Source organism: Hypomesus nipponensis, chromosome 17 (assembly GCF_054491055.1).
Source record: "Hypomesus nipponensis isolate SF chromosome 17, ASM5449105v1, whole genome shotgun sequence".
Lineage (NCBI taxonomy): Eukaryota > Metazoa > Chordata > Actinopteri > Osmeriformes > Osmeridae > Hypomesus > Hypomesus nipponensis.
The window spans coordinates 5,203,035-5,340,084 of NC_140377.1; the positions used below are offsets into that span (position 1 = coordinate 5,203,035).

Here is a 137,050-nt window from a genome sequence, read left to right on the forward strand (position 1 = left end):
GCATATGTTTTACTGTACATATGAGTACATTTAACTTTAGTGGTTAACTATCGAAAGTTAGTTTGAATAATCTGAACAGTTTGCTTTGCCATTTGTAGCACATAATCAATTAGGGCTGCACCAGGCAACAAATGAAAGCAAGTGCATCCCAATAAAATGGGAGCACATACAGTAGAGTAAAGCAAATAAAAAATCTAATAAAAATTGCAACGTCACTCCAACAGAAGCATAAATCAAGTTCTGGAGAAAGGAAGTCCTTTGGCACCTTTGGTACGAGTTGGCTTGTGGACGTGAAGAAAGCATTGACATGCCACAGGAGTTCTGTAAACCCTCCTTTTAAGAACAGCTTCAGCCTGATTAGTGTGGTGAGATTAGACAGTGAGGGTTAAACACTAAACCGGCAGCGTGTTGATGTAAGACCTCTTCAAATGCTTTATCACTGTATGTTATCTCACCTTACACCTTGACCCAAGTAGCAGGAAATGAAGGTAAAATGTAAAGCAGTTTTTTTTGTGACAGAGGGTGGCAGAAGTGTGATGCATCATTAGGACTGTGTTCAACAGGTCAATGGACTGCTGCAGTCTGAGACGTTGGCAGGCAAATGTTCTCATGCTCGGAGTTTGTTTAACAAGCTTACCAGAGAAAAGCCATCCGCTCGACAGAACATGCGAAGGAGTGCCCTGTCCTTTTCACACACCCCGGTTTATTTAAATTCGTAAAAGCAGAGAGTGAAATTGAACAGCCACGCAGCCTCCTCACAGCGGTTTAATTTCTGTCCATTCAAATATTCGACGTTGATAAACGTGGAGAATCAATTTGCCCGCTGCTGATTCTGTCTGACCGGCTGTTCATTAAGCCCCTTATGAGCACGGTATCATTCTCAGCACAGTGGCTCTGGAGAAATGTGGCTGACTGAAGCTTTGGAAAATCACTCCCGACCCCTGGAATCTCCCTTTCCAGGTGAGGGCACTTTGTTCTCCCCGCCTCCGCCGGCAGCAGGCCCACTCAATAAATCAGAACCCAACACTCTGGTTCTTTCATTTGATCTGGTGAGCCCTTATGAATATAGACATGGCTGACGATATTCACACGTGAAAATTGCTGGACAAGTTTCCGAGTCCCAGCAAACTTCGGGCTGGAAGGGAGATTTTGCTATTCAAAAATGGTGAGTTACCTATAGGTAACTGCTATTTAAAACCTGTCAGGCCAGGTTGAGGAGCACAATTCATTGCTATCAGTGAAGAACCAGAATTTTCTTTTCCACTTTAACAGGTAGGTTAAATTGTGTGCTACCGGACACATTATTTGAAATGTTTGAAATCGACTATATTTATGTTCGTTTTCATGGACCATTTACTTTTTAAATAGGCAAAATAACATAACATCTATTAGATACAAACAAGGCATCAAAGACAAATGGGATTCCATCAAATAAATAGAAAGCTAAATCAGAAAATCCCCTATATAGCGTAGCATTTGTTTTGTTTGTTTACTCTATCAGCACTCTGTGGAAGAGTCCCTAGCTGAGGGTTTGCACTCTGGGCATTACTCAATGTCTTCATATTGATGGGCCTTGCCACAGTTGATTCATTAAAGACTTGGAGTGGAGATTGTAATGCACTTGTGGGTCTGATAAAGCTATGGTGTGGACACAGCCAAAGTGAACAGGCCACACAGTACAATGCAACCTTCCTCTAACCCACTACTGTGATCTAACAGCAAATGCTAAACCTTTGCACCATACATTTTTATTTTGTGTGTATAGACAACTGTAGATTTATAAATGGTAGATGACACATTTTGTAAACAGACTTTTTGCTAAATCACAAATAAGATTAATCAGAACACAGTAGAGTAATTTGACCATAAAAAATTGCACCCATTTTAATCAGTTAAAATAAATGAGATAATTATACAAGCACGCATCGGAATGTTTCAGCAATTTGAGAGGGAAGAAAAAAACTATCAGTATACATGGTGTGGGTCAGTACTGTTAAGGATTAAGTACTGAAGTGCTCAAAAGGGAAAACAGTAATGAAGGTATGTTATTTGATAATGATTTAATAGGGTATTTTATGAATAATCTCCAATGGTCTGAGAGGTGTAATCTATAGGTTCTGATGGAGATTATTAACTCAAACAACAACCTCCTCACAAGGACAATAAATAAGACACACAACCTGGTATATACTGAAATACAGTGCTGCCGGCGCTCCACAAAGCACTAGAGGACATGTTATTCCAGCAATGCCACAAATGTTGACAACACAACTTAGCAACCCCCTGCCTGGCTGAGAGTTGAGTGTGTAGATTGTGTCCGTGAGCCAGAAGCGTAGGGGCTTCATTAGAGGGATACTCAAGTGTTGGGTAAGGCATTGCCTGGGCTAGGACTCCTGCCATGTCAATCAGCGGAACAGCACAAAGGGACAGAACCCTTAACAATCTCAACGCAAAGACATGCCAATCAATGGCTAGCAAAGAGAAGAAAAAAAAAAAAAGCTAAACACTTATGAGTTGTCTTTTTAAAGTGCATCATGTACTGTTGTTGCACCTGGGGCTTATACAAGGTAGAAATTACTTTCTACAAAAAGCTTGCAGAAATTGCTCGAAGAAAAGATGGTCACAAATTGTCCTCAGTTAGGAATCCTTTATTCTGAGAGGTCTCGTGTTAGCCAACAGTTTGCCTGACTTTGATAGTGATAATAACCACAATTCTGAAATAATAGTTGATAATATAATTATAGTACAGGTATCTACCCAAGATTGGGGTCTGCCCCTCAAAATTACTGTAGATACCAAGAAAGCAGACCCTCAGACCCTTCTGTGGATGTAAACTTGCTTTTGGCATGACTGTTTCAAAACACTCCCGGTTCTACTATTGCTAATGGGTTCAAAAACTGCTAATAGTCCGTACAACATAAACCTCGCAAAGCTGGTCTGAGTGACAAGAAGCTCAATTGTTCCATGTTCGCATTAGTAAAATATGAATGCTGATAAAAAGAGTCCTTCCATTAACAACCCATTAGCAAATTAGCTTATCTCTTTACAGCCATTTAAAGCCAGCAGCTATCACACTAGACCCAACGTGTTACCTACAGCAGACCAACATGTATGCTCTCTCACTCTCTTCTTTATCCTCTCGCTCGCTCTCTTTCTCACTCTTGCTCCCTGAATTTTGCACTTGCTTTATAAATTCAGCATAGTGTCAGACAGATGGAGTTGCGTAAGTTTGTTTTAATTATCATGCAAACTTTTGACTGAAAGATGAATAATTTACCATAGAGTGTAATATAAAATAGAACTTAAAAGGCATTTGTCTTTGTTTTCAAGCAATTCAAACATTTTCTTCGAAGCCACTGCAATATTCATGAAAGCTCTGTAAGTCACCGAAGAGATTGTGTATACCTAAGAGTGCGAATTGAAGCGTATGTCTCACACTTTTCCTTGTACTGCGTTGTACCTGGCTGTGACCAGACACACTGCTTTGCTTACATCACACCTCTAGTGAAGAAAGGAAGTGAGAGATTTGCTCAAATGTATGCTTTAAACACTCCACTTGGAAACCATCAGGGGATGGGATCAAACAGGATGAGCAATGTTGCTAGTTACCCAGCCACAAGGATTACTCTTCTGTCTGCAAGTGTGTGTGGCATGTACAGCAGCTTCTTGGTGTCTGCAAGTGCAGCACCATGTTCACAAAGCTTCATGAGCCAGAGGAGATGCTAGACTGCCTGTGTGGACTAAGGCTAAGCTTACAGTCTCAACGAGTTGCTGCCTAACAGCAACGTTACAAAGATAGCTGTTTTCCTCGCCTGTGCTGTTCGGAAGTCTTACAACCCAATGGGACATGACTTACAGACTGATGTGGAGGGTATTTTAGTGTTAGTCTTTAAAATGCCTTACTTAGTGGAAGCTTGACAGTGATTTGTCACTGGGCTGGCACTTGGAAGCTGAAGCCAACCTCATTAGAACAATGAATCCATGAGCATGCGAGTCCTGTCCAAGCCAGCAGGATCCACAAGCCCACAAATGGCTTGCTTCCCTAATGACTGCCTATTACGTATGTTTCATTTCATTATTTTCTCATGCCTGCAATCAGTAAATAAGCCTGAAATTAACCAAACTGCTAATGTTCTGGGATAAATATCCCTCTGAAAAGAAAACGTTATTGATGTTTTCTTTTGTTTGCAATTCCAAAGAGTATAAATCTAAGAGAATAAAACACTGTGTTACCTTTTCCATATTGGAACAATAAAGGTTGATGATTTCATTCTGATGTTTATTGTATAATATTACTTCAAATTAAACTAATGTTTTTTGAGTTTCTCCAATGTCTACATAATTAATCAAAGTACTTTGACCACTGTCTTTGTCTTATAATTTAATGGGAGAAAATAAAACCAGTCTATATTCTATGTACACTGTGGTTTTATTGTGGCAAATCCAGTCCCAAGTTATGCTTCACAGATGGTGAGTTGAACAACATCTTGTATTGATGTAGGATGTGCCGCATGTACAAATCATTTTCATCAATAGGCAGCATATCATTATTACCAAGATTGAAGGAGAAGCAGAGACGAAAATGTACAATGTGTCAATGTGTGAATTTAGAAAAGCATGCCTAAACCAAGTGCCAGGAGATGCTCTTCTGCTCACAAGAAACAAACTGGATTGTTTCTGTTGAAAGCTACAGTATCAATGGATTTAGACTCTCCTGTCTCTATTTGACATTGCATTGTGATGTTCAATGGTGCAGCAGAGTGGCAGTGGAAACAGGAATTCAAACGTGATGGGGGAATGCTTTTATTATTGGAAGAATTCACATTCTCCAGTGAACAGAGGACTGTATCGTGGCTGAAGGAGAACTTGACAGGTAAACTGCAGAAAGAGATGCGGCAAAGCTTTCCCATAGAAGTGGGCTACACCCTTTCCATTCCTCTCCTCGGATCTCCTGGCATTAGGGTCCATTAAGCGGTAGATATGGAAGACAGTAAATGATGGTTGCACGTCACCAGACTGATCCGAGCTTCTCGACACACGTCCATCACTCTAATGTGTTAAAGGAACTCTGGAGACAGAGTGCGCCCAGAGACATCCTCCGAGACATCCTCCCCAGTTATGATTGACTGAGGCCTCAGTGTTTAGAAAGGTACTGTACTGTCTGTCAGGAGGGAGGGAGAAGTCTACTAACTGCAGCAGCAGAGGCTGTCTCAATCTCCGTCTTTCAGTTCTGCCTCCATGCGGGTGAGAGCTTGGATCAGAGGTGAACCAAAACCAGAACCAGAATTGAAGTATTTTGTTATCTCAGCATACAGGTCACAATTTCACGGCCAGAGCTTACAAATCATATCAATTCTGCTGTGAGAAATGCACCTTAACGCTAGAGGATACATTTTCTCGGCCCCTCTGGGGGCAGTAGTTGCTTAACACAATATCACCACTTGACATGTCATATTGTTTGATTGATAACCATGAGAGAATCACACAAAATGTATCAGGCTTTTGGCCGTTGTAATTTAGCCATATTGTCATACAGACACAGTCCACAGATGGACAAAAAAACACAGCTCCAAGAAAATCAAAGAACCGATAGGTGTGTTTATCAATCTAGGGTCGATATAGATAGCAATAAGAAAATTATGAAAGCAAGCAATGAATTAAGAATGAATATTCTGCTGAATGTTGAATATTAGTTAAGAATATAAGTGAATATGTGACGTTTTAGCGATTGGAGAAGACGAACAAAGACTTGCCCGCTGAGGTGGGGCTGAAGTAGAAAGGTTTAACACGGCACTGTTTGAGGTAGAAGGGTACTGTGCTCCCTGCCACAGTGGACTCCACAGTCTCTGGACAGCTGCCTGACGCACTGGGCTCAGAGAGCTGAGATCAATGGCAGCACTGGAGGAAATAGTGTCAACCTCAGGGAGGGATCTGCTAAAGGTGCTGTTGCCTCTGATCTGATAGTGTCAGCTGTGGAGGCCCCAAGTCCTGTTCTTCAGTCCCACATGATCCTCTTTTCCTCCCTAAACTTCAAATACTTACAGCGCAACTCTAAGCATGACAAATAATGGATTAGGAGGATTAGAGGCAGGCAAACATGAAAAGAGCCGTATGTTTTGAACCTCCCCCTGACCTAGATGTATGTGCATGCTAAGGGGAGATAAAGCAGCGTCTGTATCAGACCACAGTGAGACTGGTGCTGGCCAGGAAGGTTTACGTGGGCATGTGTGAGTAGTACAACTCAGTGTGTGGCAGAAATCAATTTACAAAAGATAATTGTACATTTCCAGAGGGAGGAGATGAGGCTATGAAAGGCAATAAAAGAATGAGTCTACATCATTGTGTGCAAATGGCACTAATGAGGACGGTGATCGTCTCCAAATGAATCCAATTAAGCATCTTTTATTCTCAGACCTCGTGAATCTTATGTATTCATTTGGGGACAGTTTATCACCCAGGGAGACAATACAAAATTGTTGACCACTTCCCATCAAGCTGATGGACACATACCGTATCTGTCATACATTCTGTCTGTCCGTTACGTAAATAGAGGTGAACTGTCGAGGAACAGCCAACCTGGTTTGTCTGTGAGGCCACAGTGAAGTTAGTGGACTTACCTGGGGGGAATTAGGAATGATAAGCGCAATAGTAAAATAGTTTGACAAGACACTTAAATTTTTCTTAGCTGTGTTAGAGATAGGCTGATAAAGGCTGTAAGTGCAAATACAGACCTCTGCAATCTGCTGAGTAAAGAGCCGAAAACAAATAAATAGGCACCATTTTTCAATTCAACTGAAATGAATGCCCGCTATTTCTATGTGACCCTAATCAACTTTCTAATACCACACTTGAACAGTAGACAGTAGGCCTACTCTGGCTGGTAGATATATAATGACGACAAGACAGGATAAAGAGCTGAGTAATAAGATTACCTTTTCAAAGAAGGAGTCAATTGGGTTGGGCAATTTAATGCCGAACAACAATTTTCAACTGAGGTGTTTGACCATTTTCTAACCCTATTTCATGTTCCAAATTATCAGGTATTCTTGTACTGCAAGGTGTGCTAGGAATTCCCTGTCAACAATTCTGTCTTTCTAGACTCAACAAAATGAGAGGTGTGAGGAGGAGAAAGGTGAAGACAAATAAAAATGGAAAGGCCGCATGAAAGGGGAGGGGAGAAAGGAATAACTCAGAACTCGAACTGAAAGCAAAGGTGAGAGGAGCAAAGGACAGGGAGCGAAGGGTAGAAATAAACAGATGAGTGCAGACTGTGGAGCCACTGTGTGGATGTGTCTTCAGGATAGCAGTGCCGAGGGACCCGCAGCGAAGCCACCCAATCTCACATCACATTTACCGGGAGGGTCAACAAAGAGCATCACAAACAGCGAGGCAGAAGCTTATCTTAATTCCAAAGGAAAGAAAATCCAAGATCCCGTCCGCACTGACTCCCCTTAATCGATAGTGACAGATAATTCAGACAAGTGCATGGGAAAGCTTGCAGCCTGCAGCCACACCGGAGCATTTATAGGGCCTGCGACACTCCATCAGCTCTATCTGGCTCAATTCAATCAAAAGCACTTGGTGCGTGGAATACCAGGACTGGTGTTATGTAAGAAATAATGATGACCACATGAGCAGGCTTTGAGAGTACTAACAGCAAGAGGAAGCAGTGAAATCTAAACTTTAAAATATACAGCGAGTTATTGGTCGACCAATCCACTTTGCAAATGCTTTCAGCCACCCCGCAGGAGTCAACACCCCCTGCAAGCCTATCAAAAGTTTGAATATATTTATCGCAGCTTTTACTGTGCAGAATTACTTGAAATGTTCCATGTAATAATGTGCAGTCCATGATGATATCATCAATATTCTTTTCAATGTATAATTAACGTATTTGTCAGTGCATATAAGCTTTGTTGCTGCTCAGAGCAAGTCCCTAAATTAATGGATGAAAATGAAGACCAGGCCACAGGGATAGAATGCTGCCTGTCTGTACATCCCCAGCACATTAGATAGAGAATCTGCCAAGCGTGTCTCATGGTTGCCGTTAGCACCTCGACAGCTCTGAGAGGTAGGGACTGTTATGTAATTTCACAAGAGCCTCCATTTCTTACACTGGGCTATTGCTTTCCAGGTCGTATACAGTAAATCTGCTGCCAATTCACACTATTATCTCTTTATAAAAAATAAAAAAAACATCAAACCTGAGACTATAGTTTTGTTTATGTGGGATTTTTTTGACATGCTTGATAACAGTACTACCATATTAGACATATTAGATATTAGAATAATTAGTTATTTAGATATTAGTTTGAGATTAACAGATGCGAGATGTGACACAATGAAAACAAAAGAATATAACCCCAAATTACCCCCAAAAAGCCAAAAGATGTCCCCAAACTAAACTGTTTTACTGACTAAAACAGTACAACAGTAAAACACTTAGAGGTGTTTATACTTCAAATAAACTAGCCGCATCAAAAGACAAGCCCATGCATCCATGTTTTATGAGCATGAATATCTTGCTGTGCCAAGAAGATGACACATTTCATGTTTATTGAAACCTGTATCAAGACATCAGTCATGTTGGCTGTCTTTCGAAAAACACTTCAAAAGGTTTCATTCATATCTTACAAAGGTGTTTTTGAAACTCCAACTTGGCAAAACATGATGAAATAAACACAGGTGGACATGAAATAACCCAAAAGCATTTTAAAGTGGAAAAAAACAAACAAAACAAATCTAGGACTATGCCACCTGCATCCAACCGAACAAACAACAACAAGGATAACAGCACACCGTCATCACAGGGCAAAGACCTGTGGGGCAGAGCTGTAACAAAGATCCAGACAGCAGCACGCAACTCTCCAGTCACAGCCAGAGGGGTTCCTGCCAGTGCTGCCTGAACCAATGCTGTTGCCTAAATCCATGGAGCTTACGGCTTTAACTCTCAGACATTGTGACACAATGAAAGACAAGACCAAGCTTTCCCCCCTGGTCTTCTGGTAAAATGAAATGACGGACACACTTGGCATACACTGTCTTTCACTTCGAATAAAAGCAGTACATCCTGTTTTGCTCTTCATGTGTGAGCGAACATACTGTGCCATTCCTGTTTAACAGAGATCAAATAAAATATGAATGTATGGCATGACACATGGCTAATTTATGTCCAACTGAGTTTCATAAACAGGACTGACATAACCTGTGATGAAAGTGGAAAAGCCTGGTATGCTCGGAGCGCTGTGAGTCTACACTGAGTCTCCTCCCAGTAAAAAGACTGAAGGTGAAGGCTCATGGATTTTGACTCCTAAGGGGTTGAATGCGGGGGGCCTGTTGCATATTTAACCACTTGCATGCTCCTGTGATGGAATGGTGCATGCAGTTTCTTGATATGGCCTTTCCAAACAGGCATTATGCTATGTCCTTAAACTGACTAGCAGCTTAGAGGCGCAGGTATCTCTCTGTTAGACCTGGGACTGCCTGAGCACAGCTGGCTATGCTGGAGGTCCTTAAACAGCCAGAATAATGAGAGGGGAAAGGCCAAACAGCTCTAATTAAAAGTACACAGGCAGAAGCACACAGCACCCAGGATCAGCATTTATCTGTGAAAATCAGATTAGACAGTAAAGGATACAGTTGTGGAGCTTCTAGTGCTTGATGTGAAATATCAGGATGTAAACCCTGTAGGGGGGCTTTTTCCTCCCCTCGTGGTTGTGGGTTCCTCTGTTTGGGTTCTGGGTAATGTGGAATTATACGGTGGTCAGAAGGGATTATATATTTTTACTATCAGTCACAAATCTTCTAGAAGTATCAAAGAGAAATAATTTGATTTTCAGCCTTTTTTTCTGCAGTGATTAATGTGCCAACCAAAGCAGGTGTCTGATCCCTATCGCTGCTTTCCCAGGGATGTGTTTGCCTTCATTATTGGAATGATGTCATAATGTAAACACCTCACACATAATTGATTTTGGTGGATAAAAAAATATTATTAGTCAGGGATACAATTTAATTCAGAGATCATCCCTTTCCTAATCTGGTTGTACTTCAGTGAGTCAAATGAGCAAATCAAATAATACATGGTTAATTATGTAAAATAATTGTGTGAACCTACAACATGACTATGGGCAACTCCAAAAACAAACAGTGAGATTAAGTGTTATTGACAGTACTAAGAAGCAGGAGAATCGTATGGCGGAAATTATTCACAAACACCTTTGGAACAAGATTAAGAAGACCTATAGTACTTTCCAGAATATGAGTACCAAGAAAGCCCTGGACAGATCAGTTTACTGTTTGTCCATATAGGCCAGGTTTGCCCTAGTTCTACAGGATAACCCAGGTGGTCTTGCTAAAAAGTGAGACGACTTAATTGACATGCAGGATTTACACAGGATCTCCATATTTATTTCAGGGATAACACCTCACAGGCATGGCAATCTGGCACCTAGATTTCTCTCTCTCTCTCTCTCTCTCTCTCTCTCTCTCTCTCTCTCTCTCTCTCTCTCTCTCTCTCTCTCTCTCTCTCTCTCTCTCTCTCTCTCTCAAGATCTGCTCCGGTCTCACAGTGGGTGATCACCAGGCTGAGCTGATTCGCCCTGAAAGGCAGCACTGTTTAATGAGCAGCGGAGGGTGTGTGAGTGAGAAGACAACAGGTGGACCGTCAGATTGATGCGCTGCAGCTGTGGAAGCGGCACTATTCTTGCCAGCTGTCTGCCCAGATAATAATCATTAAAAGGGTCTTGGCAAAAAAAACCTGCATGCTGCCCAAGATGTTTGTCTGCTCTTACATTACAGGGGGAATAAGTAATATACACAAGATGCTTTGCCCTCGTGTGAAGGGGGACACTGCCTCTCCAATGGCAGTCGCCCGCATAAATATTGAAATGTGCTTGCAGTTCACGGCTGTAGATACAAGTAAGCGGCTGAGGGAGGACTGGAATCTAACGGGAATCATGATTGTATGGTATTGCTCAACAGCACTCTCCAAACTTGGCACAGCGAACAAGTGACTCCGTTGCTCAGGGCACACAAAATATAGTGTGCTAAATTGATTTAATTCACCTGGTGTTCTTCCATGAAGTTGTTGCCCCGAAAGCTTGATGCTGCGTCCGCCTTCATTACTCTGCAATCGATCATTATCCAGGAGGCCACCTCTCTGGGACAAACCAGGCCCGTGTTCAACACGCTTGTCAAGATCCAAGTCAAAACACAAGTGACACACAGAAGCCACTTATAATGGGGCAACAAAATGTTTTTTGTTACTCTGAAGACAACTTCACTTTTTCCCCAAGACCTAATGTATGCATAGTACAACCCAATTGCCTTTATATTTTAGCTTAGTAGATTGTGTTAGTGCCAAGGCAGACCCACAAGCCTCTCCCTCATGCATTAGCAAATGACAGAATACAATGGGTAATTGACATTTATTTTTTTGTTATTGAGATGTATTAAAAAATGTTTCCTTCTACAATCCTCTGGGTAAATGTTCAAAGAACACATAAGAGTACAGATACTGCAGGTTCATCTCTCACAGAAACAGTACATCAAGATATCAGAATACAAGATCAAGCTAAAAATATTAATTGTTCAATCTATTACTGTAACTGTTGAAGGATCATCATACAGTCAAAGATTCTATTGCAGCATACAAAATAAGTGTACACTGTGGCCAGTAAACAGTGTGAATACTGGCACATTTTTATAAGTGGATGCTTGTATGTTTGCTCCAAGTTTGGATGTAGTTGCTATGGCAACAATTTCCTTTTGGCTCACTCTGACAATCAGTAGATTCTCCCAGGATTACTGATGAAAAATCGAAAAAATGTATTTGGACTCGTATGGATATTGCATGAATGATTAAAAACAATCTCCGCTCTTTAATAATCAGTGGACACATGTGCTTAGGTAAGTACAAAGCCTTTGCCAGCCAAAACTCCAGATTTATGGCCCATCTTGACAGAAATGCTTAGAGGCCTTTAAAATGTAGAGATGCATTAAAGCTATCTGGGCAGCTTGTACACTCTGCAGTCAATAAAATGTAAAATACATTTTACTTAATTATCTCCTTGATTTGAATAAACGTTATATTCTCAACAGTTGCCTATGAGAGCTGTATACCCTGGTATAAAGAACATGCCGTAGGCATGTAACTAACGTACTTCATGCCTGACAGACATTGACGGCTCCTTGAGTGTATCAACCCATCCATCTAGTATGGTGAGACTTTGTGGTTTCTGATGTTGTTATAGACCAGAGGTCCCTGACAGGAGCTCAGCATAGATACCGTGCTTCCATAACCCTGTTCCCCATTCCTCCTGACTGATGATGCCATAGAACAGGAAGAGCTGTCACCTCTGCTTACTGCCATGCTTCCTCTCTAACCTCATCCATCAAGGGACCATGTGGTCATCCAAGCACCTCATCGACCAAGAGGACACTCTGGATTTGGCTCAGAAAAGACAGCATATTCATGATTCATAGTTGTCCTTTGTGCAAATCCATCTTTGGAGAAGGGGAAGCCACTTGCGTAGAGAGCCCCTGGAGTTAACCAGATGTTGGGCTTCACCCTTTATGAGAAGGTTGGATTGGTCAACAGGAACAATAGGCCTACTTGCCATATCAAAGCTGTTCATTACAACAGCCGCACTATGGTTTTTAGAAACAACTGATTTGGAGGATTTTAAAGAATAGTCATTTACTAGCAGCCAGCTGAGTATGGCCGCGTACACACTTGACTTCTTTTTTTAGAAAAAAGCACTGCCTTCAGCGCCTTTTGAGCGCCTTTTGAGAAAAGCGCTGGGTGATGTCAAGCGCCTTTCTGACGAGAATTCTGTAACCTGAACGGGAATCATATAGTCTAGCGATACATTATTATCCGTTATTTTCCGTTGGTTACTTATCGACAGCTAGCTACTATGACCAATAAAATGCAATTACTTGCTTTAACTTTGGCGTTTGAGGAGCCATAGCCATAGCCATAGCCTGGTAACTAAGGTAGGTTACTAGGGAAGGTACACTCGTACCTACTCTCCTCGTCCTGATTGGTCAGCTGTCAAAAAGGCGCTTGACGTCACCCAGCGCTTTTCTGAAAAGTTGAGAAAATTGAACTTAAAAAGGCGTCGGGCTCAGCGCTTTTTTAGAAGTTTTTAAAAGGCGGCCGTTTTTTAAAAAGGCGTCTGCCTTTTTCCTTTTCCCATAGGGTTGCATGTAAAAAGGTGCTAAAGGCAGCGCTTAAAAATATAAATAAAAAAGTCAAGTGTTTATATCGATGTGTAACTTTCCATGTTTATATCGAAATGTGACTTTATGACGAGGCTTATTGAGATGCCTTCATGTCAGCACCTCTTGAATTAGCAATCAGTAATGTTTAGACTTCTATCTGCCTCATAATATTGTATGGAAAGGATTTTAATACCACTGCCCCCAAAGGAATGGAAGTCTTTGATTTCTAGCAACTTTGTAAATTCATCTTTCCTTGAGTCATCTTTGACTGGTACATGGTACTTGAATGTGGGGGCCAATAAAGTCAATCTTCTGTTTGTGGTCCCTTGTGGGTAAAACGTAGCCTTTCATTCCCAGACAGCAAGAAAGATAAGACTGTCACATATCAAAGAGGCTGGATTTTTCTTAGAGCTAGAGGCCTTAGATATCCCATCAGTAATGGCCACGGATGCAGGGATGGGACAAGGGAAGTTGAAAGACCAATCGTTGAGATTTTGTTGAGGTATTGTGTACAGGGTTAGACAGGCTTCACAGTGCAGGGGTAAATAAGAGTGAACACAGCTTGTTGCATAACGCTTTTATGGCAAACAGATTGGTGTGCAGCTACACTTTGACAAAATTCAATTCAAGTTTATTGTCATATGTACAGGATACACAAGTATACAAGTACAATGAAAAGCTTTGTGCCGCTGAGCTACCTACAAAAGTGCAGTTTTTAATAAACTGCACTGTTGTGCAGTTTAATAACTGCACTGCAAAACACAATCAAGGTTATTTTTTCTAATTTCAAGTGATGAATTCACAAAAAGTCTATCCAGACATAGAAATGTGTGAAATCCACATTTGTAAAACTGCTTTTGTTTCACAGACACAGACATTAATCTGATCTGTGGTTATTAGACAGTTCTTTCCACGGGGCAAGAAGCATTTCAGAACAGATGGCACAATGGCTGTCTCCATCAAACCACACCTGTTCCACTGACTTCAGTTCCTCACTTTTTTATACTTGCCGCTTGTCCCAGATGTTGGATTGCTAATACCGAAGGGAGCAAGGCTTTAGAGAGAGTGCATCACAAAAACACATGCTGAGGTTCACATTAGCAACAAATGGCCACATACTGTGAAAGATACACACACGCAATATTACACTGTAGTCTCCACAGTATTACACACTTGAAATAGCCAACTATAGGATCAGAACCATGAGATGTCTCTGTAACAGACAAACTATTAGCATTCACAGGCGCAGATCTGAGCAAGTGTGGTCACTTGACATTCAAGGAGAGCAAGATAAAGTATTGATCATGGTGATGAGGGTTTCAAACCCTGGGTGGACTTCATATACCTGGAGCACCGGCCTGGACAATCTCACCTTCCACACCAGTCTGACATCATTACTAAAACCTGATTCAAACACAACTGTGATGCAATCCATATAGGGTCCAAAAAGTACTAATTTAATGTACCCACGTAAGGCAGTTGGAAACAAGCCTACAAAGGGCAAAAGGAGGTGATGTTCCAGTCTCCAATGAGGAGATCAGCAGTTCCACTGCTGATCATGTCATTTCCACTGAGGAAAACTGTTCCTCAGTGGAACCTTGAGCAAATGGCTGTACATGTAAAACGTGGCTTCTTTATAGACGGACAATTCCGCTTCCAACATGAATGTATTCATGCAATTTATTTTTCTTTTACAGATTTCAAATATATTTGGACTCTGCAGTCTTATTACTAAAGTTTGGAATTCCCCCAAGGAACTCATTAAAATTATTGGTATCAAGTATTTTCATTGAACAGAAATGCTCTTTATGCATGTGTGCATGTGTGTGTGCGTTTTGTGCATGTGTGTGTGCATTTTGTGCATGTGTGTGTGTGTGTTTTGTGCATGTATGTTTTCTATATCAGCAACATCTAACTCATTTTGATATCTGCACCTCTATAACATGAGTAGAATGAAATACCACAATACCAAATATTGAATATTTGATACGTTAGCAGACAACCTAGTTGCGGGATTCCATAGAGAAAAACACAACCACCACCATAGACAAATAATTAAAAGCAGAATAACATAAAATATCGGAAAAGAACAAATGTTCTTTGAATGGCTTGAGGCTTGAGTTTCAGATGCTTACATAAAGATACTCAGGTGGTCTTTACTGTATTAAAACAATAGTGGTTTTGGCTGGTATTTGAAAAGTACTGCATTTGTGGTTGACATGTATGATGAATTTAATATTACAATTAACATACATGACAGTTTCTTGGCAAGAACATACATCACAGGTCTTAGTATGTATGATACCACTGACCTTCTCACCCTGAAAGCATTGCCTTTTCTGGTATGTGCATCGTGTGCATATTCTTGTATAAGCGCATGTCATTCTGCTGGTGACAAACCAAGCACTTTTTCTCATGCACGCAAAAAAAAAATCAATAAAAGAGCCTCTGAAGCGAGCATTGACAAACCTGTTATGTATCACCATCTTTAATGGGTTCTTATGCACAGGATATTCATCAAGCCACGCTGAAGCCTGCAGGTATGCAGCCACGGTGTTCTGTTTCCATGGCTCTAATTACTTTGCGGATGACAATGGCAAAGGGAAGGAGAGTAGTGTTCAATATGTCTGTCTGTGCTGCTTGTGTGATGCTTGTTTACGAAAAGGTTTTTGTCCATCATAACGCATTCAGTGGGAACATGGAAAACCACAGAGAATCATTTCTTGCTAAAGTGGAGTGATATATTCTGTTGCACCTTTCAGAGTCTTACATGAGTTATGACATTTCCAATGTCCTTCTGAGAAACTCACGGCAAATAAAATTTCTTAGCAATTCATGCTTCTTCTAAACTAACTGTGTTGATGGAAAAACTGTCGGCTTTAATATTTAGGTTCTTTACCATCACTTAAGGGCTTGAGGAAATGACCAATTAACTTACAACATAGGAGACAGGAGACATTGGATTAACATTCTGGGACAAAGCAACGCCAAGATTGGCACACCGCATAAAACTGTTATGACACCTGCCCCTAGTTGTCTTTCAATGCATCAGGCAATTAAATGCCCATCTTTGCCCATTTCAATTAAATCTCGTAAGTAAACTGAACCACATACCTTCCTCAAATGAGACCAGGCCATGGCTCAGTAACCACAGTTAATGAGTCATACAAGCTGCTGATTCAAGGTAAAGTACACTAATGCCATTTTGTATGCTTTCTAAGAGATACTATCTCAGCAATAGTGACATCTTTGCTTATGCAGTGCTAAAATAAAACAGCACCCAAGGGCAACTGGGGCCAGCAACTCTGTATTTGCAGTCTTATCTGCAAGTTACAGCTTGTTCAAATAGTCTTCAACCTACACTCTTAGTGCCATCTTGAATGCAAATGGACTGTCAATTCAGCTCCTGCCCTTCAACTGGAGTTCTGACAATGTCAATTACAATTAGTTATTGCAAACTAATAACAAATCACATCACATTGTTAAATATTAAGTAGAAATAATGTTATATACATTTAGAATATTACGACTTTAGTTAGATTTTGTTTTGCTTTATGACCAAGGAATGTGTATGCCTCAAATGTCACTGTCTCTGTAGAGTATGGTGAAGTTCAGAGATTTATTCAATTAAGAAAAATGACAACTTGACTTTCAATAGCACACAGTCTATTTATTCTACTTAAATATGAAACAATATTCAATAGCATGTTTGTCTGGGAAAAAAAAACCATGGACAGCTCCCTACAACATTGAATGTGTGCGGCCACAGTCTTTTCCTAACACCAATTACAATCTACAACCACATATTCCACGTGTATGAAAATCCACATAGAATTAAATGTTTCAGTTTGCCGGGTACCTAGGGAAGCAGCCTATCTAACATCTAGTAAGTATAAGAACGTTGGTGAAGAGATGTAATAAAGTAACATTATAGGCTGAAACTTCACATCTGTAAAGACATGGTGAACGTGGCACAATATTCTCGAATAGTTAGGGGGATGGTGATTTGTTTTTTTTAATCATGGCTATAAGAGTTGCTATACTCATATTTATGTTGGTTTGCACTTCCAGTTGGGTGTGCAACTGTACCATATGCGGCTCAGCTCTGTCTGTAACCATGATTGGTCTCTTTGATTACGCGTTACTTCCGTACCAACCACAGCATCTGTTTTTGAGCAGGCACTAGTATCAAGCACATGAGTTAAGCTACGGTTTGAAATAACGAGCGCATCTCTAGCATACAGAATTAAATATGATGCAGCCTTCATGCCTGTCGAAAAGAAATGACGAAGCATGTTACGAGTAATTTGAAAGACGAAGGAATCTCTACCTTTCAGCATACCCACAAGATGTGTCGTGTTCTGATTCTGTTGTCTACAGTACCCAATTTACAATTGCCTACCTATCAAATTAAAAAATATTCTACACCACATAGGCTACTCAACACGTCCACACTGCGTTTGCTTTCATTCTACTTACTGCAAAAATAAAGAATTTCGACCGTCATTCCAATTATTGTCAAACGTCGTCTTCGATTCGCCTTACAACTACTAAACACCCTGAACTGCGTTTGATAAGCGTGTACGTGCTTCAAGTCCCTGATTTGAGTTACAAAATAACCACATTTCACTCCAACATGGTCAAAAAGTTCGTAAATTGTTGCACTTTCACCAAACCAGTCATCTCTACGTGGTTACAGTCTGTGAATTCGAAACACATGGAAAGTGTTGAAGAAGCTAGAAAGGGTTGGAACGTGCGTGAAGTGGGTGCAACTAATATGTTCTTCATGTGTGCATGTTATCTCACAGCCAGTTTGATATCAGTCTCTAACCTACAAGAATGCATGGAACCGGACAGATCACCTCGCTATTGCTTGCCGTCGTGAGAAGCTGTAGGCTAATTCTCTTTCAGTATCCGCTGCACGATCTCCCTCTCCTCCACAAAGAACCAAGCTAAGGCAACTTGCATACAAAATAGCTGACTCAATCTCCAAGCTGAATAATCAAGATAAGGGAGATGGGAAAGGAAGGAGAGATCTGGATGGTAAACGGAAAGATTCCGTGACAACGATGAAATTATATTAGGATGTTGTTTAAAAACATAAGCCTACATTTAATCATTTAAAATCATCCATATTTTGCCCCGTGTATTGACCCTGAGGTGAGGGCCAATACTAGTTAAACGGTCCCGCCGAGAGTGGACTTGTAACCCGGTACCACCCTATTTTAAACAGGCTTTAGGCATTTACGAAAATAAAATACAGTATTTTGTCTAGACTGGTTAACGACTACTGTTTATGGTAATAACCAGTTCCAAGTATGGACCTATATGGTATAGCATAGCCTTTGTCGTGCTATCTTTTATTTAAAATGTGACTTCAGTCGTTTTCTGGTTCCCAAATAGGATGCTCATAACCTAACATCACATGAATAGCTTTTTTTTCAAGGTCCACGAGAGTTGCAATTGAACCAGTGCAATTTAGAACCTTGGTGGAGGCCACCTACTGGACGGTAACAATACAGAAAAGTTGTGCGATTAAGCACAGGTAACACTACATCAACGCTCTAGTATCCTATCCCAGACAGCTTTTTAGGTCATGTCTCCATTGAAAGATTTCAAATCGGTCATAGAACAATTTGGTTTTCCTTTTTTGGTTGGTTGCCTAATGATGTAATTGTGATATGAATATGTGCTGGGTTAGTGGTCAACTTTTAATTGATAGTTAAGCATACTAACAGAACATTTTTCTCTTCGGGCATTAGAACGTGCCCATGGGCTAGACAGTGCTTGAAACACCTATTCGTCGCTCCCATCCCATTTCAAGCCACGGTGGAGCTATGAAAACATGTCCGATTCAGCAGCGAAAAACCGAGTTCACAATTCAGTTTTGGTACTTGTTATAGCCACGATGGTAATAGGGTTGTGAGTTTGTAGCATTTGATATCGATATAGCTACTCTAGAATAAGATATCGTACACAAAGCCCAAGATAGCCTAATATTGATAGGCTACAGTCATGGCTCAAACGTGACAATCAGATTGACAACATTATCGTAGCAATTTTATGATAATTTTCGCATTTATTTCTATTTTTTGTTTTTTTCGTTTATCTCTAGACATGTCTAAAAGTGTAGGAATATTGTTCAAGACACGTTGGGGCATGTAATGATTGCACATGTTGTCGACTTGAGTTTCACCACTACATTTGTATAGTCAAGGAAGTGTCATCACAGTCATGCAGAAGACTATATGATTATTTTCAAATATCCAGATCTTCTCCTGTCTTGTATCGTTTTTTTCTCCCTCATAATGGTTGAAGGCGATCTCTAGCGGCAACGCGGTCGAGCGCTGTCCGTGGTGCTGAAACAGTGTTTAAGCCTATATAGAGACTAGAAAATACTGTTCGTAGCCTACGTTTTTAATTCTGACACCTTTGCATCTTAATCACATATGACACACTTGGGATTAACGGGTAACTAAGATTAGGACGTCTGGGACAAACCGAAAGCTTCATTGCAGTTTTCTTTTTTTCCCTAAGTACCGTAACACAATTGCATGCAAAGGAGAAACGCTTACAAAACTACATAAAATAACTTCATAGGAATTTGGTATTTTGGTGAATTTGGACTGTTCCGTACAACACTATCTGTAGACTGCTAAAGTCTTTTTGTAACCTACTGTGAAAACATTTAACACACCAAATAAAACCATCCGTGTCACTGAAATGTCTAATAAAGACATGGATTTTAGTGTCATGCAAATAGAACTTAAAACAAGTTGATATTCATACGGTAAAGCAGTCTTAATGAGAAGTGCTTCCGCTGCTACAATGTGTTGCAAACAACGGTGCCTTGAACATGGTTTAACCTATTTATGAAAACGAGCTACTGTACATGCCAATATATCGTAATTTCCTCGTTTCGCTTCTAACTCGGTTTATCATTTAGACAAAATACGACACAGTAGTTGAAATTCCTATAGAAACAACAGTCGGTGTATTAAATAATTGAAGTGCATTTGCGGGCAGAATTCCTCCGCTATCCAGAAAAGATTTAAACGCTTACCTGCTTAACAGCGGCGCAGAAGCCCTTTAGCCTTTCCAAAACTGGTACCCTATGTCACCATGGACCCCAAGACAATTTCAAAAAGGTAGCAGATTTCAGATGAAAAATCCAGGGATTCTTTTGGTCTCAAAATACAGGGGCTGCAGCTCCTCACTGCGACAAGCACGAGCCTCCAAGATCCATTAAACAGTGAGTGATTAATTCAAGGCTGAGCCCTGATTGAAAGCTCTTTCGCCGCTTGCCTTTATGTATTCCGAACAGACCCGAAGTCAGGAGTTTCCATTCCACTGCAACAGGGCCTTTTTTTCACATCATAGCGAGCACGACACCTTGGTTTAATCATAATCGAGGGTTTATTATTTCAGTTAGAAAACGGGGCGGAGAAGTACGCGACAGAAGCATGTTGATCCTGTGGTCCAGCTGGTGCAAAGTTTAAATCTGCTAATGAGATTGTTGGTCACCGCAGTGCTATATATGGTGTGAGTTCAACAAAGATGTCTGGAGGGTAATTGCAAATGCTTCTGTTCAAATGTGCCACGTGAAATCGTGTTAGTTGTAAAGCTAAATAAACCATGAAACAGATTAACCAACCACTATACGTCTACGAGGAGTGAAGGTCAGAAACCTTGTATCACTGTATTTTTTAAGGAGAAAAAAAGTTCAAATATTTTCTGAAGGTATTGAACCAGTTGCTGAGGTCCCCTTAGCAACAGGACGGATTTCATATTTGATATGACATGGTTAAGCTACGTTTTACAGTAGTTTTACAGTAATGCGAAAGAAAAAAACATACAATTCTCGCAATGTAGGAGGATAGTTCTGCTGTTATTCCAAACCTGATCATGAAATAATATACCTAAGCCTTACTTGGGCAACACGTTTTCAATTTCAGGTCATAAAACCATTTATATATGTCTTATTCACACTGTAAAGAGTGCAGCTAGATGTCCACTGTAGTGACGTAGGGCCGGGGGATGACCGGTGCGGGCGGCAGCCTGGCTGCAGATGCTTGTCTGTCAAAGTGAAGGAGCTGTTGTGTGAGGGGTTGGCGCAGAGGCTGCAATGCCCTGTCTTATTGCAGCACTCACTCTGAAGCAGTGCTGGACAGAGGCGGGCCGGCCGGTTGGCCACAATGGAGCTGCTGCACCACAGGGTCTGGCAGGGATGCTATGTCACTCTCACTAATATCTTTATCGTCCTGAGGGAAGCCTGCCGCGTTGAGTCTCTATGGGTCACACTGTTGCAGGGGTTGCTTCAGCCCCTTGTGGTACAGCTCCACATGTCTCAGACATGACATAAACAGCCCATTAACACTCAAGGGTTACAGTCCCTGTTACAGTTACCTCATAGTCTCCAGTCAACCACTCATTCTGCTTCTCTGGGACGGTTTAACTGACTCGTCTAAAACTGGGAGTCAGATGGCTGAGCGGTTAGGGAATCGGGCTGTTAATCAGAAGGTTGCCGGTTTGATTCCTGGCGTGCAAAATGACATTGTGTCCTTGGGCAAGGCACTTCACCCTACTTGCCTCGGGGAATGTCCCTGTACTTACTGTAAGTTGCTCTGGATAAGAGGTCTGCTACATGACTAAATGCAAGTGTAAATGTAACTGAACTATATTGAAACTGGAAGTTGATACATTAGCTAGCCACTGTTGTTACAACATAAAGTAGAATAGAATCCCAGCCAAAGATGTATACCCATAGAATGGTACTAAAGATCCAAACATACAACAAGAAACACATACAACATGGATAGTGACAAGGCAAATGTGTGATTGAATTTTGAAATACTGGTGCAGTAAGCTGGAGTAAGACAATAATGTCACTGCCACATCATGCAATTTGGAAATGTTAGTCTGTTCATACATGACCCCTTCAACACCCCGTCAACATGCAAGGGTTACAGGCACATAGATCAAGATGCTGAAGCATGTAAAGTCAGAGTTAAATACTTCTAAACAGCTTTCAACATGGAAGAGAGAGTATTTTAACGTCAGTAAAATGTGTTTTTGAAGAGGTGAGAACACAGACCAATAAGCGGTTTGTCTGGTGTTATTTATTCAAATCCTCCATTTACTGGCTAAGCCTGTTTGGTGTTGAGGAGAGCAACAGGGCTAGTTATAATTCAGGGGAGGACATGGTGACTGGCAGTTGGTATAATGGAGCATCTGCTGACACTGAATGCTCCAGATCCATCTTAACATCTGGGCTGTGGGACAATTGCCCAAAGAAGCTCTTCCATTGATGGTGCTATGTCAAGGAAATGAGATTCCATCAAGTCAGGGTTGCTTGAAATGTTCAGATAAACAACTTCAATGACATGGGTTGTCATTGTCTAAGCATTAAAGCATTAATCCCATGTAAGAAATGAGGTACATCACCTTAATACTTTCTGGTAGAGTGTTTATGATTTACGAGTTTGACATTGTTGGGATTGTATGTGACACAGTCTTGTTGAAAGTGTGCATCCATAGTGCTGAGTAACAGACAATTGCATTTGCCTCTACCGAAGCATGAATAAAATGTGACTGTACGTTTTTTTTTAAGTCTCAAGAGCATTGTGGTTTACAAGGATTACAATACCCCACGTTTCAAGTCTGATGGTTTTTGAGTCAAACATCAACATCCTTCTAAATTTTCAAAAGGTTTCAATCTTTAGTGTCTTTAATACCCTAATAATAATGACTAGTAAAGATAAGAAAGTGTCACAGTTCATAGACAAAGGTGTGTGAAATCACATAAAGCCTATACTGATCCAGGAACCTGGTCAAACATGGTGAAACATTTTTCAATTTGAAATCCCAGCAATTAAATGCTAAATAGTTTTATGGACTGTAACAAAGAAAGACAGATGGGTAGATATATGAGTAAAATATGCATGCAACCATCAGGTAAGCCTTTGAGGTACCAATAACCAAAGAAATGAGTGGACTAACTCAGAGGTAATCATGGATCAGGCGGAAGGAACCATTTACATGAATACTCTGAGTGGGACTAGGTTCAGACACACAGATCCAAAGCCGTTTATTTCGTGGGAGTACCATTTGCATTAATTCAAATGTTTTTTTTTTTTTTCGAGTGATACTGTAGACTGTTTGAAAAATGTTCAGACTGATTCATCCCAGTCCGTAACTTCATAATTGCTCTCATTGTAACTTTATGAATCCTATGAAAGTCAATTGGCAAAACTAAAACGGTGTAAAATGTCTTATACTCATCTTATTATCACTTCTTAAATTAAAACAGTTTTAATGCAGCCCTGCTAGGACCAAATGGAGCATACAGTTTAATGTACAGTTGGTTAATGGATGTCAATTAAGTAATGCCATGGATCTTTGGTGTTCATTTAACACAGAAAGCCTAAATAGTTACTGTATCTCAGTTAAAGAAAAGAGGAGTCAACATTAATAAAACACATAGAGGAGAAGTTATGTCACACTTTGCTTGGATTCCCCTTAGAGCGATTCAATGCTTGTTTCACTTCCTAGCATCAATCAGCAAGAGTGTTTTTACCCTTCTTTACCTATTTCAAACCCGAAGACAATCAGCAGCGGTTTATTCTCACTCTATTATATAGTGTACATTCTTCTTTTCTTTTCGATGTACCCATGAAGGCATTTGACTTCCCCAACGTGAAAAGCAGCTCACGGCTGGGAAGAGCTGAGCGTGGGTTAACTCAGCCTGCTCTCAGCCAGCCAGTCAGGCACACGAAGGCCCAGCAGTGGCTCCCTCAGCCTGGCCAGTGGGACAAACACACCACCTACACTAAAAGCCTTACAAAAGAAATGCTGCTTTTCCAACAGCTGTGACATGCAGCCTCTAACCCCACGACTCAAAAATGAACAAGGTTTATTTGTGGCTTAGATGGTAAAAAAGACTGAAACGGCCTGACGTCTGTACTTTCAGGTTCCCTGGTCTGGCTCTGCTGGGCTGCATTGGGGCCAGGGTGGGCTCACGCTGGGGGGCAGTGCTCCGTGTCTGTAAATAGTGCCTGCCTCAGATTGATACACTTACAAGGAACAAGCATTGGGGTTATTTTGACAGCGATGCAGAGCATACATAATTAAAATCTGCTAAGTGACTGTGCGCTTGCCTTAGTCATTTTTACCTTCCACTTGTTCCCTCTCCATTAGCTAGAAGGCAAGGGTAGAAAATGGGGTCACGGCTAACTTTCACGCATCCTCTGATAGCTCGGAGGACAATTACACTTTGTGCTGGCTTCAGAGATTTGTAGGGTTTCCATTGGTTCATGCTTGATACACATGACAGAGATGTATGGCATGAGACCGGGAGGGATGAGGTTAAACAGAAAAAAAATGTGTTTGGCATTCGAGGGAAAAGTGCTGGCTTTGCACGTTACTGTAGTTGAACAGACAACCTCCCATAGGTTATAAAGACAAGTGAGCAAGTATACAAAATAGTTGAGGTTTGATTGAAAAACTAATGTATGAGAAAATTTTCCGATCATTCATCTGTGCAGGGAATGATGTTTCAGTATAAACACCAATCAACACGGTGGAAAATGATGGATTTTTAGATTTAGATTATCTAAATTTGAGAGCAGGCTGCATTTAAATGCAGTATGTGCTGGAAAAAATACATTACTTTGCAAACTTGGCTGCTTGCCTATGAAACCATGGGATATTCTGACTTCCTGCCAGAGAATTGTCGTTTATGCAGTCAACAATCCTCTCACCTGTCTACTCACACACTGGAACCCTGTTCATGCCCGAAAGGGGTGAAGAAACTGGATTAATTATTTAGACTTTAGAAACAAAACGGTCTCTTATCATGTCTTGAGAAGTGGGATATCATAAATTCCCAGTTATACAAGGAATAATAGCAAAACTTGACGCTGTTATACATATACATCAATTTAAAGCAATTTAGAGTGATCACATGGTTGTGGTATGCAATAAATTTGTGTCTGACTGGTAACCACTGTAGTTGTCATGAGTGTTGGGATAACAGTGAATTCATACTCATTCACATTTGGTTTTACTGTGTCATAAAACATTAATGTGCACTCTCTTTTTTCATGTAATTATTTTATCCCCACGGGGATGTAGAGAAATATACAAGACATGAAGTAGAACTACTAGGGGTCAGAAGCCAGCAAAGTTGAAGTTAGAATGATTGTCATGCATATTCATACCATTTTGGCTACATCACTGCAGCCTTCTCTCATCCCTGCGTTGGCATGAGCTCTGGTGGTGTCTCTGACTGCAGGCGCTTTCCGTGAGAGCGCCCACCAGTCTGCATCTGTCTCAGCTCAGCCTGGGAGCCTGTGCCTCCCCACGGCCCATCCAGGAGAGAGCCCAGCCCAGCGGGCTGCCCACGTAGACGCCGTGCACACAAACAAAGGGACGTTCGCCCACACTGTGTTGTCCAAGTGATTCCCTAGCTCAGAAAAGCTGTGGAGAAATAAGCAAGCAGATTGAGAGGTGTATAATGGTGTGGGGGTGGTTAGAAAAGCTTGACTCATTTTCCTTACTACTTCTTAAAGTTGTTAGGTTACAGAACGATGTCTCATGTCTTGTGAAGTAGATGGGAGAAATCTGATGCATTCTGTCAGACAAGGATTAAGATATTTTATTTAGATGTTTTATTACATGTATTTAGATTTACCCAGAACTCTAATCTGTCACAGCTTAGTTTGAAAGATTACTCTGGCTCTGTCTATTTCTCTCTCTCTCTTTCTTTCTGACACACACACACACACACACACACAGAAAGAGACATCAGACAGTTGTTTTGATAATTATCTTAAGGTACAGCCTCCAACAGAGCTGAAAGTTTAATCAAGACGTGATGCGTCCATTAGCCATAATCTCTAAATTCCTCATGAGCATATTAGCTTGACGTGATAATCACTGTTCATTAAGACATGAATTCATTCATGACGTCCTGTAGGGTTGTACATTTTTCTAATATAATTACTTGCACCCCTTGTTTTAGGATTGCAGTTTGAAATGGTAATATAGGAACCTGTTAAGTGTAAACGGAAAATTCAACTTTCTTACAAGTTGTTGAGAACAACATAATAAGTGTATTGAAATGAATGGCTTATGCATAATGATACATAATGACCCAATACTGTTGGTTCTTTCTGAACACATTTATGAACTGTTGGTACAATGCTTTATTCCATGTCCCTAAAAGGTCCTACTTATTACAGATGAAGAGTGTTCTCAGTCAACACATACTGTGATATATAGGGAGTCAGGTGGCTGAGCAGTTAGGGAATCTGGCTAGTAATCAGAATGTTGCCGGTTTGATTCCTGGCCGAGCGGAATGACGTGACCTTGGGCAAGGCACTTCACCCTACTTGCCTCGGGGGGAATGTCCCTGTACTTACTATAAGTCGTTCTGGTTAAGAGAGTCTGCTAAATGACTAAATGTAAATATCCAGCGGATGTGTGACAACATGCAGTTGAGCATACTACAGAACATGATACCTAAACATATAGGGTTTTGTGTTCTGAAACAAACATGCGATGCAAGGTGTTGGACTCATGCAATGCAACCTTGTCATGCAATGCCATAGAAGGTCTCTCATCTGGACGTCCTGTCGCCAAAATAACATATATTTGCATTTCATTCAGAGCCACACAGGCAGTCAACACCAAACTCTTCCTGTTTGAAATTGAAATTCCCAAGTTGTACCTGTGAGATACTGTCTGGGTTTGATGTTTAAGAGAGATGTGAGGTGACACAAATGCTCCCATACTCACATCAGAGGCTTCTCAAGGATGCATGAACTTTTCCAAACTGATACTTCACATTTCTTGACTTTTCCTTTAGCAGATTGAATAGGTAATGGTTTGAGTGAGACACAAATTATTCTGCTACTCTTGTGGTTTTGTAAATCATGTGCCCCGTGCCCTGCCTTAAAGTATGATATTAGACTTTCAAATTGCAATGACATGAGGAAGCAATTTGCCATGAAAAGGTATTGATAATGTAAAAACGTAGTTCAGGAGTTTCCTGGTGATATTAAAAGCATATTTGTGTTAAGCCAAAGTGTCATTAGAGAATGTATTACAACATTATCGTTTTCTGTTCTCACACTTAAGTGAGCATATCTTGACCTACTGTTTCCTTTTCTATGACATTACAAAAACAAGTCTTCATTGTTCCTATATGGTATACTTGACAGACAGCTATACAATGCAGGGAATATAAATAATATCGTGAGTCAAGATGTGTATACTGTAAATATATGACACAAACACAAACTTAAACACTAGTATTACGTTATGACTAAACTAAGGATTTCACATGTAATACAATGAAAAAATGCAGCAGCTTTTCAAATTCAGAGCTTTTTAGTAAAGCAAACTGTTTTTGTAAGGCATGACCCAGAAATTGATTTTAGTCTGCTCAACCGTTCTTAAAATATTACCCATATAAATGCAATATTTACAACATGGCTTTCAAAGGGCAGAGTGAATTGGCTGCACTGAACTGGTTATGGCAGTATACTCATACCATATTAGACTAAAGGTAGTCAAGGTATTTGGTTCCATAAATTAAAAATACAATTGTGCAAAAAGGGCATAGGATAAGGCTGGTTAGAGAGTTCCAAACATTCAGCTGAGATTTGAAGGTTTCTGTTGGAACATTTACCCATTTCAATGTAGGATGGAAAAAAGTGCTTCCAAAAGTTGTGCTGACAGAACATTTCTGTTGAGGCTGGGTCCATTGTTTTCCTTACAAAAGCCAGGAAGTGGCAGTTACCATAATGCAACACCATCTTTTTACGGAGTTAGTGCTTTTTATGTTTTATGACGCACACTGCCTCATCCCTGGTTTATGATGATTCAATCACCTTCTATGTCTCCTAATAGTTAGATAGAGGGAATTGTTTCAAGGTTGAGGAAGGTTTGTACCACTGGATATGAATCTTTTGTACTTTTTAAGATTAGCTTGAATAACAGGGGTCTGAAATCTCAAGGCTGTATGATGAAATGTATTCAAATAACTCAAACAATTAGATTATCATTACTTCAAACACGTCATGATCAAAATCAAGATCATGATCAAGATCAAAATGTCCCCGCACAATGGAGACTTAAGGCACGACCATGACCTGCCATTCTTTGGTCATGCAGCTGTCTATAGGCTAAAGCTACAGGCAATTAATGTTGTTCATGTCACCTCCAGTGTGGTTTGAGGATATTTTTCAAAGTTTGCAATGGAGTAGGCAGCACAAATAATGGCTGAACTTGAAAACCTATGTTCAGGTTATTTGAGACACTGGAATTCTCATTGGTTGCTTACTTATGTATGCAATTTCCCTGGCTCAGCATATCATTCTTTTAAATGACAGAATATTTGACACCTTATATTCTAGAGCAATAGGAGACAGTGATTATCCACGAATTACCTGGCTCATCACGCCATACTGTAGAACAGAGCCCTCACCTCTCCGAGACAATGCGCATTCAGTAAGTGCGGTCAACGTCCCGAGTTGTGATAGAAATAAGATCTGGGTGTGTGTAAATGCGTTTTCTAATGTTTGGATGGATCGGGGAGGGGAGGGCATTACAGTCCTCAAACAAACCCAATGCTTCCTTTCAGGAAATGTTGTGTTCTGCACAATAATGCCACGTGTCATGAATGCCACTTAACTCCTGCAAATTAGACTTACATTTAGTCATTTCGCAGACGCTCTTATCCAGAGTGACTTACAGTAAGTAGAGGGACATTCCCCCCGAGGCAAGTAGGGTGAAGTGCCTTGCCCAACGACACAACATCATTTGACACGGCCGGGATTCGAAATGGTACCGTTCTGATTACTAGCCCGATTCCCTAACCACTCAGCCATCTGACTCCCTACATAGAGATATTGCAGGCCTTTAGTGTACGTGATGGAGAGCTAGATGAGCCGGTGGCAAACAACCGTGGGCATACAGGGACCTGTTTCCTTTTGGTAAGTGATAGTCCATAGAAGTCACAACCAGAAAAGCACGTTGGCAAGGTATGTCGAAACATTTATTAACATAAAAATATTTTAATTAACTTCTTGTCTTCTTCCCTATGGATACAGCTCCATTCGTGTTGAACCCAGCAGGCTGGACTCGAGGAAGGCCGGGTTCTCCTCCTCCTCCCACTGGGTGTGCCCCTGACCTCATTGCATTCTTACTGCCTCACAGTAAGAATGTCCTGGGTACGATTCCTGCTTGGCAAGTGGCTATCTCCTGGTCCTTTCTGAGTTTGCAAGTTCTCCCTATCGCTCTCCTCACCCTGGCCAGGACATGGGGTGAGCACTTGGACCTCAATTGCGTTGATGTGGATGGTTACTGCTCCTTGTTGACCTTGGAGGAAGGACAACGATATAGTTGAGTTGACGGTCCCTGTTTGGAACTTTGGGCACCATATTCATTATAGGAACCAGCCACATTACTAAATTCTTCAGTTGGTTTCATCGACTTCTCGATAAAGTGCATGAGCAAGGTACAAGATTATTTCAATGTTCCCAGAGCATTAGACGGTACCCCAGAGCATTAGACAAACAGGTGGAAATACCTGGACAAGTGGACAAGTATTAGTTAAATGGCACTGCAGTAATGCTCTTTTGGCATGGTTATCTTATCATGATCAACTTAAATTGTCCAGTGCCCTTTAGAACGCACAATGCTCTACTCTTATCGGTAGATGTATTCATATCAAATGCCAGACACAAAGATGTCAGTTGTACATTTGTGGTTAATGTCATGCTGTGTTACAATGTAGTCTCTCCTGGAAGCATGATTAAATCGAAACCTCTTCTGCATTTCATTTGCACAGTAATGTGCAACCCCTGTGCTTTGACACACAAGCTGTGCGTGATATCTAAGGGATTTATCTGCACTTTAGCCTCTGACAAACATTTGCATTGTGAACAATGGCACTGATTAGCATTAGCAACTAAGTGAAGGCCAAAAGAGCATAATATTATATCATCCCCAAATGTAATGGCAATGCAGATTATTGAGGCAACATCTTTGTCCCTGCAATTTGCATCTCATGGTGCCCTTGTGGAATTCATGCAAGTTTTTAAATCTGGAACGCATCTTCCGTTTTCGACGAGAACTGGAGGTTGATTCAAGGACGTGATCAAGACCATGAATGGTTATTATTCTATATTGTACATATAATTGTAAAAACATGACAGTTATATTGTTTGATTTAGACAGCAGCTCAAACTACTGACATACTGAGTATCTGACTCTGATGATTCTGCTTATCTGTAACATACAGTAGAGTACAATATGAGAGATTAATTACTTAAAGTATTGTACATTTTGTCTGTGACTACTTTAATGTTTCTTTCAAATACCATCAATCAAATACTATCTCTTTACATCTGGCTTTGTGCATTTTGTAGCCTGTGGTAATGGAGAGACGAAATATGCCATTCTGAAAGCTGATACTATAAGGCTGAAGTCATTCAGCAAAGCTGCTTTCGAGGAATATTGGATCTGTCCCTTTAAAAGTGTGCATTCCTGATTGCTCCAAACATTTGGAATGCCACGTTCCAACATAGAGTGCTGGATGTGCGCCGAATCTCTTTGTCTCTTCTTCCCTTTGTCTTGCACACACACACACACACACACACACTCAAAAACACACAACATAACCATCACTTGAACCTTGTAGAGTCAGGTGTATGCTGTTTAGTAAAGAAACGCTTCTTAGCTATTTGGAAGAAGAAATGCAGTGCGCTGAATGGATTAGCTAGGCCTCCCATATGTGCACACAGAGCCCCAGAGATAGAGGTAATGTGGAGCGGATCCCTCTGAGAGAAGCTCATGTCCTGTCTCAGGCCTGCGGCTCTCATGTGTGAAGAATGCAGCGTATGGAGGCAGTCGACTGGAAAGCCTACGGGGGACTTGAGCAAAGATGACACAAAACGTTTGGTTTCACCCCAGACATATGGAGCTGAGTTTTTTTACTTCATTTTTTGACATCGTCGTCTGAGCGGATAATTTCAGTGTTAAAGCATTTGCCGAGCGTAAGCCATTGTTAATCGTTCACATCTCCATGAATTGTCTTCTGGTGGTCGTTGCCCTGGAAAACCAAGCTGTTTTTAGTTTATTTTCTATTTTTACATGCATCTGGTTGAAGTGTGATAGTAAGGTGTGATGTGGTGAGACACATTCAGCAGTCAGTACTTTCTGTTATTTACGTACATATACAGTAAACTGTACCTGTGATGCCTTTACTAAAAGAAGTTAATGGGCACTGTATACTTGTTGTATTTTTCCCTGAATGCTGTTCTACAGAAATTCTACAGAGCTATAGCTAATGTATGCACATCTTAAAAAGCCGATTAGAATAAGCTTTCAAATGGAGCTTAGGCCCCTATATTAGCTGTTAGAGCAGATATAGTTTGCCATATTCTCGATGCTTTTTCAAAGTGTGAAATGTGTTAGTTCCAGTTTGTTACAGAAAAGGTGCCTCAAAACCAGACTTGTGATGCTTGTGAAGATCTATATGATACCATAGGATGTGACTATTAATATGATTCAGATGTGTCTGGAGCCTGGAGCAGACCAATGGTGACCTCTGTGACTTCAGGACTGGCGGTTGGAGATGAATGTGTCCAATTGTTCACCACCCAAAGGCAGAGCAGACCTCCTCGTACTCCTCAATAAAGGGGGTTATATGTGTGTGACTTTTCATTGAATATTTAATCGAGGTCAAGGGCAAACCGCAGTCATTCTGGAACGCAGAGAGAATGACAACAGCTGCTGTTGCCCTGATCGAGATTGTGCCATGATTACAGAGTAAATGAGTTATCAGACATCCACTAAGACAGTTATTTTTTCATCAGAGTGATGAACCAGTTTTTAGACGTTTGATAGTTTCAATTGTTCCAACAATTGGAGCAGTAAGTGCGAGAAAATGGATATTGCAGAATTATTTTTGTGCAGATGCTATCTGACTGTTCTCCATGTGTGAATCTATTTTATTTCTCTCCATTAGAGAGTTTCTCACAGGTATTGTGTTTCCTGGCTTGAATCAGTGGTGGAACAGTGTGGAGCAGAGAGGGTGATATGTTTAAATGAGTTAACGGTGAGTTCAATATTCAAAAGAGAGTGTTTTTCATTATTTTTCTGTCACTCTGGTCACTGCAAAGTCATTCTCCATGATGAACAGCCATATGGCAAAGGTTCAAAGTACAATGACTATCCATTTCAAAGACTTATGACAGTTAAAACAGTGCCTATAACACTATAAAACATAATTTATTAATATGCAAATTCCTGAATTGCATTGTTTGTTCCCTGTGGAATGCCCCAGTAGTTTTTTCTAACAGCCTATGGGTGTTTACCTCCGTTATTATTGTTGATGGCTTGACACGTTCACATAGATAACAGCCTTGATAAAAGTGTAAAAGTGGGCCAGATGGATGTGACAGTTTCAAAATGACATTCTAGAATTTTGATTTGATGGCCAGTGCAATAGGAAAATCTATTCAACCCACAAAGGGAATGTTCAATCATGCAATGAAAAGATCAGACCTTATTTGCCATTTTGCATGAAAAGGTAGGGTATAATCTTCATTTAAAGAAGGAAAATAACTCATATGAAGGCAATCCAAATGCTGTAATCCAATGTGCAAGCTGAACCACTGACACATATTGTTGGCTAAGAGCGTTTCTCACTATGTCATACTTGCTAAGATGGTGAGAAAAAAAAATATAATGGGAAAGAGTATTTCTGGACATTGTACGATGTATGCTAAGTGGGTAAAAATAAGGACTCAATTAAAGATTAGATATCTACATTTTAAGTTATGTCATTAAGTCAATCACATTCATTGTGAATTGCATTCCAAAAACCCAGTACAATTAGTAGACTGTTATAATTAGAATGTATTTCTAACAGCCTCATGTGTTAGAAATACAAATTTGATGTCACTGGCAGTCACATCAAATGTGTCTACCTGTGACTATTTTCTATACTACATAGAGTACATCGCATCAGGTAAAAGACAGTCTATGTAGCTCAATATTGCTCAGTGCATAGGTAGCTACTCATCTCCCAGAGATCATTAATAAGTAGGACTCAAGTGGCAGAGCTGAAACCCTGCAGTTATGCATGTGCACACGTAATGGCTTCATCAGAGTCCCTCATCTGCATACAATCAAACTGTGCAGTGAGCCATTAAGAGGCAGAGGATGAGGACAAGGAGGAACACTGATGAAGACTGTACCATCTGAACAACCAGGCGGGAAATTAATCACTCAGTCAACCACTTGAAGCGGCTCCCTGTCCGGCCAAAAAACTTTCCCTTTTTTTCTTTTTTTTCCACAAAAAACCTTGAGTAGATTGTATCCATATACATCAGATAACATTAACAAATTCAGCAGTAACGTTTTTTCTGTCACAACTGAAGACATAACATTTCTCTTTACGGTATATAGCAAAACATTTGTACTCATTATTTTATGTCTGAAACAGATGGTGTGCTGCCAATTTGGGTGTGAATTTACATTATTAAAAATTGAAATTTTCTGCTGGCTTCTGCACAGAGAACTCTGAAACAGCATAGTTCTTTCCACATCCCTTTATCCCTCCATCTTTTATATACAAGTGGATGTTGTAGGGTGGAGATAAAAGCAGTCTTTTTCAAAAAAGACTTAAAGTTGGTTAGGTGACCACAAAATGTATTTACAATACAGGTGGTGGATAAATGCAGTCTCTACTCCAAATGAAAAGCATCCAAGGAATTTGAGATTTGATTGTGTTTGTTCTTCACATGTTGGTTTCACATTGACTCCCAGCTGTTTCAGTCAATCAACAAACTATGCACGTTCTATTCTACAGATGAGGTTTTCAGTGTCAATCAAAATAAATATTAAAGCTTGATGAATAGTTAATCGACCAGATTTGGTATACCACCTAAATGAGAACCAAATGTGGGTTGCTTATTGTGTTAAATATTAAGTTCAGTAGAATCAACATAATGCAACTTAATCCAAAAAACTGAATGTAAAAGTTTGACCAATTATTACAATGCATGGCATAATTAGTGACATCCTCAATGGCTAAAATAAAATAATTACTCCCCTGACCTTTAACAACCATGATCTTATTATTTGAGCTTTGAAATTCAGAGAACATACTCACTCTTTAGTGGGGGTCAGGAAGGTGAGTGTGCCTATGAATAGGAAGGTATTTAAAATGATAAAGTTCTGAGGAAAAAACATTTATTTTCCATAAAAATGTATTACCATAATTAGCTTTGTCTGATTAGCACTTACCTTCAGGAGCATAGTATTAAGCATATATTTAAGATACCATTTCAACATTTATACAGAATGAAAAAAGTGGATTTTAAATACTAAATGGCTAACTTAGTGAATTAGCATAGCCTTTTATAATACTTCCCTGTGAGCTTTTTGGTGTTTTATTTTGAGAGCCTTGGACTCCATGTAACCCTTCTGGATGAAAAACGATGTAAGTAAACACGTTCTATTCTTGTGTACATCACATACTCATGGAAGTAGACCTTAATTCTGCTTCATACTGTTTGTGCCTCGAGACACAACAGTGGATCACTTGCTCCTGCACTTACTATCAAAATCTGATGACACAGAATAGCACAGCAAACACAACAACAGTTAATGACCTTGCGATGCTCCTCGTCTCCGACCACTCCATGGTGAACCCCAACTAACCGGGCTACAAAGATGAACTTGCATGTGTCTGGTTAAACACCAGGTTTCTCTATACTGAAGACGGAAGGCTTTGGCCTTCTTCAGTCATGAACTTTCTGACTTGCTACCTCTGCTCTGTTCTGATTAACCACCAATTGATGGATATTTTGGCCACAGTGGTCCCTGCTCTTCTAAACTGAAAGTTGAAATAGTTGATGATTGGTTCCTCTTGAGATTCTCCTTCAATCATTTTTAGGGTGTATAAAAGGGCACTCATGAGCTGCCTGGAGATGAGGAATTTAGCTGTAGAAGCATTTTTGTATCATTAATCACAGAAGTTCTTGGTTATATAGAGTGTTGTGATGTCATAAAAGCATTTTAATACTACTTGATCAAACATTTTACTATAATGTAATGATTTATTCAAAATAATAAATGTATATTATTAATTCACTTTTGCCCTTATGGTAAGGTATGGATTCTGGGGCTTTGGTTTTCAACTGGTTTCCAGAGACTGGGAAGAGAGCTTCTACTGTATGAAAATGTAGAGTCTAAAACAGACGTCTCAATGCCTAACACAGGCACAAGAAAAGAAAACATTAAAATGACAAACATTCAATCCACTAATTGTTGAGAAGGACATAGACATTAGACAGCTGAATATGGAAGAACATAATTGAAACAGTACATATCATGAAAAGGAAAACATACAAAAATACATTTTGCAGGCCTTTGATTCTACTTGGAACTCTTGGCAGAGTTAATTTAATTTCAACCTGTAAGCATTAAATCCCTACTTTGAACCGCATGCTGCTTAGAGATTAGAGGGTGCCTTGGGTATTCCTCAAGTAAGAGAATATTATGAAAAATATTATGTAGTTTTGCCACTGATGATTATGTTCAATGGCAGACAAGAGAGGAGCTAAGCTGGCTTACTGGCCACAGTGATGGACCTTCAAATTCTATTTGGGTAGTAATGTTGGGATTTCCTGCTACTCAAAAATATAAAGTTGAGGCATCCTTATGATTCACTTGAATTTCAAATCCAGGGAAATGCACTAGGTTGGTTTAAGTACAACATTGGCAAGCAAAATCAACATTTAGATCAAGTAAATTAATAAATATTTGTGGATTTAGAAACTGTGACCATTCCTAAACATCGCAATAGTGTTGTGTTAGTAATACTAAGAAGGTGCTGTCAATATAGCTAAGAACAAAAATATTGACTATTGGGTGTAAATGTATTTTACCGACTGTAGGTATCAATGATAACATGTTCACTTTTAACAGTTTATCACATTTTTGAGGAACATGACCGGGGCAGTTTTTGTAGCATTTTATGCATTATTTATTTTGACAGTAACAGCTATAGAGAGAGTCTGACATGCAGGAAATGGCCATGTCTGGAATGGAACCCAAATCCCTGTGGCAAGACCTTAGCACTGAGGGACACGCTGTACCCTGTGAGACACTGGGGTGCTGATCCTTGAGAGGTCTGAATCCTAGGTAACCCACTCAGTGGTGAGTGCATGTTTTTAGAAGAACGCTAGACCAACTACCTCCAGTGTAAAAGTGTACTAGAAAAATAATTTTACAGCATTTGAAGAGTTCGGGTTGAGGTGGTCATATTGAGACATTTCAATTGTAACTCATCCCTTAAGGCATTTGGTTTTGTCTTGTTTTTAATAAGCAAATGCCTCCCTCTGAGTTTGTACTTCAGTTTGGATGAAGAGCACCTTTACTGATGATTTAATTTGGAAAGACATTTTGTCATAGACTCTTACAGGCCAATCAGGGAAAAGTGAATTTGAGCATTGTCTGCCACAGCCAACCATATCAACAAAAGTATTTCATACAGTAGCAGCATTGTGGTGGAAATGATCACCTGAAAACGTTTTTCCATGTGGCTGACATTCACCTCTGTCATCCTCCCTGGTAACAATACTGTATAGTTTAAATGCTATCTCGGTCTTATTTGTAGAGTTGAGACTAGAGTCATTGGGCATTTTATGCATGCTTAGGCATTTAGACATCAGTCATCAGGACATTTCATAGTTATATAGGTATAGCTATGTCAAAGAAGGTTACTACAGGGCTCATCACCTTCCTAAACCTCTCACATAAGGTCACACACATGAACACACAAACACATGTTTGTTTGATCATTGGCTGTGAAAACCCCAGACAGATGTGTCCAAATGTCATGGCCAATATCATAACCCGAAACACCTGTGACCATTAATCAACTATCAAGAATTTGAACAGAGTCTGGGTCAATAAAGCATTGAACTGTAGCAACAGTGAAGAGAGTTGAAGATGATCATCCTAGGTAGAGCATGAGACTAAATCATTGATTAACCTGGGGGACTCATTGTTTCATTAGCAGAAACTGACAGCTTATGGAAACCTTCACAGTGTTAATGAAAGCTTGACCAAAGATCAGTGTTGGGGTAGAATAAGAAACGTGTGGAGAAAATAAATCATTTTTAAAACACAGCATTAAAGAGAGATAGCCAGCTTGTCAGCTAAAGCATAATCCACATTTTATCCTGTTTATCCAAGCCATTCAAATATCTCCACTGGCTGTAGAAACTGCTACACCCCTCCTTCTAATAACATGTTACTTCGGGCTTTCAGTGAAGGAATGGTTATGTTGACAACTTAATGTGCCTCCAATAATTCCACTAAATTGTCCTCTTGGATTGCAGCCCAAGACTGAAACCCATTAATGCATGAACTAGATTAAAAATGGGTTTTAACCCTTTGGCATTGCTTCAGGTTATGTAATGGCTAATCATTGTGAGTGCTCCAGAGTCAATATGGGATGCCTTCATTCTTAAAATAACACAAGGGTTCCTGTTCATGGGCCAAAATACAGCAAACAATCTAATATAATGCCTCTATTTTGTTGATTAGCTAGAACATCTAAACCAACAGGACACACTTGAATTGTCAATTATAATCCTTCAGTTTCCACAATTTCCTCATCTGTTTTGATTGAGTTTGACAAAAACTCATCTGCATACCTTTTCAAGTGCCTGTGTTCTACAAACATGAATATTTCAGCTGTTTCCATATGATTTCATAACTGAATAAGTATGCAATATTTATTGGTAAAGTACATTTCACAATTTGCTATTACTGTCAGTGCAAGAAAGGCATTTAGTCATCCAGTAGTTGGACACAGCCATGCAATAAATTATGAGAAAGATATCTGAACATCAAAAGCCTGCCATTCCTGTTTCTGCATATCTCATTGCCCTGCCATGACTCAGACTCTGAAAATACATTTTGCTTGTACAATATGTATGCCTATTCACTTTAATAAGTATACTTTCCTCAAAGCCGTATAAGTGTATTTTTTTTCCATTAAGTTGATAGACAAAAATCATTTTTTCATGAAGCTGATGTTTAGTAACGCTGCAGCTGTTAATTTCTCATAGGGGCTAAATTACAGACAAACATGACTCAACTGGAGGAGGAGGAAAACATAAGGTACCAATCCACCTACGTTGGTTTTGCTGATAATTTCTGTCTGTGTGATATTTTAAAATGTTTACGACATGTTCTAGCACGCATCCACTACCATAGCAACACCAATCTGCACATCCATTTTAACCACATGGGATTTGTTACCTTCTAACCTGTTGTATCATCAATAGAAGCGAGTTTGGAACACTGTGGAACACCTGACTCAAACGTCTTTTTATATGCCATAATGACAATAAACTCTAATGGAAAAGGAACTTTAGAACAAAGTACACCATAAGCATCAAAACATATTATCTTTATTGTTCATCTGGCAAAAGCTGACAAGAGGCTGCACATGTATTGCACTTGTTACCTTGGAAATGTTTTATTGATATTTCATATAAAAGCTGATACTTGTCCAATACATTTCTGTCTTAAAGCTATTACATCATTAGACGTTGTGTCTGAAGCGGCACTAGACAACACCAGTAATTATGTGAGTCTTAGCTCTAAGTATTAGAGCACATCTGTGAGGGATCTGAAAGGGACGATAATAGTCATCCCTTCAATAATAGCAGAGGAAGTTCAGCATTCCTTCAAAGTTATATCAAATAGCGGAGGGTTGTAAATGGCTCACTTAGACATGCCAGCACTGAACCCATGCATTGATTAGGGTACAAGAACTGGAAGGATCTGCTTGATTCTTCTGATTTGTAGTGAAACTGTATGCTGTATTATAGGTCTCTTGGGACATTGGTGGGAAAAAGAATCCATTCCAAACAGACTGATTTTATTGGGTGAATGGTAGATGTGATGGTAGAAGTGTGTATTCCCTAGAAAATATAACTCGTTTTTTTGATGGCCTCCCCCATTGCTGTGCAATCCATAGTAGTTCTAGAGCAGATGAGATGGTTGGTGCTCTATATTATTAATCACAGGCTTCTGCATCAGGTGTTTCTAATGAAATGTTAAGAGCTGTAGGGCCTTATTTTGTACATTGAGCTGGGACAAAATTTTGACTTTTTATATTTCCTAGAGGTGAGCTGTAGAGTAAAAAAACATTATACCATCTATACTGTTCAGAGAATACAGGAACAAGAGTTGCAGTCGCTAGTAAAACATACAGGAGAAGAGGAGAACCACTCACATACAGGATACTGGATTCGAAACAGTGTCAGATTCCTTTTGGTCATCGTTTGGGGACCAGCAAGGTATTTGGCATGTATAAAATACTAGAACACATATTGCAATGTAAATGTAAGTTCTACCGAGTACCGGGAGTTTGATTGCTATCATAAAAGCCAAACTATTGAAAAAAGAGTGTAAAATGAGGAAACCTTGATTCAAATGACATTATGCAAAGTTTGTAAGAGGATAAAAGACAACACAAATGGCAATGATCAGTTCAACCTAAAGGCACTTCAAAATAGATAGATGATATGAAATTGAGGTGAACCTTTTAACAATAAACTAATGCCAGTATGTTTTTACAGTGATTGAGATTTATATGAACCAAATCAAATATTGCTTCAAATGGTCTTATATGTCTCTTGTGGGTCATTGTATTGTCTCATTACATTTCAGGTGTGAGGATTTATTTGAAATGTTATAGTCTTACAGTAACTTATCTATACCCTTCAATGGAAAACCATTTCATATTCTGTGGTAGGCTTTATAAGAATAATTGAATCACACAGTTGCTGTTAAAAATAAAGAGCGAGAAGGATACTACCAAGGGGTAGATAAGAACAGGTGAAGTCAAACATAATGTTCCTGTTCACTGAGCACATTAAACAGACACATTTATGTTTCCTCTGCCAGGGAAGCTCTAGACCACAAGTACACTTGAAAAAACATGGCCTTGAATCTTTCTGGCTTAGGTGGGAATCTTTTCAAAACAGGCTCCAACCAAAGCAAACACTACAGAGGGGTAATGTGGTAGCAAACCCCCCCCCCCCCCCCCCAACTCCATCAGCCCTCAGCCCCCCTCCTCCTATTCAGGACATACACTGATGTCCCGATGCCTTTGTGACCGATGACAAGCTCTGCACTCCCCTTCCAAATTGCTGCCTCCACCATAGTTAATTTAGTGGAGCGCTGCAGGAAGATTTAAAATCAGGCTTGCAGGAAGCTTGCCTTGCTGAGTAACACCAATTCAGACAATCCCAATTTAACAGATTGTGCTTTTCGAAGCAGTTCAGGTATGCAAATAATACATTGGTATCAAGTGTATCAAATTATTATACAATCATTTTTTTGTTTTGTGTGTCTATTAAACTATTGCTTGCTGCTCAATAAACATTAAGTCATTTTTTGGGTGCATGGTCAAGATGAAATACTTATTCATACTGATACTTTCTGAATTACAATGTAATCTGGAAGACTGGTTTGTGCCATTTCCAATAGCTTTTCCTATAAATGTTTTACAGTAATGTTGTCATACTACGGCAATCAACATTTTGGGTGCCTTGAAGGACAAACATCTATAGTCACCATAGCTCTCAGCCTTAAATTGTGTATACTGTAGATAGAGATGTCCGTGATCTTTAATTACCCTCTGGTATCAAGCAAGGTCACCGTGTGTCTTGTTGAAACATGCAGCCCTGTGTTTAGGCCATGACTCTCCAGTGGCACTGCATATCCCATGGGAGTGGACCACCAACCTTGAGAGGAAATGAGGAAAAAGTAATTCATCTCATGTCCAGGTAAAACATACACAACCCTTGATTTCAATCAAGTCCAAACCATTGTAAACCTCAGACAAGAAAAACTAGAGCATTAATCATATCATGTCATTTACAGTATAGGGCAGATTCCTTCTTCCTTGTAATACCTCTGGTCACCTAATTTCATTATTGTCAAGAACTCAGGATATTTTCTATTGTTTTAAGCAATACAAGCATACTGTGAAACCTTCCAATAATGATTCATCTTGAATGAGCATCTTGAAACTCATCATCATAGTCTTGTAGACAAGATGTTATTGATTAATGAAGAAAAGTACCATCACATTGAGATGAGTATACAATGAATTCAGCTAACGGTGTAAATGAAGCAGGCAGATTAATGTAAAACCAGTCAAAGTGCTCATACTCAGTCAGAGCCATTGCCTCACAATGGCAAAATATGACTGACTTGGCAACATAAAAGACGAAGATGTGATGGAGAGGCAATTTAGCACTGCTCTCCATCTTTCTCCATGACCTTTTCCCAGATGTGTGTAATGTATTTGGAAGCCAGACTCTGCTGTAAATAATGCGGAGGCAGAATTACAGACTTGTCACCACACCTGGACTCTGCACAAAATGCCGCCCAATCATCAATGAGAGAGGGTCAGATTGATGTATGAATTTAAGATGGCCTGCCTTCAAAGATGGTGCAGTGTCACTGTAAAATATTGGGCCTATTATGTCCGCAGACAAACAATGGTGATATGGTCCCAATGCATTCATCAAGTCATGATGATTGTCAAGATACTGATTATCTGGAATGGCATCCTAATGAGCAATGGTGTTTGGTGTCGAAGTTAATGGGGTTGGGGCAGAAGTACAAATCCTTGATAAATGTGGAGACATATATGATATATATGTCAAGAGTGAGGATTTTGTGTTCCTTTTGTGATAACAGATATTTGTATAAAACAAGAGTAGTGTCAGAATTCAATCGCGTATTCAATCTTTATGAGGCATCATAAGAATCTCCAAGTAGTGCAAATACATATTATGGGAATGTCTTAGTAAATTTATGAAATATTTTTCTGAAGCCATACCAATAACAAGCAGTATTGATCATGTATATCAACAAAACAGCCACTTTCCAAAAGGCATTCATTTCTCTGGTCCAGTCCCAAAGCTGTCCCCCTGTTTTTCCTCCTCTAAGAATGGAGGGCACAGGAGATGAGAAGCTGCAGCTGTTCCTTCTGAATCTCATTTACCTGGCGCTGTGGCCCTGCTTTGAGACCATATCGGTAATTAATAGCTTTTTCGGTGTTCTGAAGAAACCCCCTCAACCACTCTCCTACCAGGCGGAGGAAGGGGTGGGACAGACAACAGATTTTTTTTCTGAGGAAACAACCTGGCTAAGTAGCAACTTTGAGAGACTACTGAAAGATTTAGGGAGTAGGGTCTGATCTGGGCAGAAAATGAAAAGCAGGCATTCTCACAGAAGCTACCCGTTTTGTTTTATTCATTGATTGATTCGAGGTTCCACTCATTTTGGCTAAGCCCCTGAGTCACAGGCTGACATCAAACTCTGAAGAGCACAGCCGCCTCACTAATGATATCTTGATAAATCACATTCATCACAGTGTGTAATCAGATGCACCAACTCACCAATACACAAGGATGAAACTCAACTCAAACTTGAGCTTGCAATACTATAGTATACATTTTTATTTCATTTACTGTATACAATACCCCACCTCAGATTGTTTTATTTACCCCCTTCGTTTACCTCCCTATGCACTCTTCATTTGTGTTTGCAAATCTTATCTTAATCAGAGATAGTGAATCTCTGGAAATTAAGTAATCTATTATACGTTGAGAGAATAGAGAGAATAAAACAGGCGATACCATGCTCCACATTCAAAATCTCCTCATTCTCAGCCTCTCCAGGGCTTTCAGAATGTCTCAGCATGTTCAATTAAAAACCAAAAGTCATTAAAAATGTAGCCACCTTGAGACTTCTTAGTAGTGAGCTGCTTTTGGATTCGGCTGGTGTTTCAGAGAATACCTAGGGACACAGATATAGTGCTTTAATTGTCTTCATTTGAAATTAACATTTAGAGGTGCAATAAAGCTAAACAAGCCTGTGAATACTGAGCTTGGGAAAACGGGGCAGGAGATCATAAATTAACAACAATCACCAAAGAGCCACAACAACCAAATTGACTTCAAACAGTGCCATATGGGTCAGTGTTGACAACTGTCAGGACTGGAGGGGCAACATGAATCTAGTGAAAATATTATTACCATACAGCTGTAGAGGGCGGACAAAGAGCTATGATTTGAAAGGCATAGCTTGAAGTTGTGTGGTGGTGAGAACGAGGCTAGACTGTGATCATAATATACCAACACAACTCCAGGCATTTAATAATAAATGAGCATGCAGAAACATCTTACCTTTCTCAACTGCTTTACATTCAAACCAATGACAAAGCTGTCCATGTACAGTATCATGTAATCATTCACAGGTTAGTAATGAATCAATATTTAATTATATGAAAGCACTTCAGATAGGCTAACTGAAGGTTTATATTAATTGCTCTGAATATTTCAAAGCACACACATCAATGTAATTGTTAATAATGCCATGGAGCAATTTTAATTTTAATGAGGTGCTGCATCATAATTCAGCAAGACACTCAGTGGCACAAACTAACAAAGTTCTTTAAATTAATCAGGTATTACAGATACCTCGAAGATTTTAAACAATACCAAAAGGCTTACTGCTTTAGTTGAATTTACATACACATGTCAAGAGGCATTTGAAATAGATTACGGTTAATGAACTCATCAACCAAACTATTTGGAAGGTGTCATGGAAACTCATTAATTTCTTCTTACTCTAAGGGGACTGACACTGATGCCATCTCACAGTAACCATGTTTTCGTAATTGCCAGAGCTCTCACCCTGTAAAATAAACAGAGGCAGCCGTAAACTAAGATAAGAGGTAATAGTGGCCTGTAACAATGATTAACTGCCACACACAAGGCAAAGACTGCGCTCTATTTTGAATAGGAGCAGTAATTTGCATGCAACATGAATATTTGCTAGCAAATTATCATTTGAGCACTGTAACTAACTGTTGGCCCGGTCCTTTGAGGTCAAGATTTGGTGCTTAGAGTGGCTTATTGTTCTGACCTGAGCACAAGAAGCAGAGCAGCATTAGTCAAGATAATGAGGGGAATCATTACCCTGGTAACAGCAAAGTGAAGTGCAAACTCTGATAACTAGTGACCGGTAAGCAGTCACTAATAATAAGCCAAAACATACAGTACCTGCATTGGAATACTGTGAATACTGCAACATATCAAACAATTAACATAACTTTAGGATAACATAATATGGGGTTTAAGCACTGAACTACAACTTAAAGCATAGCTATTACCATTATGAAAATGTCACTTTCCAACTATATTCCGTTTCTGTGTGGTCCTATTTCTCTGTTGAGTTTATAAACAGTACAACAGCAACTCTCGAAACACATATGCCTATGCATATGGTGGGTATACTCATCTTTGGAAGTTGGAGACTGGCAATATACAATAACGTCATGCATATAAGACAATCCTAAAATGGAATTCATCATCCCTCCTTAACAAAGGCCTTCTGCTGCTTTTGTTTGGGATATCAATGATCCCATAGTACCAGGGATGAAAGTTACAGAGCCATAGTTGTTCGTAGCACAAGTTTTTTTCTGAAACTGATGTTCAGAGTTCTATGTGCAATACAGCACAGCACTCTAGTGGCCACAAGGGGAATGTGTGTGTGTGTGTGTGTGTTTCTTTCTATTGCTGTACAAAACTATGAAGAGAAGCCACACCATTCTTCCCAATATACTTCAGTAAATGACTCCCTGAAGTTATATTCCAGATGCAAGGAAAGCAATTTCAATTAAACACATTGTTCAGTGCTCATGAAGCATTTTTAATCCTCTTTCACAGATAAAGATAATTAAATCGCACAATTTTCATGCAGGTTGTCATTCAAAGAAGGAAAGAGCACATAATATCCATTCATACCCTATCTAAGAGACTTGATGAGCTATATACACAAAGAGAACAATTTTAAATGTAAATTTCAAATGCTGTGTGGTGATGGGAAGGAAGTGAAGTCCTACAATTAAGAGATAATTACTCACATTTAGGATGACATTTTGACATGTCAAACCGTCATGTTTATGTATGTGTCTGTTTACCAGAGTGGGAAAGAGAGCGTAAAGCAGGGCAGTCAGGGAGAGAGAGAGAAAAAGAGAAAGGAGGGAGAGAGAGAGAAAAAAGAGAGAGGAGAGAGAGAGAGAGAGAGAGAGAGAGAGAGAGAGAGAGAGAGATGTTTGGACTGCGTATGACATGCCATTAGTCCAACATAGTTGTAAAGTTATTGAATTAGTGAGTTCACTATTGTGTGGCACACTTTTACACTTACTAGACATGCTAAGGATTAACTGCACTTCCACTACTGCATATTGTAGATCTATATTGTATTTTATGGTATTTTATTTCCATATCCTACAAACACCCCCTTCACGCCAGGGATCAATAAAGTACTATAGTTCATTGCATGTGGAGTAAAAGGAATAGACTGGGTCACTTTTCTTACCAGTGATCAACAACTTGCACGACATCTAGTAAACGCAATGCATAAACAATGCATCCCTGGAAAATAAAGGAGACAATTAAGCCAACCATAATGCTGTAAGTATTCTCACTCATTAATGGAGTAATTCAGTGGATTCCGAACCTCAATCATGCCAATAATTCCTGTATTATTAGAAAACAACTTTACAACTGCTAAATATTAGAATGTACAGCTATGAACTGAGACCAGTCACAGTAGGTAGACCCATGCTGTAATCTCCAAGTTACAATAGAATGAGATGTACTTTTAATTAAATTCTGCCAAATAATCACGCTTATCTTCCCTATCAAATAAATGGTTGAGAACCATTCAAATGTCTACAGAACATAAAACAGATATTAAAGAGATAGGGCTTACCACAGCAGGTATTCATGAACAATGAATCTTTTTGATATGAATGATCGGGGGCTTCTAAGATATTACTTCTCTGCCTTCCTGGAGCAAGTAAAATCCATAATGTCATAAATGGTTTTGCTATGTAACAGGGTAAAGATGGGTTTAAGAGATACAAGCTCATTTGAAAATAGCTTAATTTTCACTTTATAAAAGGGAAGATAGATATGTGTTATATGGGCTCTATTATAGCCTATATTGCTAAATGAAATAGCCTTTCTTAAAATAACTGTCATACAGGTACTGTAATGGGGATAGAAAAAAAGGGATGCTGACTGGAAGGCCTGGTACACATCATTAGTCAAATGAAAGGAACCAGCCTGTCCTGGTCACTGCTAGCTTTGTAATTGTTTCCACGTGTCTCCCCTATACGCCAGTGCAGCATCAGGCAGATTTGATCTATTTCAGTGAACATGACACACAATGTAAAATGTATAAACCAAGTGATGAACATGTGAAAGCCCCCCCCCCCCCCCCCTCTCTCCAGTTGACTACTGTAGCTTAAACAAAAACACAAAGATGCAAATTCATTGCGAAATATTATTGTCTGTCTGACGATTTTTAAAGCTCATTCTGCGCAACTGCTGAAGTGTGTGCGGAAGTTGTATGCGGAAGTGGCATGTCTTGACTCCAACCGAGGAATTTCTGAAGCAACTGTTGGAGATTATTTCATGTCTGATGGTTAGTGTATCTTAGTTTTTACCAGTTACCAATTAATGACACAATATCACCGAGGGAGTGTATTACGGACTAAGTCACAGGAAACAAAATGCTACCGCTAGCTAGCTAACAAGATGCATTGAGAATGAGCATGCTAGTCTAGCTAGCTATACTGTACCAAAATAGTCATTTGTGCATGTGCGCCTTGTGATATTTTTCTAAACAAAGAAAGGCGTTGGTTTTGGAGTTCAAATAAGTAACGATTATCAGCAGACTGTAGTTGCTTATCTTGCGCTTATCTTGAGCGTGTGTTAAACGTAAATGTAAGTATACAGTACAACATGTATGCCAAGGTAATAAAGTGCACGCTTTGTTTTTTTCAGAGTGAAAAGTGACAAGAAAAATGACAAGCCAACCTTTCATCAAATCAAAGCAGACAGAAAAAACGATTAATGGGATTTCCACCCAGGTTGTTTGCACCGAATTCAGCAACTACATATTTGTAGTTCTCACACAGTACGGAAAGATTGGAACGTTAGTATCAGTCACACCTGATTCAAAGTCGAATGACTTGAGCAATTCAATGTTCACCACTAAAGTCCTGCTTGGAAAAGATGACGTAAGAATTTCTTAGATGGTTGATAACTGTTTTTTCAGAATTCTCAGTTGGATTTTTAATACAGCAGTGTGGTTTCCTGGTTTGTTTTTGTAATTGTGCAGGCTTTGACACATGTTTGTGCTAAAAACCTGGCAACCTTTGTGGCTCAAGAGGCTGGCAGCAGACCTGTTCTATTGGGATTGGCACTCAAGGACTGCTCGATTGACTCCATAAAGGACATGAAGGATGTTATTAAATGTTGTAAAGTCTGGTGACATAGGGAAAATAACGTTTTCACTTAAAACCGAAAGGTTATTTTGTATTTAGTTGTATAATGCAGATGGTATGGTTAGTAAACTATGGGAATACTTCTAGGAATGGGGAAGCACATGCCGGCTGAAGAGCATCATGGAACTGTCTTTGTTTTAGAGGAATAAAAATGTATTTAATTTGTATTTGACTCTCCACATTATGATTCAGCATTTATTTGAATGTATGGGATATGCTCCAGCACACACACAGACTAATAATAATAAAAATCAAATACATCAATATAATTACATGATCATTATTTTGTATAGCGTGCTGTTCTAAAGTATCATTACATTCTGTAGAATGTAAGATTCAGCCTCCACCGCTCCTGGTGATCACACAATCAAGTTTCATAGGATTACAGTCAAGCAGAAATCTCATTGACCTCTTAATTCAGTGTCACGCGAGGAGAATCTGGTGCACATACACCTACAAGCAAGGAGGCGGTTACATTGCAGCCTACTTATGTCGCTTACGTCCAGTGTCACATGACGTGACATACATCCATCTACCTCAATGTGTTTACTTGAAATTGATAATGCAGTCTGGGTATACGAGTTAACACATTAAGGACAATGTATCCCTTTTTCTGATATTAGTCTGAACATTACTTTCATCGTGTGTGACTATCCAATCGGTAGTGGACTTCGACCTCAAAACAGCGGTGTCTACCTGTGCACTCAACAAGGAAGGAAGTGTTGCATTCTCTCTGGTTCCATCGACCCGTGGCCATTGCCTAATGACAACGCCGACTTTTCACACTGTCAGTCGAATTGAGTTTTAGTTTGAAAAACAAATAATAGTTTATTTGATGGTGGCAAATTGTCAACAGTCACTTTGTCGTGCCATTAAATTGTATTCTTCAAAGTTGAACTTACTCAAAGGACACAATCTGTTAAAGAAGCCAATCTGAGCAAGGTAAGCTGTATATGCTTGTGAAAAAGAAAATGTATAAACTATTTTACGAAAACTCGTAATATGTTGCCAATATAGAACACAAACGTTCAACAGGTGTGGTGCGCGGAGTGAAGGCTACGTTTATAAGCCGTGCGCAGCCTCATTCGTATAGCCTTCTGAAACATTGGTTGTTAAGAGCTATTGTTTATCCTAACAGGAGTTTATCCTAACAGATTAATTTATGTGAGTGTTGACTTGGTGTCCCTTAAGGCAAAGTATCTGCCATTAACAGTAATTGTAAAATATTATTACTCAAATGCAATTATGACATTCTTACTTCACCAAAACAATGTTATCGTTTCAGATGAACAGCTCTATGAAGTACATGGCTCCAAATTCCTCAGAAAATGATACAATTGTACATCTAGCAGCACCTATCCTGCCAGACAAGTCAGACATTTCCAACATGACTATTATCCGGACAGGGAATGGATCAATAATAGAGGATCAAATGTTTCTCAACACTACAGCCGCTCAAGTGTTGTCAGGGATATTTGTGTGGTCCGCACTTATGATCACTTGCCATCAGGTAGGCCTCATTCATCTTCAACTTTTAATGTTCTGAATTTCGTTGTCTGCTTGCAATCAGAAATCACAGCACACCCATGTGGCAAATGGGTTGGGAAGGAGCAGCCTTTAAGAAAACTTTACTGTAGTTAAATAAATGCAAATGAGTAATAGGAGCTAGGAGGGAACCTCTGGTTCTCTCCACCCTTGCCGGAGGACAAGTCAAACAATATCATGATTTTCACTTTAATGCAGTATTGCATATCAGTGTCAGATAATGACCAGACATAAATATTTTATCCTCACTGTTACCTCAATTTAGTGCTACAACTTTGTAGACCAACGGTTACAATAGGGAGTTAAAATATGTCCTTTGTTTTAAAATGTTTTTTTTTTTTTACAGGATGTTGTCTGTTTCTTGTCACTACTAGAGCCATTAGTCTGTGGTTTAATACAAGCTCCTCCTTTTAACTATGACTGTAACACAGGGCGTCTCATACCATTTTAACTGATAAGAGCACAATACAAACAGAGCAGTAAACGATTAGCAGCTAGCCCGAACATAGGTCCAACCAAGCACTATGATTCCGAGTATATGTTCAAGGTTGTTTTTCCATTACTGCTGTAAGAGAGTCCTTTTTGTTTGAGAGACAATGTCGATAGCTTATCATCAGCACTGTTGAATGGCGTGTGATCTTTTATCAACAAGGAAGTTCATGCGATAGGGAGTTCACATTTACAGCATCGCCAGAAATGATAGTCCTACTAAAACATGATCCTATCAGCAGAAGATGAATGTGTTGTGTTTTGATGCCATGCAGCAGTGGGGAAGGCTCTCACATCGTGCTGATGAACCGATAAACCTGCCTGTTAAATATGCTTGCCTTCAACCTTCCAAGCCGGATAGACAGAAGGGCTCCAGGGAATCCTTTTGTGTTGGCTTGAGATCAATATGGTTGCATTCAAAAGGTCACATCCCTATACAAGGATGTCCTCTGTATTGTTCATCGTTGTTTTCTTGAGTACTTCATTAGGGAATTCAAGCCTAAATTTGGCCACTATATTAATTGTGGAGTGGGTAATGTTTGGATGCTTACAACAACTAACTATCTTGAATAGTCTTGAATTGATGTCACTCAAACCTTTTGGGGACAGCTATCATCTACCTGGCAGGGATACTGAAATCCATGGTAGTACAGTGTTGTAGCTGAACAGAAACAACACTTTAATTCTCTGCAAAACGCAAAACATTTCCATGCATTTCCTGAACTGTTTTACATGTTATGAGTCCCAGCAAGCGTTGGCAGATTTACATAAGACGTGCATATGCATATAGGGAGAGTAAAATACCCTTCAGAAGAAGGTTGAGTGTGCCGCCACTTCCTTTGATTTCCTCCTCAAGTTGTTCTCTGGAGTGGTATTTTTCGGTTTCAGTATGTGAACTCTGATATACCTTGACCTTAAATGTTCCTTTGCTTCAAGTACTGCAAGAAAAGTAGAACTAAAGGGTGAGGGAAGACACTGATTGTATAAAAAGGTTACATAGATCATCAGACCTCGTGTGATTAGTCAATTAATCACTCAAATCATCATTATAACCTATAACCCCTACGTCTCCTCTATGTTGTCTGTGGCACAGTCATCATAAACAGTGACACCACAAAATCCTCACAGGCTTGGACACAGATTAGTTTTTGGTCGAACATGGACGCGTACAGGCTCAGAGCTGTCAGAATGAAGGGGTAACAGAGTTATAACCTAGCACAGCCTGACTTGAGTCAGCTAGGCCCCAACTGGGCCAATGGCTCTGCTGCAGTCTGACTCAAGCCATTACACATGCCACAGCTCTGTCTTACTGTCAAGTCAGCATTATGGAGCCTGGAGGATCACAGCTCTTTCTCAGCCATGCAGATGAAATATAGAACATCAGTCTGCAGCCTGCCACTCTTCAATTCTGAAGAGGACCAAATGCATCATGACCCTGCCCCTCAGTGATTCAGCCCTAGAGGGTAGCCTCTAATGGGCTTGTAATCATGGTGCAGGCATCTGTTCGAGTGGGCCAGAACTCCAGCAAACACCAAGATGCTGCTCAAAATTGCTACATTTAATTGGTTTTAGTATGGATGGTGCTAGTGTTTTATAGATGGTTGGACGATGAGATTTTACATTCAGTTAGCATTACCTGTCAAACTAGTTAGCGCCCAATGGAAAGCATGAGACCAAAAGCACATTGACAGAAAAGTGTTAGTGCAGAGTTGATTGTTACACTCTTTGATCAGGAATAACTTTTTTTTTGTTGCCACCAACTGTGTTTTTACCTTATATATCCGGCTACAGACAGGTGCTGTGTTCAAACAAAACTATGAATAATATATTATGTCCCTCTGTTTTAGCCAGCCTAAGAATGAGCTTTATTACTAATCTCTAACTCTGGAGAATGGGTTTGTACATGTTTACCTGTCTTATTCATGGGTATTATATTTCATTTTTTTGTGATGCCATGCTAGATTTACACACACCTGAGGTCATATACCGTTCCCAACGAGCAGCGCTACATCATTCGTATTCTCTTCATCGTGCCAGTCTACGCCTTCGACTCCTGGCTCAGCCTGCTCTTCATCAGCAACGACCAGTACTATGTCTACTTTGACTCCGTTCGAGATTGCTATGAAGGTATGGTAAACATGCACCATCACCCTGACCTCAACCTTCCAGCCTCCCCTCCCCTCAAACCTCTCCCACTCCGGATAGGTCGTCTCAGCCGGCCTCAGGCATGCAATATGCAATGGGAGGGGTCTGGCTGGTTCTGTAATGGTGGTCAGTCTGTGAGGGTTTTTTCTGTGAGTTTAGGAAACAAAGCAAAGCTGATATCTAGCCCGCACACTCTGATGCCAAAAACGGGGAAAAAACTCAACAGTAAAAGTAACTCGTCAAACTTGTTTTTCTCACCTCTCTGTGGTTCTCCATTAGGTGAGAGGACCTATTGTTCAGGGTGTGTTTTTTCCCAGCAGCTGTTATTTTCAGACCTTCTACTTTTCTTTTACAAGGAAGGGGTTTTAATTGTGTGTCCTTTTTAGATGGCAGGAAGAATACATTTAAGTGGAGATTGCTGGAATCTTCTATGCTGGAGCAATATAAAAGAATTGTGTCTTTTAATTCAAACTTAATGGAAATGTTCGTCTTTCTAGCATCAAGTAGTCCCCCATTTAATAATTAATGTACCGTCAGATGCTCTTAGAATTTCCTTCTTTTTAATAGTCATTATGTACTGAGGGAATAAGAAAATGCCACAAAACTTTCACAGATGCAGAGGTGAATGCAATTTAAGATGGTGAACTTTAAATCAAGTACATTATTTAAGGAATCCGTTTCATGTTTAGAAAGATTTTATTGGTTGATGACAATTGCTTGCAGCCTCAGACAGTAGGATAACTCTTAAAGTGACTTTCAGTGCCTAGAGCAAGACATTGATGTGAATCTTGAGTGGACACCACCTGCATTAGCTTTGTCTAAGCCCTCCTGAAATAGCAACAAAAGATTAGATGGGATATCGAGGACAGAAGCTTTAAGCCTATTAGCATTGGGGAGGGAACACAGAATTAATAAAAAATATTTCTGTTCGGCAGTTTATGCAAAAAGTTTAAACAATAAGCCTATTGAAATATGTGCACATACTTCTGAAGTGTATGTCCAAGGAATCACATACTAAACAAAATGTTTGAAAGTAATCCTCCCTCTCCATTGCAGCATTTGTCATTTACAATTTCCTGAGCCTGTCCTTTGAGTATCTCGGGGGAGAGAGTGCAATCATGTCAGAGATCCGAGGGAAGCCCATTCAGTGAGTTCACTCATTCCCATCCTCCTGAAAAAATCATGTATTAGTCTCTACCATGGCTTGATACCTTTGGCATCAAACTAGTTATGTAAGTTCCACTAAAAAGTCCCATTCAGACATTTGGAACTTTTCTATTTGCGCTACAGTTAGTGTAGAAAAGCCCTCAGTCAGGCTTTTAAACTGTTTTGAAAGAAACTGTATTTCTAGCATGAATGTACACCACCTGAAACATATGTTAAGCTTCCACCTTGTAAAGGGCTGTAGTGAAACAAATGAAACCACTAGAAGTAGTGCTTCTCTACAGCTGAAGATTTTGTTCAAGCTCCCTCTACCCTTTCCCCTCTCCCAGGTCAAGCTGTCTGTACGGTACCTGCTGCTTGGTTGGAATGAGCTACTCTATTGGCTTTTTAAGATTCTGTAAACAGGTGAGTTTACGTTTCCCTCTCCTCAACATGCTAGACACTTCCCAGTTTGGATGCAAATGCATTCATGTACGTTGAAAATGAGGATTTTAAATTGGAATTGTAAGGAATATCCTGTATAGCCTCTTATCTAGGTCTACCCCCTGTGACAAAATGACAACCGTTGTAATTGGCTGTCCGCTTTTCTACAGATCACATTCTGTGGTTAGAAAATAAAATAAAAACAAAAACAATCTGAGCCAGGTAAAATCAGCTCTGTAATGAACATGGAGAAATAATAGGAGCTGTCAGTTCCGAACTGCCTGTATAGCGTCTTGGGATGCTGCAGGGACTCTGAGTCTAACAGTGATGGAAATTGAATCAGAACTGTATGTCTTCAAAACAGTGACTAGACGACAAAAATATATTTTCCCCAAAAATGGAAAGTGATAAACACTTGGTGTGCTTTGACAGACCTACGTGGAGTGTTTTTAAAGCACAACTTTGCTGTTCCTTTGGAGGCACAGTTCCAAAGTTACAGGAAATATTTTCTGTCTCTGTGGGAATAGATGTCAAGGCAGATCAATACTTGAATTTACCCAGAGGAGGATAAATGATTCAATTTTAAAGCACAATTACAAGTTAGAAACGTTATCAGTTCTGTCTAAAGACCTATTGGTTTCAGAATTCCGTTAATGGCTGCTCTGCTTCAAGAATAGTCTTGTTTATTTTTATCCTGGAGACAAATCTATCCGAATAACAGCAAACTATTTTTTTATGTATTGTGTCTGTGTTCATTTTGCATTTCATCCTGTATTGTTACCCAGGCAACTCTGCAGTTCTGTGTTGTCAAACCCATCATGGCTGTCATCACCATCCTCCTGCAGGCCTTTGGCAAATACCATGACGGAGACTTTAAGTGAGCAGCATTTTTCATTTCATATCATTTCACTTCATATGACTTGTTCACATTTGACCTGTCACCAGGCAGGAAGCCACACTGGTTCTACTGTAGATGAAAGGCAGACTATGAAACAAAGCAGGTCGAGTCAAAATGTCTGCTAACCATCATACCTGATTCTGTTCTTCTCTGCAGTGTGACTGGAGGCTACCTTTACATAACCATTATCTATAACTTCTCTGTCAGCCTGTCGCTCTACGCTCTCTTCCTCTTCTTCTTTGCTACGAGTGACCTGCTGAGGCCTTACGAACCCGTCCTCAAGTTCCTCACTATCAAATCTGTCATCTTTCTGTCCTTCTGGCAAGGTAAGCTTGTACATCAATGCTTTAATTGAATATAATAATGGCATGGACGTATAACATTTAATATCCAGATGACGGACTGCAACATTCCTGCACTGTACTTTGTGTATGTAAAGATGCAAATCCATGTACGGAGTTAGCTTCCGGGCTAAGTTAACTAGCATAATACTTGTAGCATGATGTAAACATTGGAATGTCGTGTAGGTATGGTGCTGGCCATCCTGGAGCGCTGTGGGGTCATCCCCAACGCCCTGTTCATCGACGGACAGGAAGTGGGCGCTGGTACGGTGGCAGCAGGCTGGCAGAACTTCACCATCTGTATCGAGATGTTCTTCGCCGCTATTGCCCTGCGGTACGCCTTCACCTGTACGGTGTATCAGGAGAAGAAGAACGAAGTGCCAGGTAACTTGCGGTTCTCCTTCACATCTGCTGGGTAGATAACATGCAACATGAGCCGCTTAAATAAACCTTACCCTTTAGGATTAGGTTGACATGTTCCACAGCAAGCAATGGTCCCTCAGCCACAGGACAGATAACAGTTGATACACCTGCTGCATTCACAAATACTCTCTGCTACAGTGCAGGACAATGGGCCATGCATACATTACTAGAGACCATATAATGACACGTATAGTATACCGTCACACGCCAAATTAGGATGATGTTTCTCTGTATAGGAGGTGGAAGTGAAAGTACATGCTTTTAAATTCCACATCCTACATTTCCAGCCTGTCAGGGGGGAATGGCAGGAGAAGAATGGCCAGGGTGAACAGTGTTTTGAACAGTGCATTGAGCCGGTCCTGAGGTCAGCAAAGGGTGCCGCAATCCCCCGGGGATACATCATTACTCATGGCTCATAGGACAGCTGCTAGCACAGCACAGGATTGGAAGATGAAGCCTACAGTGTAGTGTGAATAGCAAAGAGCCAGAGGTAGCCCTCTGACGTCAATACCGTTCACATGAGCCGAAGACAAATGGAGACCAAGAAAGAGCCTTATGCAGAGATATCAATCATTGGTGCTCGCTTTTCCCTTCAATAGCAATCCCGCTGTGGCCTGCAGCTAAAGGACGTGTGGAGAGAAAGGGAATGTGTAAGTGCTGATAAAGTGTGGAATGTGTCCGTTCTCCATTTCATTTGAGCGGTAAAAGTATTGCTTTCATCTAGCTTCAAGATAAAAAATAAAAAAAATAACAGAACGAATACGTGATTTATCATGTTCTGAGTTTTTCCCTCTGTAAGCCCCGAAACATTTATAATTTGGGTGTTCAGTTAGGGTTAGGTTAATGATCATTTTAATGCGGCTGCTGAAAAGTAATAAAGCAATTTTGATTGTGTTTTACAGAAAGGATTTAGACAAATTGTCATATCAAAAGCAACGGTCAAAATGTGATGATCCGTAATTATATTGGATGATATTTTCTGAACCTGAATGCCCGTCATTAAAGTCTTTTGCCTTCCCATATAGCTACTGACACTGAGGTCAGGGTTGTTGTATCACTGCTCCCACCCCCGCATCCGTCTAGAAATATCAGCCTTGTGCGAAGGTGTCTTGTGACTGTAGAAGTCCAAGAGGCTGACATCCCTCCAGGCTGTCCTTTCTCAGACGCCTGCCAGAGTCCGGCCCCTGCAGAAGAGGCCAGCTATGAAGAGAAGCTCAGAGGAGCATGCCTAACCGCATCTCTGACCCAGAAGAACACGTTACCCTCTCTGCTGCCTCCCCAGGGGATCTGTGCATCTGCACGCTACGCACTGCATGCTGACCCTAAAACCTTTGAATTGTATCTGTTTGCGCTGGCCTGCTTGCACCAGGGCACTCTTTGGGATTGGGTGTAGGCACCCTGGAAGTGTAGGGCTAAATGAAGCCTGTCTTATAGTCATGGCCTCTGTGCACTGAGATCATGAAGACGGTTTCCTTGACAACACAGTAAGGAGGAGAGAACGCATATTCTTCTCCACTTATGCCGTTCCCCTGTCACCTCTGTGTATACACTCATTCATCACCTTCCAGAAGGGGGCTTCCTTCACTAGAAGTTTGTATGGCAAGCATTTGCAGCAACAACAACAACAAAAAATCTCTACAAAGCTGCATGTCATCACAATATCGTGTTGGATTTTTCTTCTAAATGCACTGAGAATAATGGTCTCGCCGTGTATAAATGTAATCTGTTGCCAACACAGTACATGTATCTGCGTGACGTTCGATGTGCTGTTCATGTTTTGTTTCGTAGACAACAACGCCCCCATGCAGAGCATCTCTAGCGGCCTCAAGGAGACGATGAACCCTGGAGATATGGTACAGGATGCCATCCACAACTTCTCCCCAGCCTACCAGCAGTATACCCAGCAATCCACACAAGAGGTGGTGCAGCCCAGCCAGAATGGCAAGGCAGGCAACAGCAAGGGCTCCAGAAAGTCGGACAAAGTCATGCTGATCACCTCCGACGACGAGTTCTAGGGAGCCGTCTGCCTGCCCAGTGGTATCCTTGTTTGTTTGTTTGCTTTTCTTTGCCCCCCCCCCGGTAAACACCTGTGCAGCACGTGACTCGAAGTCGAAACTGAGTGCTCGATTTCCATCTTGTTTCATCTGAGTTAGGAAAATGAACTCTTTACTTTTGTCCTGTTTTTATGAATAATACCCAAAGATAGGATCAAGAGGTGGATGAAATGAAGATTTTTAATTGGCTCCTATGATGAGGTGGGTTTTGTCTCTTGTCTGCTAGTTATTCCACAGGAGGGCAGCCTGTCTGTTGAACCATATCAGGTAGAGCTGTAACTATGCAATTGTTTCCATAAGTTTATTCAAGGGTGTCGTGATCCTGATTCTGCATCACAGTAGCTGTGAATGAGCTCTCTGGCCACTGAAGTATGTAGTCCTCTCTGATTCATGTCGGTTTCAAAGAAAGGCTGATTAATGTGAGACTTCAGGAGGGAGCCTAGCAAGCAGGCGATGGCTGGGACTGACACTTTGGGGACTGTCTCTTGCATTTGCTTGTTTGAAGTATTTGCTCAGCAGTTCTCTGTTGGATTCCCCAACGAACGGAAGAATTCTTTCAAAGACATGCTGGCTTTGGAGCGAGCACTTCAAACTGTAGACTTTGACGCTTTGAAATCCTTTGTATCTAACATGCAATGGACAAATTGGGGGATAAGCCAAGCTCCCACCAACTGGAAGGTTATGGTATTCTCATTAATTTTCTCAGCGTGCAATAGAGTGTATAATTAAGCTGACTCACACAATGGTTCAACAGCCTTTAAAAAAATCCTACATGTATGCAACATCTGCATTATTGTAAATACTTTCGGTAATAACTTTTTGTCTGATATTTCCGTTTATTGAGGTGGAAAGTTGAACAGAAATTACTTGCATGAGTCGTTATATTATTAGCAGCTGTTTAAGTTAAAACTTTTGATATTTGTGTAAATGCATGGTATTCCAGTAGTATTGTTTGTGTCATTTCCACAAGCCAGATTTATATAGAGCACTGTTGGTTTATGATTTTTTAATTCTATTTTTGTTTCAAGGCAAATAGCAGTATAGTATATACTGTACCAGATATGGTGCATAGAGGAACATAACCTACTAGATGTGGGCTCAGATAATAAATGTACTTTTTTATTAGCTGTTTGGAGACATGGGATCATTTTCTCACTGATGCCCTCATGTGCCAATGATTGCTGCCTTACAGGGAACCGTAACCGAACAGACCGAGGTGGGTACCAAGTTACCCGTCCGTTGTAGGGTTATTATGAAACTATGTTGACTGCTAGATTTGTATTTGTTTGCAGATTACATTTTAATGTGTCCTTTTTCATTGTGACATTTTGCACTCATGTCAAAATAAACAATGTGATTTATAGCTTTATGATCAAAGAAGCACCTGTATAAACTGGAGGGTTATAGGATTTGTGTGTGAGTCCTATTAGTAGCATTCAGTTTAACAGTATAAGGATTAATGAGAAATATTATTCTTAACTTAATTTTTTTTAATGAGAAAGACTTTTATTTAAAAGTACAAAAAAAGACACAGCAGACCTATTTACAGGAATAATTTACCTCCTTATTGTCAATGAGAACTGAAATAACATTGTATTTATACATAAGGGTAGTTCATTGAGAAAATATGTAAATATATGAATGTAAATAAAATAATTTAGATGTTGAAAATAAAACACAGAAAATCAAATAAATACTGAAGTTAAAACAACATACATTTGAGCAAATTAACGAGCAGAGTAAAGACGTGAGGAAGGGCAGCGGCTTCAGAGTTTTGGCCTATAGATTGTGTTTTGCTAGTCTACAAAACTGAAAATCCCATTCATATTTACAGTCAACAATATAACTTATTCCTTAGATAACTAACCAGAACATGGCAGAAGATACAAGACAGCGGCTGGTAGTTTAATAACTAACGTAGAATGCTGGATCAGTTTCACCAACCACTTTACGGGTTCACTCTTAACATGACACGTACAAAGTAACAATTTGGAGCAGCATACTTCATATGTCTTAGAGCTTTAAATATGTTGTTTTAACAGTAAGGGTGAAAAATGTCTTATGTGCGTAAAACTTTAGCGTTTTAGAAGTTAAAGTATGTAAGGTTAGCTTAAAACAGATACACTAAGGGTGGGATATTTGTATAATAATCCTAACTTATTTGTCTATAAGGCCTCCTACAGGGGGAAAAAACACCTAAAGTAATAAAGTAGTACCCACGTAGTAATTAAAACATCCACCAATTTCTTTATCATTGCATTGTAATTGGCATAAGAAAATTGGCAACAGCCCATGTTAGAAATGTACTGCTGTCGGAGTGCCTTGTCCCTATAAATAGACATGATTGTAAATGTATAGTCCCAACAAGTAAAATAATGTTTGCCATCACTTACTGTAAATAAAGTTACAGTATGATACATTGATGAATTAGCCACTATTGAATTCTCAATTTTCTTTATATGGAATGGGAGGCGTTTAAAATGAAAAAATACAAATCAAAATGTAATATCCAATTGATTTGAAACCTGTCACCAAGAATTGATTATGTCCCTCCTTTTCACAACACACAAACTACCACCAGAGGTCACTAAACAGCTAGTAAAGGGGCTAATCGTTGTCTAATTCAAGTGTTTTTGTCACCCATTACTGATAAATTACTGACTAACCCGATACTCACGGAAAACAATAATCTGGTCCCAAATTATAAAATTATGATTATATAGTGACCAGAACTGATTCATGATATGTAGGTGAAACATTACCATCCCACTGCAGTATCTACCTTTAAAGTTATACGGGATCACACCACTCCCAGGTATTGAATGTCCCAATAATAAAGACACACATATAGAAATGACACACGGGCTATATATCTATATACACACACTAACATATATACATACAGTAGAACTAAATATGAGGAAATAACAGGTGAATCAACATACATTATAAATGGGCTGAAAATACAAAATGAGAATGATAAGAGCACAGCAATGGCCCTGCTTGAAAACTCTGAGGGCCGTACAGCAGCAAAGTCACCTCTTAGTGCTCTTTGCAGCTAAGAAACAGGGTAAGAACAGTCATATTCTCTTAAATAAGACAAAATCCTGACATCCAGAAGCATTCATCCCAAATAAAACTGAAACTGACTCAATTAAAAACGGCAGTTAAAATTTTAAAACTGCCAGTTCAACTGAACAAACATTACATTTGGAGAAAGGAGAGTCACTGAATTTGGTCATGACCGCTCCTTGTGTCTAGACTTTGAGGACAGGATTTTTCTTTTCTAAGAGTCTGTGTCAAAGGTTATGTTCAAGGTATACTGTTTCAGAGTTACCAACACCGGCAGCAACACTTTCTATTAACCTAATAGAAGGAATGATTTCTAAGGACGGATTCTCTTGTAAAGTTACAAAGTAGGCAGTTGACCGGTTCAGTTTTCCTTCTGTTACACTGAAATTAATATAGAGATTTAAGTCTTACTCTGTAATATACAGGAAATAAGTGAATTGCATTTCATTTGTCAGGACAGCTCACATTATCACTTGATCCAATATGGATTACCCAACATGAAATGACATGTAGAAGGTGGCTTAGAGGCAAAAGATCATAGGTAAGTGCTTGACATCGCAATAGAACATCATAAATGTGCCTTTGTTGGCGAAAGTAATAAACTAGTCACACCTTAAGCAATGAAAGGTTTGACCACTAAATATGATCCACACACCATATTATAAAACCATCCCCCATTCCTACTGTAACACTATAATGGGTGGTATCCCCCTATCAAAAGCTTGAGGTGTCCTTTTTTTTCGAAGTTGCATGGGTCCAGCAGCACTGAAAGTGCTTTCTATTACTTTTATACTGTGTCTTGACAGTTTCACAATAAGTGCTATTTATTAAACAGCAATGTTTGTCAAGTTTTCAAAAATGTAATGGACTGACTTCCCCCGTATGGTAGCTTTACTTTCTCATAACTTTGAGAAGGAAGTTTATGTACTGTATTCAAGACATGCATTCTGAATCTTAATAAACAAACCAAAACAAAAAGGTTATTCTGGCCCTGGACATGGGCCATCCAACCTGCCTTGGTCAAAAATTTAATATGAACTAGCTTTATATAAAATCGCAACTGAAAAAGGAAATATCAAAGAGTGTGACAAACGAAAATAAAATATTACAGAGATCACTTATAGATCACTTTAAGGCAAATGCTTCAATGGCTCAATTTACACTGAGACATGGTAAATATTGTGCTTTTACATATAGAAAAAGTATTGTCAGGCTTAGATTGGCATTTGTTTGCATAAATAGCTCTATTTTACTGTTTTACAATGATTATATATTACTTTAATTTCTGATGCAAATCCTAGATACCACAGGCATCAGTTGTCTCAGACCAGTGCTGCCATGACTGGATTTATCAAGTACTCAATCTCACTGCCGTAAGAGCTCATCTCTGCTGTCGTTCAGTCATGGAGGGAGGGATCAGCTCTGCCGGTGCTGGGGGGGGGGGGTTGTAGCACAGTGCAACAGACAATGTTGATTATGTGATAGAAAGAAAGTAATGAATGCAGCATAATGTTATCACACATAGCAAGCCACCCCACCTCCTTTCCCCGTCCTTGAGCTTCCTCTCAGCATGGGGGCGGGGCGGGGATGGGTCAGAACCTGCCAGAACCAGTAGGAGCCCAGTCCTATCGGCACTAGGAGGGAGTTGAGAAGGGGGCTGGGTTGGAGCCGTGCTTTGTAGACTTGACAATGGTGATGACGCTGGTGGTGGCCACCTTGCCGGGGGAGAGGGGTCCTCGGGTGACAGTCCGGGCGAAACACTGCAGGGCCTCGTACTTGGAGCGCAAGGCGTCTAGCTCCATCCGCATGCTGGCGTTTTCGCGGGCCAGCTTGTCCACTTCCTGCTGCAGCTCTGTCTTTTGTCTCTCCAGCTCCTCCTTCTGGGTGACGCGTTTAATGCGACAGCTGGCGGCGTAGCCCCGGTTTTTGAGGGTCCGTCGCCGTTGCTTTAGCCTCACCACATCCTCCTTGGTCAGCCCCCGCAGGTGCTGGTTGAGCTCACGCACGGACATGGCCACCAGTTCGTCGTCGCTGAGCACCGTGGCATTCTCGCCTGCCTCCTTCTTAACCTGCAGCACAGGCACAAGGAATAAGACACTGACACTGCTGTACAACACACAATACTCTTGATAGACCGTTTACATTAAAGGCTAATTCTTCTTTGGTTACACCTTACCTTTAGTGCTTTGCTTGTTTTAAAATGAGTCGTCATACCCTGCGTGCATACAAATGACCAGACTCCCACAAAAGTTACACTATAAAAAAAAGAGAAAAACAAATTAAATATTTTACAATTGAATCAACATATTTACTTCAAATAGAAATCCTAAATGGTGTAGAATTGACATTGGTGACATTAGAGAAGCAAAGAGTCACTTTCCTTCTCCAAAAAACCTACGGAATAAATACCAAAACAACATTCCAGAGTTACGTCACTGTACCATGCTCTGGAAATATTAAAAACAGTCACCACCAGCAGAGGTCAGTATATTGTGGGGAGATGCTTGGTTGAACTCTTGGGCAACCCTGTTTACGTACTGAGTGAGGAAAGCCGTAACAATGTAGTTCACTAGACCGTAGCAAGACGGCAAAAATAGAAACAGGTCAACTCTCCCCACACAGCTTTAGATCTCTCTGCTTAGACACTCTGCTGGGGCTATTTTTATGAAAGCCATATCTGTTCACTACAGTGAAATGCATGCCTTTTGAGACTGCCATATGGTCCAAAAAAAATAGACACTGCTGTGATCTGGTGAAAAGACAAACAGTCCCCAAGGCTCCATTTCAGGCCCCATCCACCAGCCTGATTGTGAGTGCACTGCTCTGTACTCGCCTGCTGCCATGGAAACGCCCTGCAACTGGGCGTGGGAGTGCAAGTCACATGGTCTGCCAAAGGGTAAACAAGCCTCATTCATAAGCCCGCCATCACCTACACATGGTAGAAATTACAAGAGCCAATCCAGTCTGAACCACTTGGTGAACATAATGAACAAACTGTGTAGTCAGTGTATTACAGGTGCAAACCCAACATGTTTTCACTATGACAATTATTTGCCTCTTACTTCTAAGCACACAAACTATATTTGTTTCTGATATACAATAGTAGCCCAGTTCTTAGAAACGACCCATCAGCAGTAAAACGTGCTCTACTCACAAGCATTAGCTTGCATTTAAGGTTATGCTGAACTTTACAGTCTAGCAGATACGCATGTGGAAAATTCCTGTAGATAGGATGTCACAGAGGCATAGTTTCCCTTACAGTCACAAGTGTATTTTTGCTTAGAGACAATGTACTCTATCAGGTTTAGGCCTGTGTCTGGTTGGTTGGATCTTATTACACTGGGCTTTCCTAAGCTGCTCCATGCCCTTATTTAACTCTGCTGGTTATATTTAGCCCAATGTGCTGACACAAAATTCTGCCAACTAAACAATTTAAGTGAACTGGTGATAAGTGATACCCCATTAAGGGGCAACATATTCTCCAAAGTCCATTGGGCTGCACTATCTTCAGCAAGAAACCAGTGGGTGCGGTTGTGTTGGAATATTGGCGCTTTTTAAACGTCCCTAAAATAAACACTGCCTCGTAGCGGGTTCTGATAACTTTAACTGGAGTTTACTCATGTTTGAGATATCTAAACATATATTAATGCAGATATATGCAACCTAACAATAAAGAACATTGTGTTTTGGTAAACCACGTACAAGAATATTGAGCAGAAAAGAATTGCATAATGCAACGAAAGACAGAAAAACATGAAAAAAGTTGGCTTGCACTATTGCATCACAGGGAAACCCTGGGTGTACTCCTTGTAAGGATCACTGTAGTGAGGTGGAAACACAGAGGGGCCACAATTTTCTGAGCTCAGAGGCCACGTTGTTTCCTTGAAATTCTTTCTTAATGTGCTCTCTGGTTTTTGAAATGCTTGTATGATGGACTCTCAAGGTCCATCTGGCTTTCTTCAGTGAGAAAAGGCAGAGCCGGGACAGGGCTCAAGCTCTGTTTTACAGTTTTCTGTTCCTGGAAGTCACAAACTATTTCATGTTCAGTTATACTTGTGAAAAGGTACAATGGTAGTTCTTCAGGACATATCTGCAACACTGATACTCCTATAAACATTGTCTTGGAGAAACCATAGAAGGTGAGTGAAGTGTGGATAACTAAACCACATTCCTGACTAAACACACACACACACACACACACACACACACACAGACAGAAAGGAAAGGGGCCCCTCTTCTCATTTGGGCAGATAAATGCATTCAGACTATGTACTGGTAATGGAACTGAAGTCTACAGTCCCAGTTGTAAAACCATTGCTCTAAACTACAAAATGTCTGGAATTCAGATGCTTGTCCCCTACTAGCTCACATGTAATGACTTAAGAGTGATAAAGCATAAAGAGAGAGAGCACTATGGAGTTCATGACTTCTTATACTATGGTATGTGGGGGGAAAACGCAAGGAAAATAAACTCTTTGCTGGCAAGAGGAGAGGGATGATTTCATCGTCTTGTTACCTCAGGTTACACAGTACATAACATGAAGGGTTTTTCAAGCTGTTTTAGGTTTGGGATAACTAAACAGAATGCACATTTAGTAGCTACAACCATTTTTAAAAGTCTTATGTGATTTTTACATATAACTGCCACTTTTTGTTGTAACTGACTCAAATTGAAGCCTGTGCATCATTTACAACAGGTAATGCTTTGGCCCCAACCTTTCACCAAGACCAACGGAAGATCAAAGACTTAAGTTCTTGTGTTCCAGTGATATATGGAGTGTTGTCTTGTGATTGCTGTTTGTTTTCCCTCTCTTTTCTTCTCCATTGGAGTGTGGGTTCAGCAGTGAGCAGGCATGCTACTCCCCTCCACGCCCCACTTCTACGTTCCTCTGGCAAGATGGAAGCTTCCCTTTCCTAAGATTGTGTCCCCTGTTCTCAGGGTGTATGAGACATCCCGCTACAGACTGGGGCACCCTTAGCTCTCTCTCCAGCACAGCACATTTGGTGGGATATTATGTAAAGGAAGTGGAGAGCATAACTGTGCTGTGAGTCATGCTGTTTACTGGTAAAAATGAGGACAGGCAGTAGGGAATCACACCCTCCCGAAACTGACGTTTCCTGGAAAATCCCGTTGTTTCGCAGGGAGGAAGGAAAAGTACAGGGAAACTTGGAAACGACTGGCATGACTGCAGGAACATTCAGCGGAAAGGGAGGAGAGGTAGCAAGATATCTGAGCAAAGCGACTTTCCAACTTGAGACTCAGGGATTTGAAGGAATGTTAAGAATTTAAAAAGAAAACAAAGACAATCCTGTCCTAATTTCACCTTGCGGAAGCCATGACATAGAACAGAAGGAACAATCATCCATAAGAATACCAGTGCAGTGAAAGCACAATTGATCATGTTTTCCATTTCCTAAGACTGGGTGTGGGATTAGTTTATGCAAGAGACTTGAGATGACATCAGCAAGAAAAATCTTTACACACATTAATCCAACCCTGCCACTCTATTAAGTCGATAATATTTTTATTCCGTCTGAGTAACTCTTATTTCGATAATACCACCTCTGATTAAAACAAGACATTTTTTATTTCTTACTGTACACCCGTTAACACTATAATCACCAAATCAGGAAAAACAAGAAACTTTCCTTTCCAGATGATTCCTCCACACCCCAGACCACAGAGTGGTGTAAGCTCTGGTCTAAGACCCAGGAATTCTTACTGAGAAGCAGGAATGGGCAGAGAGCATATCTATGTGGGTGGCAAATGTATACCTCATGCAGTGTAAACTTGTTTTAACTGACTTTTGACTCAACATGCAATTTATTGTGTACATGTATGACTCATAGCTTGGGAACAATGCTTCATAATATCTGTAATGTGAAGCCCAATCCTGAATTTCAAATAAATTCAATAATGTCCAATTTGTGGGTATAAACACTATTACTTTAGTTTTCCAGTAAAAAAGATGTTACACATAATGAACCCATCAATTGTGTTCCTTGAGTTATAGCTGAAATCCCAGGCTGACCCCCCCCCCCTCCCCCCTATCCTGGGAAAAATATGATTTGTCCCCCCCAACAAATCACTGTAAACATAAGGAAATGTCAATAATATTGATAACATACATTTAACATATTACAATGTAGACTATGTGTAACAACAGTAATTGTGGTGTCCCCCTCAGTAATTACTCTGGAGAAAATGTCAATGGCCTCCCAAAATTGATAGCAGATTTTTGCCACTGCCTTGAGTCATACCTTCACTAACCACAGCTTTTCATTTTCAAAACATAGAAGAAAAAAAGAAAGAAAATAATAAATAAAAAAACACGCAAGTCCCCTTGTCTATGAACTGAGCAGATTTCTCTTAATCCCGTCCTGAGAAATATATTCAGATTATTATTCACTGCATTAAGAAAGAGAGAAGACATATTGTGTCATTATTGGGTAAGTAGATGGAATCTAGCTTCCTTCTCACTTTGACATCATCACATCAGTCACTGAGCCTGGCGTTATCCCCATGACAGTGCACTACACACACTCCTCCTGCATTTCTAAAAGTAGAGATCCAGCACACTTGGATGTAGGAGGTCTTAACCACAGATACCTCGTCAATAGTGACTCAGCCAGCCCCTCGGGCAAAGTCCTGGGCCCTTTATGGAAACGTTTTTTTTTTTTTTTTAAGTAAGTTTATGAGATTGTATCATATTTTCCATCAAAATCACAATGCCCTTAAAGGTAAAATGTCCAAGTTGGTCCTGAGTCCAGACATATGAAATGTGTAAACTAAATATACAATTATATTGTTAACGTCTTATTTATTTTTACTATGGGGGAGGCACAACTTGGCCAAGCATACCCAGCAACAAGCTTTTTTTGAAGGTGACGTTCAAATTATTGCATTCACTGTAGGTCTGCAAGTAGATTCGATTTCATCTTGGACTATGTGTTATACTGTGACTGATAAGTGCTATTGCTGAGCCAGGGCCACTGCAAGACACTGTACTAAGCAGTTGGGACAGTTGAACAAAACAACACTGAGTTCATATCAAGTAGGATAATCAAATGTCATGCAATTTACTGTCTGGAGATACTAGCAGAATATACGAATGCAGCTAAGAAAATAAAATAGCTACGGACAATGAAGCTGTCTGATGTTTACAGTTCAGGTGCACAAGAAAACCGTATTGTATTAAAACGTCATCGTCTTTTTAGTGGACACAGACTTAACGCGTCGAAGAAAAATTGCAGAATTGTAGCCTTGTAGTCTAGAGCGATGCTGTTTTGTCCCTTTGAAGAGGCACTTTTTGCGGCCCCTTTTTGAATTAGCCTGATGGTTTATCCTGACATCTTGCCCTTTGTCCTAGAACTCTAAAATATAGACCACGTGTTATTTAGTACGTAGTCAGATACTATGAAAACACCTAGCCTACGTTGGGGGATTGTCAACAATTGGTTATGATATCAGAGTTTTGAAAGTTTATAGCCCATCATAGTTAATATAGCTAATGTAGCCTATAAATCAGAAGACAAATTGACGGAGTATACTATATTATTTGGCAAATTATGATAAGAGTTTAAACCATTAGGCATATTTTAAAATATAGCTTAACATGCACGATTAGGCTACAACAAAATACATTGATAAACTGGCTTTTGGCATAGCATAGTCTTCCCTGGCACGTGTCTAAAATACATCCTTAATTCTAAATAATCTTCAAGCGTTACAATTAAATGGTATTTTAAACGTTGTAATGAAACGATCTAAAAACATGTTTTACGTTTGAATTAAGAAGTCTCAAACGCATACCCTACAATCTGTCACGTAACATCAGCAATTTAGATAGGAATGTCGACATATCTTCCCAGGAAAAAAAAACTTCACAGAAAAAAACATTTCCTCACCTTGTGAGCGCGGATATTCTTTCAGGAATGCGTACAACTTTTGAAGTTGCTTTCCGATAGAGGTTTGAAGTTACTTGTCGCGAATTAGCAAACGTGTCCAGCAGTCGGACTGCAATGTATCCCCCTTCTGAATTAACTACAAAACAACAACAATGTAACAACATTCCACGCTTTGCTTCCGACAGCATTCACGTCACCAATTCCTCGTGACCGCCCCCTCCATTCATGAAAATAACTTTCTGCTGACGTGAGTCAAGTGGGAAACTAGGGGAGGCCAGAAATAGAAATGAGACGCAGCTGGCAAATGCATGCTTTTAGGGAGTTTGCGAAATTAATCTGTAGATTAGAGGCATTCTGCTGATGACGACTATTGGATTTAGGCTGTAAGGAAACAAAATGCAATTTGTTGGTCCTGTGGCTACACTTGTCCACTCATCCACTAACGCCTTCCAGACACAACGTATTCTATGAGGAGTGAACAGCGCCACCTGTCCCAAGCAGTCCCTCATGGACAATATTTACATAATAAAAAATAAAAAAAATATTAAAATTAAAACTATTGCTGTATTTTGTTATGAACTCCTGGCTTACATTCAATTCATTTTCTCTTTTAGAACCGCACTTCTCGCAATAATTGAATGAAATCGTTTTTACAAAACAAAATGTTGCGCATGTCTGTAAAAGGTTGTAAAATATTTACATTGCATGGAAACAAAGATGTTAAACATAATTACGAAAGGTTATATATTTTACATGACTGAAACTTTATTAGTTGAACTACAGGATACACAGTAGGCCCTACGTCTTTTGAAAATGCGACATGGTTGACTGAACACATGAACGGTGTGCTGGGACCAACTTTATCTCATAAATAATCATTTAACCTCTGAGTTTTCATGCTAAACTAAAAATTGTCCAATCAGAGTAGCTAACATGGGCTATTGTAAATGGATCAGGACATGTTTATAATATAGGCACATTATTTATTAAGTCTCATATTTTTTCATTACCGTTGACCTTAACACATCTCCATGCTATCCATCTCTGCATTTTGATTTCCTTGCTTAGCGTCTCAAGAAAGTCACGCAGATGCTGCACGCAAGACAGTCAAACCCTCGGTTAATAGGCTATTTGAAGTGTTTGTGTTGTGTGGTGTGGTACAAAACAAGGTGTGGAAGTCTACAATGAAATCCCAGAAAAGCAATATCATCCTCATAATCTGTGCATATGAATAGCTTTTGAAAAGCTATTCAAGATTGTAAAACACAACAACCAGACATTGGCTCGTGTATGAATCCACTCACACGGACAAATGAAATCCCCGCTCAATCGAGGCATTCCTCAAGCTCATGATTGAAAGCAGAACATGCACCGCTAAGTTACGGGCAGCACACCGTGCGCATCACGCGCATATTTAACGTTCTTGAATACAATACGTTGCGGAGGAGGAAGTTCCGCTCAACAATCTTAGCCCTCAAGCTAGCTAGCAAGCTAGCTTTCCAATGCAAACTAATTTTGATCCCAACCTAAAACATTTAGAAATGAGATAGCTTGCTTTGCTCTACAAATAGATAACTTCACAGTTACGTATGAACTCCACTTATTGTTACTGCTCAATAAGAGAGCTTTATATGGCGTTTTTTCTGTTTCGCTCTGGTGATAGCTATTTCGTTTGCTTGTTAACCTAGCCATTCACATACAAAGAAGCAGGTACAGTACATGATCTAAGTTAAAATGAATCGTCCAAAGCCCACAGCATTAAGGCGTCCCAGTGCCGCAAAACCATCAGGTATGTAGCAAGCAACTGTGGTCAAGTCAAGACATACATAGTCTAAAACATTGTATCAACTTTGGTAACAATCTATGTTTTATTGTGCTTTGTGAGACAGCCCGATCGCAGTACATCTCAGCTGACTTTGGAAAGGGTTCAAAGATGTAGAGCTAGATAAATACTCATTTTCTGTAGTGGATAACTATCAATGATGTTGTTACTCTACCAGGGCACCCTCCCCCGGGGGACTTCATAGCACTGGGGTCAAAGAGCCAGGGTGGAGAGTCAAAAGCACCTGCGGTACTTCTGAAGCCATCATCCACCCCCTCTGACCGTAAACGAGAGGCTTCTTCATCCCTCCCCTCCTCCTCTGGCTTGTCCAGCCTTGTGAAGCGCCCCAAATTATCCTCTACCCCTCCCGTAAGTGCTTTGGGGCGACTGGCTGATGTGGTTGCAGTGGACAAGAGAGCTATATCGCCCTCTATCAAGGAACCCTCAGTGGTGCCATTAGAAGGTAAGACACTTTGATTATTATGTTTGTTAACCGGAAATGGTAGCGGTCCTATCATATTCAACCGTATCTGATTCTCTTTGAACACTGTGCCATTCTTGTAGTACCCCCAGCTGTGCTGCTAGATGAGATCGAAGCAGCAGAATCAGAGGGAAACGACGACCGCATCGAGGGAGTGCTGTGTGGGGCAGTCAAACAACTGAAGATGAACAGAGCCAAGCCTGACATCACCCTGTATCTCAGCCTCATGTTTCTGGCTAAGATTAAGCCCAACGTCTTTGCCACGGAAGGCATTATTGAGGTAAGAATTGAGACAAACTATTCAATGTAGTTCTATTCAGTTTCACGGGATGCTCATAACTGTTTTTGTGTACAGGCGTTGTGCAGTCTTCTGCGCCGAGATGCCTCAATCAACTTCAAAGCCAAAGGTAACAGCCTTGTGTCTGTACTCGCCTGCAATCTGCTGATGGCTGCCTATGAGGAGGATGAGAACTGGCCAGAGATCTTTGTCAAAGTGAGCATCTTTTGGGTTTCATTTTGTCAGCTGTCTACAACAATCCAATGAAAACAATCCAAAATCTGTTAAGACTAATTGGAACTTCTTGATGATGATGATGATGACGACGATGATTTTCAGGTGTACATAGAGGACTCTCTGGGGGAGAGAATCTGGGTGGACAGTTCCCACTGTAAGAACTTTGTGGACAACATTCAGACTGCCTTTGGCACCAAGATGCCCCCTAAAAGTATGCTGCTGCAGACAGACACTGGCCGCTCTGCAGGGGATCTCAGTGCAGGTAGGACTATGTAGGCCAGCTTGTTCATCTAGACATCCTGCCATGGAAGGCTTCAGTGTGAACTGACGTCTAACTTGTTGTGCTCCAGGCAGCAGTCCTCATCCGTCCACCCCAGATGAGGATGATAGCCAGACTGAGTTGCTGATTGCCGAGGAGAAGCTTAGCCCTGAGGACGATGGTCAAGTTATGCCAAGGTATCGTTTCCTGAAGACGTCGGTCTCTTCTGCCTTGGTTGAGATGATATATCTCTTTCAAGAAGCATTTTGTCTTTTATTCTCCTCTTCGACGTGAAACAGGTATGAGGAGTTGGCTGAGAGCGTGGAGGACTATGTGCTGGACGTCCTGAGGGATCAGTTGAACCGCAGGCAGCCCATGGACAACGTCTCCCGGAACCTTCTGCGTTTGCTCACTGCCACCTGTGGCTATAAGGAGGTGCGGCTCATGGCTGTGCAGAGGCTGGAGATGTGGCTGCAGAACCCAAAGGTGAGACGTGCAACACAGCCACTTTACACAAGGCATCCCCCATCAACCATCATACATGGTAGTTGGGAATTGGTCCTCTTCAGCAGATTTCAATTCCTTGCTTATTTCAGCTCTGTTATTCCACAAAATCGTTCTTGTTTAACGGTGTGTTGATTTGTCGGCAGTTGACTCGCCCGGCTCAGGACCTCCTCATGTCGCTGTGTATGAACTGCAACTCTCACGGAGCGGATGACATGGAGGTGATCTCTAACCTGATCAAGATCCGCCTCAAACCCAAAGTCCTGCTCAATCACTACATGCTCTGTGTCAGGTGCGTAGGCTGTCTTCTCGATCCAGGAATCCTTTCTGGAAAAACAAAAACAAAAAAACAACAAGTTCAAAGCACTGATCTGTGCTGTGTTTGCGTTTGGTTTCCAGAGAGCTTCTGAACGCACACAGAGACAACCTCGGCACGATGGTGAAGCTGGTGATCTTTAACGAGCTGTCCAATGCCAGGAACCCCAACAACATGCAGGTTCTCCACACGGTTCTCCAACACAGCCCAGAGCAGGCTCCCAAGGTACGAGAATACCCCATACTGACACCTGGGAATAAACAAGCTCGCCTTATCATGTCTGTGCATTTCTATATCACCTGCCTTCTCTCTGTTCTTGTTTCTCTCCTGGCCCCAGTTTCTTGCCATGGTGTTCCAAGACCTGCTGACTAACAAGGACGATTACCTCAGAGCCTCACGGGCCTTACTGAGGGAGATTGTCAAACAGACCAAGCACGAGATCAACTTCCAGTCCTTCTGTCTGGGCCTGATGCAGGAGAGGAAGGAGGCCACCTATGTAGACTTGGAGTTCAAGGTGAGCAACGTGCAGACTGTTGACTGCCAATGCAATCTCAGTCTAAAGTCCCGATCCAGTGCCTTACCTACAGCTTTTGAAAGTCGCCGGGTCTTATGACGTCTGTCTGTCCCACAGGAACGGTTTGTCATCCAGGTGACTGACCTTCTTACAGTGTCCATGATGCTGGGCATCACCGCTCAGGTCAAGGAGGCCGGCGTCGCCTGGGACAAAGGAGAGAAGAAGAGTGCGTGTAAATTGACCTGTCAACTGTCACTTTACATGTGGACGTTTATTTTCCGGCTTTGTTTGAACACCCCAGTTAACATCCCGCTTTGTGTCAGATCTCGAGGTGCTGAGGTCCTTCCAGAACCAGATAGCAGCCATCCAGAGGGATGCTGTGTGGTGGCTCCACACGGTCGTGCCCACTATCAGCAAAACGGGTCCCAAGGACTATGTCCACTGGTACGTAATGGACCGGTACATTGAGCGTTTGTTAGTTGATGAAACACTGTTGGGATGAAATACTGGTTACATGTCCTTCATGCACTTGTGACTGATCCTCTTTCTTCTCTGATTCTCTTCCCTAGCCTTCACAAGGTGCTTTTCACAGAGCAGCCAGAGACTTACTACAAATGGGACAACTGGCCCCCTGAAAGTGACAGGAAGTGAGCGTTTCAACAACCAGAAAGTTCCGTGGGTGTGTCCCTCCCTCTGTTTGTGCCGGTCTTTAATTAGACGGTTTCTTTTTTTTTTCGCTAGCTTTTTCCTTCGTCTGTGCTCTGAAGTGCCCCTGCTGGAGGACACGTTGATGCGTATCCTGGTCATCGGCCTGTCACGCGAACTGCCCCTGGGCCCCGCTGACGCCATGGAGCTGGCCGACCACCTGGTGAAGAGGGCAGCCGGGGTTCAGTCAGATGGTACGTCTTTGACCCGGCCAGGGTCTCGATGCCACCTTCCGTATCGCTCAAGCCGCGTGGCCGGACGTGAGGACACTGAGTTGACTTGATGCTGTGTTGTAGATCTGGATGTGCTGAAAGTGGAGAGGATCCAGCTCATCGATGCAGTGCTCAACCTGTGCACATATCACCATCCTGAGAACATCCAGCTGCCTGCAGGGTATGTCCAGTGCTTCTCTCTGCTTTGTTACCTTCAGGGAAGTCCTGCATTACTACAGTAGCAGAACTAGTAGTGTTTCTTTGGAATGTAAACCAAATTGTTGTTGTAGGTATCAACCTCCAAACCTGGCCATATCTACTCTATATTGGAAGGCGTGGCTTCTACTGCTTGTTGTGGCTGCATTCAATCCTCAGAAGATAGGTATGACTGATAACCTGCAAGTCTCTGTTAAGTCTTCACATGCAAGATTACACAATTGTGTTTTCAGTACTCTTTACCTTAATATTCCCTTGTGTTTCGTCAGGCTTGGCAGCTTGGGATGGCTATCCCACACTGAAAATGCTAATGGAAATGGTCATGACCAAGTAAGCATGCTTAAACCCACAAGCCTAAACTCCAAATATGAGTTATCAACCCAACAAACGTGTTGTCGTCCTTTTCTCTTACCCGGACAGTAACTACTCCTATCCTCCATGCACGGTTGCGGACGAGGAGACCAAGACTGAGATGATCAGCCGGGAGCTGCAGATCTCCCAGAGAGAGAAGCAGGAAATCCTGGCGTTTGAGAGCCACCTGGCAGCAGCTTCCACCAAGCAGACCATCACAGAGAGCAACAGTCTGTTGCTGTGCCAGCTCACCAGTCTGGACCCACAGTAAGAGCCCTGCTGAACTACTCGCATCCTAGCCCCGGCACTCCTTCCCTTTGTGTCTGAATGCTAGGTATCTGGCTTGGTCTTTCCTGAACAATCAGTTGGATTTGCCCGGGAAGTGTCTTCGATTTTGACTGGACTTGAAGTGGTGTTGTGACTTGCTGAACCCGTGTGTGTCTGTGTCCAGGGGCCCTCCTCGCAGACCTCCTCCACAGGTCCAGGAACAGGTGAAGACCCTAAACCAGTCCCTGCGTCTGGGCCACCTTCTTTGTCGCAGCCGCAACCCCGACTTCCTGCTCAACATCATCCAGAGACAGGTTAGCGTGCGGTGGCACCCTCTCTCAGTACTGGCTCACCAAGTCTCCATCCCCTGGGGTCGGCGTCTAACCGTTCCTCCCCGGTCATGCTAGGCCTCGTCCCAGTCGATGCCTTGGCTGGCCGACCTGGTGCAGTCCAGTGAAGGCTCCTTGGATGTGCTGCCTGTGCAGTGCCTGTGCGAGTTCCTGCTCCACGATGCTGCAGACGACACCATGCCCATCGAAGACGAGGACGAGGCAGAGAGCAAAGAGCAGAGAGCCAAAAAGCGACAAGTATGAAGGGATATTCTTTCCCCAAGCCAGATCCATTGCATATTTGAGTGTTTTGTCAGGACTAGTCACCAATGGCTGCGTCTGTCCCCTGCCAGAGGCAGCAGAAACAGAGGCAGCTGCTTGGAAGGCTGCAGGACCTGCTGCTGGGTCCTAAAGCAGATGAGCAGACCACGTGTGAGGTGTTGGACTACTTCCTGCGCAGGCTCAGTTCCTCGCAGGTGGCTTCAAGAGTGCTGGCCATGAAGGTATGGTGTCTCACAGGTCCAGTTAACCACACACGCACATACACCTACACACCCACGCAATGCCTATACGGTATGGGGAGCGGCTAACCGTCCACCGTCGCAGGGCCTGTCTCTGGTGCTGACGGAGGGCGGGCTGAAGGACGGAGAGGAGAGGGACCAGCCCATGGAAGAAGACTCGGCCGACGGTGAGCTGTTGCCAGGTTACCAGTGGCTGCTTCAAGACCTCCCCAAACTCCCGCTGTTTGACAGCGTGCGAGGCATGACGTCCACTGCCCTACAGCAGGTCTGTGTTCTCCAGAACGACTCTCAGTCGTGTATTGCCATGAGGCCAGAAAATAAATGGAATACGAATACCTTAGGTTATGTTCATATACAACATAAGTCACCCAACCGGTTTTCATCACCCGAAACACTTATTTATTCTATTATTGATAATACTCCAACCTCTGTGGAGCGGGAACAGGCCAGCTGATGGGTGTGTTTGATCTTCCCCAGGCCATACACATGGAGACAGACCCTCAGACCATCAGCGCCTACCTCATCTACCTATCCCAGCATGCCCCGGTGGAGGAGCAGTCATCTCACAACGACCTGGCGCTGGTAACCCATGACTACGCATGCCTCAGTCACACGTCCCCCTGTACCCCTGTTCCTTTATTTAGCAGGTGTTTTGATCTAAAGCGACGTACAGGGGTGGATTTGAACCTGCCGACCTCTAAAAATGCGTACACACGCCACCGAGATCCAGCCGTCCTGTAGCGCTCGTGTCCCGCTCCTGGCGAGACGCTGACCGCTGTGTTGCTGTTGTCGTCCTGTCTCAGGATATAGCGCGGCTGATCGTGGAGCGCTCCACCATCATGAACAGCCTGTTCTCCAAGCACTCCTACAGGCCAGAGTCCCACGCCGTGCTCTCTGCCCTGCTCACCATCTTCTCCACCTACATCCGGAGGATGAGGAAGACCAAGGAGGGAGAAGACCTCTACAGCTGGGTAAGGACTCGCGCGGACGTTTGGCCAGTGTCGCTACGTGTCGCTACGTTCGTCATTCAAGTGCTGTGTGTAACGCGTGTCGGTGTTGTCGACAGTCTGAGTCTCAGGACCAGGTGTTCCTGCGCTGGACCACGGGGGAAACGGCCACCATGCACATCCTGGTGGTGCACGCCATGGTCATCTTGCTGACCTTAGGGCCGGCGAAAGGTACGGAGCGTCGGCATCAGAGTAGCACTCTCTCCGTCAAACGAGTGCTGCCACTACAAACGTCTGCTGTCACACTGTGGACGTTGTACTGGAAACGCGCGGCGCTATCGGACGTTGGGGGGTTCACGCATGGTCTGTACTTTTGTCCATGTTTTCAGGGGAGAATGAATTCTACAACCTGCTTGACATCTGGTTCCCTGACAAGAAGCCCCTCCCCACGGCCTTCCTGGTGGACACCTCCGAGGAGGCTCTCCTTCTGCCCGATTGGCTGAAGCTGCGGATGATCCGCTCGGAGGTCGCGCGATTGGTCGATGCAGGTGCGAGTCCCACGATCCCGACGTTCGTTCTCTTAAAAGGGGGCCGGGCGTTGCATCGGCGATATGAAAACGCGCGCTTGTATAACTGGTGTGTGTTTCTCTTCAGCGTTGCAAGACCTGGAGCCCCAGCAGCTGCTGCTGTTCGTCCAGTCGTTCGGCATCCCAGTGTCCAGCATGAGCAAGCTGCTGCAGTACCTGGACCAGGCCGTGTCCCACGACCCGCAGACCCTGGAGCAGAACATCATGGACAAGAGTGAGCGTCTGCTCTGCGCTGCCTTTGCGTCCCCTCTGCATGGCTACCTTAGGAGGGCGCGGGTTGCTAACAGCTCTGTGTGTCTCCCCGCAGCGTACATGGCCCAGCTGGTTGAGGTGCAGCGTGAGCGAGGTGCCACCGGGGGGCACACTTTCCACACACTGCTCAGCTCCTCCATTCCCGCTCGGAGAGGTTTGTTGGGCCGACGCGGCGTGCCACTCGACGAACGTCACAAACGGAGGGGGTTGTGCCAGTTGACCAGTGATTGTGTTGTCGCCCTCACAGACAGTGCGGAGGTGAGCCGGGCCAAGGTCACCGTGGAGACCCCTCATAGTTCTGTCAAGATGAGAGCAGCCAATCAGATACCTACAATTGGTCCGGACGATGACCTCACCGGCATGCTTGCTCAGGTAGGCGCATTTGTCTCAAGTTTTACGAAAAACCCGCCTGAAGTCACTCAATTTGACCGTCACAGACTAAGATCCTCTCTCATAAACTTTGATAAAAAGCCAATATAAAGATCAAAGCATTTCTTTTGTTTTGTTCACCACATAGCTCTTGTAAAGCACACTGTAATTGATCCTGTCTGCTGACAGAGCTTGGAGGCGGGGTAGTGCAGTCTGCAGACCTCCTGCGTGACTCATCTGTTTTCCCCTCTCCACAGATGTTCCCCCTGAAGGCGGACCCCCGCTGGCCCGGCCCGCCGCCTCGCCAGCTCTCCCTGGCGCTGCAGCAGGCCCTGGCACAGGAGCTGATGCGTGCCAGGCAGGGGCAGCCCCAGCCGGGCGGCGTGGCTGTCCGTCTCCTGCAGGCTCTCGCTACCCTGCTCAGCTCTGCCCACGCGGGGCCCCTGGTCTTGGCCATGCACCGCAGCCACACCCTCTCCTGCCCGCTGCTGCGCCAGCTTCACCTCTACCAGGTCGGTGCAACCTGGCAGTGCTAGCTTCTACTCGATCTGTCCGCCGACCGCCAACGCCAAATACTGATTGGTCGATTGTGGCTTTTTTGGACTTGTTTTTATTCTCCTTGTCTCTCTCCTTGTGATCCTTCTCCCCCCCCCCCCCCCAGCGGCTGGTCACCCAGGATGTGACCTTCTCCTCGCTCTTCTTCAAGGCCATCATTGAGATGCTGACCTGGCTGGAGAACCCCTCTGTGGAGGCGGGGCCAATGCAGACCCTGGTCAAGTCCTTCGCTGGACAGTTCTCTCACAAACATCGACTCAGCGATGGTGGGCACCTCTCGCCTCAGTCCGACATCCGGCTACTACCGCCCCACTGTCGCCATGGCGTTTATTCAAGTCGCGATAACCGAGTGTCTCTGCTCTGCAGTTCGCACAGGTTTTCTGCACCTGGACAAGGACCTGGCCTACAGACGGGACTCTGAGGTGGCAGTGAGAGCCATCATCGCCTCCCTGAGGGCAGGGGAGAGGTGTAACGCAGAGCCTGAACTCATAGGCAAAGGTAGATCAGTGGGTGTTAGGCTATGTGTTATTTGAAAGTGTCTGTTCAGTTTGGAAGTGGAACCATCACGGCTCTGTGGAAATATGTTATCCCCTTGTTGTTGCCGTGTTGAAAGGCATGGCCGGTGTTTCGCAATAGCTCCAGACCTGTTTTTAGGCCCCCATGTCAGTTTTTTTTCTTTTTTCTTCATTTTGTTTATCTTTGAAGAACGTTCCTTCCTTTAAACCCAACCAATCTCTAGAGTGAGGTCTGGCCACTCTGAGCTTGTTTATGTCCAATGTTCTCAAGTTCCCATCAAACACGATGAAAGATGTCGTAACAGTCATCTGGTTGTGGCAAAGCTTGTGACTTAGGTTACACAAAAAATGTGATAATGGTAGTCCGTATTTTTGGTGTGTGGGTTTGGCTTTCCTTGCTCCCATGAGTCTTTGTTTTTCCATTTAAATCACGAGATTTTTCCTTCACCATATCGCCTGCTGTCTTCGGTGTTTGTTTTGGAACTGCCAAATATTCCACCGTATTCCCTGAAATAGCCCCCACTACCCCCTCTCGTGATCACCGAGACATGCTGTTTGTTCTGCCAGTGTTACAGGGGCTGCTGGAGGTGAAGTCTCTGTACTTGGAGGAGCTGTTGTCCCTGTTAATGACCGTCGGAACACAAACGGGAACAGCGGGCCCTGTTACCATGGTGATATCTCTGCTCCTCCAAGGGAGCGAGGAGCAGGCCGTGAAAATGGAGGCGGATTCTAGAATGTGAGCAAAGCGCCTCTAATGCTCCCCTGGAGACAAAGAACTGGCATAGATCTGAACATAGACCTGTGATGTGCATCAAATGACCTTTTATTTGTGTAACCTTTTTTTTTGTATGGACTCTTTGGTCCGTATTGTTCTTTTGAAACGGAGTGTCTCTCTAGAGAATCCTGTAGACAACAGTCATGTGTTTAATGCTGTCTATCTCCTCCCCAGCCGCTCAGAGACAAAGACGGGGTCTTGCTCAGGTCTGCTGGTTGATTGGCTGGAACACCTTGACCCAGAGGTGACCTCAGTGTGTCCTGACCTTCAGCAGAAGCTACTCTTTGCTCTCAACAAGGTGAACCTCAGCTGTCATTGTTTGTCGCTTGCTTGCTCTGTTGTAACGCTAACCTAATCAGTGCGGCGTTATCATTTTCATAACGCCTTCGTTTGAAATCGAGTGGTCCGGCTCATCGTGTCTCTCTGGGTGTTGTCTTGCAGGCGAGAGGAACCCCCTCCTACAGGCCCTACCTCCTGGCCCTGCTGACTCACCAGTCCAATTGGACCACTCTCCACCAGTGCATTAGCGCTCTCCTCGGCAAGCCCAAAGACCAGAGGTGGGACATGCAGCTCACCCCACCACCCTCCTATGGAAACGTGTTAGCACAGGGTGGACTGAATAGCGTTCTAGATGTTTCTAATAGCCCGATGCGTTGTTCTGCCTCAGACTTGACCCTTCCTCGGCCCTGGACTTCCTGTGGGCCTGCAGCCACATCCCTCGTATCTGGCAGGGCCGCGACCAGAAGACTCCCCAGGTATGGCAGGTCAGGCGGCTGAGCGGTTAGGGAATCAGGCTGGTAATCAGAAGGTTCCCGGTTCGATCCCCAGCCGTGACAAATGACGTTGTATCCTTGGGCACGGCACTTCACCCTACTTGCCTCGGGGGGAATGTCCCTGTACTTACGGTCAGTCGCTGTGGATAAGAGCGTCCACTAAATGTATGGCAGGTAGTCCATACTGCTCCTCGTGGCCTAAAGTCCCATTTAAACAAGTATATTTTATATTATATATTAATAGTAAGGAAACCCCATTGCTTCCCCCCAAACCCCAAACCTCCCCCTTTCCCGACACCCCTCCTTCCCCCACCATGCCTGACTGATGGCTGTCCCCGTTCCTCCCCCACCCCGCAGAAGCGGACGGAGAAGTTTGTCCTGCGCCTGAGCCCCGAGGAGCTCATCAGCCTGGTGGACCTGATCCTGTCCGAGTCTGAGCTGGACAGCCGCGACTCGCCCCAGGGCCGCGGCACGCTGGACCAGGCCTCCTGCTCCCTCATCCAGGCCCGCCTGCCCCTGCTGCACTCCTGCTGCCAGGACCTGGAGGACGTCAAGAAGGTCTCCCAGTACCTCATCAACTGCTCCAAGAAATGGGGAGACAGGTATGGAGCAGAGGGGCTGTCAGAGAACGAGGCTGCTGCTGTTTTGTCAGTTAAGCGTCACCCCCCTCTTCTTTTCTGTCTGTGCATCTGTCCCTCTCTCTTCTGGATCCCATCACTTCCGAAATTAACTGAGAAAAATATGTATATTTTTGTCCCATGAAATTCCCCCAAGTGCCCACAGGTCATGGAGTTAAACATCGTTTTTTTCTTCTTCTCTCTTTCCAATTAGCCCACGTATTGAACTTGGTCTTTGGCCTCTAAAAGGAATGTACTGATAAACTCGGGGCATATCACACTAGATTCTCCCACATGGAGCAGATGAAATTTTTCAGACTGAACGGTCTCTGTCAAGCACAATGCCGTGGACCAGGGAAAACTCGATAATTAGGTCTATTGGTGTGAAATTAAAACCAGCAGAAGTCGTCTGTGCTGTGATCTCTTTAAAAGCTCAATGTATTATAATGAAGCCAAGAGGATTAAGGCTGAAGCTCTAAACTTCCCTGTGTTGTGAATTCCTGCTTCGACTTAGCTGTCAGAGATCAGGGTGCAACTCTTTGTGGCGGCAAAACCTTCTTTCATGAATATGTCTCTGGTTATTAAACTACTTTAATGAGGAAACTTTGGCCAAGGTCAAGTAAAATTAGCTTCCGAATTACAATATTTTAAGTACAGCTAAGCTGTCTGGTAAAATTGTTGGTAGTAAAAACATCGTTTGCTAAAACCGTCCTACAAAGTAGATGGATTGGCCTTGTGTAGGATAAACAAGTACTTGTTGTGTGCATGGGATTCTCTTTACAGCAACCTCTTTTAGGCTCATAGGCAGATAAGCTGGTGTTTACGCCACGATTACATATCCACTGTTGAAAAGGCAGTTTTAAGTCTTGACTCTCTTGGTCAAGGTCATTCTTCTCCACCAAATATCCTCCAGCCAATACGTGCCGACTTAAACCTTTTAAACCGGCAGATGGCGCACTATCTAGCACTCCCTCATTGACCGTACAGCGTGCCCCTTCTCCGTCACTGGGACTGAAACGGATAGAGATGAACATCTCTCCTGTTCAACCTCTCTTGTGTTGGCAGTGTGATGAGTAAGCGCTGTCAGAATCTCCTGCTCCAGATCTACCTGCACTTCCCTGAGGTGATCCAGCACGTCACCCTGCCCGAAGCCACCCTGAGCAGCGAGGGGGCTGCGGACGGGAGCACCTGCAAGGTACAGCTCCGCTCCGCTTGGCGTCACGCTTCCCGGGGGGCCCCCCCGTTTCACCTTCCTGCCATGCAGTGCTAATGTAGAGAAGGTGATAGACATCCTTGTATATTAATGACTGCCTGGTCATTTGCTGCTTTTCAGATGGACATCCTGGTCCATCGCCTGGTTACATTACTGTCCGATACGGGAGACTCCAAGTCTGCCGAGAACAGCATGTCGGATGCTAACCTAGCCTGTAGGAAGCTGGCTGTGTCCCACCCAGTCCTGCTCCTAAGGTGAGGGTCGTTCAGGAAACGGTTCATGTAATCATGGATGTTGAATTGGATTGCGTTTTTTCTGTGTGTGTGATCTCGATGTAACAGAGGACAGCGTGTGTCTCGGTGGTAACTCTCTGTCTGTGCGCGTTTCCAGACACCTGCCCATGGTCGCAGGACTGTTACACGGACGCATCCACCTCAACTTCCAGGAGTTCCGGCAACAGAACCACCTGGCCTTCTTCCTCAACGTGCTGGCCATCCTCGAGCTGCTGCAGCCGCTGGTGTTCCACAGCGACCACCAGAGGGCGCTGCAGGACTGTCTGCTCTCCTTCATGAAGGTTCTTCAGGTGAGGCACAGCCTGTGTTAGCTCCATGGTGACGACAAATACACCGAGCTGCCTTCATGGTTAAGGACCGTGTTTATCCGATATTTGGCCAAGCTGTTCAGATTTTCGGTAGGTTTCGCATTGCAGAAGAGGATGCTTACCTGTTATTTGGTTGTCACATGGCCCAATATGCCTTTTGTATTGTTTCATTGACACCATCTATCTTTTTGTTCTGAAATTATACATTTCATCTTGTGTCTCCTTTACAGAATTTCTTGCGAACTCGCTCACCACTGGTTTTCCTCAATAAGTTTGTGCAATTCATCCAGAAGTACATCATCCATAACGGGGCTGCAGCTATCCCCTACCTACAGAAGCACTCTGATATCCTGCAGTAAGTCGAATAGCTAATTAAAAATACATAAATACACATGTCTATACAAATGTACGTGGCAAAAAAGTAGCAGCATCATAAACAAAGTCTTTTTGTGCCCAGCTGTGCTAAGTTTAGTGGTTTGTTCCTGTGTGTCCCACCAGGGGTCTCTCCTCGGAGAACCCAGAGCTGGGTCAGCTTAAGTCCCTGCTGGCTGGGCTCACTCTGCCTGTGAAGGCAGGCTCTTCTGAGGTCTCTGAGGAGGACAGAGAGGGTAAGACCAAGCCCCAGAACCAAACCCACATCCTTCCAGTGCTGACGTCAACACCTCGTCAGTGGTGTTCGTGAAAGACACGATCCTTACACAACATCATCTGTCCTTGAATAGAAAATAGAAATGTTGACATTTTCACCATTAGCCGTGTCAATGGAAATAGATTGTTGGGTAGGTGTGTTAGTGGTTTGTGACTTATCCGATTTTTCTTCTTTAGATGATTCCTCAGCGGGGTCCCTGCCCATGGTCAGTATATCGGCCTCTTCTCCTGTGACTGCTGCTGACATGACCATGTGTCTGAAGAAGATCTCCAGAGGAGAAGCCGTGGAAGGTAGGTAACCGTCAGTCACAACAGACAGTTCAACCAATTAAAAACAAGGTTTTGATCACCGTTCCGTCATTTGTCTCCTCCTACTTCGTGTTGCAGACATGCTGGAAGTGCTGGCGGAGGTGGACGAGAAGTCCAAGCGGAGCCCGGAGATCATCCAGTACTTTGCTGTAAGTCACGTGGACACGTTTGTATAAAAAAACAAAAACAACAAGCAACAAACTGTGTGTTAAAATGTCCCGCGTCGTCTCTTCCTCAGAACGACCTCCAGAGACTAATGAGTTCCTCTGAAGAGCTGTGTCGTAACATGGCCTTCAGCCTGGCCCTGCGCTGCATCCAGAACAACCCCCGGTGAGAACGCCCTAACCCCAGACCAAGCACTCCCCCCTTCACCATGGTGTTGAGCCAAACAGTGAACTGCTTATGTCTTGTCTGATAAGATAGACTCCACAAAATGTATGTCGTCCTTGAGTAACATTTGTCTGTTTCGTTGGAATAGCATGGCAGCAGACTTCCTTCCTACCTTCATGTACTGTATGGGCAGCGGGAACTTTGATGTGGTACAGACAGCCTTGAGGAACCTTCCAGAATTTGTGCTGCTCTGTCAAGGTGAGTGTTTCTCTGACTGCTCGTTCTTTCGACGATGCTTCTTTACCTGCTCTTGGCTCCTGTCTTAGTGTGTGAACAGATTAAAAACGGGAGTGATCATGGCAAATTCACATGTTTTTGTGTGTTTTGACAATGCTTTTTTCCTCCAGAACATGCAGACATCCTGCTCCACAAGGCCTTCTTGGTGGGGGTCTATGGACAGATTGATACCAGTTCTATGATCTCTGAGTCCATGAAGGTCCTACACATGGATGCAACAACATAAAAACCTAACAACACAAAGACAAATACATTACAAAATACCAAGACTGGAGCCGTTACTGCTACTGCAGTGTTACATGTATGCTTTGTTGTATGACTCGTGTTTTACTGCTTGGTGCAACATCCCATGCTCTTTTCTTTTAATCAACATTGTAGATGCAAGATATGTGTTGAATTTAGATTGGCCTCATGTGCTTTCATGTGATAAAAAAATCTTCAGGTTCTGCTTTCTACTTGTTTAGAAGTTCGTCTAGTAATCACTGTAGTGTATTTTGAATAAAAAAATATTTTCAAAGTGAATTTAGGAAGGACAAGGCATCCCTAGAAGTTCACACTTTTGCCAATTATCTACACCGAACATGGTGAACCAATTTTGTATGGCAGTAAATTGTATCGAATAAGCTTTCAGAATCCGGTAGACCTAATTATTGTTTTTCATATCAATATTTCACCACATTTTAACAAGAGGAACCGAGAACCTGTTAATAGAACAAGGCTTGTTGCCCTTTCATTTCATTCCAGTCGTTCCTGAATCCTGATAAAGCTGGGAACAGCTGTCATACGTGTTCTCTCTTTTCACTGAGCTGTAGCAGACAAATTAAAGGCATGCTGCAAATGCTGTGATGGAAACCAATTTGCCATGAAAGTGTGAGTTATTTTGCCCAGTGCCACTGACTTCATTGGAAAGCCTCTTGATGGAGTCAGAGTGGGTAGTGGTAACGACATGCAGGCATGCAGGTAACCCAGGGAAGTGTCCTGTCCCATTTATGGGAAATTAACCGAGGCCGTAATTGTTCAATCACTAAGACCAAAGAGCCCCTTCGAAGGCTGTATGCGGGCAGGCTTGTTTGGCCCGGTACTGGAACTGACTTTACTGGTATTGCATTACATGTGGGGACATGGAGAGGAAGCTCTTGTATTTTGAGAGGAGGGTCCTGTGTCAGGGTGAGCCCGCACCAGAGGGTCAGGGAAAACACAGCTCCATCAGGACTGTCAGGTACTCACCGCGCTGCTCACTCAGGACCGATGAAAGCGGCCTCCCTCACTGAGGTGCATGCATCTCCAGTGATCTGCGTCCCACTCTCCTTTTAAGATGTCATAATTGATTTGAAGCTAGGGGAAGGAATTCCTCAAGCTGTTTTTTTTTTTTTTTGCCCACATTGCACACATACAAATAGATTCCATTCACTGTTGTAGACCTACCTGTCTACGCTGTCTTCCCACTGCTTTTGGGACGGATGTGTTCATCGCACCTGTAAGGTGTCTTTTAACTCACTGCATCAAGAGTTCAATGTCCTGTTTGTGGTTGTCCGTCAGCCTGCAACAGATGCTTCTAATAGCTGCCTGGGCTCTTGGTGAGGCGCCAGCATACCATTGGCTGGTGGGCAGTGATGTGGAACAGAGATGAGTGACAGGTAGCGAAGATGAGGAGGGAGAAGGCGGGGCTGTCATTGAGTTGCCCTGATGAGCCACTGACATACTAACAACCTCTGTCGTTATTCATCGCGCTAGCCTTACACCCTAATGCAGGTGCCTGTCTCCCGGTGCAGTTTAGCTTGATGAGATGTCTCGTGTTGTTTGTCCTCGCAGCACGATTGTAGTTTTCTCGTAATCAGTATGCGTGTTGATGAGAATGAGGAAAACGTTTATCCTGTAGCCGAGATATGTGCTAGTGCATGAAGCGGAGGGTGGTGGTGTCCTGGTGTCTCACTCAACTCTGGGAGGGGCCCTGATGTGCTGCTACCTGCCCAGGCACACCTGTCTGCCTGGGCGTCTTCCTCTCAGTGGCAGCTTCCCCTCAGATCATCTCCCCTTCCTCCACGCATGAGTTGCACTTGGCCGGCGTGGAAAAAAATGTGGACTGGATCTCGCCTCTCTTTTTCCCCGACACTTTGAAGTCTGAAGTGTGATTGCTCTTGGATCGTCGCTGCTTTCCCTTGAAGGTTTTGACATGAAAAGCAGGCTCTGCTCTCAGGTTTGATCCTGTGGCCAGTGATCCAGGACTAAACCAATCAGCCTCCTCACTGTGGGATCCTGTTACCAGAGAGAGTGATTCTCCAAGCATGGGGGCTTTCTCAGCTAGGAAACAAACAGCCCTTTGTCTTCTCTATGTCACGAACACATTAAACCGAAGGTAATTCAATTGTGTCAATTGGTACTATTGGATTCAAAGTAAGAATTGGTTCATGTATGAAAATACCCCCTGGAAGCAAGTAGTGATCAGACATTCTTCGTCTGATTGTTCAGATGTGAAGTGAGATTGTTGACTTTTGTGATAAATTATGAAGAAAAATTTCAGCTCAGATTAACCCTATCTGATGAGCATGATGATGTGACATGTCATTAATCGCAGAAGCACAAGTGACAACCCTTAAGCTTTACGTCTGTCTCATTAAATATTGATCTTATCAGTGTTCATTTTTATTCCAGACCGCAAATTATACCAGACAGATTTACTTTCCCATGACACTGTAACTAACGATAATCATCCATCTTCACATGACATGTGGCGGAACCTCTGTTTTATGAGCTTAAGTGCAGTTCTAATGGATGATTATTAATTATATTGTGCATTGTTCAACAGTCTATGTCATCTAAGGTCTTGTTTGAACACATTCACGCTTTCATGTGATAGACGAGACTGTTTCAAAAGTCCTTCAAGAAAAAATTTGACACATGCAAAGCATAACTATTATACGGTTGCCTATGACCTATACAAGCCATTGCCAATCAAACAATGTCAAAGAATCTCAATCTGAAAAGGCAGTTAACAATGTTTCTTGTCCACTTTCTTAAGATTTTTGTTGTTCTCTTTTTACTTCTTAATCAGATGGATACACACTTAGACAAGTCCTTTTCAAACTAAAACCACTAATGGAAAATGGGCACATCGTAGGTGGGTTTTCTAAACCCATGGAGTTTTGTCCCTTCTGTTAAAAGGCTGGCTAATGACACTATGATTGTTGTTTAAGCCTGTTGTGGATTTCAGATTCTGTCATGTGATCCAGGGAACTAGGAATACCTGAGAGGCTCATAGAGGCGGGTGTTAACCACTGCTATTGTTGTCCTAATGCCCCCTTCAATTACCCACAAGCAGCTCATTTGTTCACAAGTCCCTAACCGATGCCTGACACCCCCCCACTGGTTTTTCACCAATTTCTTCCATGATTATCTGGATCAATGTGCATTAGCAGCATCAGGGACAAACCAAACACAGCAGGAGGGGGATCTACTTTTAGACGTGCCAGAAATCCCTCTGTTTACCTGTGTGCCAGGGACCAGAGGAGATGGCCATTCAGTAAGCTACCCTACCGCACACAGTGTTTGTTTAGCCACCACTCAAACTAGACACTTTTAATCTATTATGCCTTTTTGTTGGGATTAGCGAAGCCAAGAAATGACAGGGACTGCCAGAAAATAGATTCCCCCTTGTTATACACACACACATATACATGCATAGATTCTGCACAGATATTTTCAATGTTTGCATATTGACCTCTTCATTATCTGTGCACAGGCTTATCTTTTATGTTTGGACAGGTGCAGATGAAAGCGCTTACAGGTGAGACAGGTTCTTTCTTCATTGGTTTTGTGTGGAACGACTAACCAGTGATTCATTCCGGCCTGGTGTTTGGAGCTTGGCTGAAACCAGCTGTCTCCAGCAAAGGTCTTGGTTTGATCAAAGCCGGTTTGACTCACCAGTTAGCGGTGAAAATGATGACAGTGCTGTAGTTTTGCCGCCGTCTGATCCGAAAAGCAACTAGACAGATGTGTTGTCAAGCGATATGTATTTCCGTATTAATTGACACACCTGTGTTACATTCACATAGAGGGTGCTCCTGATGAACCATCAGAGATCATTCAACACCCAACCACAGCTGGGTCCCTTGAGAAAGGTGTGGATTAAGTTTCTTATGAATTTTCACACGTATTGTGTGTCTAGAAGTAAAAACTCTGTTAATCACATTCGTACATCAAAACTGATGCATGAGATTTTCACTGTATATGTGCTACTATAACAGAGTGTGCTCTCCACAGTTTGTTGAAATACAAGTATGTATGACCATTATGGGTGTAAACATTTATGAGGAACTTGTCTATGATTGGCCCAGTGTCTACTGGCATGATCACAAGAGAATCAAATGACACTTCAGAACTAGATTAATGCTCTTCTTGTGGCTGCATTAAAGTATCGTCTTTCTAAGGTTATCGGAAACAAACAACAGCAGTTATTTATCCAAGTGATATTGAATACACCCCAAATTCCAGTAGAGGCTTATCTGTGAAAGTTAACTCTTTTCAAGGCCCAGACGTTTCCTGACCCACAACCATTGTCAGTGAACTCTGTTCCAAGTTGAGCTCTAAGAAGTAATCTATTTGTACAGGTGATCTCATCTCAGATTGGAGACAATCAGGCTAATTCTCAGTAATCATGTTGTCTTAATGTGGGCACAAACAGTCTTTAATCTAGATAGGAGAAACATGAATACCCACTACTTTCTTTGAAATAGTTATGTTTGCATATTTGTTCTTTATGTGGACCATGGCTTCATTAGCAGCACTTGCAACAAGATGGGTACAATAAGAGAAAAAAGTCTGAAACAAATTTATGTTCAGCAAATGAGCTTACGAATTGATGTCAATTTGGCAGTATAATTTGCATGAACGTGTTTACTATGCAGATGAAGGGTTTGCGTTGGGTACCTGATCTACAACTATCTGTTTTCATTGATTCATGTCCCTTTTAAAAGTAATTAGTTCATATCATACTTGACAAGTACTTAAGACAGTAAGACAGGCAAACATGTGTAACATTTGTATCTCTACGTGATTTACTGAATGTTCTAGGTGTCTGTATGAACAGTTTTTATCTTTTATTTTTTCCACGCCTCGATGTCTAATCCATCACACTGATTGCAATTTCAGAAGCTAAAAGGTGTCTTAACTTGTCCTAGGTAAACATTAGGCACACAATATGTCCAAGATAAGCGGAGCACATTAAGAGGGGTATAGTATAAGTAGTTGGCGGAACATTCTTGGGAGTTGGGATTAAGTGTGATTGAGGACATTGTGGGTAGTGGTTTAATGAATGTTGGATTGTTTCTAAAATAGCAATCAACCACAAGATTAATTTCCATTCAACTTTTGTTATATTGTGAGTCAAACTAAAATGCGGCTTTAAATTAACTCTTTGTACCAATCACAATCCTGAAAATGATGATAACAAATATAGAACAAACTACACAAAACGTTTACATTCCTCATCAACATCATGTGTCATCAATCAACGTTGTGAAACGGTCTAGGCCGGATTCCTAAGACTCAATGTGTTTCTGAAGCCCTGCCCTGTCTCCTCAACATTGAGTCATGTGACTGAGGAAGGAGGGGAAAGGTAGCAGAGATCCTCTTTAGGCTAAGGTGAGACTCAGCCACTACTGAGCCCAGTCCTCACTTACCTCTTCACACCTCACCAGCATCTCAGCTGAGCTCCTGGTTATTCAACTCCAGGGTCGAACTCCAGGACCCAACCTGGATTAGCTGTCATTTTAAAGTTTAACTAGAGCAGCTCGGCTCCTTTTTGTCTTTGACTCCGAACCTTCTGAGGTGTTTCACCATTCCATCAGCATCTTCACTGTGATGCAATTTCCTCACCTGACTTTATTTTGAGGCAGAATCAGCTCCAGAGGTGTTCGTTCAGGAGTTGTGAAAAGCTCCCAAGATCGTCGTAGTTTCCGAGCCCTGTTGGAGAATTCACTTTTGATTTGACCGGATTGACTTGGACTCCTCAAAGAGCTGGGATATGTTTGGCCCTGGACAATTGGTGTCAACTCTCCTACCTGCAGTTTTTCACTCCTCTGCAGCTCAATTCTTCCCTGCCTTCCCCACTAGACTGGGCTCCCCTCCTCAGATCCTGTTCCCAGGGCCCCTGATTAGCTACGAGTCCCTGAGGAGTTACCTACAGCCTGAGCCATGCAAGGAGGCTCTGCTTCTGGCTACACAAGCAGCAAGGATGTGCCACCTTACAGAGACCATGGGTAAGCTCTACCTCTAAGACTGTCAGTTACTGCAAGGCTAAGGAGTGTATGGGAACCAACATCATTACATTTTGTGGATGTCATTTTTGTCACAATGTGCTTTGAATTTGAAAAATGTAATTGTTTTTAGTGAACTCCATTCTGCAAGACATTCGTTGAGCACCATCTGATGGCCATGCACATATTTAGATTGGCTAACAGCTTGCAACTAACAATCAATTATCAAGCAAGCACAGTTAAAATGGAACTAATGAACGCTGCGCTAATTATCCAATCTAGAGCCATTAGTTCCTTGTCACCCGTTGGCAATTGTGTAATTGTTGGTTGTGCTATGCTTTCCAGATGAACAGAGGCCAGTGAAGCAGCGTCGTGCTCGAGCCAACTATAGCAGCTGTCAGCTGGAGGAACTGGAGAAGGCCTTTGAGACCACCCACTACCCTGATGTGTTCATGAGGGAAGCTTTGGCCCTGAGACTGGACCTCATAGAGGCCAGAGTACAGGTCAAATCCTTCTGACACACCCCATCCATTTAGGAACAGACATAGAACATCATACTGTGGCATCCAGCACTAGGAACACACTGTACACACAGTTTGATTTGATCTCTCTATCTCTATCTCTCTCTCACTAAAACTGCATCTATTTCATTTGTCCACAGGTGTGGTTTCAAAATCGTCGAGCTAAGATGCGGAGGCAACTAAAATTGCAAGGCCAGCTGGGAGAACCGTTTTCTAAGAAGGACAACGAAGAAGTAGAAGACAAGTCCAACCAGATCTCCCAGGAGCCAGAGAGCTCTGACAGCGAGCACTGGGAGAAAAGGCAGGAGAAAGGCAGCTACCCCTGGACTGAAGTCCCCAGTGCTGTAGTGACCCTGCCTGCCCACAGACTTGCCCAGGTGCATGGGGAATGGGAGGGCATGGAGGGGCCCAGTCCGGAAGTGTTCCGCTCCTGCAGTATTGCTAAGCTGCGGGCCAAGGCCAGAGAGCATGAGGCTGAGATCCACAGCACTGTGGCCAAGTCAGGCGGGGAGAGACAAACACATACACGGGACACTGATGACAGAGAGAGTGACTGATCTGCATGACTCCAAACATGATTCTAATTATAAGCCATTGTCTGGGTGTCAGAATGTAAGTTAATCACATTTTTAGCCTGAGTACAAGGTGATTTAGAATGCGCAGCTGGTGCTGAAACCACAAAAGTGCCTTTACCACAGCAAATTTCAAAATGTAAATCTAATCCCAGGAGTGTTCATGTTACTTGCTGAATGTTTTTCTAGTTCCACTCACGAGATGGACCCATGAGCGCTGGTGTTAAATGAACACTTACATTATTTTCCTGTACAGACATTAATTCCTGATTACACTTTCATAGGCATTTGTTTTTCATGTGGCCTTCTCTTTACTTGGTGTCTAAAAGTTCTTGTGATAGCCAAAGGATCAAGGTAAAACTGAAAGAGGAAACGCTCTGATGACTTCTCAATGATCTCACCGATGACAAGGCCATCCGTGAGCTATCCTGTTACGGTTGCTATGGACAGAGGAGCAGGATGTCTGCATGCCACCACAAGCCCTCAAAGGAAACAATGGAAGTGGACTGAGAAATAGCTGCACTCTGTGACAAGGACACTATAGACAACACAGCAGACACATGCTGTTGTTGTCTTCCTGCAAGAGACGAACTCCTAAACAAACTGAAATCTAATGCTGTTTTTTTTTTTTGGCAATTAACATTGTTGGGATTTACATCAGCTCTGTGCAATCTTTAGTTTTACAGCGAAACGGTTTAACAGAGTCTGCATGTTGGTATTATCTCTCACATTATTTGGGGAAATTGAAAGAGCAGCTTTCCAGAGACAACACATCCTTGTAAATCTTTTTTTTTACGGCCAAGATCATGTCTAACAGCCAGGTCGAGTGGAGTGGAGAATGTGATATGACCCACATGTCAGGGTCATTTGAAAATCAGTCAGCAAGTACATATGCACAAAAACAGCAGCTTGCTTCGTACTATTATAGAATATAGTATAAGTAGTTGGAGAGGTAGAAACCAATCCAGACAAACACGTTTCCATAGCCTTACTGTGCACCCCTCTGACAATGAGAATGCCTTTTTTCTAACCAAACTGTATATGATCAGAACAATCTTCAGACCACATAATTGTTTGTGCTTCTCAGTATTACTTTATACTCAACAGGTATACTGTAGCTTTACTCCACTTTAATATTCATTATATAAAAATGTATTGTATTGTATTCCTAAACAAATGTTTTGCTTGTAGAGCTATTTATTTGGGGATAATGGGATGATTACATAATTCTGCGCCAAATAAATGTTTTATGTTTCCTTGTGCCATCTCTTCAGTTGATGGTCAGCTTCTCTCTGGTCCCAATCAAATTTCAGACGCTCAAGTTTTTCTCCAGTACAGCACTAATTAGAGACTGCCTCAAGTCACAGACTGTTTGATTTGATAGTTGGCTTTAGGTCAAATTTTAAACCACCTTTTAAAATGGGTCAGTCTATTCTAGAACATACCCAAAGTAGGTTAGTGGTAACAGTGTCTTCAACCATTGTACAACCTTCAGTAGATCCTATTCATAAATTCCCATTATTTTACATTTGATACATGATTTACACACTCACTAATTTATGTTACAAAACAACAGCCCAGCTTTGTGCTTGAGTGTTGCCTGTCTGTCACGTCACTGTTAAACTTTGCTGTCATGAGAACATCTTTATCCCACACATATTAGCTCGCATTGTCTGATCTTTGCTCATATTTCTAAAATATATGAGTGCAATCACATCACATTTATACACAAAAAAAATCGATATCACTGGTGGAGTAAAATAATGGGCGTTGAAGTTCGTGAACTCCAAACCCCACCCCCTCGCGTGAACAGACAAGAAGACCTTTTCAGGTGCCACTTTGGTAAATGACTGCTGTAGTTGACAGATGGACGAAAAACTTTAAATGGTCTTTTTTTTTTTTTTTTTACAATATCGTCAAGGCTAAGAGAAATACCAACTTAATTATCCTCCTCGTGATTCAAATTAGAATATTGTACCTCAAAGTGTGCTTCGCAGTTCAGGGTTCTAAGTTTGCTACCGTCCTCGTGTTACTTCACTGACCAAACAAAACACGTTCGGGAGGATGGCCGCTATCAAAGCACTGGAACAGTGGTGCAAAATCCAATGTGAGGGGTACCGAGATGTTGCTATAACCAACATGACAACTTCATTCAAAAATGGAATGGCGTTCTGTGCACTTTTACACAAATTCCGACCGGATCTCATGTAAGAATGGTGTTGACAATTTATATATATATATATATATTATTTACTAAAATACTGTTTGGTTTTGATATTCAACCTCCTTAATAGAAACAATAGACATTTTGCAAAGTAATTTGTTTGCTGAAATTGAAAGTGCAGCTGAAATCAATTTAATTGTTAGCCTGTAATAAGCAATGGACAGTATCACGAATAAATGTGTTTTTCATTTCATGAGTTGGCAATATATACATGCAGAATATGTCATCAAATTATATGGCTAAAACTCCACGTTGAACAATGGTGGCAGGAATCCCCCACTCAGCATCCTTTATGGTGATGATGTCATGGCCACAAAGTCTATGTATAAATAAAATAAATACATATCACATAGGGAATCAAATAACATGCTACTAAAGCTGTATTGTTTTTTAATTAACCAGCTTTTAGTACTATTTTCTAAACATAATTATGAATGTTGCCTTTATTTCTCATCAAAACTTAAATGTGCATTTGTAGTCATGAGAACCTGTTTTCCTAATTCCAGAGACTATGATTCCCTCAGTAAGGATGATGTTTTCGAGAACAACAACTTGGTAAGTTGATGAGGCAGCATTTCTTTTACCAACCACAGAGAAGAACATTGTATTTGAGCAGGAGGTTATATTCCAAACTATTGAACAGGATCTTGTTGATCTCTATGACCACATTACCAGGAAGCTAGTTGGTTTATGTCTGAACTGATAACATTGTTTACATGCCCACAGCCCTCTGCAGCTGTATGTATTTGTTGGTGACTTGGCCAATAAGATGAACTGAAAATAGCTGTAAGGATTTGGGATGCTGTGTTCATGACTGCACTGTTTCTTTATTATACACATTAGCCACTGTACTTTATACCCATCTTTACATATACAGCAATTGACCAACATGGTGATGGTTTTCTGTTAACATTGCTGTGGTTGAATGCATTAAAACGCGCAAGGCAGAACAGAATGTGGTCTAAATTCAGATGACGCAAAAGTAACACTTGCTGTTTCTTGACAAAAACATGACAACCAACAGTTTTATGTCACAAAAGAGTTGCCTTGGTTAATGTTTAACATCTCTTTAACTCTTCTATAATTGAAATATTCATGAGAAGCATGTTTACTAGACCGGCACAGTTGACCCTATTTTTACAGTTGCCCTCCATTTCCTTTAAGCAAGGATGCATGCAATGAATGACAGAACCAGAATGACTCACACAGAGCATCTGGTCCATTATTTTATTTTTTTCTGATTTCCACAGTTTGAGGATAAATTGACTCAGTGTGCTATAGATCTTCTTGATAGTTTTGCGTCTCCCCCTCACAGTATCCCCCAAGAACCTGAGCTCAGGAGAGGCTCTCCAAAGTATTTATTATGAATGAGGTGTACTATCATCCCAGGCTACTTGATCCCAACAATAAAGGTTCATTTACAAACATCGGATAGTAAAGTGACACTTCCAAGTACGATTGTGTCAAGTATTGTGTTGGTGTTTTTAAGACAACATTTGGACCTTTGTTTAAAGTACCGATTAGATTGGTTTCCCTACTGACCAATTGGATGATCACATGTTAATGGAGGAAGACATGGTTATGTCGAGCTCCTGTTCTGCCTCTGAGGTAATCTCACACATGCACAACACCTCCTTTATATTTGATGAACTTGTGTTCCCCAGTCCATCGTGTGTCGTATTTCTCAGAGACTTTATCATTGGAGAGCCCTGCTTTGTTTTTGTCTTCTCCTTTACGTCGCTGTTCTCTTCCTTTTTTAGTTTAGACAGAGGAATAACAGGCCTATCTCACCGATGCATATTTGGTTTGACCTCCTTTTCCTTTGCTCTGACATGGTGGATTTGCCTTTTCTGCCAAGCTGTCCTGTAGATTTTAATGAGCACATCCAGGTTGCTCCTAAACAATGCCCCGTTATCCTCCTGCCTCCGTCCTCTCTTCCAGGCCCGAGTGTGCACAGGATGTGTGCTATTTATTATTCAGCCCCTGCTTGGACTTTCCCAGTGTTGGGCCACAGAATGCTGTTTGCTGAACATTCTCTATTTATAGTAGATACCTTTGTTCTAGCTTGTTCACTGTGAAATAGGGTAGCTGTTTTGCATATACAAAACCCAGATACATATTTGTATTCACAGCCATCGAGAAAAGTGATTAGACAAATATCTTTAGTTCAAAAGTAAAGGCGTAGTCAGAAATATTGTTCTGTGTTACTCGCATTTCCCCTTCCCTTAATTATTGTTAGATCTATATGGATTCAGAATTGCTTAAAAATCTGTTCCTTTTCAAATCTTTATTTCCTCACCAGGCCTTCCAGATTGCAGAAGAGCAGTTGGGGATTCCTGCGCTGCTGGATGCAGAGGACATGGTGGCACTGAGGATCCCAGACAGGCTGAGTATCCTCACATACGTGTCTCAGTACCACAACTACTTCCGCGGACGATCCCCCAGTGAGACATAACATTTACGTTGTATTCCTTTAGCTGGTTCTTTTTCATCCGAATGGATGGATTCCTGTGGGCTTGTTCTATTCAACAACAATCTTAACCAAGCAGAGTTATTCTGTGATTCTGTTAACCGTGCCTGCTTTCCCAGCTGGGGGTGTAGGTGGGGTGAAGAGGCCAGCAGAGGGCTCAAAGGAGGAGCCGTCTGAAAAGAAGAATATCCCAGTGGTTGCCAAATCCTTTGTGTCTAAAACGGCCGTAGAGAACCGTCCACCTCCCAGTCTCAAGGCTGAAACCTCGCCTGAGTTGCCCAGGGCGGCTGATAAGGTTGGTTATTATTGGTTGGTTTTAATATCTATGCTGTCTAGAAGACCACACTCACAGTATATGCAGGTTTGCTAATGTATTTGGTTCAATTGGTTTATTTTTGTATGTACATTTAACATAATACATACTCCTCTTTTTCATCCCTTCACAGAAGACAGTTCTGGTTGAGAACTCTAATAAGACAGGCACTCTCAATAGCAAGTGTGTTGTGTGCAAGAACCATGTCCACCTGGTCCAAAGGCATTTTGTTGAAGGGAAGCTGTATCACCGCAGCTGCTTCAAGTAAGAATCAGACCAAACCACCTTGATCAAACGGCAGTGCTAATGACAATAAATTGTGTTAAAGCTGCATGTTAAACCTTCAAACCAGGTGCAGTGAATGCTCAAACATCCTTCTCACTGGGGCCTATAAAGTGGGGAAAGAGCCAGGCAGCTTCATGTGTAACGCCCACCAGAGCACCCAGATCGTCAGTGAGCCTCCCGTGGCTGGGATCAGAACCGGGCCTGCCGGCTCTGTTGAGCGTCCCACAACGGACAGCGGCACAGCCCGTCCTGCCCCACGCCACTCCTCTGTGCTGTCCTCCACTGTGGCTTTTGTTCCGAAGCCGGTGGAAACCAGCCCAGCTCCCCAGCCCTGGACTGCCTCAGCCCAGAGGACCCAGGCAGCCCGACAGAAGTTCTTCCAGTCTGCTGCCCCGGAAGCCCCACCTATCAGGACCAAGCTGCCATTCTGCAGAGACGTCCCTGCGGGGGAGAGGGTGTCCATGAGTCCTAAGGAGCAGAACAGCAGGACAACCTCAGTGGTTGGCAGGAAACTGTCAGAGGATAATTGCAACAATAATAACTCACGCCCGTTTGTCATCAGATCATCTCAAAGGAGGTGAGGAACAAAGTTCAGTAGAACCCGAATGACACTAGCTACCACTGCTGAGTATCTGTACAGTTCAGCTTGATCTACATCACTTGTCTGATGTCGATTCTGAAATCTTTTGAAAACTTTAATGACAGTTGTTTCCCTAGGTTTGGAGAGGAGCCATACTCAGCTGACAGACTGACTAAATGTAGCCAAGACACAGCAGGACAGCAAGCTACCCAACCAGCTAATAACTACACCCACAACAAGGAATCACTTTGGCAAAAACCCATCAACAAAGCAAGCTCCGGACCAACAGCTGTATCTGTGAACACCAAAGGCAAGATCTCTCAAATTCCAGTTACTTTTTTTTGTTGCTGTCACTAGCAGCCCAAAGATTTTCGAAATATTGAAACTATTACTCCCATGACAATTGTGTATGAAAGTTTTATTAAATGATTATCTGTCCGTACAGAGGGCCCTATTGACTGGCGGTCCAACCTCAGGTCCGTTAAGAATGGACCAGAAATGCAGTAAGTAATCACTGGCAGTTTTTCCATTAACCCAGTCACTTTAGACCACGCTAGGGGAAGCGGGCTCAGTCACCTGGGTGTAAAGTGTCTGATATATTTGGTCCAAAGAGCTGACAGGTGGGCTTCTCATATTCACTCTGCAGCAGACCGATTCATCCCACGTCGCCCATCTCTGTAATTGTTGACTGGCTCAGAGTGCAGCCGCTAGCCCTCTCCCCCATCTACTCAAGCCCCAGGGAATACTACGCCTGACATTAGCCCTAGCGCCTTGTTAGATAGTTACTGAGTTCCCCTGATGAGCCCTCCAGTCATTCCCACTTCCATCATTTCAGTGTCATGAGAGGTGAGGTTTTGTGTTCTATTGATGTATGTAACTCTTTATTAAATGTAAAATGATATTATTCAGAAGAGATCCATTTATGTACATACTGTGGTTGAAGTTTATTCTTTTCATTTAAAATTATTACCATCCAGGATCCCATGCTCTACTGAAGGTCAGTCAATCAGCCTTAAGAAACCAAAGTCTGAAGTCCCCTCCACTACTGTTACCAGCAAGGCCGTAAAGCCTCCCTCTTGCCTGCCACCCACGGCCCCCACCAGCTCTCCTCCTACTGGTTACTCGGCTCCCTCTTCCCAGCTGCTTCAACGAGGCTCTGGAGGACCGGGTAAGACCTTATGCAAAACCATAAGTTGAACGTAGTTTACATTTCTTTTCGTCATCAAAATGTCATTGTTTTTCAAATACTTGCTTTTCAGGTACTTCAAATGGCAGCTATCCAACCACCAGCTCCTCTTTCTGTTCCCCCATGGGTTCTCCTCCCCTTGTCCCTATCTGGCACAGACCTCCCTCCTTTCGGCAGCCACAGCACTATGCAGGAGAATCAGGTAATGCCAAGACCTCCAACTGTATATTTTTTTTTTTAATCTATTGCTGTGGGAAAGTCTGTATTTACCACATTTGGAGTTAATCATATTAATTGACATTGTCAGGTGAAGAGAATGGGAGCTTGTCACCTACTCAATCCCCCTCCTGTTTGCCAACTATGCAGTCCATCGGCTCTCCTCCAACCAATTACAGAAGACTCGTCACCACCTCTGGTTAGACTGAGCTTTGAGTTTTATCACAAATCCCAGATGCCTTAATCATTTTGTGGATGAATTTAAATTGTACTATTTTATGAGTAATGGATTAATTTAAAATAAAACATGGCAACAGTCTTATGAGACAATGACGCCTCACAACAGCCATAGAAGGTCTTATTAATCCTGTTTTACCTACCTCTTAGGTTCTAAAAATGGAAAGCGTTTGTCACTCACAAACGCCTCCGGGTCTGAAATGAGGTCACCCTTAGTAAGTTTAATTTCTCATGCGTAAACAGTCCCTCCTAAATGTTCACGTGTTTTCTTATGTTTTAGATGTACGTCAGTTATAAGGTTCAAACGTTTGTCACTCATTCCCGTGTTTTTGTTCAGAGCCAAAATCGTCACATTCCCATGAATGACATTGTGAAGGAGCTGAATGGAATTGAGGACAGTTTGAGTGATCTGGAGAGGGAGGGAGTGGAGATGGAGAAGAATCTCCGCACCTGTGAGGAAGGTACTTGTTAGGAAATTCTCCTTCACCAACCTTTCCTTACATACTGTGATGCACACAAATACATCCACTGTGAGATTGTTTCGTATATATGGGATTTCCCAGAATCCAGTGTAACACCTTTTTGAGGATGGACCTGACTAACACGGACTGTTATGGCCCCAAATATCTATACTTGCACTTACTAGTAAATCATTTAACACTCATTCTATAGAAGTCAATTTCCAAATAAAGTTTTAAATTGAACATCTAGTTGAAGTCACACTTATCGGCCCCTCCAATTTCAGCAGTCATGTTCCTCCTCTACTCCAGTGAGTGTGTCTTGGTGTACAGTTGTTCACGATAAGGCTGCTATCCCACCGGGCCTGTATGGGACACACACACACACAACCACTGCCTTGAGGGGAGAGGTGTGCCAGCCCACAGCTTCCATCACCAGTAGCTATAAGCAAAAGAAGCATGCTATACCCACAGGGAAGCCTCCTGCCTTATACTCCTCCTCTTTGGAATTGGAGAGGTGGGGGGTGGTACGAAATGAGTGGTGGGGTGCCCACATCCCCTGAGACAGGCTACAGAGTAGGAGTAAGGAGGCCTGATTGCTCTGCTCAAGGTCGCCGTGGTTGGGGCATAGTAATATCCTGCAGTCCACTGCTGCCCTTCCCTGTCCAAACCTCGCACCTGTCTTGCTGATAGTAGGCAGTGGAAGTTAATGGGACCCTCTCGCCTCTCAGTCCCTGGCCAGACTAGTCTGCACCGTAATCTAATGAATATGTGGTGGTTGTTCGTGAACAGGCCTTAGGCAGAAATAAATGATCGTGTTGAACTGGGACATTGTAATGCATTGTGTTCCAACTCAACGCAGTGATGCTATTTTGGAAATGTGGTAGTTGGCATAGGATACAAGTGTTTTTCATGCATGTTTGGGTCTCAATCAACATTTCTTTTCAGAGGGTGACGGGGACATCTTGATGGATCCTTTGATGGTTGACTGGTTCAACTTAATCCGAAAGAAGCAGATGTATATTCGGAGGGAGTCAGAGCTTGTGTACATGTAAGTACTTCTCCTGTTTACTTTAAAGTATACTCCAAATGTCGATTCATCACACAATTTACCCGTAACTTGGGGGGGATGGTGACAGCTAAGTGGAAGAGCGTTTGGATTAAAGCGTTGCTAAATGATTTGATTCAAACGCGTTGTTTTGCAGTGTAAAGACCCAGGATCTGGAGGAGCAGCAGCCAGGGGTTGAGGTGGCGCTCCGGAGGCTGTTAGAGAAACCAGGTTAGAGGCTCCAGGTTTCATCCAGGGGGGCCTTCTTTACAAGGATAATAATAAGCTTTATGTATATTGCACCTTTTTAAAATAAGAAATGCACCTGAAAGGGCTTCACAATAGAGAAATGAAATTCCCCATTGCTTTTCAAAATTATGACGTTATAGAATTCCATAAAATTGAAATGAGGTTAAGAAACGGAATGTGAAATACAAAGACGAGAAAAGAGAAAATGAACATTACAAATTCTCTACTCACTTCCTCTCTTGTACCACTGAGATCAGCAGTTGGGTACAGTGGCTCCCCTGTCTGACAGATATCTGGGTGTTCCCGGCAGATCATTTGAAGTCCAGAGAGGAGTGCTGGCAGGAGCAGAGGCTGATGGAGAGACTGGTGGACATCGTGAATGGAAGAAATGCCATTGTGGAGGGGCTAGACAAGGACAGGCGGAGGTAGGGTGCATTTATATCTTGATGACTTAAGCCCTGTTGCATTTGGAGGGAAATGACGTGTGCTGTAGATTTGGTTGTCTGGATGGTCACAATGGAAGGAAGTATTAACGTAATCATTCATATCAGGTGCTACATTCTAGAATCTTGTCTAATCTAAAAAAAATATATAACATTTTAGGGAAGAAGAGGAGGATCAGCAATTGAATGAAATGATGCAGAGTCTTGGTGAGTGTATATACTTGCCACAAACAGATGTTTCATGTAGCAAATTTAGTACCTAAGTTAATATGTCCACATTTGTTTGTGGTTGACAGGAGTTAGGAAATCAAAAAACAAGAGGAAGTCTTCGGTTTCTAAGTTGTTCAGACGAAGAAGTAAAAAGACAGCCACGGAGTGATCATTAGGGGAAGAGTCTTCACTGTACGATCTACAACACAAGTATGTTTATGTCTTCTGTTTGTAACGTTTTAAACACCTGTATTTATGAAAGTGCACTGGATGTAGTGGGACTTGTGCTGTATCACGTGTCAATGGTGGGAAAACATATAGGTAAACAATAAGATGCTGAGTTTTTAATATTGTTAAACATCTGAGCACATTTGTCAACATATTAGTTTAATTATGTATATCACTGGTGTTGTGTTCAGTGTTTGATCACGTTTAAGCTTTAGAATCACTTTTTTTTAATGTTTCAGTTCAATTATTTTGACGTTTCAGTTCAATTATTCATAGTTATGTTGAGGCACTGGAATTGACTTTGACGGGTTCTGCCACATTTATCATCTGCTTTTGTTCCTTTTAAGTCACATTTCATCAGATGTAAAATTGTATGATACACTTTTTTGGGGGGGGTACTTTACTATTTCTCACCACTGTTACTTAGTTTTAGTAACTTTATTCAAAAGTTGGTTTTGTCCAATGAATGCGTCTTTGCTTTGATTCATGAATATCTATATAATTATTTCAAATGTAAATTCTGATACTTGTGAATCCTTTGTTTTTACCTGCTATATTTAAGTTTTAGATTTCATGCCTCCTTCTAAATGAATGTTTGACCCCTAAAAAATCAGTTGATCCTCTGTGAAATAATTTTCTCTGCACATTTAATTTTCCATCTAAAACAGAATATAGTAAGCAGCATACAGTGGCACTAACTGCGATGTTAAACCAGACTGTAAGTTCACGCTCATGCTGTAGGTGGCAGCGTGGGCTTAGTGTCCAAAAACCTGACAATCCAATTTGCCATAGTACAGACAGTTAATTTATTTGCTAATTTTATAAATGCAGCAAAATGTTCTAGTCTTCTGATGCAATAATGTTATATGAAAGCGGATTATATAGAGCAATAGCTTATGGCCATGCAAGGCTTATAAACTATAGGTTGTATTGAGCTATTTATCTAAACTTTTTTATCTTAACACCTGGTTTAATTAAACATTGTATCTGCTGTAGGACTACTATACATTTTTTACCCGCTTCATTATTGCTCTTTTAAAATGTATGACACGCATAGTCACACATCAACAAATGTCTCAGTTTGTGAGAATTTCAGGCAAATCAAGTGACATTTTAAAGTAGATGGAATGTTGAATGAATGTCTGGACAGAGTGTATTTATTGTGTTTTTAAATGAAATTACTTTTTGAATTTTAATAAATTATTTTAACAAGGCTTTGGATGTTCCATATACAGGATTCTTGTTTTCAGTTTCTGTTAAACACGATCCGCTTGCACGTTGTTAGAATGTTCTACCTAATGTAGTACACAGCAAAAACTACGCATGACCTGTATCTCATGCTCACTTTCTCCCCGTTCAGAAAGTACACTGGACCTGCGGTATTGGACTTCCTTCTTACACTCTCAAAACCCAACCATGATAATACACAGAGCTAAGCCCATTTTTATGTGGGTTTTAGGAAAAAGCATCAAGATCATTTCCTCACGTCAATATATCGCAGCTACTTTAGAAACTGCATATCACCAATTTAAGATGCATGAAATTGTGATCATGAACTTGGAACACCATCTTTCTAGCTGAGTAGAGCTGTGGAAGATACTGCTGCAAAATGCCATGCGTGATGCGGGTGACAGTCAAGACTGAATACGTGTGATATTAGAGTTAATTAAAGCTTTGCGCCCCATCTACTGCGAATGCTTGCGCTTCTGCAATTAAGAATCACAGGCGAGGGCTTAGTGTCAGGGGGGTGTCTAATACATGGTTTTAACAGGAATGGGACCTGATTTGCCAAGCTCCTAGCGACAAGCATTAACAACAGCCTGAAATTAGAGGGACATTAATATTCATAAGTAAAACAATTCATCCTGTGAATGTGTGGTGAAGTGAAGTCCTCGGAGGTGAGCTCTCATGTCCACACTCCCATCGTCCATCAAAATATGCCATTACCCACTTCATCTTTATAGAAGGGATGCAGGATTGTACAGCCTTTCCCAGCATTTATCCATTTAAATGTCCTCTTCCTAAGATTAGTTGTAACATTCTGAAATTGTTCACACAGTAGATCTTGTAAAATAAATATAAATATATATACTTAAAAAAAAAAAAATTGCCTTTATTGAATTGTTGTTTTGTCATCAAGTACATAACTGCATGAGTGAGTCCATTTGATATCATTCTCCAAATATTAGCTTTCAGTTTAAACTTTCCACTGTGTGTGTGTGTGTGTGTGTCATCTCATTTACAGTGCCAGTCTCTGCCACTAGCCTGTAATTATGATCCTCGAGGTAATTTTATCAGGCTCATTAGCTCTGATGAGTAAACGAGAAGCGTGCCACTAATTTATTGGCCATCCAGGCTGGAGACTTAATTCTCATCAGAGAGATCATAATATTTGTACAGAGACAGACATGCACTCAGAGTTAGTAGGCAATAATACTGACGCTGAGAGAGGAGACTTTTGTTAAATTACACAATTATTACACTCTTATTAGTGGACTAACTTCTAATAATTGAGTGTGCTAAAATTATCTATTTGAACACAGTAATATGTGATAAAATGCGACCAACATACATCACATTCATTTGATATGGGATTTAAGCATTATTGTTCCAGTGTGAGAATCCCATTATCCATTGGGACACTGTTTAAAACTAGATTCTAATTGAACAACTCTGAAAATAGAAAGGCATTGTTTTGCTCTGTGCTTGATTTTATTTTATTCACTTTTCTGCATCAGAGAATGTGTTGAAAGAGTGGCATAAATATGCTCACAATTTCAGAGTGTAGAAATTTGCATTGAAGGGAAATTATGCATGCTGGCTACTGGAAATGAAATGTATAAAGTGCATGACTGGTAGACTTGACAAGTGCAGCTTTCATCCATCTCAAATGAATAATTTTCACTTCCCTTAAACATCCCTAATCCAACCATGTTATCAGTGGGCATGCAGGATTCTGCCTGACTTTCTACTCAACGGCACAGCAACTTTTAACTTAGCTGAGGTTCTGCAGTGCAGTTGCTTACCACATGGTCTTAGAGACTCACACTTATCCTTTCCTGCTGGTTTTGTAGATCAGTAAAATTCTTTCACAACACAATATATACATAAAATAAGTCTTAAAAGATGGCAGAATGTCTCACTCTACCCTCCCTCTGCACTGGCTCTGTGGATAACTTACAGCATTGTATTTCACCTCCTATTCACATGGGCCGACAACCCAGAGGATGGTACAGTATCCACAGAAACCTATTCTGCCATGTGCTTGCTGGCCTACATGTGGACAAAAACGTTGGCATTCTGAGCCTCAGATTTGCTGAAAAGAAAGACAGGATGTGATATTGATGTTCAACTGCACTATGCTTCTTTGGACCAAGCCATTTATTTTTTGTGATATGTGGGATACTAGTCAAAATCCTACATTACTGTTTATCATCGGAAAAAAGCAAACCACACGTGTAAAGTACAATTATAGCCTACAATAAAGATGGCTCCCATTATTTATGTACCGAAAAAATTATGCATATGTGTATTAATACAGTATGTGTTTAGTATGATGATAAACAATTAAGTGGGTAAAGTGTTGTTTAAACTGTATAAGCCCTGAGATACCTTCTAATGTGAATGGTTACTTTGCTGTCTACATTTTCAGTATCCAGTTTCACACAGCTCCGAGTTTGAGATAAGAATATTAACCTCATCAATTTCAGGTAACTTTCAACGCTTTAACATCTTGTCTTAAAGACCTACGTGTTGGCAGGAGTCTCAGCCCTGGCATTTAGTGACATTTTAAGCCTTTTAACAGAATCCAGACAGGGATTTGCACGTTCCTTAAAAGGAAAATAATTTCTATCCTCCTTTTTGGGGAAAATGTGGATAGAAGGATTATATGCAACAGATATTTCTATGTAGTGGAAGTAAAACAATGTTCACCATTCTGCTAATAATTTAGTTCCCTATGTAGCAGATAAAGGTACGTCTTATTTATATGTTTTTCTTCTCATTTTTTAACGTTTGTGAGGTCAGAGGTTGTCTTACTGGCACTGCACTTCTGTGTGTACACCTCTAAATCCTATGATATGATATCACCTGTTACCTTTGGCACACTTCCAGACTGAACCTACAAGATCCACTGACCCTTCTGAATTCCTGCAAGTGTCCCCAGCCAAAGTCTTTCTTCCATCCAAAAATGGTATGACACATTTTTCTGTCATAAGGGTTTGCTGCATTGTAACTCAGCTTTTGAATGACAGTTGAGAACACAAAAGCTCCTCTTGACTGTGGCATGGACTGTGGAGTGTGTCTGTGTTTGCCTATGTGTGTGATGGCTGCTGTGTAGTGGAGACTGGCTCTGTTCTCTCTGTGGGCAGACTGCTTTGATGCTCTGCCTCTCTTATCTCATGCCTGGCAAGGTTAATGAAGTGGTGGCGCTTTTGGAAGAAGTAGAAATGGGATGAGTAGCAAAGACCAGAAGAAGCTTGGAGATGAAACGTCCGACTCTGAGCGGCTGTAAGTGGCAATTTTGGTGAATTACATAGACAATAAGAGGGAGGTTGTCATCCTCTTAAACACAACAGTAGTGCATATCAGGAAGGGTTGATTGCATCTCTCAAAGCCTAGTTCATCTAAAATTACATTAGCATTTAGGCCTCGGATGTAATATGATCTGTCACACATCTCCTTTTAAACATGTTTATGTTGCCTTCCATCGTTTAGCAAAGGGTTTGGCATTCTTACTTATGTCAGTGTTGTTGATCACAGTTTTGTGTTGCAATGCTCTGAGTAACTGAGTTGTTTTCAGTTTCAGACTGCCCCTATCTCTTGGCCTGCTTGTCTAGAGACACATTTGACCAGTTTCAATGGGACATCCTCAAGAGCAATTGGAGGCCTATTATCTTTGCCAGGTGCAGCAGGTCTCACTTAAGTGAAAGAGATGGCTCATTTCATTTGTGAAAAAGTCTCTTAGAGCTTGGCTATTGGGCAACGCTTAAACAAAGGGCAGGAATGGCACTCTAATATGAATATAATAACAGGTGATGTACTGCTAATGCTTCTTGGCCCTAAGCTTTTTTGGTTTTTTAATATTTCAATTCCCTTTGCATCTAAAACAGCTAATGGGTAAACAGGAATGAATCAGAGAAATGAAACAGGTCTACACGCCAATGAATTAGCATATAGATGAGTTCATCTTATACAAATAGTGCTCTTTTGCCCAGAACTCTTTGCACTGAAGAAAATATCACATATGTAAAGTGTTGGGGGAAAATGTAAATTAATCCCTTTCAATCATCATTCAATCTAATATGAACTTTTCCTAATTTATCCTTTATTGCTCCAGTGTCCGAAATGGTTGAGAACACAGTCAAATTATTATCTGACCTAGTTTAATTGTTTTTGGTTTTTATAGTAACACAGAGACACAGAGGGCAAGAAATTGTCTTAGATGAAAAATAATGTATTGGATGCTGAACATTGTACGTAATAAACATGGGTGCAGTGTAGTGAAGTGTTCAATGTCTTCCTTTCAATGTCTTCATATTTAATTGAATTACACGCAATGTATCTACAAACTGCACAAGGAGGTAAGGGGTAACCTGTTGGGCCTGTAACCAGACCTTAACCCTTACAAAAACCTACTCTAGCCACACAAGTGGAAAGCATTGAACACCAACACTATTGGAAGAGTTCTGATTTGTAATTTCAGAAAGCTGTTCTCTTTGTCAAAGTATGAGTAACATCAGGTTTTCCTGGTACAAATTGTGAATTGCTTGCTCAGTAAGGCATTTATACATTGAAGTTAACTGTGTTGTTTTATACAGGTGAAAGCCATATTTAAAAGACCCTTAAAAGCTGGATAAGGCATTTTGCATAATTTCAAATAATCAATAAAGTGCCTATTTTTTAGATAAAACAAACGTCTGAATGGAGCATCGTTGACCATGTGTTTTGTGTTTGACACCCTTTTAATTGTAATGCCTTAAATAAACACAGTCTCCATGAATTAGAGCAAGAGTATTTGTTTCATAGCTCTTGTTAATATGCTAAAAGAAGCTTATCGAATTGGGTCAGCTAATTAAGCAATTAGCTTATTTCAGCTCTGTAGTGAGGCTGTGCTAATCTACGGCATTGTAGGCTCAGATATGCCAAAACGGAGTGGCACGGCTCTCTCTGTAGGGCTGTACTCCTCTTCCCTCTCTTCTCCCCTCACTCGTAGGATCAAGTTTGAAGTCATCCTTCTCCTCAAAGTAGCTCCCGAGAAGGAGACCCCTCTGTGTTCGCTAATGCTCACATTTCCCATGCAAATCCCTAGAATTGAATAGGTTGTTTATTGTCTGGTTAATATACTAGACATTTCTGTAGTGTTGTTGAAGTGTTTGCTCTCTGCATCTGTAGTTGTGTTAACACACATGAAATCCTAGGCAAATTAGAGTTTGATAGCCTTAAAGCCAAGATGAATGTCTATGGCTTTCGTGAAGGCGTCCGCATGGTTTACTACCAGACATCTGACGATGGCATACTTAGGCTGACTTTGGAGCTCTGAGATGAACCAAGTTGCCTGTTATTGTAAAATTACTTTCATTCTACATGGGTGCAGTGCATTATCTTTGACAATTCAGATAGGGACAATGTTTTTTTCAACAATGCATCGATACACCCATAAATGTACCTTTACTCCAGTTAAACATTATGTGTACAGTCATGTTGGCTCATGGTGGCTAAATCAAAACTTTTGGATTGATATTACACTGGATCATCCATAGTTGTAGTGAAACAGTAGTATGATATGCTGTATATGTTGTAATGTATTGTTAGGGAGTTTGAGCATCATCTACAAAATCATGGAAACACGTATGGTGCAGAAATCCACTATGTCTTCTTGGAGCTCTGCAGTTTAAATTCAGCCACTCGTGCAGTCTCCTACCCTCGGACACGTTGTTCATTAAGCTCATGCATATCATCAGACGTTCCTGTGCTCATTCCATCAGGCAGATATGGAGGGGAGAAAACGATGGGAATGATGGATATTCAAACAACCATTCTCATCTGCAAAGGTCATTAAAACCTGGCATACATTAGAAAATCTACTAATTATGAAATGGCTTAACTCTATATTCAGTGGGATTATGCCTACTCAGTTGGAGTGTGTTGATCCCCTCCCTTAGCCATCGCACGACAGTTGATGCATGGGACTTGTGGCTCTGAACTAATGCTCTCAATGCTTGTCGGTCATCTGCTCTGACTACAGAGAGAAACAAGGTCTACAGATGAATTAGTGCATCGCAAGTCTGCCGTCCGAATTTTGCAGAGGAGATAAACAAGTAACGCCTCACAGGAGCATTTGCTGAAAATGTTTGTGTTTTGTTGTCCATTGCTTTCATGTATCGCTTTCTTCACACTGAAATGGTTGCTTCAAGCTCAATTGTCCAGTTGCTGGGAAGCCTTGACTGGGCTGAGGGCTATGGTTTCACACATCGAGTGTGTGGCCAGTTGTTTGAGAAAAGGTTAGACATGGAGTCACCAACTCCTGAAGAAGCCTTATACATAATGTAGGTCATTGCTCTTAGGTGACATTTATCACATGCTGTGCCATAATCTCCTATTTGAATATGAGAAAGCCTTTACCACACAAGCATGGTAATGCCTAAAATATGATCCACTTACTAGTAAATGCAGAACCGAATAATATATGACAGAGTCCTCCGCGACTCGAAAGCATTGATTTGACATGGCAAAGCACCCTAGGCTCTGGTGGATAGAGCACTCTTAAACACTTGACTTTTGAAAGTATTGTGGCCATGAAGAGCATTAAGGTATTTGACACTCTCAGACTGTCTGCATCCGAAGCATGGTTGTTATAAGCATGATATCAGGCCTGGGGCTTTGTGAGTTTTCATTGTACTGTATGCTTTCTCTGACATTTTATTGAGGAACAACATCATCTTAAAGAAATGTTAGGACTTTCTCTTATTAATAAAGTGGACTGACGTCTTCCTAAAAGTTTGCAAAAGCATTTTCTTACAGGGAACCATTGATGCTTGTGAACCAATGTCCTAGTCAGTCCTAAAAATATAATCACAGGAACATAAAAAGCCAGCTACTTCAGATCATGTAGCTACTATAAAAAGCAAATAAACAGATGGTCACACAACTTCCTAAAATAGCCTCTGTGCCATCGATTTTTTGAGATGTAAAATCATTCTGAAGTTGGTCTATTTAATAATCCATTTGCCAATTAAGACAGGCAGACAAGCTCAGGTCTATAAAAGGTTAATAAGCCTCGGCTGCAGTGTGGTTATCCTGGGTAAATGTCACTTAGATGTGGGCCACTGTGGGTCAAGATCTCCCCCCCAGATCTAAATTTAATCACATAGCCGTTGTCTGGCCCTGTCCTCACCCTCATTAGTCCTTGGCTTGTGCAAGAGTGTGATCTGCCCTGCTCCAGCTCTGGCGCACCCCCCTCTGGCCCCTGCTCTGGGCACGTGACCGTCCACCATCCAAACATCTGAAGATAAGTGGAGCTCAAAGCCACCCACAGCATCATGTAGAACTGTTGTTACAGCACAGGCATTCACTCTGCCGCTGTCCCAAGATGCTAGAATGATACATGTGGTTCTGACGACTACGACATTACTAAAGGGATGTTTATTGCATTTCCAATCGCTGGATTAGTTCCAACAACTTGCTCTATGTGACTTTGTGTGTGTGTGTGTGTGGGGGGGGGGGGTTAAGGTGAGGGAAGAACCAGGGGAACCCCTGTGACTAAATGCATGCACCATCACGTGGGTGAGCTGTCACCTTGTGGCTCTCAGGGCCACCTGCCAGGCCCACCCCACAGAATGGCAGGGTGGCCAGTGATCCAAGCAGTCATCGTGTCTTAATTATCTCCTCTGAGTTTAATTAACTGCCTCATCCATCGGCCAAAATGCTGCCTTGAAATGTCCCAAACAATTTGCAACTGAGGCAGAATGGATCAATGTCAGATCACTTTATTGGTTGGTTTCTCTGACGTTTAAAGGAATAGAATGGGTATGCCATTAGAATAATGGTTTGGTAAACAGCTATTGAAAAGTACAAACTACACCATAATGACCTAAGGCAGTGCAGTTGCATGTGATTACAGTTTATGTATTGCCATATTGTTTGTGAGAAGACTTGGGGGAGAATGCTTGACGTGCACTACGTGTGCTTGTATTTTCCTCCTTCTACTCAGTTGAAAATATGTTTAGGTGCAAACTGTCCATATGGACTGGAATAAGGAATTATTAAATTTTGAATATGAATATGAATTATACACAAAGTGGGTAATCATTCTCATGCCCTACAGAAATAATTACCATAATTCTGATAAATAAGCAGATGGCAGAATGTGTGAATTGAGGTAGATTTATCTTAATTAATATCTTGAACCTACTTGGAGAAAGGTAAATGGCTCCACCGGGGCCAGAGATGTGCCACTGTCTCTGTGTTTATGTGTGCAGATCTTTCTTATGGTCTGCCATGTAGTGGTAGCCTGAGGATATTAAGCTGCTCTCCAGGTATACATCAAACTTAGGCAGGCTGCTGATAACATACACACACACAAACACAAACACACACACACACACACACATCCCGTGTCCAATCCATCATAGAGGTTCCACTCTGCAGCAGAAACCCATAATACTACACATAGTCCTACACAAGTTGTCTAGGTTTATTTCTGCATATCATTTAAAACTGTAGAGGGGTGTTTGTGGGCATGCTCTGGACATTCTCCGATGCATTTTTTATGGGCATCTTTGTAAGCTTTGATCTCTGTTTTTTTCCGTCTAAAAGTGTGGATTTCTTCTACTCATCTCAAATGAAGCCAATTAAAATGTTAATCATTACAAGTAGAAAAGGGACAAAGGAATCCAAATAAATTGATGTATTGACGTTTTTTAATTAATTCATTCGGGTTCCTACTGTGTTGCATAATTATGCTTAAGTGTTTAATTACATATTTTGATGGGATCCTCAATTACTCTGGCTTAATAAAATATCATTAGCCTGTCTCCCAGGTTTTAAGCTGTAGAGACATATATTAGTCTATCTATTTAAATAAAATATTAGATTACAGACTGGCTGTGATATTTGGCAGGTATCCAGCCCTCAATCTACAGTAAATCTCTGTTAACCTGGAAACGGCTCCTCACATCAAAGTTTGACATAGCAGCTAACAAACAATGTAAAATTTACATATTAATTAGTACCGGGCAATCAGCAGCAGTGATGAATTCAAATGAGTGGTCCTTCTCTGTATGTTCTAGTCCCTGTCACTCTGCACTCACAGTGCCGCCATGCGGGGAACTCACTCCACAGAACAAAAATAAATTACCCAGACCCATAGGGCACCTAGAGCCTGGCATGATCGTTTTTTTTTTTTTTTACTCAGTGGGACTGAATAGTTTGTATCCTTTTACCACCCGCAGTCCTACAAATCGTTTGGCAGTACGTCGTGACATCAAACAGGATTTGCAAACCGCAGATTGAAAAAAAAAAAAAAAGCAAGTGAGCATCCAGAACTCCAACATTTACACAAATTAATTTCATCTAGAAATTGTAATGTATTTGGCAATGCAGGCCAAGAGCCACCACAGAGCAGCTGTTACACAATTATTAGCTTGTGGAAACTCTCTAAAGGTTATTGTATAAAAGTGATTTGACATACTCACAGCTTTGTTTCTCACAGCATGGGTGAGCACGACGTGTTTCACCTTAGTTTCTTCAGGCCTTTACCACCATGGCATGTTTTTTTTTTTTTTTATGTTTTACATCTTCTACCACAAGAACAAGAATCCTTGGCAATGGCTCAGGGGCAAAACCCTATAATTAGAAGGCAGCTCAATTGGTTAGCAGGTAATTTACCTTAAGGGGAGAAGTCTAATTATTGTCTTTGAAAACCTAATTTAGCGTCTAACACTTCAGGTGTCTTCTCCCCTCTCTTTAGCAAAGGGAAAGGTATCCTGGAGCATTCTAGAGGCTGAGCCTTCCCCCGTGTCTCACATCTCTTGTGGTTTGTGTTTACATGAATGATTTCTAAAGAGGAACTATGAGCCATGTCACAGGAACAGGTGACAACAGAGCATGGCGTTGTCTGCTTTTGTTTCTCTCTGCAGGTGCGTGGGCGTTTTCCGAAAAGAAGGCTCCGCTCTCAGCCCCTGCGTTAAATGTTCCTAGCAGGTGAACCTGTTCCTGACAGATGGTGTTTGTGAGTGACACTTGTTCCCAGCAGAGGTGGGCCCAGGGAAACGATCACAGAGAACTCTCTGCTGAGTAGCCCAACCAACCTGATGGCACATGCACTGTTGTGGTCTACACCTGCTGAAGGATGGCGTTTACACCACCGTCCCTGGGCTCCACCTCCAAGTGGGGTGTTAATCACAGCTCACTGCTCGCTCACACACTTTTAAAACCAGTAAATAACTGGAAACACAACAGCAGGGGATCCATCACTTGGTATTATTGCCATGGGATCATCTTTTGCTTAAAGGTGCATGCTACCACTCACACTACTGTTTGTTCTGGAATATGAAACTGTAAAACACTGAAACCGACCTTGCTAAAGAAAATGTTAATAACTGTAATCGCCAATGCTGTGCTGCGCAAGATTTCACAACCTATTAATGGTCTGACGTTACAGAAATAGATGTGTGGTGTATCTTGATAGCATACGTTGACTGTTGTGTTTTCTGTCAAGCTATACTGTAGAGCTGTGGACATACTGTGACGTATGCAGCTCTCTTTGGCCCCTCCACACCATTGATAATGAGTGTCGACCACCGTTAAAAGGGTAGGCTAGAGGTCAGTCACAGTTCCACTGCTAAAATATGTAGAGAGAGTCAATAGTCTGTAATTGGCCCGTCCAACTGGAATATAGCGATCTGCTAACACTGAGATGGTCACCCAAGTCACTCAAGTCATTGCCAATTCAGATGGCTGAGACCGAGAGTAAGGCAGTCTGATCTGGCGAGCTGTCTGTGATTCACAGGACTTCCAGCTGGAGCAGAGATCCCCAGTGAAGCACAAGATGGAACCCTCTCCATCTTGGCACTTCTTGGCTGGCTCAATCCCCTGCAGGCCATTAGGGACAAAATATGTTTTGATTTTCTTTTTTTTTCTTTCTGGAAGAAAAATACAGTCTGTCTTCATGCTATAACAGCCATTACTTAATTGTGGCGGATTTTCCGAGCAGAGTGTTGCTTTAATTAAGCAGCTAATTGCAATGTAGCTCTTGATTAGCTTTGGGGGATGGGAATGTTCAGACAGGCTGATATGTTGTGCACACTTCAGAATCATTTACAGAAATTGAAGCTAATTTCGCTCTCTGTGTCTATTGCTGCATTAATTTAATTTGGGTTGCTTTTAGCTCATTAACACTTCTAATTAATACGTTGACATCACTATTAAGATGTCTTTGAAATTGGCGTCTCCTGATAATCAGGATGGAAGAGGCTGACGGATGGAGAGAGGAGCTGGCTAGGGAATGGAGAAAACTCCTTCAGACTGAATAAGGGGAAGATACTGTCCCTCGTTCATGCACCACCCGTAGTGTATCATGGAGGACACTAATAGGGTTTTGTGGCAGTCTGGTAAATTGGAAATGAAAGGAATGCTGATTGTTTTAAATGGATATAGGCTGTGTGTGTGTGTGTGTCTATGTGTGGGTGTTAGTGCTGTGTGTGTATGTGTGTGTGTGTGTGTCTGTCGCTCAAGAAGGGGTGAAGGGGGTAGAGGGACATCAGGGCCAGATGCCGCACACAGCTGAAGATCACGCCTGACTAACTATGTATTTGGGTTTGTCACTTTAATGAGCAGAATTTAGTGGCTATGGGCTAGTAATCCCCAGTGTGAAGCCTCGTCGCGCTGCCATCATTTTCACCAACTTTCAGCACATAAAAAATCTACATGAGCTGTTACTCATCTGTTAATTTCTAAGTTCACTGGATGCTATTCGCCCTTTTTTCTTTCATTAATGACAGGCGAAAAGGAGCCGAATGGATTTATACCGTTAATATGTTTGATATGTAATTTTACAACGGGATTCCATTTCATCAAAGCAGAGTAAACCAAAAGGATGAAAATAATCTGTTGAATGTCGTAATAATGGGATTGAGCAGTCAAAACCCTGGATCCTACCATGATGTCACCTCTTGACCACAGTGTCTCAAAATAATAGGCAAGGCAATAGCATCATCATTGACTCTCTCTCACATCAGAATTGATGGAAAAAGGATTCCATTTCATGGCAGTCTAATCAATAGTAAACCTTGTTTTCTCGTGAAGTGCTTTGTTTCCTGGTGTATTCTTCAGGATGGGACACACTGTGGGAAAGCCTTCTGTTTAGCACTTCATTAAAAACTCCCTCTAATAGGAGCCACTGGGGAGATGATCCTTGCGTCATGTGTAAAAGCTATCAACATCTGCATCAATTAACCCCCTCCTCCTCAGGGGCCCATTAGAAAGAGGAACACCCTTTAAAACTGCATATGGTTCAGATTAAGCTTGCAATGGAAGAAGGCCGATAGATTACCTTGTTTGCTTCACTTATAGATTTTATTAAGGTTTTAATTTGTTTATGCGTATAGTCAGAAATGCCTAGAAGCCATGTGTGATACAAGAACACACACACATTAAACTGATATTACACAATAAATTCAACGAAAATATAAACAACTCATACGTGATAAAGCAATCCCCCCCAAAAATGCATACAGAGATATATATGTGAACATAATATATCTCCAAAGGGTCCTCTCCAGAGTCTGCTTCATATCCCTCGTTACTCTGCTCACTAAGGAGATCCAAGACAGGTCCAATTAAAGAATCTTTACAAGAAACTACTGGCTAGAGCCCTGTTATCACAACTGGCAAGAGAAGCACTTACGCTTAGGAGCTCTTACAAATCAAACAGTGTGACCAAACACCGTGATGTTATTGGTATTGTAAAAACTGTACTATAGGGCTATGTTTTCTAAAGCTCCAAGAAGCGTCCTTAAGAATTTGTAATATTGTTTATTTAAACACAACCTTCATTTTACGACATAAATGATTTAAGTAACAATTTATGTGAATCTTCCAGCATTACAGTTCTGTTTTTACTTTTGCCATCAATAATGGCAATAATGGCTTCCATTTAAGCAGTTCATAATGTGTCACACAATGCAGAATTAGTTTCTAAGAGTTTATAAGTATTAAAGATTATTTATGGGACAAAATCATTTTTACATGGACAAGTATATTTCAAAGCATCACCATCTAACAAATAAAAAAAATTATGAAACATTACAATAATAATTTGTGGCCTGGTACAATGGTTTATTATTTGAATGACATCTTTTTTAATCTGACATCTTTCATACAACAATCCGATCATGTTTAGAACAAAGGCACATTTTGATTTTTGATTTATTTTTCCTACAATATATATTGCATGTGACTCTTATTAATACAAAATATATAAAAACCATGTCCACCATAAGACACGTTGCTACATTTTCGAATCAATCTGAAAATGTGGTGTTGGTGTGATATTTATGCTTGATTTTTGGATACAACTTTAAAAGTAAAATCAGGCTAAGCTTCATAACCACATGCCATATCTCATCTGAGGCATCAGCCAGTGGGGTTCATCCTTCAGTAAGCAATGACAACTGAACTAGGATGCATTTAACAAACCCCAAACCAAATCAAGAGTCATAAAATCACTCATTTTGGTTAATGAGCATATTAACAGCAGCAGTAGTGTTTAAGCAAAAACAAGAACAACAACATTAATAATTGCAACTCTCTAGTGTTTGGCTGGTGTAAGCTTTTAATAATTAACAAGTCTTTGTCTTATCCCCTAGAGGCAAGACTCCTATTATCCAACTAAGTTACAAACGGGTAATTACGTTGCCACCAAATGGTCAAAACAGTCGCCTCCGAGCTTCTTTTGGTCCAAACCTTAAACCTAATTTCAATCAGTCAAGCTTACACACCACACACGCCTCAGTTACAGCGAAGACATGGCATTTCTACTTATTTATTTCCAATTTTTTCTTCTCATTAGAGGATTACTCCTCTTACCTCCTGTGTTTACATATTAAAGCTAATCCAATTGAGTCAACAAGGGCACTTAGTACAGGCTAAGAACTGAGTCTGGGGGACTTAAAATGGAAGGGAGTGGTTATTAATTTACTTCTTCAGATTTTAGGTTTCCAGGGAAAATTGTTCTAACATCTGTTTTGACAAATCAAGTATTGAGAACATTTTGTCAGTGGAAGACTGAGCTTGGTTGCTGTGTGGGTAATAATGTTGACACAGCTCCACAACCTACCTGCAGAGGGAGCTCCTGTTTCTGGGTCTGTTCAGAAGAGACATCTACTTGTTTGGCTACACATGTACAAGCTATAAAGATCCAGCACTTGGGGGTGAGAAATACAGCCCGAACTGTCACTCATTGCACACAATACTAGCTACAGGTTATGACAGTGTTTACAATAGAAACATATTCACAAATTGTAGTGTGCATATTGATTTAAGAGCAGTGAATTCTATGTAATGAGGATGTTGATCCCCTGACTCCGCCCCAACCCCGTCTCCTCACCATCACCCTTATGACATCAGTCATGATCTTTGACCTGAGGGGCACACCCTTTCAGATAAAACTAATTAGGGTTGATCGTTTGTGACTGTTAAATCACAAGACACCAATAATAGGTGGTTTAAATGTAAGATCAAGTTATTATAATTTGGTAAGAGTCTGCTTGTGATGCGAGGAAAAAAATAAAAATAAAAACAGCTTCACTGTGTTTTGATATTCAGTTGTACTGTGTGTGAGGGTTAAGCCCCTCTCACACAACTCTTGTTGACACTGTACACCCTCTTTTTTTCAAAGCACATTGAGATTTACACCAGTTCACTCCTAGATCCTCTCACAGTATCTACTTTAACAGGTTCTGAGGTAGATGCTTCTCAAAACCTACTGTAGTGAATTAATTCATCTCCTACTTGATTAGCTCATTAGACAACCTGTATTTGATTAGCTGAACCGTTTATCTTCCCCTAATTAGTCATAGATCAATAAAGAAATTGATTTTGCAGCATGCCTAGAGCAGTAGGGTGGTCAGACCATAAAAAATACAATTCCACCATTAGATACAGAGAGGCATGACTCCTCGAATTTCCCCATAGACATTGCTTGCCTGACAATACACACTGACATTGTATGCTCCAAATATTCTTGAGCATCTCTGTGGTAAGCGGTAGGGGTGTGATTTACGAGAGCAAACACACAGTATCACACAGTTCCATCTGTGTGTAATCAACAGAGCTTGATAAACAAAACTGCAGTTTAATCATAAATCTATGGTGGCTTAAAGGAGGAGGAAATACAGGAGTCCACATCTTCAGTGCAAACAGGGTGACATGTTGTGTTTTGTCAGAGGTTTTTTCCAGGAAGATTTATCATTAATCATTAGTCACTCCTCCAGGGCTAGGCTGATGGCGGCTAATTAAGTAGTGGCTGGTGTCAGGGATGCTGGGAGACCATGTTATCATAGCCGGGGAGCCAGAACAGAAGATAGACACACACAGCAGTAGTTGATGCTCAGTCTTCATCCACATGCTTCTAAATACAACCCATTCACCTGGTACTGAACTGTATGCTTTTTAAGAGTAGTTTTCCATTAACAGGGGCGAAGGGTAGTGTTGCTTGGATTGGGCGACTCCCCTCCTTCAGTACGTCTTTCGTCATTAAGTGTTGTATGGTTGCAATGTTTTTGTACTGAAAGACTGCAACATTTAGGAGACACTGAAGGTCAACATTTAGGAGGTCATTGGAGATATTGTAGCTGAAAAGAATTGGCTTTGACTTCAGCATTTCAAAGGCAAAGTGAATGTGCTATATTATCTTAATAAGTTTATTATAGGGAGGTTTTTGCATTTATGCATTGTTGGAGTGGCCTTAAACATAATTGCCTTTGGTGCGGAGACAGGAGACTGATATTGGTGAATGAAAGCCTTTATGAGTGGTAGAACCAGTACAGTAAAGTAACACCCATTGAAACCTCATTTACACCTTTAGGCAGTTCATTAATGTTAGAATCACACCAATACAGTCTCTCTTCACCTTGGGGCACTGCCTCTATTCATCAGGATACACCCCAGAATTCCTAATTTTCACTAGCATTAGTTACCAATAGTGATGACCTGAACTCTTGTGAGTTTAAAAATAACCATAATAGTGGTTGTATTTTAAACAAATGACTGTTCTAAACCAACATGGGGAACAAATATGACTGTCTTGAAGGGTTTTTCGTAAAGGAGCCTAATAAAGCACCTGCTCTATAATCACAAGGTATTGTCTCAACAACAAATATTTTGTTACAAATCCCATTTGCAATTCATTTTGTGTTAAAATAAGCAGTTAAAAAAGCATGGAATGACACTAATTGACCTCAGTGACTTATCTTCCGACAACATGAAGAGACCTCAGGAGGATGGAGAGAAACAAAAGGAGACAAGGCCAGATTTTCTTACAGCCTGTAGTAAATGCAGTTCTCCCCTCCTCCAGCAGATGACCAATGTCCCTCATTCCCCTGTGGACCGTTCTGTCTGGGGTCTCCCTGAATTTCCCTTTCTTTTCATCACTCTCTGATGTCCAGCTGCTCCTGTCAACACCTTCTTACAGCAGGCAATTCATCGCAACACACTGGCAGCTGAGACCCCTGTGATGAACTTCAATCTGCTGTTCGCAGAGGGGGCTGCACCCTGAGTTCGGCTAATCAAGGGAAACACCCCTTTAGAGAGAGGGGGGCACAAAGACAGATTGAGCCCAAGTTACCCCCTAATTATCCTCGCACTGCCCCTCCGCTGCAAGCTGGCGCATCTGAACCTGGTAAGCAAAGTAACAGACACCATCCGTGATTACTTTCCGATCTGTTTAACATTAAACAACAATAACAAGCCATGTACGTATAATACGCTCATAAACTATTACGTTTTTCGGCCAAAGATTTTAGCAGGAGGCATTTGTTATGCTTCCTACGTACACAGAGCAAATGTCTCTTGCCGCGGGTTTCGATTATTTCCAAGTTGGTCGAAAACACTCCCTGGGGGTAAGTTCTCAGGGCTTTCTGAATTTTATTAAAGCCTCTCTACAGCTGATTACGTGGAGTGAGGTGCACAGGTTGACGCATTTTAGGAGTGGAGTGGAGGCCTGACAGGGTCATGTTTAACATGTCCACAGGCAATCAATTCACCTTAACCCCTCCTGGTACTTCAGCCCTCTCCACCTAAGCTGTCCTTAATAACCAGGCAATGGTGAATTACTGATAAGGCGTTGGGGTCTCTGACCTATATATCCTCCCCTCTATATATTGGAAAAATCCATCCCTGAAAGAAATGTACCTTTTAAATTGATAGAAATGGTGAAATTAAACAATCAGACACATAAAAGGCTGCTGAATTACAGTGTGCCTCATGTGTTTAATATATAAGTATAAATATAAATTGGGTGAAAAATGTTCTATTTCGGATTATGTTCAAGAAACCATATAGTCTCAAAATCATTTTGATTTCTGAACTGTGATGTACAGATTATAGATAGGTACAGGTATATTTTTCACTGGCCTACAATAGCAGTGAGTCTATTAAAATAAAATAAAAGCTCTATGCATTATAAAAGTACTCGAAAATGATGGTAAAAAGAACCCAATCTTCATCCCCTACAGTTCATTTAGGGATCTGTTTTAGCTCAGGTATTGTGACCTGGAATGTTCTATACTATAGCTCGGTTGTAAGAACGCATTTTCCTTAAATGTCACTGACCCCTATGTAGGTTTTTACTTAACAAGCATGCAGAGGGTTCTACATTTGCCCCCTTTTGACAGTGACTAATTGCCCTAAGGATGCAAGCTGCTTGTTAGGCCAAAGGAAGATTCACTTGCTTTTCACCCTAGCCAGATTCATTATTTCTTTTTTTCAATTCACTGCACCTTATCTCAGGAAGGTTATGAAAACGAGATTCAAAGACCATCAGAATCAGGCTCATTTTCTGTTTAAACTCCTAAATATGCATTGACTCATGTGTGATTTAGCCAAGCTAGTCTACAGTTATAGGCTTATATCTTGAGAATATTTTACACAGTGGATAACAATGTAGATTGAACATACTTTCAAAGGCACAATGAAATGAATGCTAAATAGTAGGAGTAACACATTCAAAGCCAAGCCACATTTGACAATGCTATAAATTACTTAGCATCCCCTTTATATGTCGAAACACGTTTATAGGAGCTCTGCATCTTTGCATTAATCTGACCACATTGGGTCTACAGTAGCACTGTGGAGTGGTATGCTGTACTGACTTTTGTGTTATTGTAATGTGCTGTTTCAGCTGGCGGCCCCATTTTCCAAGCACACTGTGTTTCTCCTGGCCTTTCTGAATGGAGCTCTTCACAGAGGTACCTGTGCAGCTGTCAGGGTCATGGCTGTTTAGACAATTAGGAGTGTGAGACAGGGGGGTTAGTGAATCATTGAGAACATCAATCTGCTCGGAAGTTAAGCTCTCACATTACCACACTGCTGTTTTGGTATTTATGCCCACTGTTTACCCAGAGCACACAAAGGGGTCCACCAGTCAATGCAGAGCGGAGCACATTATCTTCACTAATACTCACATAGGTGGTGGTGCCTCCAAGTGAAGTCCCACTAATAATAAAAGTTGTTGTTTGGTCAAAGACAGAGATTGTTGGATTAAGCATGAATCTATTCTGTACCTACCCATGGTGAAGGACATTTACAGTTTTTCCACAGCAACCTACTGTAGATGTAAGACTGTATTGCTCCTTGGACATCAAAATCCCACTGTCCTTTCCCTCCACTTCCTGTATCTTGACTGCATTCCCAGGTCCTCGGCTCCTCCTTGCTCTCTTTACCTTCCACAAGCCACGGAGCCCTGTGCTTGTCCCTGGAAAGGTTTCAACGTTTAAATTTGAAAATGATTTGTCCTGCCCTCTTAATAATAGATGAGAGAGCCAGAGTCAGGGTCCCTTCAATAAACTCCCTCCTCGCTTTAATTAGTGAACAAAAACCGCCCGGCCTGCTGAGGACTCTGGCTTTGGCTCTGTGTTGGTAATTAAAACTGAAACCACCAAAAGGAGAGGAAAGGAGAAGGCTCTATTTTTAACGGGCAGGCTGTTTGGTGCTGAGTGCCCGTATAAGGTTCTGCAATAAAGAGTGATAATGAAGGTGTGAGACCTCTGGGGGGCCGGCTGGGCGCTCGCTACAATGGCTGCTCTCACACCAGACTGAAATACAGGGAGCAATTAGAGGAGGCAGTGCATAGACTGGCCACCAGAGATTAGTTAACACCTCAGGAGCGCTGCTTCAGGACAGGCACATGCTTGTTTTCTCTCCTCCGCTTTTTGCTTTTGAAATATAACACACCGATTCCATTAATCGTGAAATTTGTTTCATTTACTTGTCTTTTAAGATAAACTATGTTTAAGGTAGATTGGTCATAGGCAGTGCAGGTAGAAGATATACAACAACAAAAAAACTCATTATTTGTTTTAAGATCTTTTCCTATTGGAACGATTTTAAGCATACACGATTCTCTCTTTGACTTGAAAGCTTTTCCTGCATATGTGGGTTTAAACTCCATGACTAGCTGTGGCTGAGCTGGAGGAACCTTAAACCCAAGAACCAATCAAGAGGACATTGTTAATGGAGGCCACATATAAGCCGTTAAGCCAGTATATGCATAATGTTATTTAATTGGAGTCATAAAAAGCCAATTAACCCCGCCCCCATCTCCTTCTCTCTCTTCCTCTCTCTCACACTCTCCTTCTTAAACGTGCACAAACATGGTTACATACAGACAGTTCTGTGCAGCTTTGTGAAAGGTGAGATATTGTGTGTTGTTGTGCAAATAATCTGCCAATTATTTTTCAAGAATTTCTATCTGATGTGATTTCGTTTTTGAGAAATAAATAAGCAATCGGAATGAAGTTCTACGCAGTTATATTTATATATTTTGTATATATTTGTATTTTATTTGTTTTGTGAGGAGGTAGATTGTGTAAAACAGTATATGGTACAGTAGGCGGCTTTAAAACACATATAGATCTTATGACTCATGTGTCCCTATTTCAAAACTACCCAAGGGCAATGCTTTTTTGCTACAAAACCAAAGCCTAATGAATCCAGTGACATGACCCTAACCTATCCCAAACCTAACCACAAGGAGTTGGATCTTAATAGCCTTTTTTTTTACTTCACAGTATTCCTCAAATAGAAAAAGGAACATTTCCTGATTTGCTTTGTATGTAATATGTATTGCTCTTCTATATGGAAAACTACAAATTAGAAATCCATTTAAATGAGAAATACATGTTTCAAAGAGTCAAAAAGTTCAAAACGGAAACGTTGCTGCAGGCAGTCAGATCAGAAACTATTGTGTTTAAAACCAAATTATTAAGACCTCTGACCATATCAATACCTCTGGTATAAATCTATAATTGGCATAGTCAAGAATATAGCATCCCATTTAGCTATTCACAGAGCAAAAAGGAATAAGGACCTCCATGTGATCGCTCTCTTCCTACCTCTTCATTCTCTGAATAAAAGGATTTTGACAATATATTTGCTCTCAGGAAAATAGCAACTGCGGGCCTCAATATTGGATCTGTCAGATTCAGGCCATTTAAATTTCAATGCCAGTAAAGTGGGGGAAGCAGACACTGTTAAATATGATGCTTGAATGAAAATCTAAACCCTCCAATACCTCTAAGCAATGTACCTCAATGAGATGAATTAAGTGTAAATGGTTCATTCTCTGTGTGAGTGTCTTCCAATTTAAAATCTCATTATTCATATAAGATCCAGAACAAGGTGACTCTTAGGAAAGATCGAATAAGTGAAGATAATCTTACCGGACAGTTTTATGCAAATATGAAATGTATTGAATCAACTAAGAAGAGAATGGGGAATCAAATAAGATAATAAAGTAGAGTTAGGCTGAAAAACACCATCAATAGTGTTTACTTACTGTCTCAGGTCTACGCTGTTTGGCAGAGCTTGAGAAGTTACAAAGTCTATTAAGTCAAAGAGCGTTGTCATTCAGTGAGCATTCTCTTTGGTATCTTGTGCACAGTATTAACCATTTGAAAGTATTAACCATCTGGCACTGCATGTCAACCAATAACTCATTCGTACTGAACCATAGAATATCTGTAGCAAGAAGTTTTATTATCAGTAAAATATCAACATTCTTATTTTCTAATGACTGAACACTAATCACGCCTTAAAGAGCATCGTAATCTATACTTTCATTGGTGATAATACCCTACGTTTTTTCCGTGTATAGCTTAGTTAGATTATCCTAAAATGATTCAAATGATTGTCAAAGAGAGACTGAATGGTCACCAATGACCATGTTTTGTTCCAGGTTCCAGACAGGGATTGATTACAGGGCTTCTCCTGTTCAGGCCTGTGCAGGTCTGTTCTAGTTCATCCATAATGCATGACATAAATAATGTACCATTCATTACAGAGAAAATATGAACTTTTGCTATGGTTTGTGTTGCAGACAGACTGAATATAAAGCTACTACACCGAGTGCTGTAATTTCATCTTGACCCCAAGGGTAACCCCAAATGACAAATGCAATCATACAATTATGTAATAACCTTGGCAGGCAAAGGAGCAGATAAAGGAACTCTGACAAGGCCATGCATGTTATTAAGAGGGCAATACATTGTATTTATTAACCTACAAGATTAACCTTGTCTAGTAACCATACGTCAGGTCTCTGATTTGTTTACTTATTTACAATAATACCAAATGCCAAGAGCCTGAAAGCATTGCTTTGTTTATTAGGTCAATGTATTGTAATCAACAAGATGATTGTCCTCAGTTCTCGCATTGGGGTCTCATCATTTGTTTACCTTTTTATAATTTTCTCACGACGTGGAGAAAAGTTCTACAACAACCGTACCTTTCACTTTTTAGAGCTGATATAATTTATTGCAGAATTTAGTCTCAAGAGAGAATATTTTTTTCTAGAATGGATTTACAAGATTTATAGCACAGACAGCTGTGTGTCAACTGCTCTGAGCTACTGAGCTACTGTAGGCCCCTCATCACTCCACATTAGAACCCCTTTGAACATAAGTATACTTCACTCTGAGATGGTGACATGCCGTGTGAATCTCTGGATGGGAAATTATACACATTTGGGCACAACCGCTTGGAATTAGTGGTAGATGAAGGGGGTACGCTATAAAGAAGATCACTAAGAATCAAACTGTATTCATCACGTTTCATGGCTTGAACTAATTTCTCAGCCCCCAAAAAAGAAAAGTGCACTTTGTTAGCATATACTCTGACTGCTAATGTCAATGTTTCACCTGATAAACTAGTGCTCTTCCCTTGCCTATTGTCAGCACATATGGTGAAATGTTCCTCTGCCACCAAACTAAATAATGCGGCCCATCTTTTACCATAGCCCTTCAATTCTTGTTATTGGAGAAGTTGGATCAAATAGTGAAAAGCCCTGTTAAAGAACATTGCATTTCTACCATTGGTATGGAAAGCAGAACAATTGATTATCTGGGACTGTCAGAACATTGGCACAGATGGACCCAAATCCACAGTCAGCAGCAGATATTAGGCCGTGAAGAATCTCTCCTTCCTCTTTCTCCTCTCTTTTCCAGGTAGAGCAGATCAGAGTGGATCACAGCAGGAAATGCTGGATCAGAGGTACCGTGCCGTGACCTTGAATCCACACCGTGGATCTCTGGCCAGTCAGGTTGCAGATTTCTTAACAAACGTAAACTAGTAGGTTTAGTAGGAATTCTACGTTTAGACATTCGCTTTGACTCCCCTCTTTACTGAATCAAGAAGTCTTAAATCAGACAAAGTGGAATTATCAGCTAAATATTTGTGGTCATACATTTGAGATTGCTGTTCACATAGCTTTTTAAAGTCGGCAATCCATGTCATGGTTTTAGAGTGGTTTTAGCTTTTGAGCCCAACCTCTTCTGACCATCCTGTTTGATTTGGCGCTATATTAATCATTTCTGTCAATAAGAAGCGTGGTGAATGCAAATATCCAGGGTCGCCATCAATAAGTGACCATGAAACCAGTGCAAATTAACCTCTAAATGTCATGGGATCACCCAATACCATATCCATTATCCACTTAAAGGTAGAAAATGATCATATTACTTTGTTGCTTCACAGACAAGATCAACCAAAAGCCTGTCAAACAAAGTCTGCTAAAAAATCCAATGCAGTTTTGTAGGTTTGTTTGAAAAGCTGACATAGTGTTGGCCTAAAAATACCCATTTTATAATACTTAAACACAATACAGAAGGTGAGAAAAAAACCTTCAAATGCCACCCAAAACACAGTTTTACTGTTTTTACCTTCAGCAATGTATGCTACTAGGGAAAATTAATTCACAGTCTATGACCTTCTGCTCTAATTATTACCTTGTATTCATGAAAATACCTGCCTGCCTCTACACAGAAGTGTGTACTTTCAGAGAATGCCCAGGAAATCCATTAGAGTAAAAGGGATTGAGGTGCAAGCTAATCTTTCTCTGCAAATGTTTAATGCAACAAAGCATTTTACTATTAACCTCCAGTGTAATTTAATGGTAAACAACGGCAGTGCTATTCTAATAGGGTGCCCTAATAATGGTCTCTAAAAGAACACAACTCACTTTTACAATGTCAATGGTGTGACCACAATAGAGACATACAGACACAGTGACCCTGTGTCCATTAGATGTAAAACATATTTGAATGGTTATTTTGCAGCAGTGCTTTAAAACCGCTGCTGCATTTGTTATGTTTCAACTGTTCCCTCAGTGGTGTCTGACCACAAACGATGAAGACAACAGAGAAGAGACAGCTCTGAGTCTTGATCTGTGTGTCAGCCATGACAGGTCAGTCCTCCAACCCCTTGAAATGTTTATAATAAATCCTATAAACCAAGCTAACACAGAGTCCATGTCATTGCTATCATTTCCAATGCCAATATCAACAGAAATGTCAACAGTGAAGGGCTGCTAGCACACTGTGTCAGATAATCACAGTAGTAGGTGTGAGGATGTTATGATTGAATTTGTATAGCTCACCTGAATCCCTCACAGGGTATCAAACATGTCTATGATAGGTTGCTACAGTATGCTGTTTTCACATAATAAGATTATCATTTTCAACTTGTTCCAAAACAAATCTGACTTCAAGTCTGATCAAAGGCTCACACACTGAAGCTCAAGCTGATTCTTTAAGACACATATTTCTTGGAACACATCTAATAAAAATCTTTATTCCTATGTTTATTACTGCATGACATTTAAAAACAACCCGCTATATATCTACTCTGAATATTAATGCATGACTTCAGAATACACATCACCTCACAATGTGAATATATGATATGCACTTTGGAATAATTTTTGGGTAACAAATTATGAGACATTTGGCATTTGTTTGCAGAGAGGATGAGAGCTGTGGCATTATTACATTTCTTTGAATAAATTAACCTGGGAACCTTTTCAATTGATCCAAAGATCTTCAATAGAGCATTAACTGAGTTCCAGGTATACTGTGTATCACGGATTTTGTAAGGATTTACAAATCCTTGGGTTTCTGCTTGTTTCTGTATTATCAACACCTCCACAATATCTATATCAACATCTACTTTTACAGGAAGTTTGGCTGTATGAAGATCTTGTACTTGTTGTTGCTCTCAGAACCATACTGTTTCATCTGTTATTTGGTCACATGTAGTAATTCTAGTGAGAATATAGACATCCTTGTACAAGAACTATGTTGTCTCTTTCAAAGGAGTTGGATTATTCTTCAAAGAGTCGACTTTGAGTTGCTCTCAGTGATAATTCTGCAGTACATAAAATATGTGGACATGTACATTGCCTCTTGCCAAGCAGCAGTGTGGTACTGACTTCATTCATTTGTATTGTGTTTTAGACTCTACATCTTTAGTGGTGTATTTTAGGAGTATTAGAAATCAGAAACCCTGTGTGTCTACATCAGTGATCAATTTTCATGAATAAAAATATTGTTTGTTTTTTTGTTTTTACAATTGTTGTTGCTGTTCTACAGTATTATTGTGTTATTATTTACATTGTCCATGGTTTTATTTCAGCTATTTGGGTGTTTTTTCAATCTTACCCATACACCTTTTTTACACTTCAACCTTCACTATTTTGTGCAAAAACTAACTATCTGAACTAAACTAGCTGAAATTCATAAAATGTCCATTGTCCATCCTTAAAGAGTTACTTTACCCTGGTTATTGTATGCCAAATGGAGCTTGGAGAAGACTCAACATGCAGACCTAATGACAAACTGATACTGCACAAATCGGCCTTTTAAAACACCCTTGTTAACATTTTAAACCTACAGAGTCATAAAAGGATATGCCTGGGAATTTTGCACTCACATTCCCCTAAATCATACACTCTTGATTTGCAATTCCAAATCTAGAACATAAATAGGGCTTCATGGATACAGCATGAAACCAAGTAAAAAAACCTTGAATAGATTTTGAAATTTAAAAGCAAGATCAAATGAAAATCACACAAAGGCACTAGCAAGTGGAATTGAAAGTGTGATACAGAAGAGGGGGGGGGGGATGAAAACAGGATTAGACTCCACAGGCCTGGTTCCCACAGATTGCTTGAAATGGGGAACAGATTTAAAGCAGGTACTGCATGTTGACAGGTTCAGTTTTGCACAGGCCTTTCCCTTCCCTTTTTCAGCATGTCTTACACATTTAACTACACCCATGTCAAAACCAGTTTACATGTAATCAAAAGAAGCAGAACATGTTCAAATCGGGTAAGCCATTGAAAAGGAAACTTGGATGTTTTGACAGTGCAAGTCTTTGTCTTTTTTTGACATTGAACTGTGAGTTGGTGACAGCTAAACATATGATATGTACTGTAGATAACTGTATATCATTATCTGAGGACAATGCTATTCCATGGTATGATGGTCATGAAAATTGTAGTGACATTGTTACTGATGGTTACTGATAGAGATGCATGTTCTGTTGTCATTCTAAGCAGACATTCAGTAGCTACTCAACACTAACTGCACTTAAATGATGGTATTACCTTGAAGTTTATATATCAATCACATGTATGAGCATTTGCCAGTATGTCAGCATGTTTTGCAGATTAAAGAGTTTCATATTTAATGGGATAAGGAGGGACATGAGCTTCTATCCAATCTTGGGCCAATTGAGTGTTTTTAATGCAATTTGTCGACTCCCTCTGCTACTGGGATTTGTTCCATACTGTTAGATGGAGAGTCAATTACACAGTAGGTCTGAGGTGTATTTTGGTTGAGGAATTGCTCATCTGGCAATATAGCTTCTTAGTAAGTATTTAATATATGTTAGCTTGGACTGATGAAAATAAACTGACTAAGAGGTTTCCAGTTCCTCCAGTAAACTCAGTAATGAAAAATAAATCAGATTTAAAGACGTAAACTATACCTTGATTTCAAAACGTGAGATTCCTTTCTTGTTATACCAGTGCCATATTGAAAATGAAGCAGAGATATTAAGCATCACAGACCCAACATCTCCAGAATGATGGCTACATCCAATGTACTCACCCTTGTCTATCTTAATATTGGCACCCCTCTGTGTAGAACTGATTGACTTCAACTGCCTTCACTCTGCAATACAATTATGATTAAAAAAAAAAGTCCCTTATGATTAATTATGGACCTGAAGCATTGCAAATGACGTACTAGATAATGTTCACAAATATCCTCCCTCAAGGGCTACTACTACTGTTACAAATTTCATATTCTTTCCAAATATTATTCAATCCACCTGCTGGGTAAGATCCATTTTTTCGTTTTGTGATCATACATAATTTAGTCCTTGGCCACATCTAATAAATGATGTTGACATATGCTCTAGGAGGGAGCATAGCCTGGAAGTGTTAGCTGATACGGTTCTTTGCATTCTTACTGGCTCCAATTTTGTCCTATCAGTACGATAGTGTGGCTCTGCTCACATAGTCCTCTAGACCTTAGGATGTTCTGGGGCTTGTGCTTAGTGAAAGTACAGCAATAACAATTTTTTTGCCAATAGTTTGTCTTTCAAGGTGCTTTAGATGGTACCAAGTGACATTTATATTCAATCACACACTATTGATTACATTCCAACTCTATTCTACTGATACAATAACAATGAACACGTTTCCACTTGGTCCCCCGTATTGCTTAAATACTCAAATCTTGGTTTCCATTTTTTTATTCTTAACCTTACAAAGGCAGTGCAGTTACTTTACATTAACTGTTATTTGGTGACCCACCACATGATAAGTAACACAAAGAAAAAAGCATTTTCTCATCTCTGGCTCTCTGGACGCTCAGGGCTGGCTATTTGAATAGCCTCTAACATTGCAAGGGAGACGATCAATTCAATCAATTCTCTTCTACCAATTGTTTGTTATTTTTTCTGCTGACCACACCTCCAGGATTAATATTTGATTAGCCTTTAGGAGAAGTGGAAAGTACTTATTAACCTTATTTGTCAATCTGTCACTGCCTCTGTGTGGACTGGGTCTAGCTGCAGGGAATATGGGGGCCAAAGGAGCCAGAGGGGACTACAGCAAGGGGGGACTATAGAGAAGGGGGGCTATAGAGAAGGGGGATATAGGGAGTGGGGCTACAGGGAGGGAGAGCTAGAGGAAGGGGGGCTGGAGGTAGGAAGGCCTAGAGGGAGGGGGCTGTAGGCAATCACACATCCTCTGATGTCTGCTCTGCTCTGAACACTTCATCATAATTAGCCCTTTAGCCACTGTATTCTCTGACACTGATTATTGCACTTTGAGTAAACCTGTTTATTAAGGTGATGTTATCCTACAATGATTGTAAGAACTCTTGCCATCGCTTCATGTAACCATATGGACAAATGTTTTTAACAAATGTTTCGCTACCCAATGCTGGGTTTTTTGCCTGGGTTGGGTTTGTGGTAAATAACCGTGCTCCTTCTTCTTTGTTTATAAGTGAAATGGTCTTTATTGCAATTCAGGTCACTTTCATTAACTTACTTAACGAATATGTTTCCTAGCAGTTTGATAAGTAAACTTCTACACTGTAAGCAGACCATTTTTCATTAGGCATTTTAATTAAGTCGTCTACACAGGATTGAAATTGACTGTTTGTATAATTGTTCATTATACATCTTGTTTTCTACAATAGGGAAATTAAAAATGTCCTAAATGGATGAATTTGAGGCATGATTAGTCTTTTTCATCCCAAATGTATAATTGCCAACTACTGGGGTTGACTGTTGGAGCAAACGGAAATTGACACTGACTATATCAACATGTTTACACCGCAAAATTATTAATTAGTTAGAAAACAATGAATTGCTCATTTTACTGTCAAAATCAAGTGTGGAGATTCATTTGGAAAGATTGAGAGTAAATTGTCCATAATGTGTACAAAGGTTTTTAAATTATTGTACACATTTTCAACCATAAAACCTGGCCTTGCCAAACAGTGTTAAAGATTGTTTTGAGTTCATTCAGAACTGTGTACGTGTGTAAGTGACGAATGGTAAGTGCATTTGTCTTCTAAAAGCAATAGTTGCATCATGGCTAACATATTAAACTCTAGAATGTGAGTCTAGCATGACTATGCTGTGGTTTAAGCCTGCAGTGGGCTTGTTGTGTCTATGGTGATAACCCCCCCTGGATGCTTACCAGAGGCCTCCCAGATCCATCTCCTCATCCTTGTGTTATCTGTGATCATACACCCCTGTGCTATCAAGCTCAGTCAAAGACCATCCCACGGTTAGAAGTGTTAATTACAGATCCTTTGATGTGATAGAACATAGCCCTGTAGAGATTGATTACTCTTTGAGCTAAGTTGTCTACCAATTACTTAGACAATTAGCCAACTAATTAAAATACTTACCCGGTGCATTGGAAAGGGAAAAGGAGCGCTGCTGTGAGAAGCTCCCCTGATATATGAGCTGCCAGGGATTCTCAGAGAGCCGCAGCCCAGGAGGTGTAGACTTACATCGTTGTACTTGAAAAAGATACATTATGACCTAGCAAACTGGGATAATGATAATCATGGCTCAACTCCGTAAGGTGGGTAGGTGGCAGGCCATATTGTGTTATTTTCCCTGAGCTGGGCTGAAGAACCTACTCAGTAGACTAGGTATAGACAATTGTCTGAGGACAGTGGCAGGTGCATCTGAAAAGCAGCATCAAAATGTTGAAAAAAAATATATCTGCTTCTGGTATCCTAAACCATGTTATAATTCACTGTGTCTGTTATAGATGACTCCACACACTCACATTTGAAAAGGATGAGAAGTTTTAATGTGCCCAACAACTGACTGCGGCTTGTCACACTTATTATTGTGTCCCTTTTTCACCAGCTGGGCGGCTCCATTATTCTCCCTCCTTTGTGATGTTAATGGTGTGTTATCTTTGCAAGGGACGAATAAGCAAGGGACAATGGGGGTGTAGACATGCAGTCAAATTTATGCAGCCATGATTGTTTTTGATGATGTAGATAATAATGTAACCCCAGAGAGTTCAGAGTTGGGGAAAAATTACAAAAGACCATTGAAACCTCTGATCTTGAACTAGTATCTCTAAGAATAATATAACCAATGCCAAAATGTTTGCTTACTGATGGCTTCAAGGAAAAATAATTGCAACAATAATATGCACACATATTAACAAATAAATAGTGGACCACACCTTCAGTGCACTGCTCTTTTCACCCCTGATTCAACTCATAAGTTATAATTCAAGTATTTTCTGTTTCATGGAGAACAGTGAAATTGTCAAAAAAGGTAAAAGGTTTTTCCCCTATGTAAATAAAATACATGAACCTCATCCTGTTCATATATAAACTTGTCATCTTTGTTTATGTGACAAAGTATATTTTTTCACGTCTCATATCACTATTTCATATTCCTTACTGACTTGACAGTGTCAAACCAGCAATATCTGATTGAAGTTGCCAGGGCAGGTTGAATCGAAAGGCCCCCTGTGATTAGGGGGGTGGGTTGTGAAATCTAAACGATCAAACTCTCAAGCTTCATCCTCTAATCACAGATGATATAAAACAATCTAAGCACCACTTAACCTGTGCAGGCTTACTGTTTTGGCTTGGCAAGCCCTGTCTCCATTAATCAATCAGATGCAGACCTTCTCAAGAACTGCGATGCAAATGCATGCTAATGCTAAATGTACCATTTCCCTGTTTATTTCTGCTCTCCTGTGTGTTTTTCCTGTGATAGAGAGTACTTGTAGAGATGAAGGTCTGATCACATCAACGGAAACGTGTGTTAAATTGACTTGAACACTTGATTGTTAAGGAACCCATATTGTGACAATAGATTTGTTTCTAAATGCATTTCATCCTACACATTATTTTATTATATTGCATATACATACATTCCAAAACTGTATCTCTAAACATCTTCAGTCTTCATGGCATGTATTGCCACGTTACATTATATCACAAAGAATTGGTTTATGATTACTTAAATCATTGCATAGGGTTCATTGCATTTTGCTTTGTTTTCATAACTATATTAAATCTTAAATGGGTCCTGTATCTAATGACCCCCATACAGAAGCAGGTAGATGTTTCTGCTGCCTTGCATACCTGAGTCTACAGGGCTGTTCCCGGTGAAGCTGACCATGTAATGTCCATCCCTGCTGCTGTGGCTATACAGCATGAGAGCAGGACCAAATGACTGTTCCCACCCCGAGGGCCTGGCTGCTCTGCTTCTGTGAGGAACATAAACTACTGCAAAATATCTCATTGTCTCTGGTTCCTTAGTTCCCAGGTTCTACCTCTTGTTGTCAGAGGTTATTTTGTCCTTATGAGGGGCAGAAGGTTTTCAGTGTCAGTAATGGGTGATTAATGACTCGATGTGACTCCCTCCTGCTGCAAAGTATACACTCAGTCTAGACTAAGATCACCCCCAAACCTCCTCCCCGCTATGGAAGCATCCATGTCTAAACAACTTTCAAAAATGAGCCTCCTTTGACCTTTGTCCTCTTGAACTCAGAAGACATTTGTTCTTTGAACTGAAAAGTAATTGAATTTCGGTGGAGTCAATGAATTCGGTTCAAACATCGATGAACCATATCCAAACCTTTCAATTAACGTGAATCTACCACATTGTAATTTTGTATCTTTTACATTCCATTGATGAGCCTTTTGTCGGAAACTCTTCTTTAGTGGGACAAGAATGTTGTTGTGTTAGAAGTCCCTCTTTATTGCAGCTGAAGGTCATGAATAGACGTGTCATTTCCTATTTCTCTCCTAATCTTTGTTCATTTGCAGTGGTTGTAGAACGGTGGGGTTATTATCAGAGAAGGGCTGTGCTTGTGTCAGAGGAACACCAGCACAGTGATTTATAGTGTGGAGAAAAGCAGACACACCTGATTCATGGTTGACAGTGACGCTTCAAACGGTCCCTTAAATCTGCTTTTATTTTGAGCAGAGGAGAGGCTCTTGAATAATGGAAGCAGGGCTTCTTTCATATGAAGCACATTACAAAACAGCAACAAAATAATGAATACATTGGGTGCTAGGATGCATCTCAGGGACTCCTATTTCCTTTCGGGAAGAAAACCTCTGTCTTCCCTGACCTTTACTATCAGAGACTATTCTTATTTCCCAATTCCCACCGAGTGGCAGAAGCTACCAGGCTCTGCTGGGGACTATGTGACTCAAATTATATCATTTGTCCAATTTGCTATTGTTTCATTCATGTCAGGATAATTTGCTTTGGGTTTCTCTGTAATGTCTTGGGTTTTGACAATGCCTCCAGAGAGACTGGCTATACAGTGTGTGCCCCAGATAGCCTGTTTATCAAGTGCCTTGCGTTCTGTCAAGTTGACTTTCCAACCATGATGCGCAGATGAAACGTACAGCTTCATTTCACCAGCGGTCTCTGGAGGAATAAGATGGTGACCGCGGCAGCAGCCTGTTTACCTGGGGTTCTAATTGGGTCAGAGTTGTTTCAGAAGGAAGAGAATCTCACAGACGATAAAGACAGAGCTGTAGTCATTACTCAATAGCTATAATGACAGGTTCAGCTCTCCCTTAGCAGTCATCTCTCTCCTGATTAATCTCATTATCCCTCCTAACAGTTGGACAGATAGGCCAACAGATTAAACATATGTTATCTCTAGCTACAGCTCACTGTACTGAAGGCACACTTGAACCTCTGTTCACCGAAAGCACTTTCACAACATTTTCATAATCATTTATATTTATCTTAGTATAGGACTGCATTAAAGTCAGCGATGTTCACTGTTTGCTGTCCAGTTGGATTCCATATGTGAAATAAAGATTTTAATACCTAGTCTAAGACCCTCTGATCTTTACGAACTCATAGACCCTATAATATCATATAACCTATTGGTAGTTGTACCCAATTATTTGATTGAATTGAATTTGTCTGCGCAACTACTACTGAATGAAAATAGTCACGATTGTGACATTTGACAGATTATTTTGAGCCTGCTGTGTGCCTCCGTAAACATCCACAAGGCTCAGTGTATTTTACCACTAGTGTGGTATATATATATATATATATATATATGACTACGTACAGTTTATGTTCACAGACTGGACAATATCAATCATGATTAAATTGCTTTGGGTAAATTGATTTCCTATAAGTGTATATTATCTGGCTTGTCCTGTGAGAAGTTCGAAGCTTAACAATCGGCGTCAGATTTTGACAACTGGTGGCAGTGCGCTCATTAATCACCTTGTGAACTCAGTCATTTTCTGCCTCCTGGGTTCACTAGGCACATGAGTAATAGACAGCAGCCACAAAACGCCGATGACTCCTTGACAGCTCCGTCTGGCTCCTCAAAACCATACGGCATCTTTTCCTGTGATGGCTGTGGCCAACGCAGAGCCGGGGAGATCACCGTTCTCTCCTGCTCTGTCATTAATAATGATGAAGTGTTGAAACATCATCTCCTCCTTCATCTTTAGCAGCCAGGGTGTCATGCTTCTCCAATTAATTGCTTGTGTTCCAAATGTATCTCTGCACATTATCTTGTTCTATCTTTTGATTGCGTGTGCTTAATCCTTATCGTAATTGGCTGTGTTGCATGCTGCCACTGGGCCAGTCGTGTCTCATACCAAATTAAGCTTAAAATTGTTTTGCTGTGCTTTTTGCTTTTGATGCAGCTCATTTTAGCCAGGAATTTGATATAATAGAAAACCAATTATATGGTCCCATACTGAATAATCCAAATGTAAAAAAAAAAATAAGTGTCTCAAATTTTGGGGCGCCGTGATCTTCTGTTCTTATCTCATTTGCTGATGAAAGTGTAGATGATCAGATCTTGATATGGTGTCCAAACAGTTTATGGTTTCATAAGTCTTTACCCTGACACCGTACACAAAGGAGAAAGAGGAGTAATGGTGCTTATCATAACCATGCATGGCCTGCATGGGTAATGGGGCACCAGTTCTATTACTGCTTGGCTTGTCACTGCATTGTTCTCATCACAATGGAAGGAAAAGCTGTTTGTGTATAAAAGGCATTCACAAGGCGATGTGACACCTCTAACCATGTTAATAAACAGCACAGAGGATCCATCATGTCTATCATTTCAGTCAATAGTCTTGGCCCCATTCTTGATGCTTAAATCTCCTCGGTATGAAAAAGATGTATTCCGATTGGCAATAAACCTGTTATTTTAAACCAGAGACGCTTGTCCCTCTGAATCATTTTGTCCATACGGTATGTGCATTTTAGATTGAATGCGTTGTCAAAAATCGGCATGTCCTACGTACATTTCTAGTGTCTAAAACATTTTTTAAGCCATGTTTTTACCTGGTACACCACTGCCTTTACGTAGGCGGGGTTCAGGAGGTGACACTAAATGGTTAAATAACACCCTCAATGTCTTAACCTCTCCCATGCTGCTTGGGAAACAGAAACATACTGGTAGCTCAGCTAGCATCTGTTTTACTAACTCCACACATCTTGTTTTCATGAGCGAGGTCTTAGGTATGCCGTTAAGAGTGCAATTTTTATGGCGTGTATGTGTTCTCATTGATCTTGAGTGAATTATCTCTTTAAAGCCGAAGAGTTCTGTGACTTAACACCAACAGTGATTTTCAAGATCTGGCTGTCAAGCTCTGCTGAGACCATTTTAGGCCTTATTGAAAGGTAGCAGCTACCTCCTGGAGTCTCTACTGAGGCATAATGGCAGACATTGTTTGCCTTGTTAATTAAATTTCGTCTCCACAGCAAATGAGGTCATATGCTGCCATGGGTGTAATGTCTCTCTCATGTACAACAAAGGGAACACTGCAAGCTCAGGAATCTTCCAGCTGAAACAATCAACCATAGATATCTTTGTTTGTCAGTAGATCTATATTTTTCTGAACCATCACCACAGAGAAATTGGTACTGCTTGTGCTTTTATTGCTTCAATTTTACAGACAGTTGGGATTAATGTCGGGCTCTACAGCTTGTAGGGAGAAACTCGTAATAACATAAGGGGT

The 137,050-nt window shown here is 41.3% G+C and overlaps 6 protein-coding genes across 9 annotated transcripts; 5 read left to right on the plus strand and 1 right to left on the minus strand.

The window, feature by feature from the left end:
• The first annotated feature begins 46,691 nt into the window (after nt 1–46,691).
• Nucleotides 46,692–47,875, plus strand: psmg3 (proteasome (prosome, macropain) assembly chaperone 3). Its single transcript, XM_084677220.1, has 3 exons — nt 46,692–46,845; nt 47,208–47,443; nt 47,545–47,875. The coding sequence occupies exons 2-3, from the start codon at nt 47,228–47,230 to the stop codon at nt 47,695–47,697; spliced, it is 369 nt and encodes a 122-aa protein (XP_084533346.1). The 5' UTR covers nt 46,692–46,845; nt 47,208–47,227; the 3' UTR covers nt 47,698–47,875.
• A 247-nt stretch (nt 47,876–48,122) lies between these two features.
• On the plus strand, nt 48,123–58,555 carry tmem184a (transmembrane protein 184a). Its single transcript, XM_084677216.1, has 9 exons — nt 48,123–48,652; nt 48,996–49,220; nt 51,706–51,871; nt 52,946–53,036; nt 53,383–53,458; nt 54,262–54,353; nt 54,531–54,700; nt 54,902–55,099; nt 56,927–58,555. The coding sequence occupies exons 2-9, from the start codon at nt 48,996–48,998 to the stop codon at nt 57,151–57,153; spliced, it is 1,245 nt and encodes a 414-aa protein (XP_084533342.1). The 5' UTR covers nt 48,123–48,652; the 3' UTR covers nt 57,154–58,555.
• Nucleotides 58,556–59,629: 1,074 nt separating this feature from the next.
• mafk (MAF bZIP transcription factor K) lies at nt 59,630–68,316 on the minus strand. 3 transcript variants are annotated; one of them, XR_014731723.1, is made up of 4 exons: nt 68,173–68,316; nt 62,441–62,519; nt 61,803–62,333; nt 59,630–61,695 (listed from the first exon to the last, which is right to left on the minus strand). XR_014731723.1 is itself a non-coding variant. In XM_084677219.1 (4 exons), the coding sequence occupies exons 3-4, from the start codon at nt 62,474–62,476 to the stop codon at nt 61,899–61,901; spliced, it is 471 nt and encodes a 156-aa protein (XP_084533345.1). In that variant the 5' UTR covers nt 62,477–62,519; nt 63,098–63,193; nt 68,173–68,289; the 3' UTR covers nt 59,630–61,898. The 3 variants fall into 3 exon arrangements, 2 of the variants coding, with proteins under 2 accessions (XP_084533345.1, XP_084533343.1); XM_084677219.1 differs by adding an exon at nt 63,098–63,193 and having other exon boundaries at nt 59,630–62,333; nt 68,173–68,289; XM_084677217.1 differs by having other exon boundaries at nt 59,630–62,333.
• A 1,283-nt stretch (nt 68,317–69,599) lies between these two features.
• Nucleotides 69,600–84,827, plus strand: ints1 (integrator complex subunit 1). 2 transcript variants are annotated; one of them, XM_084677941.1, is made up of 47 exons: nt 69,600–69,961; nt 70,173–70,457; nt 70,559–70,755; nt 70,831–70,968; nt 71,092–71,251; nt 71,340–71,445; nt 71,548–71,734; nt 71,899–72,044; nt 72,152–72,293; nt 72,406–72,582; nt 72,700–72,814; nt 72,906–73,026; nt 73,152–73,229; nt 73,324–73,481; nt 73,584–73,680; nt 73,790–73,881; nt 73,985–74,045; nt 74,136–74,333; nt 74,518–74,647; nt 74,741–74,920; nt 75,016–75,165; nt 75,269–75,448; nt 75,661–75,765; nt 75,987–76,154; nt 76,250–76,361; nt 76,520–76,678; nt 76,785–76,931; nt 77,025–77,123; nt 77,217–77,341; nt 77,596–77,850; nt 78,000–78,159; nt 78,260–78,391; nt 78,976–79,144; nt 79,358–79,481; nt 79,625–79,740; nt 79,851–79,938; nt 80,314–80,558; nt 81,639–81,768; nt 81,907–82,040; nt 82,177–82,369; nt 82,618–82,742; nt 82,886–82,995; nt 83,213–83,326; nt 83,423–83,493; nt 83,583–83,674; nt 83,823–83,932; nt 84,082–84,827. In XM_084677941.1, the coding sequence occupies exons 1-47, from the start codon at nt 69,907–69,909 to the stop codon at nt 84,195–84,197; spliced, it is 6,552 nt and encodes a 2,183-aa protein (XP_084534067.1). In that variant the 5' UTR covers nt 69,600–69,906; the 3' UTR covers nt 84,198–84,827. The 2 variants fall into 2 exon arrangements, with proteins under 2 accessions (XP_084534067.1, XP_084534068.1); XM_084677942.1 differs by having other exon boundaries at nt 72,700–72,808.
• A 5,166-nt stretch (nt 84,828–89,993) lies between these two features.
• On the plus strand, nt 89,994–91,382 carry LOC146253130 (uncharacterized). Its single transcript, XM_084678760.1, has 3 exons — nt 89,994–90,228; nt 90,571–90,728; nt 90,887–91,382. The coding sequence occupies exons 1-3, from the start codon at nt 89,994–89,996 to the stop codon at nt 91,301–91,303; spliced, it is 810 nt and encodes a 269-aa protein (XP_084534886.1). The 3' UTR covers nt 91,304–91,382.
• A 1,722-nt stretch (nt 91,383–93,104) lies between these two features.
• On the plus strand, nt 93,105–102,682 carry micall2a (mical-like 2a). Its single transcript, XM_084678972.1, has 18 exons — nt 93,105–93,525; nt 94,049–94,097; nt 95,845–95,986; nt 96,132–96,307; nt 96,459–96,589; nt 96,678–97,187; nt 97,328–97,500; nt 97,636–97,693; nt 98,168–98,358; nt 98,450–98,578; nt 98,684–98,791; nt 98,980–99,044; nt 99,167–99,290; nt 100,236–100,338; nt 100,493–100,566; nt 100,895–101,009; nt 101,188–101,234; nt 101,324–102,682. Exons 1-18 carry the CDS (start codon nt 93,383–93,385, stop codon nt 101,404–101,406), a joined length of 2,421 nt encoding a protein of 806 aa, XP_084535098.1. The 5' UTR covers nt 93,105–93,382; the 3' UTR covers nt 101,407–102,682.
• Nucleotides 102,683–137,050: the final 34,368 nt, after the last annotated feature.

Bases quoted from the DNA above. Each gene is read 5' to 3' on its own strand.
- tmem184a (XM_084677216.1), top strand. From the start codon at position 48,996: ATGAACAGCTCTATGAAGTACATGGCTCCAAATTCCTCAGAAAATGAT. The intron at 54,354-54,530 runs GTGAGCAGCATT...TCTTCTCTGCAG, and splicing joins TACCATGACGGAGACTTTAA to TGTGACTGGAGGCTACCTTT. The intron at 55,100-56,926 runs GTAACTTGCGGT...TTTGTTTCGTAG, and splicing joins GAAGAAGAACGAAGTGCCAG to ACAACAACGCCCCCATGCAG.
- LOC146253130 (XM_084678760.1), top strand. From the start codon at position 89,994: ATGTTTGGCCCTGGACAATTGGTGTCAACTCTCCTACCTGCAGTTTTT. The intron at 90,229-90,570 runs GTAAGCTCTACC...TATGCTTTCCAG, and splicing joins CCACCTTACAGAGACCATGG to ATGAACAGAGGCCAGTGAAG. The intron at 90,729-90,886 runs GTCAAATCCTTC...ATTTGTCCACAG, and splicing joins TCATAGAGGCCAGAGTACAG to GTGTGGTTTCAAAATCGTCG.
- psmg3 (XM_084677220.1), top strand. From the start codon at position 47,228: ATGACAAGCCAACCTTTCATCAAATCAAAGCAGACAGAAAAAACGATT. The intron at 47,444-47,544 runs GTAAGAATTTCT...GTAATTGTGCAG, and splicing joins TCCTGCTTGGAAAAGATGAC to GCTTTGACACATGTTTGTGC.
- ints1 (XM_084677941.1), top strand. From the start codon at position 69,907: ATGAATCGTCCAAAGCCCACAGCATTAAGGCGTCCCAGTGCCGCAAAA. The intron at 70,969-71,091 runs GTGAGCATCTTT...GATGATTTTCAG, and splicing joins GGCCAGAGATCTTTGTCAAA to GTGTACATAGAGGACTCTCT. The intron at 83,675-83,822 runs GTGAGAACGCCC...TCGTTGGAATAG, and splicing joins TGCATCCAGAACAACCCCCG to CATGGCAGCAGACTTCCTTC.
- mafk (XM_084677217.1), bottom strand. From the start codon at position 62,476: ATGACGACTCATTTTAAAACAAGCAAAGCACTAAAG. The intron at 62,334-62,440 runs GTAAGGTGTAAC...CCTGTGCTGCAG, and splicing joins AAACAAGCAAAGCACTAAAG to GTTAAGAAGGAGGCAGGCGA.
- micall2a (XM_084678972.1), top strand. From the start codon at position 93,383: ATGGCCGCTATCAAAGCACTGGAACAGTGGTGCAAAATCCAATGTGAG. The intron at 97,694-98,167 runs GTAAGTAATCAC...ATTACCATCCAG, and splicing joins AAGAATGGACCAGAAATGCA to GATCCCATGCTCTACTGAAG. The intron at 101,010-101,187 runs GTAGGGTGCATT...ATAACATTTTAG, and splicing joins CTAGACAAGGACAGGCGGAG to GGAAGAAGAGGAGGATCAGC.